At 37.4% G+C, this 122,168-nt stretch overlaps 11 protein-coding genes, 1 non-coding gene and 4 pseudogenes across 14 annotated transcripts; 6 read left to right on the top strand and 10 right to left on the bottom strand.

The window, feature by feature from the left end:
- The first annotated feature begins 3,268 nt into the window (after positions 1 to 3,268).
- LOC148755960 (olfactory receptor 10AG1-like) lies at positions 3,269 to 4,213 on the top strand. Its single transcript, XM_088790004.1, has one exon. It carries the CDS (start codon positions 3,269 to 3,271, stop codon positions 4,211 to 4,213), a length of 945 nt encoding a protein of 314 aa, XP_088646130.1.
- Positions 4,214 to 17,513: 13,300 nt separating this feature from the next.
- LOC148755959 (olfactory receptor 5W2-like) lies at positions 17,514 to 18,509 on the top strand. The gene has a single exon (XM_088790003.1). It carries the CDS (start codon positions 17,514 to 17,516, stop codon positions 18,444 to 18,446), a length of 933 nt encoding a protein of 310 aa, XP_088646129.1. The 3' UTR covers positions 18,447 to 18,509.
- A 3,928-nt stretch (positions 18,510 to 22,437) lies between these two features.
- LOC148755958 (olfactory receptor 5W2-like) lies at positions 22,438 to 23,376 on the top strand. The gene has a single exon (XM_088790002.1). The coding sequence runs from the start codon at positions 22,438 to 22,440 to the stop codon at positions 23,374 to 23,376; it is 939 nt and encodes a 312-aa protein (XP_088646128.1).
- A 2,523-nt stretch (positions 23,377 to 25,899) lies between these two features.
- Positions 25,900 to 30,635, bottom strand: LOC148755957 (olfactory receptor 5I1-like). 2 transcript variants are annotated; one of them, XM_088790000.1, is made up of 2 exons: positions 30,618 to 30,635; positions 25,900 to 26,820 (listed from the first exon to the last, which is right to left on the bottom strand). In XM_088790000.1, the coding sequence occupies exons 1-2, from the start codon at positions 30,633 to 30,635 to the stop codon at positions 25,900 to 25,902; spliced, it is 939 nt and encodes a 312-aa protein (XP_088646126.1). The 2 variants fall into 2 exon arrangements, with proteins under 2 accessions (XP_088646126.1, XP_088646127.1); XM_088790001.1 differs by lacking the exon at positions 30,618 to 30,635 and having other exon boundaries at positions 25,900 to 26,958.
- Positions 30,636 to 35,832: 5,197 nt separating this feature from the next.
- On the bottom strand, positions 35,833 to 36,786 carry LOC148755956 (olfactory receptor 5L1-like). The gene has a single exon (XM_088789902.1). The coding sequence runs from the start codon at positions 36,784 to 36,786 to the stop codon at positions 35,833 to 35,835; it is 954 nt and encodes a 317-aa protein (XP_088646028.1).
- Positions 36,787 to 42,693: 5,907 nt separating this feature from the next.
- Positions 42,694 to 43,629, bottom strand: LOC148755955 (olfactory receptor 5L1-like). Its single transcript, XM_088789999.1, has one exon. The coding sequence runs from the start codon at positions 43,627 to 43,629 to the stop codon at positions 42,694 to 42,696; it is 936 nt and encodes a 311-aa protein (XP_088646125.1).
- Positions 43,630 to 53,802: 10,173 nt separating this feature from the next.
- On the bottom strand, positions 53,803 to 57,555 carry LOC148755954 (olfactory receptor 5D3). Its single transcript, XM_088789998.1, has 2 exons — positions 57,527 to 57,555; positions 53,803 to 54,745 (listed from the first exon to the last, which is right to left on the bottom strand). The coding sequence occupies exons 1-2, from the start codon at positions 57,553 to 57,555 to the stop codon at positions 53,803 to 53,805; spliced, it is 972 nt and encodes a 323-aa protein (XP_088646124.1).
- Positions 57,556 to 62,756: 5,201 nt separating this feature from the next.
- On the bottom strand, positions 62,757 to 63,692 carry LOC148755953 (olfactory receptor 4P4-like; annotated as a pseudogene).
- A 10,761-nt stretch (positions 63,693 to 74,453) lies between these two features.
- LOC148755952 (olfactory receptor 4S2-like) lies at positions 74,454 to 75,416 on the top strand. Its single transcript, XM_088789901.1, has one exon. It carries the CDS (start codon positions 74,469 to 74,471, stop codon positions 75,414 to 75,416), a length of 948 nt encoding a protein of 315 aa, XP_088646027.1. The 5' UTR covers positions 74,454 to 74,468.
- Positions 75,417 to 79,419: 4,003 nt separating this feature from the next.
- Positions 79,420 to 79,549, bottom strand: LOC141572575 (small nucleolar RNA SNORA18). The gene has a single exon (XR_012497899.1). It is a non-coding gene; the product is annotated as a small nucleolar RNA SNORA18 (small nucleolar RNA).
- A 2,374-nt stretch (positions 79,550 to 81,923) lies between these two features.
- LOC109439400 (olfactory receptor 4C16-like) lies at positions 81,924 to 82,856 on the bottom strand. Its single transcript, XM_019719701.3, has one exon. It carries the CDS (start codon positions 82,854 to 82,856, stop codon positions 81,924 to 81,926), a length of 933 nt encoding a protein of 310 aa, XP_019575260.2.
- A 9,293-nt stretch (positions 82,857 to 92,149) lies between these two features.
- On the bottom strand, positions 92,150 to 93,124 carry LOC148755951 (olfactory receptor 4C15-like). Its single transcript, XM_088789997.1, has one exon. The coding sequence runs from the start codon at positions 93,122 to 93,124 to the stop codon at positions 92,150 to 92,152; it is 975 nt and encodes a 324-aa protein (XP_088646123.1).
- A 6,429-nt stretch (positions 93,125 to 99,553) lies between these two features.
- On the bottom strand, positions 99,554 to 100,460 carry LOC141572343 (olfactory receptor 4C3D-like; annotated as a pseudogene).
- Positions 100,461 to 102,508: 2,048 nt separating this feature from the next.
- LOC148755950 (olfactory receptor 4C5-like) lies at positions 102,509 to 103,493 on the top strand (annotated as a pseudogene).
- A 4,695-nt stretch (positions 103,494 to 108,188) lies between these two features.
- LOC148755949 (olfactory receptor 4C45-like) lies at positions 108,189 to 109,531 on the top strand. Of its 2 annotated transcripts, XM_088789994.1 has the most exons (2): positions 108,189 to 108,202; positions 108,616 to 109,531. In XM_088789994.1, the coding sequence occupies exons 1-2, from the start codon at positions 108,189 to 108,191 to the stop codon at positions 109,529 to 109,531; spliced, it is 930 nt and encodes a 309-aa protein (XP_088646120.1). The 2 variants fall into 2 exon arrangements, with proteins under 2 accessions (XP_088646120.1, XP_088646121.1); XM_088789995.1 differs by lacking the exon at positions 108,189 to 108,202 and having other exon boundaries at positions 108,611 to 109,531.
- Positions 109,532 to 111,686: 2,155 nt separating this feature from the next.
- On the bottom strand, positions 111,687 to 112,587 carry LOC148755948 (olfactory receptor 4C3-like; annotated as a pseudogene).
- Positions 112,588 to 122,168: the final 9,581 nt, after the last annotated feature.

Below are 122,168 nucleotides of genomic sequence, written 5' to 3'. Positions count from 1 at the left end.
ACAGAAAGGTAGAGAATTTAGAGAAGGAGTCATATGGCAAAAATAGGTGTTTGGTTGTTGTACCAAACTCCTTGAGTGGCAGGCAGAATGGTTTAATTCAATTGGGAAATTAGCTGATCCCCAGGGTAAAGAATATTTCCTACTTAAAGAGCACTATTTGTTATGATCATAGAATATATTTTAGAAGCTGGTTAACCTCTGTTTCAAAAAAAAGTAAATTATCTAATCTTAAAAAAAAATTTTAAAAACCCAAAACAGTTTTTTTTTTTTTTTTCTCATGTTCTCTCTATCTTTTAATTCAATCAGTAAAGGTAAGCATTATATTTAACCTCAATCCAAACAGGTCAGTGTGAATTATTCTTCTACAATTTATTTTAACATTTAGCTGTATTTATTTCAGCATCGGCAAATAATACTTATTTACAGAAATTTTTAAAAGGAAACTTTGTTGTTGTTGCTTAGTGTTAAAAACACTGATTTAGGTAGATTTTGTACTTTTCTGACTCATTATCGTAACATCAAATGAGAAAATACAAATTGCATTTAATAAAATGGGCCACTATATCAAAATTACTGTCAGTGTCATTACAATCATGGTAATAATCATGGTTATCATCATCTTAGGTGCTAATGTTTATTGATTGCATGTGCTAAGCACATATTTAAGTATTTTGCATGAAATAAATCTGGGGATCACATCTCATAAGAATTTAATTACATGTAACTAAGGAGGAGCAAGATAGTGAATGCACTTTACTGCAATGGTGTTGTATCCTATTAGTAGCAAAGGAAGTCCTTGTTTGTTAATAGTTAAGTTCCAGGATAAATGAATCTGAAAATATTAAAGAGATTAGCGTGTTTTCATTTTTATCTTTAGAGACTTCTAGAGAAAAAAGCCTTCTAAACTGCATTCACCAATTTCTGATTTCTATTTTCTATCTTCAATTTGATTTTATAATCTTGTTCTGAATATAAGCATTACATACATTGTAATGATAGTTTGTGTAACTGATATCACAATCTCCACATCAAAAGAAGTAACTATTTCAGTGGACTAAAAGAGAAATACTCAGAAAATATTTGAATAAAAACAAGAGAGGCTACATTTAATTGAATTATATAGCAGTTTTCTTTCTGAGGTGTATAAATAGAAACACCTAAAAGCTTCTAGAAGTCAGAAAGAAAGCCTGTATATTGCAAGATTTGAGGAAGCTTTCTTTGGTGAGAAAGTTTTTAAAAGATTAGTATGATTTGGATAGGATTTGAATAATTACATTATTTGTTTTACAAATGGCTTTATATTGAATTCTATTGAATATTCATAAAATTGTCACTATTTTACAAATAGAAAATTAAGGCCAGAAAACAGATGTAGTAGATGCAGAACACTATGTTTTTGATTGCAAGTTCTGTTGCTGCTTTTTGTTGCTAATTATTTTTGGCACCTAAGTTTCAGCTTGCTCTTTAAAAGTACTCCCCCATTTATACAGTAGAGAATAATGTAGAGAGAGAGATAGAGACAGAGAGTTGAAGAATGAGAAGAGGTTACATAAAGAGCAGATCCAATACAGAGAATAAAGAGGATCGCAGTTCCTGAGAGCAATGGTGAGCTCATCAAATGTGGGTGTGTGATGCATGCTAGCCAAGAAAGATGGAGTGATTCATTCAATAAACAGTTTTAATCATTGCCCAAGTATTAGACGCTACATTGAATTAAATAAGTGAATAACACATGGTTAAAAGTGTGCAGGATGGTGTAGTGAAAAAAAAAAACTTACTGTGTAGTCTTTCTTCTACACATGAAATCATCTTAGTAATGTCACCTATCAGCTGCTAGTTTCTGACCACATTAGAGACTCAGTTACAGCATTTTTACATTATCTACAATCAAATTTTCATTGGGAGAATTGTATAATTATGGAGGAAGTTTTAAATACCTGTAGTACTTTAATAGGTAATCTGGAATATTGCAGTTGGTGAAATAAATTATTACTTAACTTTCCTTTTCTCAGTCACAGAAAATCCTCAGGACGCCCAAGTTTTACATGGAGTGTTGCTCCTGAGCCTCTTGTGTCTACATTTTTGTAGTAGATGAAATCTTAGCTATTGTCCGCACTTAACACCCTAGAATAGGGTTATAAATGTGTCTCTTCTTTGTGGAAAGTTGGTATCTATTGCCTTTCAAATTAGTTAACACATAATATAGACGTTATCTAGCAAATGCTGAAAACAATGGAGTAACGTGCTACTGATTCAAACAGTGAATGACAAGAGTATAATTCTGAGAGAGAGAGAGAGAGAGAGAGAGAGAGAGAGAGAGAGAGAGAGAGAGAGAGAAGAGGGGAGGGGAGGGGAGGGGAGGGGAGGGGAGGGGAGGGGAGGGGAGGGGAGGGGAGGGGAGGGGAGGGGAGAGGGGAGGAGAGGAGATCTGCTTGATCTACACCAGGAGAAAGGGAGTGGAGGTTCAGCATTTTGAGTAGGAACCCATGCTTACACCTTGGGGACCATTTAAAGAAGCAACCAATTTGACTGAATTGCAATTTATTTAAGAAGTTAGTTCATTTTTCACTTAAGTCCACATATACTTCTATAAGAATGAAACTTGTAATAAAGGGTTAACAAAAAAAAGTTAGTAAATCATACTTTGTAGAACAAATATACTATACATTGCATAGGAAGATGTACAGAACATCAGAAGCTTATAATCTAGTTATAGCAATAAGAAAAGCGTATGTTAAAGATGGGCAAACACACCAAACGCACTCACATGCAGGAACACACACGTGCCTGCACGAAAAAGACAGAATGGATTAAATGAGTACAGCAGAATGGTAGCAATTCATGAAAAAGTGGGTGATTTAGGAAAATCTCAGAGATGAGTTGTGGTTGATGTCTGTTATACAATAAGTGTGTGGGGGGTGCACATTTTAGTCAGAACTGCTTTTCTGAAGATAAATGCTAGACGAGCCTTCCTCTTTACCTCTTGAACCTTCCTGGACAGAAAAAGTACCCTTTCTTCCTGTTGCAAGATATGAATAAAAATTATGAGTGCTGATTTCATAGGTCGTATACTGAAATACATAATATTAAAGATTAAATAACATCCCATCATATTTAAAGGTCAGCTTATAATTTTTTTGTTAATAAAATAGCCTAAATATGCACAATGGGAACAATCAGAAGGCATAACATTCTCATTTTATAAATAAGAAAACAAAAGCCAAGGAAAGTGGTGGAACTTGTACTTCCGATTAAATCATTCCCGCAGATGAACTATGAAGAGAGGAAAGCAGAAGACAATGTTTCCACAGTGACGCAGTTTGTACTCCTGGGGTTTTCTGACCTTCCACAGCTCCAAGGGTTACTATTTGTGGTGTTTTCCATCATTTACATGATTATCTTAATTGGAAATAGTCTCATAATAATAATAACCAGGCTGGACATTGCACTACAGAAACCCATGTATTTTTTCCTGGCAAATTTTTCCTTGTTGGAAATCTGTTACGTGTCCGTCACTCTCCCTAGGATTCTGGTGAACCTTTGGACTCAGGATAGAATCATTTCTGTGCTGGACTGTGCCATCCAAATGTGCTTCTTCCTTATGCTGGGAACCACTGAATGTTTGCTCCTGGTGGTGATGGCCTATGACCGCTACGTGGCCATTTGTAACCCTCTGCACTATCCTCTCGTCATGAACCAAAAGATGTGTATCCAACTGGCTGTTGGCTCCTGGATCGGTGGAATTCCAGTCCAGATAGGACAAACATGCCAGATTTTTTCTCTACATTTCTGCAATTGCAATCAAATTAACCACTTCTTCTGTGACATAGCCCCCATTCTCAAGCTAGCCTGTGGGGACACTTCTGTAGATGAGGTTTTGGTGTATGTTACAGCTATGTTATTTGGTGCAGTCCCTTTTGTGTCGATACTTGCCTCTTATAGTAAAATCATTTTCACCGTTCTGAGGTTGCCCACAGCCAGAGGACGGGCCAAAGTCTTCTCCACATGTTCTTCCCACCTGCTAGTCGTGGTTTTATTCTTTGGATCTGCTACCATTACCTACTTAAGGCCCAAATCCGATCATTCTGCAGGAATGGACAAACTGCTCTCTCTGTTCTACACCATAGTGACTCCCATGTTTAATCCCATGATATACAGTCTTAGGAACAAAGATATTATTGTAGCTCTGAGAAAATTATTACTTAAAAAATAATGTGATGAGTGTAACTGCAATTGTTGTAACTGCTTGCCACAGAGTTATCAGAGAAACATTTCAAATCTCTATGTTCCCCTTTTAAGATGTTAACTGCTTCCAGCATATGATGTACTTTTACATACTTTTACACACTAACCTACAATTTACTGTGCCTAGATATATATATATATATATATATATATATATATATATATATATATATATATATATGTATATATATATGTAGTAGGCCAATTAATCTATCTTCAATGCTCTATATCTAAAGAAAAATAATCCTGCCTCATGAATAAAATAGTAATGTGCATCACATATTCTATATAAAAACTAAAAACAGAATTCAATCTGTTAAGATTTTGGCTTAAATATACTAAGAACTGTACAAGACTATTTGCCTAAACAATTTCTTATATCTTCACACGTGTATTTGTTAGTGTTCTCTCATTCTGTGGCACAGAGACTGGCCGATAGCAGTTGAATAATGAATGTGTGAATTTACTTATGTATTTTATTCATGAAAGTATAAAGGTGTATATTCCTTTTCATTTAAAGTTTCATATAAGACTTTTATACCTGGTCATGACGAAGACCATCATGATGATAAGAAAAGTGATGATAAAGATTATGGTTATGATGGAGATAGTAATGGCAGTAATTTACGTTTGTGATATTTAGTAAAGCTGGAATCACAATGTTATAAAAACAGTCTGTCCCACGAGTTCAGATACCTGATTTTTCATCTTCTCTTTACCAAGTTCTGAACAAGTCATTTAGTAACTTTCCTCATAGGGTCATACAGGCAAATTATCTAACTAACACTGACGAGGTGATTCTTGATTGACAGATTTAAGGTTCCATTTCTGGGAGACCCAAAAATGTAACTAAGTTAAGTTTAAGTTTGGCTATCTGGGAATTAGCATAAGCCACTCTATTTGGGGCTTCTTGTTTTAACAATTCACAATTAGTAAAATGGTGAAAACATACTTTTTCTTGTGAAGTCTGGGATTATTACAAGGGTTCAATCCATATCCACCTAGTATGGAGAAGCATTTGAAAAAGTTTAAAGCACCAGAAATTGAAGTGTTGGCTGGATTCCAGTATAATTCTTGGTGGAATGATTGGGTCTATTGTATTTTATATTCAGATCCATAGAGATAACCATTATAGTGCTATTTTTGAGGAAAGAGACATTTCACAATACCAGTTACCTAGAGGGGAAAACTTATTTGTTTACACATTTGAATTATTTTATTTTCACTAATGTTTTATGTCAGTTTTTTAAAAATGTGCTATTCAAATCTTTGGTCATCTAAATAGGAAGTATGAACAAAGCAAAACCTTTGTTAATATTAAAAGAAAATATTAATAACATGTATATCATTATAAAATCCATGCCAATTAACCTGTTAGGAGTATGACTTTATTTTTACAAATTTATTTGAGACATTTGTATTTACTCCTTTTATATTTCTACCCCTTGCCTTCCCAATCTTTTAATTCACAATGACCGAGCCTCTAGAAATTACTCTCTGGACTCATTTATCTGCTCTCCATTACCAGCAAATACAACTGAGGCTGACTGGAAAAAAATGTGACATCGTTTATAAAAACAGTCATCTGACTTTACATATAATTCTTGGGCTAGTCCATAGTTGCCAGCTAGGGCTCCAGACATTTCTTGAAGTAAAGATTAAAAATTACTGTCATGTATTTTTCTTTTTTCTGCTGTTTAGATTATATCAGTGTTCTGGATAGCAGCATTTTCTGTCTTCTGGCCACCGAATATATGGGTGATCCAATATATGACTTGGTGAGCCATTGCTGAAGACTTGCAATCTCTGTATGTCAAAGTAGTGGTTTTAATACATATATTGTCAACTTATATATTTAATGAGAAAGAGAACATGGGATATTCCTGTCTGGATTCATTCTGGAGGAGTGTTGTCTCTTCTCTGCCTTTCACTGGGGCTACAGACACGTCATTTCCTTAACAATAGTAACACCTTTGGCATAACATCCTCCTAAAGAAAATACTTGTGAAAATTAAGCATAATTATCCATAAGAATGTAGTAGTGATTATATTTTACAAAAGCTTACTTCATCAAAGAATTTTATGACATTAAATATTGTCCTTAGAGGATACAGAAAATATTTCAACGTAGTGACATTAAGCTATAAAACAGCATGAGAGCTATTTTCTCTGAAATACAATTCCTAACACCCCCTCTATCCTGATTGTCTCATTCAATAAATCACCCTCTGCCAAAGATGTAGTAAATTTAAGAAATAAGAATTTAAGTTGTGGTAAAAATATTCATATTTCTTTTCAGAATTCTTGCTGTCGTGACTTGGAAAAGGGCCACATTAAATAGAGTTGTAAAAGAAGACTGGTTCTTAAGTGAAGATAAAAAGTACTATGTAAGCTAAAAAGTGGTAATGGCCACTGCTTTAGATGAACAATTTTTTACATATATACAATTTACATTACAATTATATATACATATATCTTACATTATATTACATATATACCATAATATATCAAAATATGTACATACCATAGGTCATCATATATAATAATATGCTACTATATATAATGCATTGCTTATTTTGACATGATGGAGAATTTACACTAATGACAAGACCCATTCCCAAACAACACCAATTAAATGTTAAATCCACTTGAAACCATTTTCCTATTGACTTGGAATGGATGTTTTGCTAGTGTAAAGCACTAGTTGAGTATTTGTCCATGTGCCTTGGTTGTCACAAATTATTGCTTGTTTCTGACACACTAAGATCAGTGGATTCCATTTGATAATGTTTCATTAAATTTATTAAATCTTCAACTCATATGTCTGTCCTAGGTACATGTCACTTGATTTATGTCACTAAGGACCAATGGATTAGACAAGGCAAAGTGAAGATCTTCAAAGCCCTAAGCTTATGGAAAAAAGTCAACGATACGAAACTTTATATAAGTTTCCCACCTGAAAGGCAAATACTATAAATAAACTATTTGCCCCTTACCTCTGAGATCTGATTGGATATATAATTTGATAATCTGATCCGAGATTTGACATATAATTTTGTACCAGATCCACAGATTTTTACCTTGCTCCTCTGTTTTTGACTTTTGAAAATCTTTATTCAAACAATTTTCAATAAATGTATGTACAATCTTAGCGGTAACAACCAGGAGAACAATCCATAACAACACTCAAAACAATCATTTTGCAAATAAATCCAGGAAAAACTGTTTTGATATTTAAAAGGTAAAATTTTCTCTGCTGTATATACCTAATTTCTTTTTGTAGAATTCAAAGACCAAGTGTCATCTGGCAAAAGAAATAACATGGCAATCAGTTATCATGAGGTTGACTAACTCTCAGTAGAGAAGTGAGTATCACATGTTACAGTTTAATTGGGTATTTCTTTATTGACAGAAGGAGGGTCACCAGCTACGTAATTTTATCTCATGAGTTGCAATCTTTAAGTTCTTTACCGGATGGTCAAAGAGAACTTTAGTTAGAATTAGATACGAGGATGATGAAGTTGGTTAGTACACAACAAATGATGGAAAACATAGTTAGCCGTGCAGAGCAGCACTTACAGCTACGCCATGAGGATGGCACACAAGGAGTTAAAGGCAGGATGCCCATCTAAACATGTTAGATGCATAAAATCTAAACACGCGTCCCAGTTAGTGACTGGACAAGCAGGGTCAGAGTCAATGTCTTGTGCGTGGAGAAGTCAGAAGGAATTTACTCTTGGTGCTCCTCTCTTGAGATTTGCACTTTAAACTTACTGTATAAAACATGAACACAATAGAGTTTGCCTTCTAAGTGAGTCAACAGACTTTATCCTGGAATGTACTGTCATATGGTACAACAGTGAATAATTTATGGCCGTTAGGGATCCAGTGAAATGAAAACCACATAAGCTAATCATTCTATTTCTTTAGGAAATTGTAATAGACAGTATAGTCTCTCAGCGATGACCAAATCCTAATTCCTGGGACCCGTGAATATGCTACAGGACATGGCAAAATGGACTTTGCTAGTATGATTAAAGTTACGAATCTTAAAATGGGGAGATTATCCAACTAGGCCCAATCTAATCACATGAGCCCTAAAAAGAGGAAGAGGAAGAATGAAGGGCAGTTCAAAGATATGTTGTAGTCACACAGCAGCCTAGCCGACTGCCCCCCCCCCCGTGTCTTTCCTTGAGGAAGGAAAAGTCTGTGCGACTGTGCCTTTTTATGACTTTGCTTATCTTTATGTTTTGTACCTTATGTCTCTCTGTCTGGTGCCCAAAAGATGGTTTGCAGCCAATGATGAGTAAGATTCCCCACGGGGGAGGGGGGACTCAAGCCAGGCAGAATCGAGTGGGGACCCCCAATAAGCTGCCTTAAAAGATCCAAAAAGGAGCCTTGCCTCCCCTTCCCCCTTCCTGGAAAAAGCCATAGCTGGCTCTGGCTTTTCCCTCACACCTGTTTGTGAGAGAAGTCATGAGAGCAATGAAGATCAGTTCTCTCCACTTATCTCAATGGAACTGTTACAATATGAGAGACTTGACCCTGAGAGGGTACATACCGTAATTAAGACATCATGGGACCTTGTGCTTCGGCTGTTGACAGACAAAGGGTGATTAGAATAAACATTTTCTGCTATGATGTATGAGTCTCACAGACCGTGTAAGAAACAATGTTACTTTCTTGTATTTGTATACTTATCAATAAAAACCTCCAGTCGGCTTTATTCTGGGCTCCAGTCTTTCAGAACTGTGAGACCCCTGACCCTCTGAGATTTAACTGTATTAAGTCTCTGTTTCTTTCTTTCTTAAAAACTTAACCCAAAGCTGCCCCTTCTCACACCCTCACTGCCCGTGTTGCGCTGGACGCGACAATATGTTATGACAGAAGAAGCAAGGAAGTGGAGGACTCAGTTTGCCACTGCTCTTTGAAGACTGATGGGGCCATGAGCCAGGGAATGTGGTGACTTTTAAAAAACCGAGAATGACAGACATTTGGCTGACAGCAGCAGGAAAACAGGGTCTTCGGTCCTACAACATTAAGGAACTGAGTTCTGCCAATAATCTAATTGAGCAAGAAGAATGGAATTCCCAGTGTAGCATACAGAAAGAAATACAGTCCTGTCAACACCTTCATTTTTGCTCAGTGAGCCATGTTGCACCTATGACCCACAGAGCTGTAAGATAATATATGTGTGCTGTTTTAAGCCACTTGTTTTGTGCTAATTAATTGCAAAAGCACTAGAAAATTAATGCATAATTCACATAAAATGACATGAGAGCTGCAAACCAGCTCAGTATATACCAATCTACAGCTTTGATGCCATAACCAATTAACTTTAGAGTCTGGGGATTTGAAATACTCAACTTCTCAGCCTCCCTTCCAACTGAGTAGATGACTCAATTCTTCCTAGTGAAATTAATGTAGATGTCAGCAAGAGCTGTGTCTTTTTCTTCCATTTCCCTTCATTCTTAGAAGGTTATAGAAGTCAAATCTAAGAACGAAAAAGTAAGGACACACAAGCAACTTGGCTGTCTGATGTCATTGATTTAAAAGCCCTGGACTATCTACTCCATCTTCTGAATCGGTCAGACTTCTAACAGCCATCTCAGTACGGGTATGTGCAAACGATATAATCAGTGCATTTTCACTTCTTATAGATTCTTGGACCATTGCCAGGGGTCTGCGTGGTGTGCATTATGGCAGCGACAATAATTCCTTATCCAAGGTTGTCCCTTTGGGGTTAAAAAAAAAAAGTATGGTTGCTTCATAAATACCCAAAAAATAAATCAAAATCACACATATATCTGAGCATACTAAGCTACAATACAAGACCTCACCAAGACAATTCTTATCTCTTTCAGAGTTTCAGATATTATTGATAGTGATAAAGTCATTTCACTTCTAAGAATACGTAATACTGGACTCTTCAAAAAGGCACTCACAGAAACCTCTATCTCCATTACCAATTTCAGGGCGATTAACTTAAACAAGTTCAAATTCAATTAAGTGAAACATGCTTCATTTCTATCATCAGTCAAACATGAGGGTGAATGGTAGTAAAGGGACTGAGTCCACTTTTGATGTTTGACTGATCACAGCCCCACCCCATCCTCTTCTGCTTCTGCTCATCTGGTCAAGTTGATAGAAAAAGAGAAAGAAAAAAGTGCTCTTCTTTTGACCCACATGTAGAGTGTCGTGAGCTGAATAATGGCCACAAAAGATATCAAGTCATAATTTCCGGAACATAAAAATATTACCATATAAGAAAAGTTTCTTTGCAGATATTATTAAGTTCTCGAGATGGGGAGCTTATCCTAGATTTGCTGGGTGGGCTCTAAATGCAATTACAAATATCCTTTTAAGAGGTAACTGGAGGGAGAGTTGACACACACAGAAGAGAAGAATGCATGTAATTATGGAGGCAGAGATGCAAATGATACAGATACAAGTCAAGGAATGCCAGCAGTCACCAGAAGTTGGAAGAAACAACAAATAAATCCTCTCCTGGAGCCTCTAGAAGCAACACACCCCTGCCAACAACTTGACTTTAGCCCAGTAAGACTGATTTCCCACTTCCATCCTCCAAGCCCTGAAGATAATAAAAGCATGTGTTGTCTTAAGGCATTAGGTTCGTAACAGCAGCCATGGGAAACGAATGCACATGGTAACCCTCATTCCAGCTCTACCCCCTCCCTAACTACTATGAAAACCACCAGCCAATCTCTTTCCTTTGCTCAAACCATTTTTGACCTTCCTTCTCCCCAGAGAAGGGTGGTTCCTTCTTGGCATGTGCGATTTCATCAGTCTCAACATCCGAAACAAATTTTATGTACTAGGCAGTCTCCATCTGACTCTGTGACTGGATCCCACAAAAAGGATGACTCAAAGGACGATGGGAACAAGAGTCCGGAGGGTGGAGCTGAGAGCCACAAAAAGTTATTCCCTTGGAAACTGGGGATTTGCCTGGTTGTACTTCAGAATTGTTTGGACCTCTTTACATCTTCCATTTTTAACATGTCTTACCAAAACATCCTCTTTCTTTTGCTGGTTTTGATGAGGCAGACAGAGATGTTGGGAGTCAATGTGGCAAGGAACTGAGGACAACCTCTAGGAGCTGAGGGGACAGCCTCCAGCTAATAGCCAGCAAGGAAATGATGCCCTTCTTTTTAGAATGAAAAGAAATGAATTTTGCTAACAACTTGAGTGGCTATGGAAATGAATCCTCCCCAGTCAAGCAATCAGATGATAGCCAGCCTCAGCCAAGGCTTTGATTGCAGCTTGTGGAGGCCCCAGCTAAACTGTACTCACGCTTGTGTCCCATAGACGGTGAGATGATAAATACGTATGGTTTAATCTTTTCAGTTTTTGGTAATTTGTTATGCAGCAAAAGAGAGCTAATACAAATGTCCTTTATCTTCTTGAGAAAATTTCCTTTCTTTTTATAATTCAATGAAACATTTTATTTTTAATGTGTATTGAATTTGTCACATCGTTTTTTGGCATCTATTGAGATAATCGTATGACTTTCTTCTTTAATCTGTTAATATGGTTAAATAAATTAATTGATTTTCAAATATTAACCAACATTGATATTTGAAATAAATCCATCTTGGTGATGTCATAAAGTCTTGACTGTTCCTGTGTTTAATGATTTGTTTATTATTTGCTATATAGTGACTATATGAGAGATGTTCCAGATGATTTCTCCCACCAAAGAGGGTCAATCATTCCTTTGATGAAGTTAAGGCTGATAAACTCAATCCAAGCATAAGCTGATCTGGGTAGGATCTTCCTACCCAGGCATGGCAACCCAGGGCTTCCACTTAAGAACTTGGGCTCTCTTTGTCTGTTCAACAAGAAGAGAACCATATAACTTCACTTACATGTGGGATATGAAACTGAAAGCAACACACAGACAAGACAAACAAACAAAAACTCACAGACACAGACAACAGTTTAGTGGTTAACAGAAGGTAAGGGGAGGGTGGTAGAAAAAGCTAAAGGGGGTCAAATATAAGGTGATAGAAGAACTGACTCTGGGTGGTGAACACACAATGCAATATACAGATGATTATTATAGAAATGTACGCTTGAAATCTATATAATTTTACTATCCAGTGTCACCCCAATAAATTTAATTTAAAAATGTTTAAAAAGAAGAACATGTAAGAATTTCCACTCTTGTGTTTCAGTGGTTCTGCCTTATATCTTTCATCTTCCACCCCAAGCAACTTTAGAAATTGGCAAATGTTGTGAAAGGAATATCACTGTGTGTTTCAGCCACACAAGTCTCCAATTTTGATACTCTAATCCTGTACAATTACCAAAATTACTGCAAGTTTCTCTGAGCCCAGCTGAAGCCCTCTTCCACAAGCCATACATGTATTCTCAGATGCCAGATTGCCTAGAATTTCAGAGAAATGTGGTCAATGATTGACAGTGTCAAATATATATATACATATATATATATATACATATACATATATATATATATATATATATATATATATATCAAAAGGTTATTCTCCAAATATATATATACCAACACAACCAGTTGATAAGACAAAGCTGAGTTTATTGCTTACCTTAGTAAGGGAGAACACCACTTCACAGAGCATTGGCTGTTTCTAGGGAGAAGGGCAGGCAAGGAAAGAATTTAAGAATTGAAAGTTTGGTTTAAGGTGGGTCTTTCAAAGCAAGGGTTTGATTAGGATTAGCTAGAGATCAAGAGACAACAGTCCTGGCTGGTGGAAACAGAAGACAAGGATATTGTGGTGAGAGATTCTATGTAATTTTACTAACAATTGTCACCCCAATAAATTTAATAAAAAAAGAAAGAAAAAAAAAGAAATGAGATTCAAATAATTTAGTAAACTGTCTGTTGATGTTTTCTGTTGAAGAGTCCATGGGTTGTTCAGGAAATTTGTGTAATGAGCAATCAAAACATTTCCCTGGGCAAAAAAACTCCTATTGAAAATTAAATCATGCTAATGTAAACAGAAGAATAGCGAAGTCATATTAAAATAGGCGGCAAGATAGGTTTTAGTTCTTAGTTTCTTGGTTGAAGATGGGAGTTGACAGTTTCTATTCTATGTGATAACTGCAATTTATATCTCTTTTCTCTTAGAAGTTCTCAGTGGGAGCAAAACGCTGCTAATAGTCTTCACATTCTACCTCAAGTGGAAGGCTTTTGGACATTTGATGTTTTCAAAGTAAGTAATAGAGACTAATAAATTGTATATATATATATATATTATATATATATACATGCATATATACATACGTGTATATATGTATATATATACATACATATATATGTAAATATACTTTCTTTCATCTCTCAGCATCCATACATGGAAGATGTCTAATCAGTTGTCTACAAAGTCTTTGTAATTTTTCTGATGTCAGATAATATAAAAATCAGATGTAGAAAAGCAATTTCTTCTGCGGTGCAGTCTTTATAAACTCAAATCTAGAACTGACAGCCAATATCACACTTGCCATATACCAGCTAATATGATGTTAAAAAGTTAAATTTCAACTATGTGTGTATGCCTCACAACTTCTTCTCTAGAACACTTGAGTAATGAGTACAATTAGCTTCCTGTGTTAAGAAAGTTCCCCTTCATCCTGCCTTGCCGTCCACCTCTCCTGGATATCACCAGGGACATTCTGAATCACACTAAAGAGTAGAACAAAGTCCCAGGAAGTATGCAAAGATTGAAAGTGATCTTCCACAGATGCAATGCTACTGCAACTGGGGAGAATAGTCCGTTTTTACAACAGCCTTAGAGGATTGGACCCCTCTGCCCACAGGTTCTGAGATCATTCAATTAGTGTTGGGTAATTACTCGCCTCTCTGAAGACTAGGAGTAGGGGAAGAGAATGGGTATTTTTAATACTTAGTGGGAGAAATTCTAAATAAATGTATTTTTAAATGTAAATTGCAAAGGAAACATAGTCAGAAAATTAGTTTTATGTAGTAAAGTTTTCAAACATTTCTCAAATTATTTCATTACCATCATTATTAACATAGTAAGTAAACAATTTGTTAAATTCTCAGTATGACCATATTATGCTAAAATGACTCATTTTTGCTAAAAGACTTAACTTGCATTTCACCAACTCTGTCCTTAAACTGTCCCAAATGACAAAATAAGTTCACTCTTGTGTGCACGCAAGTAGAAGGTTCACACTGCAAATAAAGGGGAAAAAGAAATTGAGATCGGAGCTCACTGTAATGGAGAGTTTCTGAATAGTTAGAACTTCCATAGTGGATCGAAGAGAAATTCTTGCCCTTAGAAATGAAACTGAAGTTGTCTGACCATTTTTCAGTCTTAAGAGTGGATCTTTGCATTAGATATAATTTGTAACAAGATTGTCTCTACGATTCTGCGAATATGGGAGTCATTAATTTTCTGCAGTGAAGAAAATAATGTAGAGTCTATAATTAGTGGAGTGCCACCAATGATAACTAACCCTTAAATGTCATTGTTTTAGCGAAACTGTCACACACAGTATATGTAGGACTAATGAAGCTGATGCTGAGAACTTGTGTTTACTAGCTGGGACGGCTCTGCATTCCCTTGCTGCTCTCTGACATAAGAGGCTCATCTGTAAGTCCTTCCATCTTCGCAGAGCACCTGCTGATACCAAGTCCTACAGGACCCTCCACAGGGCTCATCCTTCAATCCCATGAGAAAAAAAATTATCCATTTTCAGTACTGACGACCACAGGTAACATTTCTTGAGCTTCCATGTGGTTTCTGAAATAATTTAAACGGCAATAGTTACATTTTTAAATATTTGAACTATTTGCAAGGAACCTCCACAATAAAGGAGGTCCTTTGCAGGATTCCAAGTATCATTAAAAACAACCCCAACATTACTGAGAGTGAAAATTGCCTCTTCAAATTAACATTAACAGTACTTCTATTATAATTACCAATGTGATTTTAGAAAAATAATTCACAATGGCAATAACCCTGCTAATTATTCCCCAGATATCCCTTAGAAATGAGCACGTTTGGTGGGATTCTTCAAATGTTTGGTCCCCAACTGACATGAGAATGTGTAAAAGTTGTTGGTTATATTGGTGGAATTCTTCATCTAGGAAAGTGGAAAACAGTTCCTTCTTTGGTAAGTAGTTTCTGTGGTTACTAGACTGGCTTCAGTGGTGCAAAAATAGGCTTTATTGATCTGAGAGCGAGACCTATTGATTTGTATCTAAGTAGTTGAGAAATGACATTTATCAGTTAGTATTGTACCCGCAAAGCAATCTATGTCATGTCACCCTTTCTTATATACTTTCTACAGGGATCTAAAACACTTTTAGTTTAAATAAGCTTTTTTGTTACAGGCAAGAGAACTGAAGCATAGCTGGCTACCTGATAGTTTGAATTAATTTATTTTCTATCCTAAGGTTGTTGTTTTTTGTTATATATTTGGGAAGAATTTAGTGAATCATAGTATTTTGATAGGATCTTTTTGTTCATTCTCTTTTAAAGCAAGAATCCAAAATTAGGGGGAAGAAGAAGGTTATAAAATAAGAAGACACAAAAAGAATGAAGAAAGAAGTTGGGAGTAGTTGAGGAGAAGTCTATTTGAGTTTTGTTAGATTTTCTCTTGGACTAGGCGATATAGATTCAAGGTAACTGAGGTATACCTTAAAAGTAGTTTGCAGTTTTCTCTCTGCCATAGATCAATCTGGTAATAGCAGTGAAGCATTAAAGCTCATCCTTTGCTAAAGTTGTTTCTGTATTCATGAGGGAATGTGCAGAACCAGAAATAGAATTAATGACATGTATGCGTAACACCAAATTCTAACGGCAATACCTTCAGAGATTTAAGTCCCAAATGCTACCTGGTAAAATAAAATGCCATCTGCCCATTGTTCAGTTTCCGAAGACCTGCTCACCTCAGGTAGGTTTCTAGAGCCAAATTTAAGATGTTAGGGGAAAAAACTTACCTTTTGGGGAAAAAGAAAGATTTGTAAATGAATTATTTTACTCCTGCTTACTCAATTTAATGACCTCGGCAATTTAATGGCCAAAAATATTTTCTTCTCATAACTGGAAAATCTGTCTGAATTTATTGGGATTCACAAAATAGCATTTTAATTATTTTATTTTGGTTCACAGGAAAACGTTTACACCTTTTTATCATTGGGCAAGTATAGGAGAGTTTAAGGAGAGTTACATTTAAGGAGAGTTTTCTTTTATTTTCCTTTTGATTTGTTTTATTTAAAAAATAACGTAGGTACCACATTACAAATAACGACATGTGCATATTCATGTTCATATGAAACATACACCATATTTACTTAGGTTTAAAAAAAGCCATTACCTATATTATTTTCTCATAAATCAAGAGAAACAAACATACATGCAAACTCACACCATACACATAAATACACAACACTGGGATAGAAGCCTATACAGCTCAGAAGCATCCATTGCCCATCACCCCATTTACTTTTTTAAATATAGAACTCCACTTAAAATCTAAAGAGATGCAAATTTATATGTTAAATTATGTCGCTTTTACTTCTTCTTAGCTCTTTGACTGTTCAAGAGACTCCTCTTTTGGCACCAGATCATGCCACGCATAGGTAATGAGTATTTTGGCAAAAGTATAATGAATTTTCAGAGAAAAGTTCAATAATACTGATTTCATGATTACCAAATACTGAAGAGAATGCAGACCAGGATCAGTAGCATAATTTTCATTATTATTAGTGTGTGATATGCTCATTGTTTCTAAAACTAATACAAGTATCTTTTAAACCAATCATATTTTTTGAGAATCATAAAAATAGTGATCATTTTGTGTGTTCACGTGAATACTTATAATAATAGAAAAGGCTTAGTCCTATATATACCAGCCTTGTGTCTCTAACGCTGACATTTGTTCATATTATTATGAAGACATAATGAGATATCATTTTATCCAAATCTCTTCCTTGATACAAAGAAAGTAATGGTCAGAGAAATTAAAGAGCTCGCAGAAAGTGACAAAGCTCCTGAGTGACATCAAGATTTAGATCCCCAAGTTTCTCAGCTGCCTATACCAGATATCTTTTTTATTATTGCCATAGAGATAACAATGCCTCTTTAAAGATTGACACAGGACCACGTAGTTTTCTAAGTATAAAAAGACAATTTCAGAAATAAATTATGTTCTTCTTTGCAGATATTTCGTGGCTGTTGGGGGAGTTATACATGCATCTATCATTTTCTCAGAAGATTAGACAATAAAGTAGAAAAATGGATAAAGGAAATTGCTCCTCCTTGACTGAATTCATTTTCGTGGGAATTACTAATGACCCTGGGATGAAAGTGGCCCTATTTACCATGTTTCTGGCTGTTTATGCCATCAGTCTTCTGGCCAATCTTGGAATGATCATTCTAATTAGAGTGGATTCCCAGCTGCACACGCCAATGTACTACTTCCTCAGCCACCTCTCCTTCAGTGACCTCTGCTATTCCACAGCCATTGGGCCTAAGATGCTGGTGGACCTATTTGCCGAGAGGAAATCAATCCCCTTCTCTGGCTGTGCTCTGCAATTTTTTATTTTCTGTGCCTTTGTAGACTTTGAGTGTCTGCTGTTGGCAGTGATGGCCTTTGATCGGTACAAAGCCATCAGCAACCCATTGCTCTATGTGGTCAACATGTCCAGCAGGAAGTGCTCCCTGCTCATGGCTGGGGTTTACATGATGGGGGTGGCAGATGCTTTGGTCCACACGACATTAGCATTCCGCTTATGTTTCTGTGGGTCAAATGAAATTAACCATTTCTACTGCGATGTCCCGCCTCTCCTTTTGCTGTCTTGCTCAGACACTGAGGTCAATGAACTGGTGATATTCACCATTTTTGGCTTCATTGAACTGAGCTCCATTTCAGGAGTTCTTGTGTCTTATTGTTACATTATTCTATCAGTTTTGAAGATCCACTCTGCTGAGGGGCGGTTCAAAGCTTTCTCCACCTGCACCTCCCACTTAACTACTGTGGCAATTTTCCAGGGAACTCTGCTTTTCATGTATTTCAGGCCAAGTTCTGCCTACTCCCTAGATCAAGACAAAATGACCTCATTGTTCTACACCCTTGTGATTCCCATGTTAAACCCTCTGATCTATAGCCTACGGAACAAGGACGTGAAAGAGGCTCTGGAAAAACTGAAAACTAAAAGGTGTTCTTAAATATTTGTACTATACATGCACACACACTGATATGTACATGCAGTGTTTGTTGTTTTTGTAAAATTATATTGCATGATACAAGAGAAACAAAGTTGTCTCAAATATTTTATTTTAATAAATGAGTGTTTGTTCTGAAGTTCAATGTCAAGAAATGTTGCTGTTCCTCCAAACATGTCATGTTTCATTATGTGTCAAGAGTTTCTATATGGCACTTCCTCTTTGTGGATCACTTTCCTGGCTTTTCTAATTTTGCTTAATTTTTATTTGTTCATTCTTTCATTCAAACATTATTGTATTTACACTAAGAGTCAGTGCATGTTTACTGAGAGATCTTTGAGCATTTAAGTCCTTTATATTTTATTTTACATCCGGTAGCTTCTACATGAACGAATTCTATAATCTAGTGCTAATAATAGACATTAATGAACGAAGCAGTCAAATGATTCATAATAAGTTTCAAAATCATCTTGAAGTAAAGAAGAATAAGGGCTACAAATTCATAGCAAATATCTAAATCTAGTGTAAGAGAAAGGTTTCTTTTGATAGAGATATAGGGCCTCAGCTCCAAAAAGATAGTTTGGGAGAGGAAAGGATAACAGGCAGAGAGGATCTCACAGTCACAGAGGACTTAAGCTGGACAAGTCCATGCCCTTTCAGAATGAAGAAGCCACGGTTGCCACAACATGGAAGAATCTTGAGGACATGATGCTAATTGAACTAAGTCAGAGAGAGACAAGTACTGGATAATCTCACCTATACGTGGAATCTAAAAAAAATCAAACTCACAGAAACAGAACAGATTTGTGGTTGCTGGAAATGGGGGATGAGGAGCAGGGGAAAAGTGGGTGAACATAGTGAAAAGGTACAAACTTCCAGTTAGAAAATAAACAAGTCTGGGGATGTAATACACAGCATGATGACTATAGTAAAAAAAAACCCTGGTCATTTGCAAAAGGTGAAGAAATTCACAGACTCAGCCTGAAATGAGGAGAACAAGGAAGTAAGTTTATTCAAGCAGAAAGATGCTGGCACAGAAGTTGCCGGGACAGACAACTGCACCCAACTTTAGGTTCGCCTTTTCTTATATAGGAAAGGATAGGTAAATTTCCTTACAGCAGATGTGACATATAGGCTGAGGTCATTTGATTGACATATATTGGTTAGATAACTAGTCACTTTCTACACAGGCTCTTACCCAGAATGCATACAGAAAAACCCCCAGTGGGGCCAAACCTTGATGTTCATTTTATTTTAATTGTATTATAAAGCGGCTAGAGTTCATGTAATGGACAGATTTTAACAGTTTGCACACGTGTGAGGAACCAGTTAATACCAGTTGGGTCTTATCTCCTCTTTTTAGGAGGGTTTGGACATCTTTATTTCTAGGGGATAAGCTGGGCGGTTCCTGGGGAGGAAATGCAGGCCTGGGCAGTCCCCATTCAGGCTCACTTTTATTACCCCTTTTTTGCCTCATCACTGGTTTTCTTTAAGCTCTTTAAATTCCATAGAAATGACATAGTCCTGTCTACCTAATAGCCTCTAAAATAGCTGACCCGTCTGCCTAGAACGCTTTCTTTACCTACTGGCAGCTCTCAATTAATTCACGCATGTCTTAGATCCCAGATAACTGTCTACATATCCAGGAAGCATTGTAACTTTGTTCACTACATTTGACTAATGTGTTTTGGATTTATAATGTCCAGCCTGTCTACATTCTAGCATAATTATAGTTTATTATACATAATTTGAATTATTGTTAACATTTGTCACTTCCGTTGAATGATAAGATTCATTAGTATAAAAATTACTGGATTCACCATGAAATACAAAGTATACAGAAGTGTAACAGACACTTAGGAATCTCTCAGTAACTTTTAGAAAATGAAATTCATGCATAAATTAAAGATTGACGAAACAAAAATGTGGTCAATAAAACTCCAAGTTTTTCCACAAATAGGGAGTGCCCCATATAAATTCAAGACATAAAATGAAGCATGGAGTATTTAGGGAATGACACATTTTGGCATGGCTGGACACCCAAACCTTGTACAAAAACAATCAATGTAGCATTATTTGGGATTTCACAAAAAATGTATACTATGATTGTTCATTGAGATACTACACAGCAAAGAGAAGGAAACAACTATCATCATGTGGAACAGCATGGAGGCATCTCATACACATAACACTGAATGAAAGAATCCAGACAAAAAAAGGATAAAAACCTGCATGATTTTACTTCTGTATACTTTATACTTTATACTTTGTATGTGTCATATCAGAGTCCACGGACAGTCTCTGAAAGGCTTGTTCTTTTCTGAGTTTTGGTCATGGTTTAAAGCAGGGACATCTTAATTTTCAAAACGTTCCCTTCTTTTAAAAATACATACAACTCGAAAAGGTTTACTAAAAACAAAGACTACTAAAAACAAAGATTGCAGGCAACTACAGAATTTCATCATTAACTTTAGGTGTCCAGGAGTTGCTTGCACACAATACATTTTCAAGATAGTCTTATAAAATTAGTAAAGCCTACAACTTTCATAGAATATTTCATTAAATTACTCTCTTGTTCCCAGAGGGTACTACTTTGCATATATATATATATATATATATATATATATATATATATATATATATATATATATATATATATATATATATCAGAGGTGTGTTAGCAAGCTACAGTCCCTACTACTTGTTTGCTGCAACAGGGACACTTACTAAACCAGGTTTTTCCTGGTAGCACTGTCACACACTGAACTTATATGATAGTGGTCCAGGCCTCAGGGCCAGACAACCACTTTCTGGAAGGAGTTTATAAGTAGGCAGTTGCTTATACAGTATTGTGTTTAAGGGCACCAGTGATATCAGGAAAGCAATATAGATACAGAATATTTTTTTCTCACTTGTTTGTCTCTTATGTCTTAAATTCTATCTCAAATCTTCTCCCTTACCCCATAGATTAAAAAAAAAGCCATTCTATTAAAACACAAACCCTTTGGGAAGGAATTTAGACTATCCAATTGTCAGCAATATATTGCTACCCATGCTCTGTGTTTAATGGGTATTGGGAGTTATTCTACAGGTCTGGAGGGGCTTCCATGTTTATGGAGACAGTCGAGACCCTGCTTAATGAGAGTGTCGCTGGGGAAACTGGCATCCGTGGGGACAGGGAGGATCTGAGGGCAAAGGAGTATGGAAAGGAATGAGGTGACAAGGCTGCTCCTCCTCCAAATATGAACCAGAGAGAGAGAGAGAGACAATAGCAGTAAGGCTCTTAGGTACCACAAATACAGCATGTTCTTGAATTTACACGGTGGAAAATTACTTAGGTGGCTATTTATATCACCTAACAATTTTTTAAAAGGTCTGTATTTCTTTCTTAATCACCCAGGATGTGAACGGTTAGTAGGGAAGTGGGGGAATGTCATATCCAGGAACTTGCCATTGCTCTGCCCACTCCACAATTACTGATGATGAGGGAAAAGCAAAGAAATATATTCATTATTTGCACCTCTCACTTAACTATGTTTCTGTATTACAGGGTATAACAATGTTTCCACAATATTGAAAAACAACAACAGTCTTGTCAGAAGATGTTTGTTATGGCACCAATTAATTTAAGAACTACTGCCTCAACTCGGGCACCATGTTAAACACCATGTCTTTAAGAAGAGAATAATAAAATTATCATAACTATGACATAGGTTGGTGTAGAAATAGCACGATTTAGTTTGGATAAAAATGTGCCACAGATTCAGTAGAGTGATATGCAAATGTAACAGAGATCACTGTCATTATCATTTACCAATTTATATTATATAATTGCAAGGAGTCAGGCTTCCTCATGGAATCCTAGCATTGTTTAATTCTTCTTCTAATGACTGGAAAACAGAAAGGACCAGTAGTTTACTATTAAGAGATTGAGATGACTTTACCCCCCACTTCCATCCCTTCCTTCACACGCAGGGATTCCCAGACCTGAGTGATGGCTGTTGAGAATTGCACTGGCTTCCCCGACATCCTTCTCCTAGGACTTTCTCACAGACAGGATGTACAGCGGGGGTTCTCTGTGCTCTTTCTGCTGATTTATGGCATCGCTGTGATCGCCAATCTAGGGATGGTTTGGCTGATCAACATGGACCCCAGATTCCACACGCCCATGTATTATTTCCTGAGCAATCTGTCTTTCTGTGATGTCTGCTACTCCTCCACTGTCTCTCCCAAGATGCTGGCTGATTTCCTATCTGAGCAAAAGAGGATTCCATATAATTTATGTGCTATCCAGATGTTTCTCTTTTGTGCCTTTGAAGTCGTGGAGTGTCTCCTGTTGGCTGTCATGGCCTATGACCGTTATGTAGCCACTTGCAACCCACTTCTTTATACAGTTACCATGTCCAGGAGCATCTGTACCCAGCTAGTAGCCATTGCCTACCTTGTGGGCTTGGTGGATTCAGCAATCCACACCTGTTGCACATTTCGATTGTTATTCTGCAATTCTAATATCATCAATCACTTTTTCTGTGACAGCCCACCCTTACTAGCCCTCTCGTCCTCAGATACATCCATCAATGAGATGGTGATGTTCACTTTCATTGGCTGTGTCGTGGGGTCCAGTGTTACCACTATCTGCCTCTCCTACTGCTACATCATAACTACCATCCTTAGAATGAACTCAGCAGAGGGGACACGCAAAACCTTCTCTACCTGTGCCTCCCACTTAACTGCTGTGGCTATGTTTCATGGGACACTCTTGTTCATATATTTTCGACCCAGCTCAAGTTATTCCATGGACACAGACAAAATGGCCTCTGTTTTCTACACAGTTGTCATCCCCATGTTAAACCCACTGATTTACAGCTTAAGGAATAAGGATGTGAAAGGTGCCCTGAAAAAAGCAACTGGCACTAAATTATGTTCTGGGTGAACCAGTGTTTTCACTCCAAAGTATTTATTGAAAGATTCTCAGAGGTAAAGTTCAGGTACTGTGACATAGGTTCCTGTAGTCTTATTAGTACAATCTTCTGGATATTTTCTGTTCCTTATGTTTGTGCCTAAATGGAGTGTAAGCAGCAATAATTACAGATCTTAGTTTTCTCTCCAAACTAAGTTAAATAAGAATAGGTCCACTTTGCTCTTTTGCAAGAAGGCTCTTTTTATACCTTTATTTTCTGTTTATGAGTATGTCCCAGTGAGGTATCACGAAAATGGCAATCACACCCATGTCAATTTAACTTAGCGTCCTTAAGATTCCTTTAAACACGCATCCATATAATAGGTTTAATAAACTTGCACAGTGAGAGGGGAGTGTTAGTGGTTAAGTTAGGTTTGTTTGTCTCCTTCCTATGTACTATATAGTTTCACCCTATAAATATCCCATCATAACACTTAGAAGTATATAGTTAGTAAATAAATAAATAGGAATATATTGAAAATCTCCTGTCACAACTCAAACTTCCATGAAGGCACATCCCTTCTCTGTCTTGTTCGCCATCATTTCTGCTTTGCTGTTTCCAAGGTTCAGCTCCAGGATGCCATTCTAAAATGTTTGTTTAATAAAGTAGTGAGTGTAACCTGAAATAAGATGCAAAAAGGAACTCTCTTCATTAATTCTATTCTAGTATGTTCATCTTAGATGAAATCTATCAGCGCTTCTTTCTTCTGTCCTTGGCTGTGACAACAATCAGGGGGAAAAATTGTCTGATGTAAAACTCTTCTAGGATCCTCTTTTCCTCATCATTAGTGCCCAGTTACATCAGCAGACATCGCCAGGATCAAAAGCTCTAGATTTACATTACACCGCCCAGTGCACACCAACCTGTGAATTTCCTTTCCTGCCTTCACACATAGTGCTCTTGACAATTGTAAAGAAATCACATAAATGGAAGCTGGGGATAAAGCACCTGGACATTTTCCAAAGGCCAGTGGAACAGAGGACTGGATCTCCTTTTGTGTGTTCATAGCATCAGATGTACTAGTTCAAATTAAAATAAACTTAAAAAGCTGAAATGATGGAATATTACTCAGCCACAAGAAAAGATGAAATACTGTCATTGGTGACAACATGAATGGATCTTGACATTAGCATGTTAAGCAAAATAAGTCAGACAGACAAAGTCAGGAACCATATGATTTCACTCATATATGGGATATAAAACTGAAAATAACAAGTGAACAAGACAAACAAAAACTCATAGACACAGACAACATTAAATGTTTACCAGAGAGTAAGGGGGAGGAGGTGGTAGAAGAGGGTAAAGGGGGTCAAATATGTGGTGATGGAAGGAGAACTGACACTGGGTGGTTTACACATAATGTGATATATAGATGATGTATGATAGAAGGGTACACTTGAAACCTATAATGTTATTAACCAACGTCACTCCAATAAATTTAATAAGTTAATTAATTAAATTTTTAAAAGGCTGAAATTCAAATTGATACAGTTTAAATTAAAAGGAAGATATGCTAAGTTAATAATGTTTTCAATAGAAAAACCCAAAAAACATCATAGTATTTACATTAGTGTTACGTTTATAGTGATCTATATTGGCTCTCTGTGGAACTAAAATTTCTAAAATTTTAGTGGTGGTCATTGCTGAGTAGATAGATGTTAGGTAATCATATGAAGTATTCCAAAAACTCAATTTATTGCATATGCTGTTTGCAGTGTACTAAATTAGGAATTTATCCAGTTATAAAAACATAACACAGTTTCTGGTTCACAAGAGTATTCATTTTATTTTAGGCTGTTTTCAAGAAAGGAACATGGAGACACTCTTTTCTGGTTTCAGGGGGACAGAATAATGGGTTACATGAGGTTTTTTATTTAAATCCTCTTCCTAAATTTTATATATTCCCATAGTGTGTAAAATGAACTATTATGTACTTCAAACCACATAAGAATAAAATAACACATTAAAAACATGCAATTCCCAGCAAGTTACTAGCCTAGCATTACTGTTTGAACAGAGTTTTAAGACAAATCAAAATATTTCATTATTTCTTAAATATTTTCTAAAGATTTTGATTTAATAGCCTTACATATGGTCAGGATATCAGAGGGTTTTTTCTTTCATTCTTTTTTCTTTCTTTCTTTCTTTTTTTTTTTAACTTATATTCATTTTAAGAAAATGATAACAATGGGAGAAGGTTAAAGATAAAAAGTAGATTTTGAAGTAAAACTGATCTGAGTTCATGTCTGTATAATATCACTTCCTTATCAGCTCTGTGACCTTATCCAACACACTCCCTACCCGGGACTGAACTGGTGCTGACAGAAAAGTTGGTATTGTTCATGGCTTCATGCCCTTTTTGTTGGTTGAGACTTCATTATCCACAGATTATTAGGGGAACATCCATATAAAACTGACTTTTCCAACAGTCAGAAGAACCAAAGGTCAAGAAACAGACATTGTTGAAAAGTTGTCAAGCTCAGTTTCAAGGTTTCTTAAGAAAGAAACAATTGGCTCATCACTTTCCTAAAGGCATGTTTAACATCTTTATTCCTTAGACTGTAAATTAGGGGGTTCAACATAGGTATAATCAATGTATAGAACACAGAGGTCACTTTGTCAATATCCAGGGAATGATCAGTGCTGGGGCGCAAATAAATGAAGATGAGGGTACCATGGTAAATAGTGACCACGGTCAGATGGGAAGCACAAGTGGAAAACCCTTTTCTTCTTCCCTCGGCAGAACCTGTTTTAAGAATAGCTGCTATGATGCACACATAAGAGAGAAGAACTGTCAGAAGACAGATCGCTTCCACCAAACTAGCAAAGACAACAAGAACAATGTCATGCTTGTAAGTGTCAGTGCAGGACAGAGAGAAGAGTGGGGAGATATCACAAAAGAAATGGTTTATTTCTTTGGAGCAGAAAGACAGCTGGAAGGTATTAGTGGTGTGAATAACTGAGCTCACGGTGCCCCCCAAAAACGCTCCAACAACAAGTTGGCAGCAAATCCTCTTAGACATCATAGCGGTATAAAGCAGTGGGTTACAGATTGCTATATAGCGGTCGTAAGCCATGGCAGCCAAAAGGAAAGATTCCGTGTCAACCAAAGAGCAGAAAAAATATAACTGTGCAACACAGCCATTGTAAGAAATGGTCTTCTTATTGGAAACCAAGTCCACAAGTAACTTGGGGGCAATGACGGAAGAGTAGCATGCGTCAATGAAGGACAAAATGCAGAGGAAAAAGTACATAGGGGTGTGCAAGTGGGAACTGGCTGTGATTAACAAAATCATGCCAAGGTTCCCCATCAGAGTAACAGAGTAGATGCAAAAAAACACTGCAAAAAGAACACTCTGAAGTTCTGGATGGTCACTAAATCCCAAGAGAGAGAACTCAGTTTTCACAGTGCCGTTCTCCAACTCCATTCTCTGTAATGCTCCTGGACTTCTGAAGTTGTGACAGAGTATTCATGGTGATACTAATAATAACCTCAGTATTAACAAAAAGAATAGAAAAGAAAATGGTCAAAATAAACAGAAGAGTAATTCTAAATCTACTTGGGCATCCTGATAACTCCTAGGCATATCTACAGGTATTGTAGTATAATATTGTACATGGATTTTCAATTTTTTTAACTAAATTGATAAATTATCATTTATATTTCTTAAATCTATTGTTGTCCACATTAAATGACACCACCATCAAACCAGTTGCTGAACTCTAAACATGGGCTTCACTCTTTCTTCAACTCTCTCGTCTTCTACAAATGTCAAGTAATAGTGGTTAACCAAAGTGTTATATAGTAAACTCTGAATAAATAAATCTGTTCCCATTTATGTTGTTTTTATTTCCACAACAGATAAAGCATCGCTGTTCCAGGTGAAGCCCTGTATAGATAAAGGCACAGTTTTGTGTTTCTCACCTTGGCATGTGGCTTAACCCCTGAGGAACTAAGGAACGCCTTGGAGTTGTTTGAAATCCACTGGTAAAATAGGAAGATTCTGAAGAGTTATAAAAGTGACTGACTCCTGGTTCTGTCACTCAGTAGCTGGGAAACCTTGAACAGGCCAATTAATCACTGTTTCAGTTTCATCATCTACAATACAAGAACAATAGTACCATTCTTATCAAATTATGTGTTAAGTGAATTTCCATCTCCAGCCTCCATATATCCTCACCATCTGGTGACTTGACTGTTCTAAAGTCGGCAACAGCAATTATGAGTCAATCCAGACAACTATTATTTTATCTGGAATCCAAACTATGCAATACAACTAGAGAAATCTTCATGCTTACAAATTTCTTAAATTCAATCCAGGTAATATGATAATGATATCCAGGAATGTTTCCATGCCTTCCATAGTGAACAATTGTAAAGGATGTTGAAAAAGGCTCACCTAACTACCTCTCTGAGTTTTCCTGCCTTTCCTTGTCTTTGCCCTAATTTACATATCTGTAAGTTGTAGACAACTTATAGCAACTGAAGTAACACTCGTCTATAGATATGCACATTTTGTCCATTTTAGAGACAACTGATTTCCCTCCCCACTGTGAAAAAGCCAGTTCTGTATTTATTTATTTGCGAATTCCTGATCTATAATTCTTTGAATTAACTTTTATACCCATGAGAACAGCTTAATTAATTAATGAATTAAGTAAAATCATTGACACATGTTCATTTTATATTTGTGTAAAAGTCACAATATAAGTTATATATGTGTCTATATGATATATATTATATATATAATTATATATAATTGTTCTTTAACATTTCATATTATACACAGCTGTTTCCTTATTTAACAGCTGTTGAAAACCTTCATATTGCCTATGAGGTCTCATTCTATGACCTTCTTCTGACTGTCCAAAAATGATTTCTATTTTGTGGAGAAAAGTATGGAATAGCAAATAAGTATATCCTCAACTTTCCCGAGTCATTGTACAAGCATTTGAATTCATTAGTGATTCCCTCTCTCCCTTCTTTTCTTTTCTAGGAAAAATGTGGCCCTACTCTGAAGGTAATCCCTTCAGCTGTGCACCCAATTCTATTTGCATCAATTAAAACACTTATTAATTTATTACTATTAATCTTTACTATTGCTACTGTTAATTTATCTCTCATAAACTGTCAGCATACAGCAACATTTAAGTCACTTTCATTTAAAAAAATATTGCCCTGTATCTACTTCCATTTATTTTCCTTATTTTATTGCAATGTTTCCTTATAGGCATCTATACTGGTTTTCACTTTGTCACTTCAGCTTACTGAGAAAGAATTTTTGTCCCAACAACATAAAACTCTTTTTGCTCCACATCCTAAACTTCATCCTAGATGTCAAGTCAAAGATTTTTCATCGTATAACGAACTTTATTTTTCTGTTCCATGTGATAGCTTTGTGGTCTCCTTTCTTCTTAAAATCCCCTCTGATAATGCGGAGGTTTGTTTTAAGATTATCAAATGTTAAATGTGCATTTTTTGTTGCTGCTGTGGCTTTTATTGGGAATACCCCAAGGATTTAAACTTGTGTTATTCAGGCATGTTTTTCTCAAAACATCAGTTTCCTAGTTTCCTATGTGTAAAATATGTGACTATAAGAAGAGAGCATTTAAAATCCTACCAAGCTCTAATACCCTAGGATTAAGGTCAGAACACTTACCAGATCGCTATCTTTTTCATTCACCTTCTTATTACGCTGTTGTCAGCCTTAGTTCATTTTTCACTAGAAAAATTAATTTTGAGACTTAAAGATAAAACAATATTGAGCCATTACAACATTTTTCATAATCCGTTTAGGTAGGCCTTCTGTGCTCATAGAAGAAAGTTGTGTCTGTTTAAGAAGGTTGTGGTTCCCTGGGATAAGGCAGGACCTTTTATATTTTGCTTTGAGGCTTTGAGAATAGATTTCTAATCTCACAACAGGAACACATACTCTGTATCCAAATCCCAGTGGAAAAATTTATGTGAGCAATTAAACAGTTCTACTGAAGAGTTCATTAAACACAAAATGAAAGCATGTAATTTTGTTCTTATACATCTTGAGAATGTCTCCAAGAAAAATGTAGTTTTGGCTCTCAAGATAGTAAATTATTATATATAACATTGGATTATGATATTTGTCATCTAATTTGATTTAACCAGCTCAAAGCAATTTACTTAACCACTAACAGAATATTCTGTATGTTAGTATGGAGGAATAAACGGGAAAGAAGCAAAAACGTATCTACCTAGCTGCTGAGAATTAGATCTTGAAAGTCAAAATGAAGATGGAAAACCAATTATAAACAAAGTTAATGACTCTAATATGTGTTATACGTGCATCATGTTGAAATGGAATTCTGGCCATCCAAGGCCAGACTAGACCTGAGAGTTTCCAATAAATACATTTACTCTGTGAATATGTTATGCCAGGCAGTGTTCTGGGTACAAAACAGAAAAGGAGGATAATTTCAACTGAAGATTAAAAATCCTGACAAGTACCAAGTAGTGAATGAGAAACAGTAGAGGAAGCAACATAAGCAATACATGGGCATTGGAAAGTCCATCACATGACTAGAAACTTGAAAATGAGATTTAGAGCAAATGTGTTACCTAATGAAGAAAGACTGGAGAGAAAACACACCACACACACAACACACACACACACACACACACACACATATATTGTCCTACCTCTTATACATAAGAGGTAGGACAATTAAGTTCACAAACTCATCCTAGAAAAAGTGCTACATATTTCATTGCTGAACATCACTGTAGGCAGGCAACAGCTTAACCTTTTGTTTCCTTCTGCCTGCCCCCATAGAAAGGAGATTCTGTAAGACGATCCTTTCAGGGACTTCGCTAAACCTTTGTGTTTACACCCTATGCCTCCCTGTTTGGTCCCAGAAAGATGACTGGACAGTCAATGACCAGTAAGATTCCTCACGGAAGGAACAACTCAAGCCAGACACAGTTGTGGGGAACAACAGGGAACCCATGGGGTTCACAGAGGTGGGCACAGCCCCCACCACCTTCCTGGGGCTAAGGAAAGCCTCAGCCTGTGTGGCTGCATTCCTTCCCAAAACCTGCAAGAGAAGTGATTCAAAGAGGTGCTCTCCATCTATTCATATGCATATAGGTTTTGTCCCTTGGGGAAGTTGAGACTTCTGGACCAGCTGTCTGCAGGCAAGGGTGATTGACTCCAATAGGTTATCTATTAAGATGTATTACATCATCTATAAATTCCATTGTGTGTTCACCACCCAGAGTCAGTTCTCCTTCCATCACCATATATTCGATCCCCCTTACCCTAATCTCCCACCCCCCACCCCCCACCCCCCTTACCCTCTGGCAACCACTAAACTATTATCTGTGTCTATGAGTTTCTGTTTCTCATTTGTTTGTCTTGTTCTTTTGTTGTTTTTGGTTTATATACCACATATCAGTGAAATCACATGGTTCTCTGCTTTTTCTGTCTGACTTATTTTGTACACCTGCAATCTATGTAATTTTACTAACAATTGTCACCCCAATAAATTTAATAAAAAAAAAGAAAAAAAAAAAGATGTATGAGATTCACAGACCGTGAAATAAATAATGCTAATACCTATGTGAATATCAGCAAAAGTCACTGGTTGGCCTGAGTCAAGGCTCCAGTCTTCCATGACTGCAAGGCCCCCTGGCCTTCTGAGATTTAACTGCATCAAGTCTCTGCTTCTTTCTTTTAAAAAAAAACTTAACCTAAAGCTGCCCCTTTTCGTTCCCTCACTGCCCGTGTTGCGCTGGACGCAACACATCACTACGGTCATCTTTAAAGTACTCCCCTTGGGAAGCTATGCACCGACGCCAGTGCCTAGTCCACTCTTCAAAGCAATTTTGGAACTGCTTTTCTAGAATGGCCATCAAAGCTGTCATCATATTACCCTTGATGTACTGAATGTCATCCAAATGTCTTCCTTTCAATATTTCCTTTATCTTCAGGTAAAGAGAGAAGTCATTGGGGACCAGATCAGGTGAGTAGGGAGGGTGTTCCAATACAGTTATTTGTTTACTGGCTAAAAACTCCCTCACAGACAGTGCCCTGTGAGCTGGTGCATTGTCATGATGCAAGGGCCATGAATTGTTGGTGAAAAGTTCAGGTAGTTTTCGTCTAACTTTATCATGCGGGCGTTTCAGCACTTCCAAATAGTAAACTTGGTTAACTGTTTGTCCAATTGGTACAAATTCACAATGAATAACCCCTCTGATATCAAAAAAGGTTAGCAACATTATTGCAATAAGTTTGCAAACTTAATTGTCATACCTCGTGTGTGAGTGTGTGTGTGTATGTGTGTGTGTGTGTGTGTGTGTGTGTGTGTGTGTGTGTGTAGGCAATGAGAGATATGAGCAGTTTTGAACTTTTATCTGCCCAGAGGATTAACCTCAGCAGAAAGAAACTCTTCTTTTCCAATAATTTCAGCAAAATCCCATAGGTACATCATTACATCACTATTCTTCACGCAGAAACCAATCACTGAGTTTCTTGGTGACTGACCATGAAGATGTCACCAAATCACATTGGGTGCAGAAACAGAAACCCACCCAGAATAGGAGAGGCTGGGTGCCCACCAGGAAATTGGATGTGATTAATAAGGAAAGGGAAATACATATGGACGCCTACAGTTTGCAAGTAAGAGAGCAACCAAAGTATGTATGTAAAATGAAAGAAACCACTTACAGAAATACAGAAGAAACTTTTATGTGCTTACTTTTCAGACATGTCCGAGGAGCACTCGGGTTTCCTCCATTATTCCCAGAAAACAGAGGTGTTACCTATGAAGTAATATTGGGAACAAAATAGAAATCTGACGTTTCACGTTTTTGTGAATCTAAATGTAATGCAGACTTCCTTTCTGCTAATAAGACAAAACAATCAGCCTTTAGATATAAAAAGCATGCCTATATCTTAGTAGGATATGGAGACCAATAGCTATCCATGCTAAGGTAAGACTAACTCTGTGTCCCCGGTGCCCTAAAATCAAATGTCTCTGGGACATTATAGATTCTGGAGAGATATGGAATCAGTAACTGGCTAAAAAGTGAGCAGCTGGGTATCTATCTGTTAAGGCTTCTTAAACACAAAGAAGTTCAATATCGAACGCTCCTCCGAGGAGACCAGAGCTCTAGTATATTGATGCACTCTAGTTTCATGACTCCCAGCTCAGGACCTTGCTCTCTAGGAGAGATTTGACAATGTCTGGAGATATTTTTCTTTGTCACAAATGTGGGGAAAGGTGGTTCTAGCATCTAATAGGTAGAGGCCAGGTTAAATACCCCATAATGTAGAGGGCAGATCCTCACAGAACAGAATTGTCTAGACCAAAATGTCACTAGTACTAAGGCTGAGAAACCCTGTTCTAATTAGAGGACCAAAGGTAAACTGTTCTCTCATTTCATTTTAAAATGCAAAATTCTTACGGGTAATATGGGAAATCTCACTCCATTGAAATCATCTGAAAACCAATCCAGAGTCATATTTTTATCGTAAGCACAATATAACTCCATTCTTTTAGTCATTATTTATTTAAACAATTATTACAATAAAAGACATATTGCCATTAACCCCCCTCAAAATACTGCCCTTTGCTTTGAACACACTTGTCCCATCATTCTTGCCGCTTTCTGAAGCAGTTCTGGAAGTCTTCTGTCATGAGTGTCTTTAGTTGTGCTGTCGTGGCTGTCTTGATGTCCTAAATCATTTTGACTTTGGGCCAGAGTCACATGGTGCCAGATCCGGTGAGTAAGGTGGATGAGGACACACTATAATGTTTTTATTTGACAGAAATTGCCATATACCAGAAGTGATGTGTGATATGGAGCATTGTCATGATGGAGGATGATTTATGGCACACTTTAAAACACACTTTCTCTCAACCATAGCTCACACCTGACTGACTGCACCAAACAAGTTGAAATTTGTCACACACTGTTACAAAAGTTTGATGTACCACTTGCCATATTGAAGAGCCCTACCTTTCCATCGGATGGCACTGAGCAGCAGCATTCACCGTATTTTGTGATCACAACAGAAAGGCTCCATGTCACACATCGCTTCTGATACGGCAATTTCTGTCGAATGAAAACATTACGGTGTGTCCTCATCCAACTTATTCACTGGATCTGGCACTGTGAGACTTCTGGCTCTTCCCTAACGTCGAAATGACCATGAAAGGTAAACGTTTTGAATCGATTCTGGACGTAGAGGCAGCCACGACCACACAACTAAAGACACTCACGACAGAGGACTTCCAGAACTGTTTCAGAAAGTGGCAAGAACAATGGGATAAGTGTGTTTAAAGCAAGGGGGAGTATTTTGAGGGGGATTAATGGCAATGTGCCTTTTACTGTAATAATTTTAGACAAATTTAAACATTCACTGTATTTTATGATGACAGTTCATAAATCCACCGATAATCTCTAAGGCTGGTAGTTTATCTGCAGTGTACATTTGACAGAATTGAGGTTAAGAAAGTTTAAGAGTCTTCCTCAAAATTACTCATCAGTGTCTCAACCTGTATCCAGGTATTTACTCTCAAGCCACGTGCGTGTTATGGCTACTTCACTAAATGACAAGGACCTATGTTGCATTTAAAGAAATGACACTAATAAAGATATGCACAATAAAAAATACCAAATGAATTCTTAAGAAAGTAATAAAAACAAATGAAGTGTTGACATTGCAGGAACATAGGAAAGGTAAATTATGATTGAGCCTCTGACAGACGGGTGTGTGAAGTTTGAAAATGGACCTTCATATAGATCAGGTTCTAATCCCTGAAACCTGTAAGTGCCTCCTTATTTTGAAAATGATTATTTGGAGATGTGATTTAGGTTAAGGATGCTGAGATGAGGAGATTATCCTGGATTATCTAGTTGCTCTCTAAATGCTATCACAGGTATCCTTAGAAGAGAGTAGCAATTTCAAAACCTTCTCTTTGTAAAATAGAGACTACACACACACACACACACACACACACACACACACACACACACACGAGAAAATGTAGTAAGAATGCAGCAGAGAAAGGTTTGAAGATGGTAGCCTTGAAGAATGAAGTGATATGACCACAAGTCAAGGAATGTCTGCAGCCAACAGAAGTTGAAAGCAATAAAGGAACAAGACAAACCAACAAAGAAACAAAAACTCATAGACACAGACAATAGTTCAGTGGTTACCAGAGGGTAAGAGGGGAGCGGAAGGTAAACGAGGTTACATATATGGAGGGGTAGAAGAGGGCAAATGAGGTCACATATATGATGGGAAGAAAACTGAATCTGGGTGGTGAACACCCAATGTGATATATAGATGATGTACTATAGAATTTTACACTTGAAACCTATGTAACTTTACTAACAACTGTCACCCCAATAATCTTAAAAAGAAAAAGAGCTGAAAGAGATAAAGAAAGAATTGTCCCCAGGACCCCATGAGAGTGTGATCTTCCCGACATCTTCATGTTGGCTCAATGATATCAATTTCAAATTTATAGCCCCCAGAACTGTAAGAGAATAAAGGTTTAACTTTTTAAAACACTAAATTTGTTATTTTTTATAAGCCATAGGAAACTAATACAATAGGCTTAGAATATAATAAATTTAGAAAGCATAATGGATGCTTAAGATAACTTCGGGCAGAGCAAACAAAAAATTAACAAGGACCTAGGAACTTTTTAAAGGTATGGTATGAAACACATGATCTACTTCTTTAATAAACAAGGTAGAATAGAGAACAAAAGGTAAAAGGAACAACAGATGATAATTTGTTAACAAGTTCTACCATATATTCTGCTAAGAACAAAATACGCCATTTCATTTTTATGAAAATTTTAATATAAAATTAGAGTATACTCTCTATTTTACAAAAGAGAAGGTTTTGAAAGTTCTAAAATTATAACCTTGCAATAGAATCGGTAACAAAAAAGAAAATAATCATAAATGACTAAAAGGTAATACCCCAAAATACACAAACGTATAGAAAATTCACTCTAAACTTTCATGAGAAAACAGACTATGAGACAAATGTATACTCATTCCATGTAAAAAAAAAAAATGAAGGCACTTTAACAAGAATGGTTGCATTCATTAAGGATAATGAAAAGACATGTTTCTTTATGTGCACTTTATTAGAAATATATTTATGCTATCTCAAACCAAACAATAGAGTTTAACAAAGCATTCCAAAAACGCATTCCAAGCAATTAGAGATTGGAGAACAACAGCAAAGGGAGAAAATGCATATGAAGCAGCCCATACAAAGGAAATCGATTAATAATACAGGCACATGGAAAACAAAAGGAGCATGCAGAGTTCCTCCTGCATGTAAAATCCTTCCCTATTTTACTTTCTTTCACATCCCCTCTTTAAAGTACAACAAACCCCTTTAAAGTCCACTGATGAAACCCTGACTCTAGCTAAAAAAAGAGCTTCTCAAAAAGTAATTGGAGCCCACCACATTACTGAGAGCTTCTTTCACGTCCTTGTTCCTCAGGCTGTAGATCAGGGGGTTCAGCATGGGAATCACTACAGTATAGAACACCGAGGCCACTTTGTTAGTATCCACACTGTTGCCAGAACCAGGCCGGCAATAAGTGAAAAGGATTGTCCCATGGAAGACAACGACGGCTGTGAGGTGGGAGGCACAGGTGGAAAAGGCTTTGCGCCTTCCCTCTGCAGAGCGCATCCTCAGGATGGTGATGACAATAAACAAATAGGAAGTGAGGATGATCATGATGGTGATGACCTCATTGAACGTGGCCACGATGTACAGCAGCAGTTCATTCATAGTGACATCAGAACAAGCAAGAGATAAGAGCGGGGGCAGATCACAAAAGAAGTGGTTAATCACATTGGATCTATAGGATGGGATTTCAAGAGCTAAACAAAGGTGAATCAGAGAACACACAGTCCCACACAGGTAGCAGCCAGACACCAGCACCATACGGAGTTTCTGGGACATGGAGACCATGTAGAGCAGTGGGTTACAGATGGCCAGGAAGCGGTCATAGGCCATCACCGCCAGCAGGAATATGTCAGTGATTGCAAATGCACAAAACAAGTAGAATTGCACCACGCATCCCAGAAAGGAGATGGTTATTTCCTTGTTTAAGACATTGCACAGCATCTTTGGCACGATAGTTGTGGAGTAGCAAAAATCCACAAAGGACAGGTGGCTGAGGAAAAAGTACATGGGAGTGTGAAGTCTAGAGCTGACCCGAATCAGTGCAATCATGCCCAGGTTGGCCAGAAACGTGACTCCATAGATGAGAAGGAAGAGCAGGAAGAGAAAGACTCTCAGCTCAGGGACATCTGATAACCCAAGAAGAATGAATTCTGTCACAATAGTACAGTTCTCCTGCCCCATTTCCACCACATGTCAGTTTGGAAAACCAAATAACTTTTGTGTTTCTTCTGAAATGGAAATAACAGAGAAGACACACATTTATATGAACTTAAGAAAATATAACACTGACGTCAAACACAGTGTATTTGGTATAAAATTGTCAAATAATTATAAATGTTCCGTGTCTCAGTGGATCCCACTGAGCAAATTTAAAGTATCAACAAAAAACTACATGATTCCCAACTATTATCCTCCACAATAATTGAGTTGATCAATTAAATTAGGTGTTTTGATGGACTTTAAAATAGATGCAGTGATGTATTTTTAAAGCCACATGCGATCAACTCCTGTTCCCTGAAAAATTTAGTAGGTTCTGTTGAAGTAGGATTATAGCTGCTGTGACCTTATATACCATACGCTTTTTTTTTTTTTTAATGTCAGTCTATCAGTAGCCTAAATTTGCAAAGGTATGAAGTCCTATACAAGTCCCTTGTTAGGGAGGGTGACAATTTCTTTGAGATGAGTGGATCATGAGTACTTTCTAAATTTGGATTATGCCCAATTAAAAAAGAGATTAGAATATATACTGAAATCCATCATCATTTTTACATGTCAAATAAAAAAAAATCATTTAATTAATCATAATGATAGTGATCCATGTCCATAGAGACACAGAAAGATATAACTCTTGTATAAATTTTTCTGGAAAGCAATTAGGTAACATATATCGAAAGCCTTAACCCTGACAACAATAAAAGCTGTCTTATATTTTTTATGGGAGATTTTTATTCTTAGTAAGCTGTCATAAGAAATGTGTAATTACACTGACAATTTGTGAAATACAATATCCAAAGTTACATTGCAGCATTGTTTATTATATTCACAATAGGTAAATTGATTTTTGAAAATAGAGCAATTCTTTAACTACGGTACAACATATTTAGGCAGAAAGCTATATTTAAAATGATGAGGAGATGGTAATTAAAAAAAATACCTACTACACTTGCTGTATATACTTAGATTTAAATAAAATGTACATTTGAGATATGAATACATACGGTACAAATATCGTACTCGTATGTTATACTTTGATTTGGCTACAACCCTACAAAGAATATCCTTTACCCACATTGAAAAAGAGGTAAGTGAAAACTTTCCAGCTTCTCTCAAATACTTGCTTGGGGGAATTGGTTACATTGAATATTCCATATAATGGGATCGACCATTCAGCATGTCCTTAAACAAAAGGCATACGAAAGGTGAGAGACTTTAACTCTGCCCTTCCTCCTGGAAAGCAGGAAGAATACACCCATGGTGTCATACACATATATGTGATGAAAACTAAGTGAAGAGACTCTGGACTGGAGCATGACCTGGCATTTTCTCCACATCGTGAATTATTTTTTGAAGAAGTGAAATCCGTCCTGAAGTCATGGTGTTCTTATTACCTGACAAAAAACACCTGATTTATTTGCCCACTTCAAAGTTAAACCAGGAATGTATACTTGGAAAATTGTCTTCCTAATGATACAGGCTGAAAATAAGAAATTAGTTTCTGGTAAACCCAAAACCAAGAGCAAGGGGAATGGCAGAGGAGGGTAAAGGGGCTCTAACATAGAGTGACGGGAGGAGAACTGAGTCTGGGTGGTGAATATACAACGCAATATATAGATGACAGATTATAGAAATGTATACTTGAAACCTGTATAATTTTGCTAACCAATGTCACCCCAAGAAATGTAATTAAATTTTTTAAAAGTCTCCAGACATTGTCAAATGTTCCGGTTGGGGTGGGGTGGGGTGGGGGTGCATAGTGAACAGCTGTTGAGAACTATTCCTTATTTCCTTGATTCTGGTAGATTTTCATATTTCTTCTGTTTAACTTAAAACTAATGTACAAATTAAATACCATGTTTCCTTATATCCCAATGATGTTATTACATGGGTTCAACAGTATTTATTATTTTGAATCAGAGAAATGTGGTATGTAAAATTTTCTTCCTTATAATTTCTTCCCAGATATTTTTTGTTTTTGCCCGTGTGAGCCAGAAGATTTTTTCCCCATGGTCTGAAATCTTATTCTGAGCTGTTTCTATTTAGCAGGTTTCTCCAGAAGGTTCATTTTTCTTCCTTTCCATTCAAATTTATGTAAGTACCTGCTTATTCTCCTTTGTGCAACTCTTTAAAAAATTCACAAAAGCAGAGAGATACATACTGAAAACTCTCAGCGTCCTTCTTTCTCCCACTCCCAGGAAACAGTTGCGGGGACACTGCAATGGAGGAGCTCAGTAGCCAGGCCTTCTATTCAAAACTCTGTAGAAAGTGAGCACTTCCTGTTCCAGATAATTAATGTTCTCAGTGGCTCAAAATTTCCCCCAAATCATTTTTCCCATGAAAAACTGAATCTAGGGCACTTTCTAAATACCGTTCATACAAAGAATATCCCTATTTTCTCAGACCTGCTAGTAGAAAAGACAGACCTGCTAGTAGAAAAGGCAGCCCCCTTCTGCCTCTGGAGAATGCGTTTGAGGGACATGCTGAGACTCGTATATCTCCTTCCACTCCCTGTGGGACGAGCTATTTCCTTTTACCCACCCGAGTAAAAGGAAATAGCTTCCTTTTACCTGAGGCCTCAAAACAAGCAATTAAAATTAATTATTGTATTCTGGAGTAATTCTGGTTCATTGGGAACCCTGCAGAAAAACAACAGCAGCTTTAGAAACTAAATTATATGAAAGTTATTTAAATGACTTCTCCTCATGTGCCATCATTGCCATTCTCCAAAAATTTTTGTATAGCAAAAGTTATCTTTATTTACTCAACAAATATCTCTTTGTTAGCACATTGTTTTATTTAATTAAAATTATTATTGTGAGTTGATTGAGGTTAATTAACAAAAAATGTATATATTTAAGGTGTACAACACTAAGTTCTGATATACATATACATTGTGAAATAATCACCACACTGAAGCTAATTGACATATCCATTATTTCACATAGTTAACCTTTTTCCTTTTTTTAAGGGTGAGAAAACTTAAGTTTTATCCTCTTAGCAAAATTCAAGCATGCAATATAATGTTTTTAACTATAGTGACATGGTTGTACATTTTATCTTAAAAATTTATGCATCTTCCTTAACTGAACTTTGTACCCAAAGAAGACCAGCATTTCTCCATTTTCCCCTCCTCCAGGCCCTGGAAAGCACATCTACTTCCTGCTTCCATGAGTCTGACTGTTTTGATTACACATTCAATGACATCATGCAGTACTGGTCTTCCATCAACAAATATTTCTTAAGTTTCTACCATGTCCTGGTCCCTGTGAGGCATAACCGCTCTCTCATTACACTAATCACACTAAGGTAGTGGGAAGACCTGCCTCAGGTCCCTCAGCTATTTCACTGGGATCCTGCCAATGGTATTAGTCACAGAGCACCCACTCATATACACTGACCCCCAACATCAAGGGTAATGGCTGCTCCCTTCAGTTAATAAACCTTGAATTCAATCACCTATGGAAGTACACTTTGGTTGTTTCCATATCTTGGCCACCACAAATAAAGCTGCAATGAACATCAGAGCACATATATCTTTATGGATAAATGTTTTCAGATTTTTGGGGGAGACAGCCAGGAGAGGGATTGCTGGGTCATATGGTAATTCTATTCTTAGTTTTTGGGGGAACCTCCACACTGCCTTCAATAGCTGCTGCACAAATCTGCATTTCCCACCAATAGTGCATGAGGGTTCCTTTTTCTCCACAACCTCGCCAATACTTGTTTTTATTTGTCTTGTTGATGATAGACATTTTAACTGGTGTGAGATGATATCTTACTGTGGTTATTTGCATTTCTCAAATGATTACTGATGTTCAGCATCTTTTCATATGTCTATTGGCCATCTGTGTATATACACAATGGAATACTATTCTACCACAAGAAAAGATGAAATAGTGCCATTTGTGACAACATGGATGGATCCTGAGATTATAATGCTCAGCGAAATAAGTCAGACAGAAAAAGCAGAGAACCATATGATTTCACTGACATGTGGGATATAAAACTGAAAGAAACAAAAAACAAGACAAAGAAGCAAAAACTGATAGACACAGACAATGGTTTAATGGTTATAAGAGGGCAAAGGGGGAGGGAGGTGATAGAAGAGGATAAAGGGGGTCAATTATATGGTGATGGAAGGAGAACTGACTCTGGGTGGTGAACACACAATGTGATATATAGATGATGTATTACAGAATTGGACACTTGAAACCTATATAACTTTACTAACCATTGTTACCCCAATAAACTTTAATTAAAAAATAATAATAATCCTTAAGTTAACACCCAGTATCTTCTTTGCACTCTTAGACTCTTCCACACCTAACATTCCAGGTATTAAATTCCACTGAGGATTTCTTTCCTAAGTGGCCCTGACTGATACAACACTCAAGACCCCGTGGGGCAATTTTGAGCCAATCACAGATCTTGAAGGTCAACACAGTGCTCTAAGTTCATGTATTAAGCCCAACACATATACCATTTATTCACCAGTATTTGTACATACAATCATCTAGTAAAAAGAAAAAGAAACTAACTTATAATATGCCTGTGACAGTGAAACAGAAAAGGGTAAATGACCCCAGGCCTCAAAGACTTCATTTCACACACACTAGCTGAGTAACTTCCTCGTCCCAGTGAGTAAACATATGTTGTCAAAGATTAGTATGAGTATAATGTTGAGAGGTTGTCAGTATTACTCAGTGTTTAAAACTGAGGAAACTGAGGAATGAAGAAGTTTAAAGTACTTCTTGAATAAAAAAATCAGGGTCAAGTCACCACTCACGGTTTTCATAAACTGAAGCTTAGTGCTAATATTGTTATAGTAACAAGGAGAGAAGCTCCATTAAAGAAGTGAATGTAACACGGAAACTGGCATGAACATGATGAAAGTACAAACAAATTGTCAGTGGTGCATATGAGTCTAACTTCAGTGAGGGAATCTGGTTCAGGCACATAGAGAAAGGGAGAAAAAAAAATGTCATTTCATGAAGAGTAAAAACACAACAAAGAAATTAAACAGAGGCTAGAAATCCACTAATAAGTCACAGAAAGAATATGATAGACACAAATTATAATATAACGATAACAAGAAGTAATAGATAAAGTGAGAAAAAAGGACTACGTCAGAAATGCTGCCTCTCTTACCACTGGCTATGAAATGTATGCATACACTTAATATACACATAACACGCAAGCACCCAGAGACAGAGACAGAGCGACACAAGGGACAGAACTAATTAAGTGCCACAAAGTGGCCTATGCTCTTTGCATGTGACACGTAATTTAATTTTCATGAGATTTCTGTGAAAGAATTACTATTAATGTCTACATTTTTCAGATCAGACAGTATCTGAAGTTCTAAAAACCCTGGACACTGCAATGACGACAAAAAATAATAATGGAAGCAAGAAATGAACAAGATGAAGAATAAACGTACATATACATACATTTGAAAGATGTGAATCTCTTTTTGTGTATAAACTGGCACAGACGTGTTCTTCACTGTAAAGTAACAGGAATTCAATTTTGAAATGAATCATAGTTTCCACGATGGATAAGAAAGTGTGATTCTCGTGAGCTCTTCATTAAGCTTAGGAAGGTTTTACCTTAAAAAAATGTGTATGTCTTAACAGTCCATTACCCATACCCATGTAAAACATTTCAGATGAATAAAGGCGAAGAGGTGGGCTTCAAATTTGAAGTACACTCAAACTTACCCTTCTCAATTGCAAAGGCACAAAGATAAATGAATCAAAACGACTCAGTCATAAAACTCTACCACCTGGCTGTTCCCTCCACTCCAAGCCTGCAGCCTGCCCTCCACCAGCCTCCACATTGGGACTATGAGATCTGCAAACAAAATATTCTCTAGGAAAATATTTTGTAGCCCAACAATTTTCTGAGAGCTTCTTTCACGTCCTTATTCCTCAGGCTGTAGATCAGGGGGTTCAACATGGGAATCACGACAGTGTAGAACACTGAGGCCATTTGGTCAGTATCCACACTGTTGCCAGAACCAGGTCGGCAATAAGTGAAAAGGATTGTCCCATGGAAGACAACGATCGCTGTGAGGTGGGAGGCACAGGTGGAAAAGGCTTTGCGCCTTCCCTCTGCAGAGCGCATCCTCAGGATGGTGATGACAATAAAAAAATAGGAGGTGAGAATGATCACAGTGGTAATGACCTCACCGAACGTGGCCACAATGTACAGCAGCAGTTCATTCATAGTGACATCAGAGCAAGCAAGAGATAAGAGCGGGGGCAGATCACAAAAGAAATGGTTTATCTCATGGGCTCTATAGGATGGGATTTCAAGAGCTAAACACAAGTGAGTGAGAGAACACACAGTCCCACACAGGTAGCAGCCAGACACCAGCACCACACGGAGTTTCTGGGACATGGAGACCATGTAGAGCAGTGGGTTACAGATGGCCACAAAGCGGTCATAGGCCATCACAGCCAGTAGGAAGACCTCAGTTACCACACACGTGCAAAACAGGTAGAATTGCACCATGCATCCCAGGAAGGAAATGGCTTTTTCTTCGTTTAAGATATTGTACAGCATCTTTGGCACGATAGTCGTGGAGCAGCAAAAATCCACAAAGGACAGGTGGCTGAGGAAAAAGTACATGGGAGTGTGAAGTCTAGAGCTGACCCGAATCAGTGCAATCATGCCCAGATTGGCCAGAAACGTGACTCCATAGATGAGAAGGAAGAGCAGGAAGAGAAAGACTCTCAGCTCAAAGGCATTTTTTAATCCAAGAAGAACAAACTCTGTCACGGTGCTACAGTTCTCCTTGCCCATGTCCCTACTTAATTGCAGCTGGAGGAGAATATTAACACTGACGCTCCATTATATGATCCCCAATTCAGTTTTGACTGTCTCCTAAAAAAGACATGAGAATAAGTAGAAGAGTTATTTTTTTTCAGCAAACAGGACATTGCACTTTTAAAGTTTGGGAAAAGTCCAAACATTGAAGCATAAAAATACATAGAGCTCCCGTTTAATTTAGATCACACAAAAGCATTCACATATATAATATCCTATGTAATTCCCTAAGCTAACACAATTTTGAGCCTTGAAGGAATTTTTAGAAAGACATCAAATATTATTTAACTAGCCATATTGTTTTATGAAATTCAAATCCCATTTTTCTTGCTGACTTTTTAGTCAGTACTGGAAATAATGGGATTCCCGGAAATAGAGCTTTAAAATATATAGCACCATTCACTGTTTTCCACTGAAATGATGAGAAGTATGTTTATTTAATATTGCTAATCCTCAAGTATTTGTTTTTTATCAACTTTTTAGATGGACAAATTCACTTTTATACATTTTTCTATAAAATTAGTATCATGATTTTGTTAATTAGCTATTTAGTGTCAGTCATTATTCAGTGAATTAGTACTCTTGGTTTCAAATTTCCTGTAACAAGGACTGTGAATCTTATCATGACCTATTTGACAAATGACTTCACTGCTTTAAATCTATTTGAAAAACTAATCAAATATGAAATTTTAACAAAAATGAATATGAAATTTTAACAAAAATGTTTGCTGCCACATTGCAGCATTACTTTTAAGAGCAAAACTTAGAAATAAAGTATCAAACAAGAAGGAAATGGTCCAAGTTATCGTACATGTACAATATGGAAAACTACACAGCTATTAAAATGATCTCTTTGAAGAACTTTTAATAACCTGAAAAATGACTATGATAAAATGGCAAGTGAAAAAATAGTCAGCCAGATTGCACAGATACGATATTATATATGTATATGTAAGTTGAATTGTATGTTTAATCCCCATATCACACATGAAACATAAATATTCTATCTGACCACTTATTTTTTAAAAAAAAGCAATGCAGAAACTTTCCTGAATTCTCACAGAACATCAGTATTATGGGAAGAGGGGTGTTATTTTTTAGTAAGGGAGGGAAACATTCAAGGCCTTTGACATAGAGAAAATGCCAACAGAGGGTGAGGGCACCCTCACTTATTCTCTCCCTCGTGACCTTTGGCAGATTTATCATGACTGTACCAGGTGGTTATTCCTGACAGAAAGATATTATGGACTGAAACCCAACACAGCCAAGTATTCTCCTCGTTCTTCAAATGATTTCAAAGAGGCGAAGGATACGGGCATTAAGAAATCCCAGCTTCAAAACGATTACTCCAATAATATGGTTTTCTGTCTTCAACACCCAGTAAAAGTGAGTTATTTGTCTTTCTGGGAGTTCAAAGTAGTTCATAATTTTGAAGAGTCTTTTTCTGTTTTCAAGTCTAAAGATTTAACTCAGGCTGCTGATTACTTACAGAGCAGTCGTTCATAACCAGGAGTGATTTTGATTCCCATGGGACATTTGGCAATGTCTGGAGACATTTTGTTGTCACAATAGAGAGGGGTGTACTGACATCTAGTAGGTAGTGACTAGGGGTGCTGCTAAACACACTGCAATGCACATGACAGCTGCCCCTCCCCATACCTCCCATGCAAATACCCAAATGTTATCTGATCCAAAATGTCAACAGTACCAAGGTTGACAAATCTGCTCCAGAGAGACACTTCAAAGTGTTTTGCATAAGGCCAAAATAATTCCTCTCCTTTCTCCTTCAGAGGTGGTTCATAAGTTCATGTCTCTCCATGAGCTGTCCCAAGGGCACCTTACTGCCACTCTCAGTATCAGAGTGACCATCGGGAGAATCTCCTGCAATCTTTACCAGGGTCTGTGGATGGAGATAGTGAGAGAGAGTGGGAAGAGGGAAGGAGGGAGAAATCAAGCATTGTTCCCAATTTGTTTACACTCTTCCCTTTCACACTGAAAACTGTTACGATATTTTCGGTTCCACAGATTAAATTGTTCCCATGTCCCACTGAGATTGTTTCTCTATACACAAAGAGAAAACAGTTTCCTAAAGGAGTGTTCAAACCATGACATTTCTTAAAACACTCTTTAAGAAACGGCTAAATACATATTTTTGAAAATATGTCTAATATTACTGCTCACTTTACAATTCTTCCTTGTCTTACATGTGGCTATATAAATTACCCAAGGAGGAGAGAGAGGGAGAGAGAGAGAGAGAGAGAGAGAGAGAGAGAGAGAGAGAGAGAGAGAGAGAGAGAGAGAAACAAGCTTCCAGATCCCAGAACACTTCATTCGTGTTCATTCCCCCCAAAAAACCAGAGTGGAGTCCAACCAACCAACCTGTGGAACAGACATTGCCTCCCCTGCTTCTGAGGATGAGATGATGGAAAATGTTATGGGCTTTATGTGTTTTACATGTGTGTATCTCTGGGGCCCATGTTTCTTAAGCCTCCCAAAGCAATCATTGATCTCTGTGGGACAAGATATCAAGAAAACAGCACCATCTTGGGACTCCAACAGTTAATGACTTCTGTGAGTCATAAACAGGAGGAAACTATCCCAACTTGGTACATATTATTATAATCCAACGATAACTTCGGAGCTCATGATGAATTACAGAGCATTTTATGCTGCACCCAAGCATTGCTCTGTGAGCCAGAGATCACAGTGACATTATGGCATCTATGAACGGGTCTTACAGACTTAGCATGTCTTACATTCAAATGCTCCTTCCTGAAGGGCACAGGGTGTGCAAGCGCACCAGAGTTCTGCCAAATACCAGAAGGGGTGGGGGTAATCAATATTCTTCCTGAGAATAAAAACTGCTCACGTTTAGTGACCACTTCCTATGTGCTAGGTAGTGTCTGAACACAATGATTTAGACATTTCATCTTTATAAAAATACTCACGAGGTCAGTGGGTATGCACCTTTACAAATGAATTGACTGAGGCTTAGAGGAGAGTAACTTGCCCAAGTCACATGGAATAATTGATACAATGAGGCCACGTGCTGCTTTTTGGTCTGTGCCACCCATCTGTGTGAGGAAGAGCAGAGCTATGGAACGGAGCCGGGATGGCATACTTCCTACTCAATTCCAGAGGCCTCAGGAATCTCTCAGGTCTGCTCCTTCTCTGACTATATAACTTCTCCCTAAACCGATAGTGTTCAAACCACTATCCGTGGTGTGTGCCTTGGGATATACCAAACATTTAAAAAAAATCCGTGCTTATAATTAGTTACAGGTAATCAATTTCTAAATTCTCAACAAACTATGAAAGTTTTCCTGAAATTGATTCACCTGATAATTTCCCAAGTTTGAGCAGTGTTTTTGGGTTGCAACGAGAAATCAAAAATATGTTAAATTTTCTAAACTCATCCACTGTTGGTGGGAATGTAAATTGGTACAGCCACTATGGAAAACAGTATGGAGGTGCCTCAAAGAATTATGAATAGAATTACCATATGACTCAGAAATTCCTCTGCTGGGTATCTACTCCAAAAAATCTGAAAACATTGATCCATAAAGATATACAAGGTCTGAAAATTATGTTTGCAATTTTGTTGCAAATATGTTGCTAACCATTTTTGATATCAGAGGGAGTATTCATTACAAATTTGTACCAATTGGACAAGAAGTTAACCAAGTTTATTATTTGGAAGTTCTGAAAAGGCTGCATGAAAAAGTTAGACAACCTGAACTTTTTGCCAACAATTCAAGACTCTTGCATCACAACAATGCACCAGCTCCCACAGCACTGTCTGTGAGGGAGTTTTTAGCCAGTAAACAAATAACAGTATTGGAACACCCTCCCTACTCACCTGATCTGGCCCCAGTGATTTCTGTCTTTACCCAAAGATAAAAGAAATATTGAAAGATAGACATTTTGATGACATTCAGGACATCAAGTGTAGGTAAAATGACAACAGTGCCGATGGCCATCCCAGAAAAAGTTTCAGAATTGCTTTCAAGGGTAGGTTAGGCGCTTACATCTGTGCATAGCTTCCCAAGGGAGTGCTTCGAAGGTGACCATAGTGATATTCAGCAATGAAGTATGTAGCACTTTTTCTAGGAAGAGTCCATGAACTTACTTGTCAGACATCGTATGTACTCCAATGTTCACTGCAACATTATTTATGGTGGAAGACATCGAAACAACCAAAGTGTCCCTCAATAGATGATTGGATAAAGAAGATGTGCATATATACAAAAATGGAATACTACTCTGCCATAAGAAAAGATAAAACATTGCCATTTGTGACAACATGAATGGATCTTGAGATTATTATGCTAAGTGAAATAAGGCAGGCACAAAAAGTTGAGAACCATATAACTTCACTCATGGGAGGGTTAAAACTGAGGGCAACAAAAGAACAAGACAAACAAATAAATAAACAAAAACTCATAGACACAGGTTTAGTGGTTACCAGAGGGTAAGGGCTGAGGGGAGATGGTAGAATAGGGTAAAGGGGGTCAAATATATGGAGATGGAAGGACAATTGAATCTATGTGGTAAACACATAATGCAATACACAGATTATATACTATGGAATTGTACACTTGAAACCTATATAGTTTTATTGGCCATTGTCATCACAATAAATTTTAATAGAAAAGAAAAAAGTTCTAAACTTTTTTACTTGCATTGTTTTAATGACGGTCTCTAAGTAGAAGAATAACAGATATACTTAATTGTTATATAAGACTTGGGAAAGTCTTTGTGGTATGGTAACCTTCTCAGAAATTAAGCAAGTGATGGTTCTAATGATTCCATAACAAACAGCTCCAAAACATATTAGTTCAAAACAGCAAGTACTTATTTCATGGGTCACTATTGCATGAGTCAGGTGCTTTTGCTGCTCTGTTCCTGTCATGGCTGATTTTGGCCTGGTTTGCTTATGTGAAGGATATCAGCTTGGCAGGTTGGATGATCTAAGATGGCTTCAAGTTCAAGTACGGCGGTTGGCTAGATGCCAGCTCATGTGCTGGGGGTGTGGACTATGTTTCTTATTATCCAATATGCTAGTCTGTGCTTGTTCACATGGCAGCTTTTCTAAGAGATTTTGTAAATTCCAAGAGATTGTAGAAAAGCCACAAGGCCTCTCAGAGGCATGAAACTGACACAATGTCACTTCAGCTACCTTCTGTTAGTCCAAGCTAGTCACAAAAGCTGCCTACATTCCAGGAGGGGAAAAACTGATTCCACCATTTGACCAGAGGAGGCGCAAAAGGGGCATGGATCCTGGGAGGACTGGAGAATTTGGACCATGATGTAATCCACCACACTGGGTAACAAAGCCTTTACAAAGATGTAATTTCCAAAATTTTGGCCTTCCACAAAATTGGAAGCAATCTAATTTTTTTTAATGCATTTTAAAAAAAACAACAAAAAAAAACTGATGAAAGATCAATGTGAGAAACTGGTACATAACCTGAACGGAGGTCAAAGAGTTGAGGGACGTTACTATTACAGCACAAGCTGATAAAGTTTTTATTCCCATTTACCTTTAATGTGACCTGATATTCTCAGTATTCTCAACTGAAACCTATATGGTTCTGATCCACCACAATAAATTGAGGTGAACAATTAAATTAGGTGTTTAAAATAGATCCAGTGATGTATTTTAAAGCCACATGAGATCAACTCCTGTTCCCTGAAAAGTGTAGTAAGTTCTGCTCAAGTACAATAAGACCTATTGTGATCCTATATGGCATATTTTTTTTAAGTTAGTCTATCAGTAGCCTAAATTCGCAACATACGAGGTCCTATACTATCCCCTTGTTGGGGAGTATGTCAAACTTCCTTGAGATGAGTGGCTCATGAGTGCTCTCTAAATTTGGAATTATGCCAAATGAAGAAAGCAATTTAAATATATAGTGAAATCCATCATTATTTTTACATGTCAAATTAACACAGTAATACCGATCAATGTCAATAGTACCTCAGTAAGATATAGCTCTTGTATAAATTTTTCTGGAAAGCAATTAGGAAACATATCAAAGGCTTAACCATGACAATAGCAAAAGTCTGATATCATGTATGAGAGATTTCATTCTTAGTAAGCTGTCTCAAGAAATGTTTAATTACATTGACAAATTGTGAATACTATATCCAACACTACCTTGAAGCATTTTTCAATGTGGGTAAAAGATTTATCTTTGTAGTCACACCTCAACATATACATTTTATTTAAATCTACATATATACACCAAGTGTACTAGGCATTTTTTTTAAATAACCATCTCCACATCATTTTCAATAATGTAACTTTCTGCCTTAGATATTATGTACCGTAGTTTAACATATTTTCTCAAATCTGGAAATCAACCTTCTAGTAGAAAAGGCAGCCCCCTTCTGCCTCTGGAGAATGGACTTGAGAGAGACACTGAGATTCTTATATCTACTTGATTCCTGTGCCGCAAGGGCCCAAGAAGAAATAGCTTCCTTCTTTGTAAAGCCTCAAAACAAGCAATTAAAATTAATTATTGTTTCTTGGTGTGATTCTAGTTTCTTAAAAACCCTGTAGAAAATAAGAGCAGCGTTGGAAACATTTTATATGCAAGTTAATCAAAAGTTTAAATGACTTCTCCCATGCACAATGATTTTCCCATAGTCTCCAAAAATTTTTGTATAACAAGTCATAGCAAAGTTATCTTTATTTATTCAATAGATATACCTCTTTTACAGCATATTGTTTTATTCTTTTCAAATTATTTCTTGTAGATTTATTTTGGTTTAATAATCAAACAAAAACTGTATTTATTTAAGTTGTACAACTTGATGCTCTGGTATACGTATACATTGTACATTCCAGGGAATCCCTCCATTGTTTGAGAAGCTGGAATAGTGCAGAGAAAATATAGCACTACAGTGTGAGAGAGAAAAAAAGGCTGCAGTTGGAGAGAAAAATAAAATATTCTACCAACACCTACTGGAAAACAAAAGAAAAACATTTTTCTATCAACCTGTTGCAGAACCCACTCCTATAGATGTCTAGGAAGAAAAATAATAAATCATTAACTGCCATGAATAACCAAGGTAACAAGACAGCTCAGGAAGAAAATGAAAAGTCTCCAGAAAATGAACTTAAAGACATGGAAATATGTGACTTAAATGACAGAGAATTCAAGATTGCAGTTCTTAAAAAAACTCAACAAGATGCAAAAAAAACACAGACGGTCAGTGTAATGAACTCAGAAACACAATCAAAGAACAAAATGAACAACTTACCAAACAGATCAAAATTTAAAAAATGAACCAAATAGAATTTCTGGAGATTAAGAACTCAATAAAAGAAATGAGTGAAATAGCCAGTTTAGGTAGTAGAGTTGACCAGATGGAGGAAAGAATCAGTGACATCAAAGATAGAAATCTGGAAATGACATGGATGGAAAAAGAAAGAGACTTGAGACTTAAAAGAAACAAAAGAACTATACAAGAACTTTCTGACTCCAATAGAAAAAGCAATATAAGAATAATGGGTATACCAGAAGGAGAAGAAAGAGAGAAGGGATCAGAGAGTTTATTCAAACAAATAGACGACGAGAATTTCCCAAACTTGTGGAAAGAACTGGATTATCGAAGCCAAGAGGCAAATAGAACACCTAATTACCACAACACAATAGGCCTTCTCCAAGGCACATTGTATTGAATCTGTCAAAAATCAACGACAAAGAAAGAATCCTCAAGGCAGCCAGGGAAAGAAGACGGTAACTTATAAAGGAAAGCCCATTAGATTATCATCAGATTTTTCAGCAGAAACTCTACAAACCACGAGGCAGTGGAATCAAATATTCAAACTACTGAAAGAGAAATTATGAGACAAGAAAAATATATCCAGCAAAGATATCCTTTACATATGAAGGAGAAATAAAGACTTTTCCAGACATACAGAAGCTGAGGGAATGTTCTAACACACAACCTGCACTACAAGAAATACTGAAGGAGGCTATTCGACCAGCATAACTAGAGATAATTTGTGACAACCAAAACATAAAAGGGGGAAGAGCTAAGGCCTGAACTAGAATATGGGAATGGAGAAAGTAAGTATGCTGAAAAAAAATGGAATACTCTAAATATGAAACTTTCTTTTACATAAACTTAATGGTCACCACTCAACAAAAAATCCGGGACTGAAATATATAACACAATAAAAGAAGAAGCAGAGGGAAAAATCATAGAATACCACCACACAGAAATAACAGACAACAACAAAAAGCAAAGAAACAATGGAGACACAGTCTTACCAGAAAACCAAAGATAAAATGATAGGAAATCCTCACATATCAATAATCACCCTAAATGTAAATGGACTGAACTCACCAATAAAAAAAGTCACAGAATAGCAGATTGGATCAAAGAACTACACCCAACTATATGTTGCATCCAAGAGACGCATCTCAGCTACAAGGACAAACACAGATTCAAAGTGAAAGGGTAGAAATTGACACTCCAAGCAAATGTATCCAGAGAAAATCAGGTGTATGCATACTGTATCAGATGATATCAGATGGAACAGACTTCAGGATAAAACAGGTAACAAGAGAAAAAGATGGATATTTCATAATGATAAAGGGCACTATACAACAAGAAGACGTAACAGTCATCAATATTTATGCCCCCAATCAGGGAACACTGAAATATACCAAGCATCTACTAACAGAACTAAAGGGAGAAATTGACCAAAATGCAATTATAGTAGGGTACCTAAATACATCATTGACAGCTACGGATAGATGATCCACACAGAAAATAAATAAAGACATAGCAGCCCTAAATGACACATTAGATGAAATGGACATAATTGGCATTTATAGAGCACTTCACCCTAGAACATCAGACTATACATTCGCTTCTAGTGTACATGGAACATTCTGAAGGATAGATCATATATTGGGACATAAAACTAGCATCAGCAAATTTAAGAAGATTGAAATCAAGCCAAGCACATTCTCTGATCACAAGGCTTAGAAATTAGACATGAACTGCAAAAAGAAAGCTGGAAAAACCACAAATATGTGGAGATTAAACAACATACTTTTACAGAATGAACGGGTCAAAGAAGAAATAAGAGGAGATATCAAAAGATACATAGAAACAAATGTGAATGAAAATACATCTTATCAAAATTTTTGGGATGCAGCCAAAGCAGTTTATGAGGGAAATTTATATCATTACAGGCCTATCTCAAGAAACAAGAAAAATCCCAGATAAATAACATCATGTTACACCTTAAAGAACTAGAAAAAGAAGAACAAATGAAATCCAAGGCCAGCAGAAGAAAGAAAATAATAAAAAACAGAGTGGAACTAAATGCAATAGAGAACAAAAAGACAATAGAAAAAATTAATGTAACAAAAAATAATTGGTTCAGTATTAGAAAGTTCAAAAAAATGTTGCTGTCATTAAAATACTAGAGTTAAAATAAAGAAAAGGTAGCTTGATGAAATTTAACATACACCATAAAACAAAACATAAAAGAAAATACAAATAAAGAAGATAACTTTGCTAATTTGGGGAAAAGGGAATCTACAAAAACCTATAGCAAACAACATTTTAAATATAAAATGTCTGATGCTTTCCTTGTGAAATCAGGAAGTCAAGAATGCCCACCTTTCGTGTTTGCTCAACATTACACTGGAGTTCCTAGCTAGTTAACCAAAGCAAGCAGAACAATTAAAAAAAATAATATTGGAAACAACTAAATATTAAAATGTTTATTCAAAGATTACATAATATGCATGTTGAATATCTAAATTAATTTATAAATTAATTATAAAATTACTACATTGAAGCTGTAATGCTTCAGATCATCTCAAAAACCCACAATCCACATGACGTAAATTGAACTGAAAGTTGAACTGGACAATCACTTGGTCGTGTATTCTAACACAGAAACCTTTACATACCAATTTCTGAATCAAAAACTTAGTTTAAGTAGTCTGAGCTTTCATCCTTAACATTATTTGTAATTTTAAACTTATCTTACTAAACATTAGTGGGAACAGATATTGGACTATACATTTCAAGGTTACCATAGAGTCACGTCCCGATTTACTATTGACTAACTCTTACGAGACTCTCAAAGAGAAATAACATTTCTACTTAGTTTTACATTTTATCACAGAGCAATTTAGTATTGATTAACTTCCTGACCATCTCCTTCACATCTTTGTTCCTGAGGCTGTAGATCAGTGGGTTCAGCATGGGAATCACCACTGTGTAAAACACAGACGCCACCTTGACCATGAGCCATGAACTTTTGGAGTTCGGAACACAGTAGAGAAAAAGGATGGTCCCATGGAAGATGGTAATGGCGGTCAGGTGGGAGGCACAGGTGGAGAAGGCTTTGTGGCGCCCCCCAGTGGAAGGCATCTTCATGACAGTGATAAAAATAAAAACATAGGAGGTAAGAATGATCATCAGGCTGCTTATTTCATTGAATGTGGCAGAGACTAAAATGATCTTCTGGCTCATGTAGGGGTCAGAGCAGGACACAGCAACAACAGCAGCATGCTCACAGACAAAGTTATTTATGACATTCTTTCCTCTGAAGGATAATTTCAGGAGAAAGTAGGTAAGGGTCAGGGAACAGGCTATTCCCCAAGAATACGATGCACCCACCAACAGGGAAGACAGCTTCGGAGACACGACAACAGTGTAGAGCAGAGGGTTACACACCGCCACAAACCGGTCATACGCCATCACTGCCAACAGGAATGTTTCCGTCACCACAAATATGCAGGCCAAGAAGAACTGCATGATGCATCCCGTGAAGGAGATGGTTCTGTCTTCCACCACCAAGTTTTCTAACAGTTTGGGTGTAACTACTGTAGAGTAACAGAAATCAACGAAGGACAAGTGGCTGAGGAAAAAGTACATGGGGGTGTGGAGTCTGGGGTTGATTTTGATAACCGTGATCATACCCAGGTTCCCCAGCACAGTGACCGTGTAGACGGTCAGGAATACCAGGAATAGGGGCACCTGGACCTCGGGGTACTCTGAGAAGCCCAAGAGCATGAAAGTGACTTCACCACTCTGATTGTCACGGATCCTATGGACAAAAATAGGAAAGCTCATTCAGAGAAATGAGAAGCAAAGCTGTATAAGGCAGGTTAAAATGAGCAGATGTTGAGAGACTTGGTGATTATTCATAGTGTTATGGAAAATACTTTTGATTGCTACATTATTTCAAAAGCTAGACTTTACTAATGTCACAATTAGAGAGTGAACATGAAATCTGTGCAGATGGAATAATGAAAGGCAGTTGAGAGAGGAAGAACAAAAATCAAGTGGGCCCTGTTATATTTTCAGTGATCAGAATCACTGTCCTCAGAGGCAACTGGCTTCACGAGAAGGGCCAGTCTAGCTTTTTTACTTAAATCGGAGTTTATTTAAACTGCTTGTCTCGGAGGAAATACTGTCATAAATTTCTATAATTTCTTCCCTGCCTAACCAGTTTAACTGAGAGAACTTAGAACTTAAAAGAAAATTATATAACCCAGAAAAATGATTAAGTTTTTTTGCTGGTGTTTTTATTTTTATTTTTTTATTTTACTGTTGTTGCTATAGCTTTTTCTGAATTTCCTTTTCCAGAGAACTTCTAACACCTGGTCACACATTTCTCTCCCAATATTATAGATATTTCCAGCAGAAGAATAATGTGTTTGATCAGCTACTCTTACCTAATTAAACACCTCTTACCCTTTTTTTGGTGTATTTTAATATCAGGTATTTAGAGAGATCTTTGGTAGAAATAAACTTAATTATAATATGTCCAGACTATGTTTATTATGCTGGAGAATTTTCTACCGTTTCCCATCTGATGGTCAGCTTAGTCTCCCTCAGACACTTTAAATATCAGACACAGTTCCTGAGATATTACAGTGAGGTTTTTATTTGGTAGAGACTTTCTTGCATTGTGTTGGTTTCAACAGACATGAAGATAATCTTCCCAGTGCCCTATTTGCTTCCAATAATTTTACCACCACTTGACTCATTCCTTGTGGTCATAGTCACACTCTTAACTGTGCCTTTATTGAGAATTATAAGCCCTCCATAATACCAAATTTATTCACATCTGTAATATACCGTGTTTCCCCAAAAATAAGGACTAGCTGGACTGTCAGCTCTCATGCATCGTTTGGAGAAGAAATTAATATAAGACCCGGCATTATACATGTGATATTATGTTAATTACATTATATTAAAGACCCAGTCTTATATTAAAATAAGACCAGGTCTTACATTAATTTTTGCTGCAAAAGATGCATAAGAAATGATGATCTGGTGAGGTCTTATTTTTGGGGAAACACGGTAATGCGTATTTTACTTTTTTTTTTTTTTTTTTAAGTCATTTACCGTTTTATCATTGTCTGTTCCACAGTAAAATAATTCACAAAACCCAAGATGGCACACTAAGACAAAATTGGTACTCCATAACATTTACTGAATAAATGAATATGTGATAATGTGAATGAGTAAACTCTGGACGTATAATATACACGCATTTGGGTAAAAGCTTAAAATAATACTCAAGAAGTTAGACGTCCTATGGTTAAATCAGGGTCATTCTGTAAACTCACAATGCACTGAGATAAAACTTGAGTCCTTCAAAACAAGTAGCCATAGTAAAAACCCATGGGACCTATGCTTCCTGAACTAGCATAAAATAACGACATTTAGGGAGGAAAATGGATTCTTTGGATTCTTTTTTTAAATGTCCTTTGTTCCTCCATAATGCCTCGACTGCTTTTTTGTGCCATTATAATCAATTATTCTCAAAGCCACTTCCTGACTGCTTACTGAAACCTAAAATGGCACTAGGCATAAAGGGAAAGCCATTCCACGTAGAATTCTGTTAAATTCCATGTCTTATTAGGAGCTGAAATGAAACACCGTGTCTAGTTTTCACTCAGTTGCTATGATTCTGTGATCACTTAAAAGTTTCCTGCATAATGATATCGTTCACATCTCCTCGCACCTCTTCTTCAATGATTCCTTTGATTTCATACTTGTGGTTTGATCTTCCACCACATTTATTATTATGTCCTGAAGGTACTGTATTTTTCAACTTCACAAAGAACTCAATGAATGCAAATTTTGTAACTGAGCACACTTTTTTGCTCTTTTTTCAGAATCTATGTTCATTCCCTATGGTTGTTGGAACAAAGTCTGAGCAGCCCAGGATTGAAAGGGAAATCATTGCCACCAAAGGTAAATATAATTTCTGATATATATTCATCTCATTCTCACCCACATATCTCTTCCACGTGTGTAGCTTTTGACTCTACTTCCTGCCCTCTATATTTACATCACCAGACTTGGGGCCAAAGTTCACAGTCCCCATTCAGGCCCAGGAAATGTCAACCATGTTCAGGTGACTAAGATCACAAGGTGCCCTGTACACTCCTTCCCTCCTTTCCAGGGACATCTTTCTCATTGCATAGCCACGATGTGCTCAGCACCGTAAGGGGCTTTTCAGAAACTATAAAATTATAAAATATGGGCCTCATCCTCAAAACGTTTTTCCTTCTGAGAATTACCCTGAGGAATAATATACATAATTACAAATGATATATTACAACATATAGTTCTTGTTTGTTCTTAAAATTAAAGTTTGTGTATATAAAGAGAAGGATAAGAATATTGTGATCAACAAACACTGAAACTTTCCTCGTGATGTAGTTCAGTGAATATCCAAATACTTCTAGTTGGTTGAACTAAGCAGGTATTCTGGTCATTAGATTTAGACATGTGTTTGCCGCCTACAAAGATTATTGGAACACATTAGTTTCCTGCTAACATGAAATAAAATAAGATTGAGTCAACTCACCTGAGGGCAGAAGAATTTGACTGACTCATTTACTAAAGCTTTTTTTGCGAAGATTAACGAACTACAGGAAAGATCCTGCTGAAAATTTAAATTTTAAATATATATGCAAACCTGAAAAACTAGTAACAGCAGTCTATAGCATACAGTAATGAGTACTTAAAGGAAATAACTTTTTCCTCTAATCTACTATAATAAACTTAGAGATGACAGAGAGAAAGGCAAGCCATAAAGCTGAAGCCTAACACCAAACCGTGTCACACATATATGCCAGCAAGACCTTAGGGACGTTAGCCCTGGAGAATATCACTGAAGTATTGCGCTGGAGGCCACAAACAGAGCAATTAGATGAAGTAATGCCTCATGTGATATTTGGTTGTATATAATTTCTTCTAAAGATTGGGGAATAATTTCATCATTAACTTTAATCTATCATCAATCTTTTTAAAATGTTAAAACAGGTTAATATATATTGTTTTTAAATACTTGAAAATACGGAAATGTACAGAAGAAAAATCAGCTACTGGACATCAACCCAGTGAGAACTGCTCTTAATCTTTGTTGCATTTCTAGTTTCCCCCTCTCTAAATGAACATGTATTTATCATTATGAATCTTGATATGAAACTTGTACAATAACTATTATATTATAGTTATATTGTTTAGTATCCTTTCTTTTTTATAATGTCAACTGAGCAACTTTCTTTTTTTTTTAAATTAAAGTTTATTGGGGTGATAATGGTTAGTAAAGTTACATAGGTTTTAAGTGTACAATTCTGTATTACATCATCTATATATCACGTTGTGTGTTCACCACCCAGAGTCAGTTCTCCTTCCATCACCATATATTTGATCCTGTTTACTCTCATCTACCTTACCCTGCCCCCTAACCTGCCCATAGCCATTAAACAAAGCCTCCAATAATGGGCTAATATCCAAAATATATAAGGGAGTCATACAACTCAACAATAACAAAAAAACAACAACAAACAATGCAATTAAAAAAGGGGCATTTCTCCATTTTTGGAGAATAAACATTTCTCCAAAAAGTACATAAAGATGACCAAAAGTACATAAAGATGGCCATATGAAAAGATGCTCAACATCACTAATCATTAGAGAAATGCAAATCAAAACCACAATGAGATATCACCTCATCCCAGTTAGAATGGCTATCATCAACAAGGCAAATAGTAACAAGTGTTGGAGAGGCTGTGGAGAAAAAGGAACCCTCATACACTGTTGGTGGGAATGCAGATTGGTGCAGCTGCTATGGAAGGCAGTGTGGAGGGTCCTCAAAATGTTCAGACTAGAATCACCATATGACCCAGCAATCCCTCTCCTGGGTATCTACCCAGAAAATCTGAAAATATTTGTCTGTAAAGATATATGTGCTCCGATGTTCATTGCAGCTTTATTTACAGTGGCCAAGACATGGGAACAACCAAAGTGCCTTTCGATAGATAACTGGATAAGGAAGATGTGGATAAAGAAATATATATATATATTTATATATATATTTAAAGAAATATATATATATATATATATATATATATATATATATATATGTACATACACAATGGAATACTATTCTGCCACAAGAAAAGATGAAATAGTGCCATTTACGACAATATAGATGGATCTCGAGATTATTATGCTAAATAAAATAAGTCAGACAGAAAAAGCCGAATACCATATGATTTCACTGATAGGTGGCATATAAAATTGAAAGCAACAAAGGAAAGACAAACAAATAAACAAAAACTCATAGACACAGACAGATAGTAACAGTAACTATTAAAGGATAATAGTTTATTATCCTTTTTAAAATTTGTCATTGTATTGTGAGCTTTGTTTTCTATGAAAACTATTGATTTTCTTCAAATAATAGTTTGCATTAATCTTCCAAATGTGAGCACAGTGCTAGCCAATGCTTGCATTTATAACTGAAATTGAAAAATAGTATCTATTATTTAAGAAGCGGCCATATCTTAATATATAAACATTTCCATCTCAGTTACTTGATTTAATAGTACAGGTGTCAGTAAACTTTTACTGTAAGGAGCCATATAGCAAATATTTTAGGCTCTGTGGGCCATATAGTCTCAATCCCAACTATTCAGTTCTGCATGTTGTAGCATGAATGCAGCCACGGGCAATACATATATCAATGAACATGGCTCTGTTCCAATAAAATTTTATTTATAAAAACATAGATTTGATTTGTGGCATATAGTTTGTGAACCCAAGCAACAGAAATGTATTTCTTGATTGTGCAATGTCCAAAATTATTTGCAGATCAGCAGGCAGATGTCCTTTGAGTAGTAATACAGGAAGCTGGCTCATAATAATATGATTATTGCAATGTAATTATAACACAGTAGGAGAAACAATAATCTGCTTTAAAACATGTTGGAGAGAGACAACCAAGATCGTACAGTAGGTAAACACTATGTTTAACTTCTCTCACAACCACATCCAAATTACAACTGATCTACAAATACAAAACATCCATTATTGAGAATCACCTAAAATCAAGCTGAACTGAAGCCTTTCAACTAAGAACTTGCAGAAGAAGCCACCTCCAGACTGGAAGGAAGTGACATCATAGGAATGGCAGCAGTGAGGTGGTCTTCTTGAGTTCTCCTCCTGAACTTACCACAAACTGAACATCTATAACCCATCAAAGGACTCTCTGCTCATCACAGAGAACAGCTAAGAGACTCCTAGGAGGATTCCTTGAAGGTGGGCAAACTGGGCAAGCAGGAGAAGAGAGAAGGGAGCCGAGTGGAGACAAGGCCTACATCTGCAGCTGCAGAGACACAGGGGTTCCCAGGAGAGACCAGAGACCACAAGAGCCAGGAGGTGGGCTCTTTCCCTCCATCCCACAGCTGATCTGTCCTGCCAAGAGAGCAGCATATCCAGTGTTTGAGGCAGTAACCTCAGCTGAGACCTTCAGCTGGGCCCTAGGTCTGGACAAAAGAAGTAAACGCCATACCAGGGTCCCTCCCCCCATTCTCCCAATCTTACCCCCACCCTTCCAGAGACTCAAACTGGTCCATGAACTGAGGAGTAGTGTCAGATTATAGAGGAGCAGGAGCACTCAGGATCTGGGAGGACCCAGTTTGCAGCTGCTGTGACCCAGGGAAGAGGCTGGGAAGAGTTGACACTGCTGGGCTGGGAGAGAGAAGACTCCTCCATCCCCAGCCTGTACCCTTTCTGCCTGCCTAGGGCAGGGCAATTACTACAGCGGAGACACTCCCAGGGGTCAGCAGCAGGTAGCAGAGGCAGCTGGGGCTTTCAGAAGCTCAGAAGTTTCGCACCACACACACACACACACACACACACACACACACACACACACACCCATGGAAGAATTTTCCTCAGTATTGCAACTTAGGCGCTCATCTATTTGTGGTCTTATTCTCAACCAAAGTACATACTAATTAGTAAGTTTTTTTCATGTGGTGCAGTATAAAATCCCTCCACAAAAATCATAGCAGAGTCTGAATTTGTCTTTCCTTTACAAGTAAAACAAAAAGGATTTCCACTAGATGGCAGTGTGATACCATAATTTAAATCAAGACACTGACATCTCAGCGTATTAAATGTTTTAAAGAGAGTAACAGAGAGACAAATGGAAAACAAAATGTTTTGGTCATAGTTTGAATATACCTTGAATTTTCTTTCATTCCACAGCCTTTTCTTTCAGAGATAAGGGAACAAATGTTCAAAGATAGTAAATTATTTGACCACATTCAAGCATCAACTCACCTTTAATTTTTATCTTCGTTTTCCTTTTCATTAATATTGAGCTAGAAGTAATGTATAGAAGTGTGGGCTATTGGTCACTTACACAATCCCACATTTTGGGGATTAAAGAGTACTAACAGTTTATTTCAATTCATTTACAATAAGTGCACAAAAAAGAGGGAGATTAATAATAAGGAGAGAAATAAGTATAAAAATAATAGCCTTTCCAAAAAAGCAAATCTCCCTGAAAGCAAAATACACAAGCAAAACAAACTAAATGGCGAAAAGCCATTTATCTATTTATATGACAAACATGTAAGTGTCATATATACATATATGTATATGTATGCATGTATAGATGTAACATATCATATAAGGCATAAAATATCACAGAATTGAAAAAGAACATATTGATCACATTAATAGATTTGACGATAAACTTAATCAAACTCATCAACAAAGAGATTCGGCAAAGTTAAAATTAAAGAATAAGTTAGTGATTTCATCACTAATCTGAGAAAGGCAAATAAAAACTACAATGAGCTATCACCTCACACCAGTTAAGCACACTCTAGATCAAGTGATTTCAGTACAAGGATTTACATTTATTTTTACCATCCCACTGGCTCCAAGTACTAGTAAGTGAAGATTCTACAACGCCATAGTTCTCAGACATTTCAAAGTAGCCAGACAGCTTACTCTTCTGATACAATCCCATTTAATGTCTATTATTTCTATATAATTATAAGTAGACCCCCTCTTTTATACTCAAGTGCAGCTCAGTTTGGACAATAAATTATATGGCTACCCCATTTATTATCAATACTACCACTTTGTTACTACAGAAAGAGGACTTTTTCTGGCAAATTTTTCTAAAATTTTGTATAAAATTTCTGATTTTAACATGATTTTATTAAAATCAATAGAAAAACTTCCAATTTTCATAAACATTATTTATTACATATTTTTATTGTTTAGACTCCACAGAGACAACTTTTGCTTTTTAAATTACTGTGATGAATGTAGATAGTCAGGAATTGTGTGAAAAACACGATTTTAAATTTCTGATACTCCTTTTTGATGAGAACACAGAGAGGATGACAAGGTTATATGGACCCTCTAGGTCTAGGAGGATCAATATGAGTGTAGCTTATGTACATTTGGAGACTTATTCATGGAACCGGACAACAGGTAGATTAAAAGATGAACTCTAGTTAGAAACTTATATGTAAAATCTAAAGGGAAAATATCAAAAAGTATAACAGAACTTGAACAAGGAAATGATGTCTCAAATTATTAGAGGAAGCTGTAAATAAGAAACACAGATCAAAAAAGAAAGTGTGTTAAAGTAAATTATAATATTAATGAACTGACACCACTGTCTATGATTATTTTTATTATAGCAAAGTTCCTGGTTGAGTAAACTTAAGTCAAGCAAATGCCATTTGAATAGGGTATGTAATGAGGAGGGAAAGTGACTTTCAGTTGATTTGCCTTCCAATCAAAAATGGTTTCTGGCACCATACTTTCCTCAAAGCATTCTTCATCTCCATGTTTCTGAGAGTGTAGATGAGAGGGTTGAACAAGGGAGCAATGATGGTGTAGAAAAGAGCAAACACTTTATCTTCTGGAAAAGTTGTGGCTGGTCTAATATAAATAAAGAAGACAGGCACAAAAAACAGGACCACAACTGTGAGGTGAGAACTGCAAGTGGAAAGAGCTTTGGTACGGCTCTCTGCAGGGTAAGCCCTGATGGTGTAAAATATCATAAAATAAGACACCATCAAAATCACAAAAATCACCAGAGCAATCAGACCTGAATTAACAGTTACCAAGATACCAATTCTGTATGTGTCGGTGCAAGCCAACTTCAGCAAAGGATACACATCGCAGAAGTAATGATTTACCTCATAGGACCACAGAATGGTAAAAAGATGGTGAGAAGACACAGACCAGCAGAGTGTATAAATCCCCCAGTACAACAAGCTATGATGATCGTGTTACCCTTTTGCTTGTTCATGATGACAACATAGTGCAAGGGCCTGCAGATGGCCACATAGCGATCATAGGCCATCCCCGTGAGGATAAAGATCTCTATGCCACAAGGAAGTGAAGGATGAAAAGCTGTGTCATGCAGTTATTGTAGGAAATGGTCTTCCTTTTTTCCAGTAAATCAGTCATTAGTTTGGGCATCACTGTTGATGTGTAGCAAAGGTCGGCGAGTGAAAGGTAATTAAGGAAGAAATACATGGGTTGGTCAATTAGCAGACTGCATGTGATAGAAATCATTATGAGCAAATTTCCCATCCAAATAGCAATGTAGCAAAGTAAAAATAACACAAAACAAAGGATGCAATGTCCTTGTTTTGAGACAGTCCCAAGAGAATAAACACAGTGACATTACTCCTATTTTCCATGGTCCAGGGCAGTAAAAATGCATTAATAGTTCTCTGAAAAGACATAATGCATATGTCAATGTCAGAAATGTTCATAAAGAATATTGATGATAATACTAACATCGTGAAGTTATGTTTAAAGGACATAATTTCCCAAATTAATATTCAATTTTAATAATTCTTTTTTTCTACATAGTCTCACGATGATTTCTATGTTGGTCTTTCAGGACATTATATTCAATCTCGACATTAATAAAAATGAATGCACTCAATCAATCAAAAGATGAAACAGTGCCATTTGCGACAGCATGGATGGATCTTGAGATTGTTATGCTAAGTGAAATAAGTCAAACAGAAAATGTCGAGAACCATATGATTTCACTGATATGTGCGATATAAAACTGAAAGCAACAAAGCAACAAGACAAACAAATAAAGAAACAAAAACTCACAGACATACACAATAGTTTAGTGGTTACCGGAGGGTAAGGGGAGAGGGGGGTGGTAGATGAAGGTAAACAGGACCAACCGTGTGGTGATGGAAGGAGAACTGATTCTGAGTGTTGAACACATAATATGACATTTAGAAACCTACCTAATTTTACTAACCATTGTCACCCCAATAAATTTTAATTAAAAAACATATTTTTAAATTATTGTAAGCTGCCAAATATTTTCCAATTCTAAAGGAATATACAACTAAGTCTTGGAAAGGACATTAGTCTGGATCCTTTCAAACTCAGATTTGTTAAAGACACGAGTGTAAGTCATAAAAAGTTTTTGTTCAATGATATAGAAGTGAATGTAAAACTTAACAGTTGTCACTAGTGGAATTCATACTATCTCAAAATAATTTTACAATGATATAGAAAATATTTAAAGATTTATAATATGATACATCAATATTTACATAGTGGAAAGTTAAAACTTTCTGCAAGAGGTCCCAGCAATTGGTCTGAATAATTTTTTGATTGCTTGTTTACTCGTTTCTTAGTGATTTGTGACAGTACAATGCTGATATTTTATAATAGAAGTATAACATTTCTATAGGGATGTCAATAAAAATCATATACTTAAATGAGCCACAGAATAAAGCAATAGTTAAGGAGCAGATGGCAGTTATACCTTAAAGGTTTTGCTTTTGCTCTTGACTCAGTGTATCATATTCTGCAAGTCAATTTTTTCTTAGCGGTTTGAATCAGAGTATGAATTTCTTTTCTATATTTGACCAATTTATGCCCTTTTCCAAACCCATAAAGAATCTTGACACTGCATAATTCATAGAAAAAGTTTATAAGAAGTATGTAGGAAAAGGTTTTTGTGAAGACAAACTGGGTATAGACCCAAGTTCTATACTTATTATACCAGTATGTGAATCAGGGTAGCAATAACTTTATTTCTTTGAATTCAAGTTATCTCATTTGTGAAATGAGGAAACCTTCCAGGGCTTTGTCACAAAAGGGTCATGAAATTCAAACAAATCAATAAATGGCATTGATTTTTAACCACAGAAGTATTCATTGCTGATTTTCTCTTAATGTCAGTGTTACCAAATCAGTAATCTAAAGTTGTCAATAAAAGTCCACTAAATATGACTCCCATATAGAAAATGCAATTTTATTTTATTTTTATTTTCTTTAAGGAGGGCGCAGCTCACAGTGGCCCATGCAGGGAAACAACCAGCAACTTCGGTGTTATCAGCACCACGCTCTAACCAACTGAGCTAACTGGCCACCCCAGAGAATGCAATCTTAAAATCATAAAATTATTTTGAACAAGAAGGAAACTTTGAGATCTATTTGTCAAACCTTCTAGTTTTAAATAGAGGTATTTTAATTAAAAGTACACAGAAAATATATAGAATAATAAGGGTAATATGAATTTATTTATTAATTATATTAAACCAATAGGACGTGATGTGTTAAAATGAAGGCAATTCAGTAGGGATTGACCATAGTTTCTACTAATTTAGCTTGAGTCTCAGTCCTGATGAAAAAAATAATGCAAAACTGGTAACCACATGATCCAATTCTCTTTACTATAAATTTTGACCCCAAGTTCTATCAGTAATACTCATCACACTTTCTTAAAATTTGTGATATATCTCTGTCCTAATCTTGTAGCAATATTATCTCATCAGTTGATTTTTAAATTCTCTCCTTATTACTCTCTTTTACAGATTAATTGTGTCACCTTCCAAATAAAACATTCCATTGCAAAAGAGCTTTAAAACAAATGAAATTTATCTCTATGGTGCAATTTTAAGATTTAGTATTAGCTTCTAGAGAAGCCACTGAAATGTCAGGTTTTATACCTCCAATTATACCATATAACTATGTCCTTACTTATAAATAAATAGACTATTTTAAAAATATTTAAAATACTGGTGTTAGAATTTACTCTTAAAGTAATTGCTTGTTCATTTGAATGGGCATAAACAAAACCATTATTTTAATCATGTACATGGAAATAACACCCACCTGAGTTGTTTTCCCTTCCTCCTCCTCCAAAATGAAACAAAAGAATTTTGATTCATACATTAAATTAAGCCACTGAAGAAGCTAAGATTGTTAGAATACTCAGGCAAAGCCAATCATTCTGTCTTCATTTGACACAAAATTAATTTTCCTGAGAATTACATGTGGTTAGATCTTCTAACCAAACAATTTTACTAAATATATGTTTGAATCTCCAATTTTCTCCATTCTTGAGACCACAGATAATGCTTTATTTTCCTTCTGTTCAATCTCCTCTTTTTCATTTCAGCTTCCCCATACACCTGTGGTTCACCATGTATGAACTACCACCTACGTTTCTAGCTTCTCAATTTTAGAGTGTGAGAAGATCTCTACTTTCTATTCTTGACTCAGTCATCAATTTTAACTGTGAACTCCTAACTTTATATCTTTTAACACTTTATCTAAAATATAGAGAAATAATTTCTCTCCTAAGTAAATCACAGTTATAAATTTCAAATTTAAAAATGTATGAAGATATTTAAAAAAATAAAATGCTATGCAAATGAGTATGGTATTTAATTAATAATAATAATACTTTAGAGAGGTGAAAATTAGTTGAGGCTTTTCTGATAAAGTATATGTAGAACACCTAACTGGAATTTAGCAAACCAGAAGGTGAAAGCAGAGTTTTCTGAGTCTATGTAGAGTCAAAGCAACACAATAAATTTATGTTAAAAATCCCACTTTTTCACAGTTACCTAATTATTTCATGGAAAACCAGATAACCTCTAAAGTTATTGCCTTTGAACCATTTCAGCCATTCTAATTTTGATATGCAAACGACAAAGAGATAACTAATTTAGCCAAACTCTCTAAGTCTAAAAATATAATGGGTCATACTCAAACAAAAATGTGTAAACTCAGTCTGTTTGTTTGGAATAACCTTCCCAAATCATAAGCTCACCAACTGGATTTCTTTTAAATCCAAGTTATCAGAAATGCATGCTGGTAGGATAAAACCTAGATTACACATAGTATGCAAGCCTCAATTACTTTTGCTTGTGATTTAGGAATTTCAGTCATTAGACACTCCTCCTGGGCCCCAATGACTGAATTCCCCTGAACTTTTACTCAGAGAATTTTGTGATGAAGACAAATTTGAGATGCTTTTGCTTTAAAGACCTTATCCTTTCTATGACCCCTATAAACTGACTGAGGAGTAAAGAAGAGACCTACTCCTTACGGTAGCCAGTGGCCTTCATCTCTTCTCCTAAAATGTCTTTATTGCATTCTCTGAGAGAATTTAAAAGAGTTTTAGTCTATTTACAAGTATTAGGTAGATTTCACAAAAAGTACTAACGTGATAATGTTTAATAGTATTTTGCACGGATTTAGAAAAATTTTCAAAAAATTATTTGAAATGGAAAAGTTGCAGTTTATCATGTTTTAATTCCTCCAAGGCCTTATAGCATTTCTGTACGTCTTTCTTTCTTCCTTTTCTCTTGCCACAACCAAATCCAAAGATTGAGCTGCCTTCCATGTGCTGTGTGAGCAAAATAAATCCTAACAAATGCATATTTTTTGCTATGGATCGTATATGAAGTGTTCTCACTTAATCTTCACAAGGATCCGACGGGATGGACACATGGTACTTATTTTACCCATGAGGAAACTCTGTAACAAATGAGATAGATATATACTTAGCCTAAGGTACCAGAACGGCTGATATTACCAATAACGGTCAGGAGGATAACTCATTCTAGGGGAAGGGAAGGAGTGAGGACATGAAGGGACATATCTTTGATTTTGTAGGTGATGGCAGTGTTCTATTTCTTGATTCATGGGCAGATTACAATGGTATTTCCATTTCAGCATTCTCTCTCTCTCTCTCTCTCTCTCTCTCTCTCTCTCTCTCTTCCCTTCCTTCTCTTCCGCCCACCATAAAAAAGACCATGTGAGTACACAGTGACAGGGTGGCCACCTATAAGCCAAAGAGAGAGGCCTCACTAGAAACCAGCCTTGCTGGCACTTTGATCTTGTACTTTCAGTCTCCAACACTTCTTATCTCTTGTCTTTTTGATGACAGTCATGCTTACAGGCCTGAGGTATTATCTCATTACAGTTTTGATTTGTATTTCCCTAATGATTAGTGATTTCGAGCACCTTTCATGTACCTTTGTTGGTCATTTGAATGTCTTTAGAAAAATGTCTGTTCAGTATCTTAGTCTATTTTGAATTAGGTTATTTGCTTTTTGATGCTGAGTTCTTTATATATTTTGGATATTAACCCCTTATCAAGTAGATGGTTTGCAAATACTCTCTCATTCAATAAGTTGACTTTTCATTCTGTTAATTGTCTTTTGTTGTGCCAAAGCCTTTGGTTTCATATAGCCCTATTTGTTGATTTTTGCTTTTGTTGCTTGTGCCTTTGATGTCATGTCCAAAAACTTATTGCTAAGACTGATGCCAAGGAGTTTTTCCCTTTTACTACTAGGAACTTCTTACATTTAAGTCATAAATACATTCTGAGTTAATTTTTGTGAGTGGTGTAAAATAAGGGTCCATTTTATTCTTCTGCACATGTTTATCCAGCATCTTTCTTTCCCCCATTAAATAGTCCTGAATCCTTTGTCAACTATTAGTTGACCATATGTTTCAGGTTTTATTTCTAGGCCCTTCATTCTGCTCCATTGAGTTATGTGTCTATTTTTAAGCCAGCCCCATAGTTTTGGTTTTGTGATTCCAAACTACTCACATTTGAATTAAATTTTGTGGTTATAAGCCACTAATTTTTGGCTTAGTGCTGTTTGTCAGTACACAGCAATAGGTAATTTATATAACCACTCAGTTCACACAAGGCAGACAGTGGAAGATAAACTGTGGAATTTCAGGAGACTGTCACAGGGTGGAGTTCTTAGGAGTTCTATGTCTAGGGGATGCAGAGACTTCCTGAACAGCAGTGACAAAAAGTTTTCTATTCACATCTCTTACCACTAGGAAAGAGACACAACACATGATGGGAAATAACATATTGTACGTAAGGGTGCTACTCCAAATCATTTATTATGTGATGGTAGAAACTGCTAGTCTTCAGTAGGATTCACTGACAAGGGCAAAGCAAGGAAGAGTCAAATCCCTTTGAGGTGGAGGTGAGTGTCGCCTGAGAAGTTATGCAACTGAGAGCAACTGAGGGAGATCAAGCCCAGCTGACTGGAGGAGCAAGTTGATGAGTGTCAGTTATCGCTCTGAGAACAGCTGCCACAGTAGGAAACACAGCTTGCTTTTCTAACCTACTGTAAGACTTCTCAGGAAACTAGAAATGGCCGCTGCCTTTTTCTTTTTTTTTTTAAGGAGGGCGCAGTTCACAATGGCCCATACAGGAGGATCAAACTGGCAACCTTGGTGTTATTAGCACCATGCTTTAACCAACTGAGATAACCGGCCACCCCGCCACTGCCTTGAAGAAGTTCACTTGTACCTCTGATCTCCTTTCCTTTCATGGAAAAAGGTAATGTATTTCATTCTCCAATAAGACCCCATATCATTAGAAAATACAATCTTGAGATTATCATGCTAAATGAAATAAGTCAGACAGAAAAGGTTGAGAATGCTATGATTTCATTCATATGCGGGATTAAAACTGAAAGCAACAAATGAACAGGACAAACAAACAAACAAAACCTCATAGACACAGACAACAGTTTAGTGGTTACCGAGGGTAAGGGGTGAGGGGCGAGGGGTTTGGTGGAAGAGGGAAAAGGGGTTCAAATATATGGTGATGGAAAGAGAATTAACTTGGGGTAGTGAACACAAAATACAATATATAGATGATATATTCTACAATTGTACACTTGAAACCTATATAATTTTATTAACCAATGTCACCCCAATATATTTAATTTTAAAAAGAAAATACAAATACATATAAGTTGTGAACTAGACTGGACTTCATTACATGTCACCCAGGTTTCTGTACTTGCCTTGCTTATAGCCAGACCTGCCCTAGCAATGGCCTGCACTTCACCATGATACAAAGAGAACACAGATGAAGACATGGGAACTATTCTCCATCTTTAGGTCAAGCAGGGGCCTGGCTTGATAGGACCTTGGCTCACACCCATGTGGGCACTTCTGGAATCCTTCCCCCAGAGATTCTCTCTTGTTGCTGAGGTGGCAGGTACTGTGTGACATGACTGTAACCTAGATATGTCCAATGGCTTTCCCTTCAAGCTGGCCTCCTGCTATGAATGCCCTGATACTAATTTGGACTCTGTCGTCTCCTTCCTGTAACTACAGGAAGGATCCAGTGACATGGCCAGAAACTGCAGAGAAAATGGCCCACTGGGAGGTGAACTTTGGCCAGTGGGATAGACAGGGGAATAGATGGATACAGTTTCCCCTCTTCTTAGCTATTTACAGATTGTTTGGAAAAGAAATACATAGTTTCTCTTAAAAAGTCCAGTGAGATCAAGAAATCAGCTGTGCTTACTACCATGTGGTAGGCAGCTCATATGTTCCCTCTAACAGTTTCAACAAGTAAGAGTATGGCATTCGGATATTGTATGAAAAAGGAAGAAGGAGATAATATGAAGGTAGGTAGGAAGGAAAAAGAAAGAACAGCAAGAATGAAGAGAAAGGGCACAGTAGGAATAGGAAATGAATAAGAAAGAATATTGGTGGTCAAGAGTCAACCTTAAAGGTTAACAAACAGACAGTAAAAGAATAAAAGCCTACACCACTCTTCACCCCAGGTATCGGCTGGAAGTGAACTTGCCACCTATGTCTCCAGAAATCAGCAGAGATTCAATTAAAGAAAAGCAGGGAACTCCAAGAGCATTATTGAATCCACTATTTTCCAATAAAATGGAACTTTCAAAAGAGTAGGACGATTAAAATTCAAGAGAGTAATACCCCAAAAAGAGATATTTTAATATATTATACTAAATATCTTATAATTTTATGTATGTTTAAGCATATTAATTCAATGAACAAAATAGCAATCATAAAACAATTCTGTTTACCAAAATGCTTTGGATTAGTGTTATGGTCCTAAATGTAAGAATTCATTCTGTTTCCAATATAGCAAATGAAGAAAAATTTTAAATATTTTTTAACAAATTGAAAGGGCATCTGGAAATTAAAACTCATTGTTAGTTCCCTGATGTGGTTCTGCTTAAGGAGGGAAACTAGTGGAAAGGCTATCCCCAAGGTCATTAACATTTTGCATCATTCTCTTTGAAGAGACGTTATAAGAAATAGAGAAAAGACCATTTGTTGCCAAAGATACTGTGAAATGGCAAACTCAGTAGGTGAGAGACAGAACCTGAATAATGAAGACTTGATTTGTACCCGCCTTTGAATTTTTAGGATCGGCAGTTCTCTAGTAGTAATTATTCTCAGAGCATCATTCTTACTTTATTTTGGACAGCGGTACTCAAATTATGTCAGGAGAGAGGAAAATAAAGCAAAACCCAATCCCTTTACAAGACTGGTGAGCTTATTTTTTTCTTCTAAAACTAATAGAAAAAGTGTGTAAAAAGGGGAATTCAATCAAAATGTTGCATTTTGAAAACCTGTAATGTAATTGCAAGACCCTGTTCTCAGAAATAAGGGGAGAATAAAATTATTAGGATGATAAGATAACAAAGTGTATCTAGACATGTCTGAGATAGCGTAGCATGACTGTGAATAAGAAATAGGAATACTTTCAAAGGAACTTGAGACACTATCATGTTTGAAATGCTCAGAAAGTGGAGGAAGGAATTCTTTGAGATGGGTCTTGATTCAAGGAGAAGGAAAAATTCTTCTAGAAGCTTATGGTGTGGACAACGGAGGCACAGTTCCCAGGCTTGTGTTTAAATACTAGTTTCTTCTTGATGAAAACCAAGCAACACAATTCACAGTTGTCAAAAACTGCTATGATTTGAACTCTCTTAAATTGAGGGGTTCTCGCTGGAAAAGTCTTTTTTTTCTTCTTTTTTTTAAATTCAGAAGGAAAAACCAAAGGAGAATGAGCGTGTAAAAGCAGGGGGATGTGCTTGAGTCTGCATTTGAATTGTTATTATTGCACTTATCACTATTATTATTATCACTACTTTGTACTGTATAAGAGACGGTACACCTATAATGACTTTCTGTCAACTCTATTATATGGACCTGAGGAAACACAGCCCCACAGTTTCCCAAAGCTAGACGTGCCAGGCACAATATTGCTGCAAAAGGAGAGCTGAGAGCACAGAGTTCAGTAGGTGTTACAAGCACAGAACTTGCCAGAGCTTGAAGGAATGTGGTCTCAGCTGGACAAAATTCCTAATTAATACCTAGACACTGTGTAATCTTATTCGAACTTATAACTAAAAGAATCGTTTACATCTGTGACTTGGTTTGATGGATAACTTGTACACCCTTTTAATCAAAACTATTTCACATACCCCTTTCCACACATAGTGACCTCACTAGAGTGCCTGAAATTTCACCACTGAAGATTCAACCATTTAAATTAAACATTTTTCTCTTCCTAAACCCATTTAAGGTATCTTTCAATGATGACCTCTTCCAGAAATGTTTAATTCATCCTAAGATGTAGACCTAATTTAAACTAGCATAAAACTTGAAAGATTTAAAATGATGCATGAAGAAACAGTGAGATGAAGGGTAGAATCCTTCCTTTTTGTCTGTCTTTTTCTTTTTTCTTTTTTTAATTGTATTTTTAACTTTTTGCCATTCCACTTCATTTGGGCAAGTTAAATGATTTTATTGTTTAAAAAATAAACCTAATCCTTTTAAATGTTGATTATTTTTTATATCTGAAAAGAAAAATCTTTGCTTATAAGTATATATCACCAAAGTGGAATTAATTTTAGGGTTTTTATTTTTTTGAGAAATACCTGTGCCTTCTCTTGATATTTTGAGACTTTCAGACTATTTTGAGGTAGGAGTACTTCTTTAGTGAAAATAGAAAAGCTCTAAAAATTGTGCGGTTTTTTTGTTTGTTTTTTTTTTTATTAAATTTATTGGGGTGACAATTGTTAGTACACCTGAAGTCTTTTTCTTTTTTTTAAGTTATCAGACAAATGTCTAGAATACAAAAGCAAAGTATTTCCTGGGGAATCCTCAAACGCTGAGTTTGAAGATGGAGAAATTACCAGCAACTTCACTTCCCCTCCTTTCAAATCAATCAGGTTTCAATGTGTCCCCAGAGGTTTTTTTTATGGCTTTGTCTTATCTCTGCCTTCTTACCAGGGTTTTAAGGCTATTCCAGGCCAACAGAATCTACTTAATTTCATGGTAGAAATAATTGTTAAAATGATAGATGACAGTGAAGTTAAAACCTCCTCATTTCACAAATGGGAGAACAGAAGCCCCATGAAGCTAAATGACGTATCTGGAGTTGTAGCACCATTATCTCAGAACCCGGTTCATATAATGTTGGCCCTCTTTCTACTACAGCGCACCACCTCTTGACTATAAGAACTTCCTATCAGCTAGGGGACCATAAATTCATGTACACAAAGATCAGAGTTTCAGAAGAAGAACCTGCAGAGTTCACCCAGGTCCAACTATTTGAATACTCTTGGCAATATTTAGGAGGGAAAATGTGAGTAGATGTTTTTCTGTGCCAAAAGTAAAAAGGAACTTTTCCAAATATATTAATGTTACAATATCCCCAAACACAGTTGTTTCAAAATTAGTCTCAGTGCCTTATACAAAATAAGAACTAAGTAAATTTTTAGAAACAGATAAAGAAACCTTACTAAAAAGTGAGGGAGGTAAGACTCTTGATTAGATATATGACTAAGAGGATTATACTTTATCTCTCTGGACTTTGTCCCCTCATTGGAAGTGAATGAATGAGCTATCATATTGACTTAAGATGGTCAGAATATGTGCACTTCAATTGCTTTAAGAGTGTATGCCCCCTTACCCTCTGGCAACCACTAAACTATTGTCTGTGTCTATGAGTTTCTGTTTCTCATTAAGGGGGGCGGGTGGTGGGGGGTGGGAGATGAGGGTAAGGGGGATCGAATATATGGTGATGGAAGGAGAACTGACTCTGGGTGATGAACACACAATGGGATTTATAGATGATGTAATACAGAATTGTACACCTGAAATCTATGTAATTTTACTAACAATTGTCACCCCAATAAATTTAATAAAATAAAATTAAAAAAAAAAAAAAAGAGTGCATGCCAACCAACAGTAAGTACTTGTTTTTTCTATTTTCAGCTACTGTGATTATCCATGTGTTTTGAGTTAGAAATAAATGTTGGTCTTTGTTATGTTTTCCTTTCAGATAATTTAATTGTCTTGAGAACTTGGCCCGCTAGACAAATTCCATGGAAAACATAAACAATGTAACAGAATTTGTTTTCTGGGGTCTTTCTGAGAACCTAGAGGTTGAAGAAGTGTGTTTCGTGGTGTTCTCTTTCTTCTACACAGTCATTCTCCTGGGAAACCTGCTCATCATGCTGACCGTGTACACGGGCAACCTTTTCAAGTCTCCTATGTATTTCTTTCTCAACTACCTGTCTTTTGTGGACATTTGTTACTCTTCAGTCACAGCTCCTAAGATGATTGTTGACCTGTTAGCCAAAAGCAAAACAATCTCCTACGAGGGGTGCATGTTGCAACTCTTTGGGGTGCATTTCTTTGGCTGCACTGAGATTTTCATCCTTACTGTAATGGCCTATGATCGTTATGTGGCTATCTGTAGACCTCTACACTATATGACCATCATGGACCGGAACAAATGCAATAAAATGCTGCTGGGGACCTGGGTAGGTGGGTTCTTACACTCCATTATCCAGGTCGCTTTGGTTGTCCAACTACCCTTTTGTGGACCCAATGAGATCGATCACTACTTCTGTGATGTCCACCCTGTGCTGAAACTTGCCTGCACAGATACATATGTTGTTGGTGTTGTGGTGACAGCCAACAGTGGTACCATCGCTCTGGGGAGCTTTGTTATCTTGCTAATCTCCTATACTGTCATCCTAGTGACCCTGAGAAAACAGTCACCAGACGGCAGGCGCAAAGCTCTCTCCACCTGTGGCTCCCACATCGCTGTGGTCATCATCTTTTTTGGTCCCTGTACTTTCATGTACATGCGCCCTGACACTACCTTTTCAGAAGACAAGATGGTGGCTGTATTTTATACCATTATCACCCCCATGTTAAATCCCCTGATTTATACAATGAGAAATGCAGAAGTAAAGACTGCAATGAAGAAACTGTGGGTCAGGAAGGTTTTCTCTGAGAAGCTAGTGATAAATAATAGGAAGTAACAATTTAAACTGCATAATCTCAAATGTTCTCATCTGTGCAATGAAGACAATACCAACAACTTCACAGGTTTCATGGGAGGAACAAATGGGAGAATAACACATTCTACAGGAGCAAGGTATTGTTTTTCATCACCATCATTAGTTTATTTGTTCTAATATTTCAGAATGAGATCATGTTCTGAAATATCTAGGGCAGAAAAATCTTATTAATCTCAGAAGCTCAGCATGATCATAGTCAGCACCATTATTTTCTCCTCCCTATTTTTGCCTTTTTGCCATTTCCTTCCAAGAATGAGAGTCCTGTGAAGTGCTTAAGGCTGTATTCTAGTGTTTAGAACTGTGACTGGTAGATATCACGTACTCGCTGTGTATATGTTGTATGAACAAAAGAATAACAGCGATCAGAACTAAAGCATTTTGATAAAAGTCCTCCAAAACAGAGTGAAAATTAAACCCAGTTAAGTTACAATGGAAGGGGAAGTGTGTGCAGAATGTGAAAGAGACAAAACAAAGGCTTAAAAAACAAAGCACTTGTTCTCATCCTCTGGTCTTGGGGAAAAAAAGCTTTTCCTTTCTCTAGGACTCATTTTTTTTGACCCAAACAATAAGGAAATTGAAAAAAATTGCCTCCAATTTCTCCCTTTTAATGGTAACATCCCATTAATATGCTTCTGCTAACGCTAATATTATAGTTTGTAGCCTGCTATCCCTATTAATGTAAAGCAATTAACAGGAAAAACTAAAGAAATTGAATGAAAATAAACCCATCTGTGGTGAATAGGTGACTGGGACTCAATCAACAGAGTGAATAGAATTTGCTAAAATGCATGGTTGGGAACCATATTTTCTCCAAAGTTTGAATCAAGCAGCTCTGCTGAATACAGGGAGCCATTTGTCACCACTTCCTTGACTAACCTAACCTGATTGCCAGCTGTGCATTCCAGAAAGACTCATTCTGAACAAACAAACATGCCTTTCTAGTGTGAACTGATGTTTGCCCTGGTGATACTCCTTCATTTCATATGATCTGAGCTTTATTTTTCTATAGCAAATGAACATGGCACTGAGTACCTCTCTGCAATTATCCCACTGTCTTTTCCACAAATCTGATTATTCAAGTTACTGCCAAGTTATTGTGAGTGTGTGTGTGAGTGTGTGAACTTTATGTTAAGAACTGTACATAGTGCTTTAAACATTATCTCTGTTGTTGATAAAGTCACAAAATTAAAGAAAGGAAAGATCAAAAGACAGCAAGACATCTGGATTAGAAGTTATAATTAAGAAATCCTTGCCCTGGAACCATACAAATACGTTCATTGGCCCAGCTTGGACCTATACTCATTGGGTCTCCATGGGCCTGCATTTGCTCAATTTTAAAATAATGACATCAGTGCTTCTCAAACTTGGCTGGTCATTGGAATGATCTTGAGAGATTTTTGAACAGATAATATATTCTAAGAGTTTGTATTTGAAGAGTTTCCAATCTAGCAAACCAGGGATAAGGGGTATATAACATCTGTCTTTGTAGCAAGGTCCTCTGGTAATTTTTATAGCCAATGGCACATGTGGGAACTTCAATTTGGAAACACTGGGACTAAATAACACTTGATGTTCTTAGAGCACAAGAAGCCTATGAGTCAATAAAATACCAAAGCCCTACCTTTGGATATATACCCCCATCTGTTCTGCTAACCAACACAAAGGGAGCTAAACTTGAACTGAATTTAGAAAACTGGGAAACAAATAAATGTAATCCACTTGATAATCTTTTTCTCCACAATACTCTCCTTTATGTCTTTGCACTGAAGTCTTGACTATCCAGGAATTTTAGTGATATTAGAGGTCAGAAGTCCCTAAGAAGGTAGAAGCTGACAGGTTCATGACTCTCAAAGACCAAGCGGAAGATATGAAAAAGTATCCAAGTTTCCACCAGTGACTTTATAAACTTATTCTGATTCACAAAAGTTCCTCAGACTCTATCCCAGTCACAGGAACTCAGAGAACCTCTTGTTTCTTTGTAAAAAGATGACCAAGAATCATCAGAAGTGAGACTCTTCCCAGTTTCAGTGCAGCGAAGTCTGGTTAACAACATCATTTTAATTCACAGATGCATGATCACAACATTGGCTGCCAGCTTTGTAGTTTTAAAACCTTGTTACAAGATGGAAGATGTGTTCACCACCCAGGGGCAGTTCTTCTTCCATCACCATATATTTGATCCCATTTAACCTCACCTACCACCCCACCCCCCACTTACCCTCTGACACAATGTGATATGTAGATGATGTATTACACAACTGTACACCTGAAACCTACCGTGTTTCCCTGAAACTAAGACCGGGTCTTATATTAATTTTTGCTCCAAAAGACGCTTTAGGGCTTTTTGTTCAGGGGACGTCATCCTGAAAAATGATGCTAGGGGTTATTTTCTGGTTAGGTCTTACTTTTGGGGAAATACTGTATGTACTTTTAGTAACCATTGTCACCCCAATTAACTTTAATTACCAAAAAAAAAAAAAAAAGATGGAAGATGTGACTTTGCTTAGAGCAGGGGTGTCCAAACTTTTTCCAACGTTTTTTACGAAGGGCCATATGCGGTAAAATACACAAACAGCTGGGCCACTCACTCGAGGTAAAGTACGTATTGCCTCACCTTGTTTATTTAAGTAAACTAAATATATTTTTGGAATTTGCTGCAGGCCAATTAAAAACGGATTGCAGACCGCGGTTGGCCCGTGGGCCACAGTTTGGACACCCCTGTCTTAGAGCCTTCACTGATGAAAATAAATGGCAACCCTTCTCATTTTCTGGATGAATAAATTAGTTTACTTCATAGTGGAAAAAATAAAAATATGTCTCTCTGTATTTTCTAATGGTTGTACTTCTGTCCCCTGGTGTAGCATAAAACGTGTTGAACATGTTTCCATGCACTGCTCAATTAAATATGTAAAGATAGTTGTCACCTGCCTCCATAGGTCTTCCTTTTTCTCATTTAAACATATGCAGGAGATTAAAACATTTATCACATGTCCAAGTCTCCCTTCTTTTCCCACTTTTATAGTACCCGAGTGGCAATGACTCATTTTGACCATATTCTGATATATCCAGTATTCACATGGTGACAAGCTATGTTTTGTTTTGGCTTTGTTTTGTGTTGTTTGAGGTATAATGCAACCTCACCATTTCATTGAGATCTTCAAAATAGTCTTTATTCTACATTTTTAGTATAAAAAATCCACAAGTTAAGTGTACCACAAGGTAGAGAGAGACATACAACACTGAACTTCCATAATAGTCAATGGTACAGTGAAACATCACAAGTATAGAATACAAAATTGCAGTGTCAGCAAAGACTAAGATACCACCTTCTACTTTATATGAGAAAAATCAGAGCTACATGAAGTACATCGGAACCCACTGTTAGGTCTGAAATGAAGCTCAGTCAAGCCCAACCTAGACCAGCTGAAGCCCAGCTTACCCAAAGACGCATGCACAGGAATTAAATGCTTATTGTATAGGCCATGGATTTTTCAGTGGTCTTCTCCATGGCATTATTAAGCTGGCTGATCAGTGAATGGAAGTATACCATACTGTGATGCATGTAGACAAGTATCTAAGAACACTTGTAATAAATAGGTTTCTAAAGTAATATCTTTCTGAAGATGTATGCTAGAAAAACAGACAATAAAATAAATAAATGCATGTCATATTGCTATGACATGACAGTTGTCATGTCGGTCAGTTCTCAATTCTTTTAGTTGGTGTTTTTTTAATCTTCACTGGAATATGGACACACTGATTTACATACTTTAAAAAATCCCCAACTAGAAAATTTGGGATCTAATTTCTTCACACAATTTATATTAGGAGCTTTTATTTATGAATTAAATTCAAAATCATATTCACTCCTAAGCTACCATACCCAAGAACAGTACAGATTTTTAACATAGTGCCTATACCCAAGATAAAAAATTGACTCCTAGGTCTTTCATACTTTTAGTAGCTCTGCCTTGTAGTTCATTCCACAGATTTAACAAATAGTTCTGTGAGTAAAGCCATCAACAGAGTTTCTCAATGAGGCATTTCCAATGATTTGAGTCTGCAGAAAAAGCCCTATCGGGACAGACCTCAACTCCAGACATATTTTGCCACACCTTCAAGATCCATTTTCATGGTCAAATGCTCCCCTGGCTCACATTTGTCCACAGTAGGCATGTCCTGCAATTCCTTCATGTGTATCATTTCTTCCTAGAACAAGATTGAACTTTCCTGCGACTTGCCCTGGTTACGTGTTTGGAAGTGATAAGGATTAAAAGAAAGCTCATGAGGAGAACAAATATCATTGCATGACAACTTCTTCAAAGGAGGGGATGGCATGGTGTCTAGGCTAAGGAGGACTGTTCTTTCCTCTCTTCCAAGGGAGAGGAACCATGAGAATGCAAGATGTGTGACTTCATGGTTCTCACTCTTCCCCACACAAATGGGTCTATTTTAGATCTCAGAGTCTTACTCTTTCCCTATCAGAACATTGACTTCAACAAAAACAATCCTGGTGTGTTTGCACCTTCAGTCATCTGTGCAGCTCTATCATCTTTATTATAAAATTCGGGACCAGAATAAGATCATAATCTCTGTCTGAAGGAGATGTGGCCACATTAGCCATGGGATCTCTATTTTAAAACATGTCCATAAGACATATTAGATAGAGTGCATCTGCGGAGGCACCTATATTGGATCCAGTAGGCACTGCTTTTCATATTTTCTTCTATTGAAAGAGAAGAAAACTTCAAATAAAACTTTGCCCGCTGGATTCTACTACTGTGCAAACCTTGCAAGGGCAGATTCAAACTGTAGCATCCATGATCAATGATAAACTGTTTGATATGGATTAAACTTGAAATTTACAGGATTGGAAAAAAAGAGTGATGTGTATATGTCACTAAAGTTCACTGTGGAATTCACAGGTTTCCATTCCTACACAGAGACATAGATTACCGTTTCTCAGGCTAAAGAAATTCTAAAGTTCCTTGTAAAATAAATTGAATTAAATCTAGTCATCTTAATATAATTTAGTAATTTATAAATAGAAATAAAATTGACATCAGAGCATAAGGGGGGAGGGGGTGGTAGATGAGGGTAAAGGGGATCAAATATGTGGTGATGGAAGGGGAACTGACTATGGGTGGTGAACACATATAGATGATGTATTACAGAAGTGTACACCTGAAACATATGTAACTTTACTAACCATTATCACCCCAATAAACTTTAATTAAAAAAAGAAATAGAAGTGCCAAATATGTGTGTATACATATATATATATATATATATATATATATATATATATATATATATAGACTTTGTGTACAAATAAGTAAACAAATCAAAATCAGAAACTTTCTTAGTGATAATGTAATTAGAGACTGTGGTATTGACAGATGGTGACAAAAGGTAGTATCCAGCTCAATTTCATTAATATATTATTCATCCAAATATCTCAGTCTCTCTCAAGTTACTCTCCATTCTGGATTGTTTCAAAACTCACTAAAATAATTCATAGCTGTTATGTAACTCTGTTTCAAAGCTTAAAAATTATCTGGCTTATAATATTTTTGTTGAATTAGTTATTATTTTTAAATTCCCTACCATCAACTATTGTACTTTTATTTCTAGCCCACATAAATATATCTACCTTAATTTGGGCCACCTATGCCATAATCATAACTCAATATTATAGATAAGTTATTCTAATTGGTATGATTCAAAAAAACATAATACTTCCCCAAATTTGAAGGAATCATTTTAGGAGAAAAAGGGAATTTTTACAAAAAGAATATTGAATATGACCACAATAGTCAAAAACCTTCCTAGGATAAAAAAAAAGACTCCCTCAAAAGGGTGAATTGTCTCACTGTGTTCTGTCACTGTTCTAGAAGCATCTAGGTAAACATGGAAATAATTCAAAATGTAATCCCAAGAAATAGAAGGGAGATTACCTAGATTATGTAAATTGATCCTTAAACTACAAAGATCCTACTATTATTGAATCTGGTGCCTTTTCCTGAGTCAGGAAGAACAATCAACTTGAAGGTCCATGGTCAGACATTATGAAAACATAGTGTCTAATAAATAAATCATTAGGAAGGAAAAACTGCCAGGCTGTGGATATAAGCATGCAGAAGTGTAACTATAAACAGAGAACACCAGATGTCAACATGAAGAAGGGCAGTGAAAACACCAGATCAAAACCACAGTGACACTAGGCAGGCAAGAGAGGCAGAGACGCAGCGGTGGTTTTACTTGGCTGTTTGTACCTGGTGCTGTATCTTCTTCTACTTAAAAATGACTCGACACTACCTAGTGAATGTGTTCACACTGCCTATTTTCCTGAAGAAACTAATTCTCATGCCCAAGTTAGGATTGTGTTACCTGCACAATAAGAAGATAATATTCTCTATGGACTTCTTCTACATCAATCAAACTCTGAAGAAATATGAAAACTTCCATTCATCGTGTGCCATCTGAAATCAAGTTCTTGCTCCATAGCTTCCTCATGGCATTTTTCACTTCTGCGTTCCTCAGGGTATAAATCAGAGGGTTGAGCAAAGGTGTTCCAAGGGTATAAAACACAGCTATCATCTTATCCATGGAGAAAGTGGTTGCGGGGCGTGTGTATATAAATATACAAGGACCAAAGAACAAGACGACCACGGTGACGTGGGAGATGCACGTGGAGAGGGCTTTTCTCCTTCCTTCAGCACTGTGGTTTCTCAGAGAATGCAAGATGATAATATAAGAGAACATCAGCATGACAAAACTCACTGTACAAATGGCCCCGCTGTTGGACACCAGGAGTAGATTGATCACATAGGTGTCTGTACAAGCAAGTTGCAACAACGGCTGCAAGTCACATAAATAGTGATCGATTACATTGGGACCACAGAAAGGTAAACTTAAGGCCAGAAAAATCTGAGCTAAAGAATGTACACAGGACCCCACCCAGGCCACCGCCACCAACACACCACAGACCCGCCGACTCATGATGGTCATGTAGTGAAGGGGCTTACAGATGGCCACATAGCGGTCAAGGGCCATGAGAATCAGGATGAAGATCTCCAGGCAGCCAAAGAAATGGAATGAAAAAACCTGGACTATGCACTCACTGAAAGAGATAGTGGTGTTCTTGAAAAGGGCGTCCACAATCATTCTTGGGGCTATGGAAGTAGAGAAGCAGGTATCAGATAAGGATAAATGGAAAAGGAAGAAGTACATTGGACTTCCAAGTGTCTGGCTGGTCTTGATAGTAGTAATAATCAGAAAGTTACCCAACAACGTTCCCAAATAGAAAAACAAGAAAGTGACAAACACTATTTTTTTCCTAAGAGGATCCTGCGTCAACCCAAGCAGAATGAACTCAGTCACATTATTATTCAGCTGCATGATTTCATGAACGAGGAGAAGGGGTGAGTGTGAAATTGTTTATCTGCAAAACATAAAGGAATTAATTCACGGTGTGATATGTGATTTTATGAAACATTTTCAAGAAAAATAAGTATTCCTCATGTGGACATTTCAGCTGTGTTTTCTTAATAATTCATCTCAACTCTTTTGTTTTTCTGGCCTGTTTGAATTTTTGAAATTAAATTAATAAGAGTGACATTGGTTAATAAAATTATATACGTTTCAAGAGTACAATTCTACAATACATCATCTGTATATTGCATTGTGTGTTCACCACTCAAAGTCAAATCTCCTTCAATCACCATATATTTGACCCCCTTTACCTTCTTCTACCATCCCCTCCCCCCTTACCTTCTGGTAACCACTAAACTGTTGTCTGTGTCTATGAGTTTTTATTTGTCTTTTTTATTTGTTGCTTTCAGTTTTATATCTCACACATGAGCGAAATCATATGGTTCTCAACTTTTTCCATCTGAGTCTTTTCACTTAGCATGATAATCTCAAGATCCATCCATGTCGCAAATGTCAGTATTTCATCTTTTCTTGTGTTAGAGTAATATTACATTGTGTATATGTACCAATTATCTTTATCCAATAATCTCTCAAAGGACAGTTTGGTTGTTTCCGCATGTTGGCCGCCATGAATAGTGCTGCAATGAACAGTGGGGTACATATGTCTTTCCAAATAAATGTTTTCATAGGATCCTTAGGAGTTACAAATAAGCTTGTCAATGTTCTACTTTCCTACAGCCACTCTTCAAATACAAGTCTCCTTGGGCAACCTTCGGTGATTACTTTGTGATAAAAGAAATTCTCTCTCCCGCTTCTACATGCTTCCTTTGTAGCTTTTCTTATAATGTTACATACTATACTTAAATTCAATTATATGTGAAGCTTCCTTTAGCTTCCTTTCTGGAATAAGAGTCTTTGAAAACTACATATTGTCAGCATTTTATTCTCATTAGTCCCAAACCCAATGCCTTGTACAATGTGGGGGCTTAAGAGTGTTTTTTAATTGAACTTTCTCTGTTACCTCTTAAAATATATTTAGCTGATTGTTTTAGTACTATTCTGATTATAAAACACATTCACATCATTAATCTACTGGGGTCTCCTATCTATTATGTATGGTAGATTGACAAACATGCTCCCAATTTATAAATCCAAAAAAGAAAAAAACCCCAAAAACCTGAGATCACTTTTAAATATCATAGTAAATCATCACCACAAACTTGAGTAGAAGATGTACTCTGAGTAGCATCACATGACCATGGAAGACTTTGGGACTTGACACCCTCAGAAATGATTATCAAGCATTTGGCATTTTTACATGAGTCCTTACCCTTTACAACAATGCAAGGAGAGCCGTGACATTTTCCATATCCTCCTGATACCGATGCCCATCTCACTGCCTGACCACATGTCCCCGTTTCCCAGAGCTGTGCTAATACCTTTCATCACCGGGTTCTCAAAGGAATTTGTCACAAAAATGGGTCACAATGATCTGAAGACAATAAAATGCACTAGTAAAATAGCACATCTTCTAAGTTCTGTACTTACCTCAATGTTTCAAACAAGCTTAGCCAACTTTAGAATGCCTAACGGTGTCAAAACGATAATAAACAGGCAATGTGTTGGTTGGGAGGTAATGGAGAAGCGCTGAGAGAAAAGCAGATGGGAGAAGGTGGAGAACAGGTGCGGGTGGACTGCAGAGTGTTAGGCAGATCTTCCCATTCTGAAAATCAGTTTTTACTGCAGCAGCCACAGTGAGAATCGTTGCTTTCCTTAAGGACTGTCTGTGAAAATACCCAAGCCTCCCTGGTTCAGTTACACTGAACTTCTATCGTTGGGAGAATCCCTACACTCATGTTACATAATAGAAAAGTTACCACTCTCTGAGGGAAAGTTCACAGATTATACTCAAAAACCCAATATAAGAATGATACAAACTCCCTCCCACATATGTGACACATTATCTTTCACCTTCATTATACAGTTTATAGAAATGTACACTTGAAACCTATGTAATTTTACTAACTATTGTCACCCCTAATAAATTTAATAAAAAAGCCTCCAGATTATATTTCCTCTGAATTTCCATCACAAGTAGTTATTCAGATTTTAAATTAAATATCAGATGTGTGCCAACTCCAAATTATATTCTTATGGCATCATTTTAGAAATTTGCAAAGAGTAATAATTCTAGACTGTGATATACAACATTCTATTTAAAGCTGTCACTTGGAGGTGTTAAAGGTGGCATTCTCCAGAAGCTATGTCAGAGTCACTACCTCTATTAATCTTTGCTCTAATTTCTGACCAGGCATAATCTCATCTAACTTTTAATACCCATAATGAGGACTTATCTTGCTCAGCTACCGTACATGGAAAGCACCTGTCAACTTTTCTACACTGTCATTTCAAGAAACTTCAATAAACCTTAGGACATGGAATGCATTTTTCTCACCACACAGTGATGGTTTTTCACATACCTCATATTCATAAAATGTATTTTAAGTCCAAAAGATTGTTTTATTCCAAATCTTATTTTCATTCCATTTATTTACCATATTAACAGTAAAGTTTTTAAAACACTATTCTTTTTTTCTGTTCCTTTCTCAGAGGAAGCAGGATCAATATAGTCATCTGACATATGGAAATGTGTTTTTAAATTATGTTGGATTATTCTGTAATGATACCTCTTCTGAGTACAAAGAGGTAAGTAACCTGTCACTTACCTGTTAGAACACTCTAAATTAGTGTCAGGTATTTCCATCCGCTTTTCAAAGCAGCCTTCCATAAAATACTGGGGGAAAAAATCCCTTTCTGCATTCCCAGTGGAATATTTTAAGACATAATGACATAAGATATTAGCATCTTAATTCCCAAACGTTTCCCGTCCTTTGCTAATCAGAAACATCCTAGATGTTGTAGTAAATTTAACTTTGGGTTTATCCTTTTAGCCTACAGAAGAATTAAGTTAATCCTTCTCATACTCAGTAACGAAACACAAACAAAGATTGGGAGGTACTCGGTGCCTCAGGATGTCCAAAGATATCATGGAATAAGAGAAAAATACAAAGAGATGACAGACTAGATGATAGAGAACAGAAAAACAAAACAAACAAACAAACAAACAAAAACAAAGCAGTCTTTGGTAAAAGGGGAATTGAATCGCCAAGAAACTACTCTGTTTCTTGTGCACCTAGTGTCCTAAATAGCCCCTCCATGCATTGGGAGACAAAAAGTTTTCGGGGTCTTATATTTTATTTGCAAGTACAATCCAGGGAAAGCAGTAAGAGGCCTAAAACCAGAGGTTCAATTCTTAGCTGATTTATCTGTATTGTATTTGGAGTAAAAATCTTTGAACACTACAATAGACGAGTGTCCTATGAAGGGAACAGAGTTCCTCTGAAGAAGAAAGACTTCCCCTTATTTATTAAATATTATTACAATATGATCTAGAAAGTTAGATTTGAGGTATATGATTATGCTTCTATTAAGAGAAGCATATTTATAAAAACATTTCCACCTACTCCTACATACCTGTATTTACTAAAGGCGACTTGCAGAGGCAGGAGAGGCATGATAATAAAGGATTTTGGAGAATTGCGTGATGTCATAAAGTTATTTGTTCCCCAGAATTTAGCCTGGGCTCAAAGCCCAGCCAAGGAAAATATGATCTTCTGTTGGTAAAATGATAGCGAGCTGCACCATCTTCACTCCCTTAATGATTTATGACAGAGCTCTGTACGCACATGAACTTCCCGAATCCTGAGTCCTAAGTGGACCTCGTACCTTCCAGTGGGAGACTGTCTGCACGTACTTCAGCCTGTAAGGAAATTCCTTAAAAGTGGACATACTTTATTTTAGCCTACAAGGAAATTCCTTAAAAGTGAAGAACTCAAAAAAATGGCCTAATTAAAAATATATTTACCTTCATCCTGTTTCATAATATAAAAACCCAACAGGAAGATGGGAGGGGGGACAGATGAACAGGTGAAGCACAGAGGATTTTTAGGGCAGTGAAAACACTCTATAGGATATCCTGATGATGGATGTATTACTGTATATTTGTCCGAACCCATAGAATGTACAGCACCAAGAAAGAACCCCAAGGTAAACGATGGACTTTGGGGGATTATGATGAATCAATCTAGGTTCACTAGTGTAACTATGTACTGCTGAGATAGGGGACGTTGGCAGTGGGGAAGGCTATGCACGTGTGGGGCAGGGGGTATATGGGAAACTCTGGACCTTCCTCTCAATTGTGCTGCTAAACTTAAAACTGCTCATAAAATTAAGTCTTTAACTTAAACAATCCAATATCATTTATTAGCTGATGTATAGACTTTTACACACATATGCCAACTGTTTCCTTAAGGTATAACTTCTTAGGGTCATGAGCTATGTTAGGGTAATGATAATGACGTATGCTTTAGTCCAGCCTCAGTTACAGATGCTTTGGACTCCAGCCCCTGCCTTTGACTCATGACGCAGGGAAGGAAAAAGTGTATTCCCTGAGGTACAGGGCAAACTGGGGTCAATATCTCCTTCCAACATGGTCTCTTGGTCTCCAACGCTGATGCAATGTCTTAATTATTCAGAATGTTTGGTGCCAAAAGCACTTCAACACTTAACAGGCACTTTGGTTTACTAATTCCCCTGTGATAACTTCTTCTAGCCACGAATGGTTTCTTGGTAAGAAGTTTTGGCAATGAATCCTACTATTGAGCTACTGAAAATGACCCTCCTAGCAGAGCCCAATTCCCTCAACAAAGTAAGAGTCTCTGAAGATATTACCTCAGCCACCTTAATGGTGTCACTGTCTCCAGTGCCCTACTCAGTCATGAACCGTGACGGAGGCCTCTTTCCTTTCTCCCCATCCAGGAGTTCATACCAACTCTCTCTCTTTACACAGAACATCTCCCTGAGATCACTCTCCTCGCCTTTCCTGCCATTCAGACATGGGCACAGTGCCATCTTCACATTCACTCTGCTTTAATCATTATCACAACAGATTTTGGAGGTACCTACGGCTGCCTCCTGTCCATATAATGACTTTCAACAAATTAGGAAAGTGTGTTTCATCCTCAAGACACTTCCATATAACAGAAAACTGTCATATGCATGTACTTTTCAAATGACATTTATTTGTTTTCCATTTGTCAAAACATTGCTGTAATAACTGTATATTCTAGGGCATCTTGATGGAAATGAAGCTTCCTTAGCTGTGGGGCCCCTATGTGGTCATAGTCCTCACACAGTGTGCGACAGCGTTGGATGTCCCCTTTAGGCAGGATCAATTCTTATACAGTTCTCTACCATGTCATGGAAAATTCACATTCCATGGGGAGATGTTTTGGTACCATTAACATTCAGTTGGAATACTGCCATTTGCAACAACATGGATGGATCTTGAAATTATCATGCTAAGTGAAATAAGTCAGAAAAAGTCGAGAACCATATAATTTTACTTATATGTGGCCTATAAAACTGAAAATAACAAACAAACAAGACAAAGAAAAGATCACAGACACAGTTAAGTGGTTACAGGAGGGTAAAGAGGAAGGGGGTGGTAGAAGAGGGTAAAGGGGGTCAAATATATGGTGTTGGAAGAACTGACTTTAGGTGGTGAACACACAATGCAATATATGGATGATGTATAATAGAATTGTACACTTGAAACCTATATAATACTAACCAATGTCACCCCCAACAAATTCAATAAAAATTTTAAAAATAAATAATATAGAGAAATAAAAAAAAACATTCAGTTGGATACAGTCTCTCGGAGCTACTGTTAACAATGCTTCTGGCTGCAGCAGTGGAAGATGCTCCTACTGGACGGTTCCGTGACTTGACCATCTTCATTTCTGCTGCAGCTCCGAACAAGAGGCAGTAGCGTCATTCAGACAGAGAGCTTCTGTTTCTTTCATGCAACATCACAGTCCTTTCTCAGGCAGGTTCATTAGTTATTATTAGTCAGAACTGTCTTCCAGTCTGACTTCATTTGTGGTTTCCTTCCTTCCTCCCTTACTTCCTGCCTTCCTTCTTTCCTTCCTCCCTTCCTTCCTTCCTCCCTCCCTTCCTTCCTTCCTTCCTGCCTTCCTTCCTGCCGTCCTTTCTTCCTTTCCTCCCTCTCTCCTTCCCTTCCTCCTTCCCTCCCTTTTTTTTTCTTTCTTTCACCAAATTGCTCATTAATACTAAGTTCTGTGATTCATGGCTACAGAGTTGAATAAGAGAGTCATGACCCCAATTTTCATGGAACTAAAGTCTAAAGACATACCTTAAAGTTTGTAAATTATATAAGGTCGGCCAATTAAGTTCGCGAACCCATCGTAGAAAAAGTGTTACACACCTCATTGCTGAATATCATTACGATAACTTTCAAAGTACTCCCCTTGGGAAGCTATGCACTGACACTAGCGCCTAGTCTACCCTTCAAAGCAATTTTGGAACTCTTTTTCTGGAATGGCCATCAGAGCTGCTGTCGTCGTTTTAACCTTGATGTCCTGAATGTCATCAAAATGTCTTCCTTTCAATTTTTCCTTTATCTTTGGGTAAAGAAAAAAATCACTGGGGCCAGATCAGGTGAGTAGGGAGGGTGTTCCAACATGGTTATTTGTTTACTGGCTAGAAACTCCCTCACAAGCAGTGCCTTATGAGCTGCTGCATTGTCGTGATGCAAGAGCCATGAATTGTTGGTAAAAAGTTCAGGTCGTTTTTCACTAACTTTTTCATGCAGCCTTTTCAGCACTTCCAAAGAGTAAAGTAGGCTAACTGTTTGTCCAGTTGGTGCAAATTCACAATGAATAATCCCTCTGACATCAAAAACAGTTAGCAACTTCATTGCAACAAGTTTGCGAGCTTAATTGTCAAAACTTCGTATTTCTTAACCCAGTTCTGCTTACTCAAACACTACCGTTCTAGCTTCCGCTCTGATACTTGCCTGACCCAGGAGCTAGAGACACGAGGAGTGTGAGAGATCTCTGCAACTCTCCCACAGAACTCTGTGACCTGTTGTCTTCTGCTAGGGTCCTACGGAGCCCCTTAGTCATCCAGCTATTTGAAGTGATTGGTCCCAAAATTACTTGAACACTAACTAGCCCCACTGTGTGTTGACACCTTAGTGACGATTCTCTCCAGGATCCTGGGGCTCTTTCTCTGTACAAGAAGGTTCACACCTGAATGCAGAGTTGGGGAACTGAAAATGGCCTCCCTCACCACAGAAATCACAAAAGAATTTTATGAGAGCTGTCTTACATCCTTTGTGAAGTCACTGTTATTTCTTTATTTTTCCCCTGACCCAATCAAAGACTGATTTTCAGACTTTCTTCAAAGACCAGGTCTTATATTAATTTTTGCTCCAAAAGATGCATTAGTGTTGATGGTCCAGCTAGGTCTTATATTCAGGGAAACATGGTAGATCTTTGCTTTTCAATGGTTGCCAGCTGTTGAAGATGGGATAGACTACATCACAACATCACTTTCCCTCCCAGGAAACCGTGTTACTGCCAATCATTCTGGCCTAAGAATTGCCTGCAAGGTATGACATGGACAGCTAGGTATCTTCAATGAGGAAGAAGTAAAAGGTACAGGGTAAAGATAGAAGGAGATAGGAGACCAAAATTGGGATAGAGAATGCCAGGAATAGATTGCACCATCTGTCGTACTTTGCTGAAGGGTGTAGGGTCACCCAGCAAGGCCAAGTGTCTCAGAGAAACAAAGTCATACCCAACTACTTTGCCTTTTTGTTACAAATAAACTCTAAGATCCCTGAGGAAGGTTTCTGGTGTGTTACTTAAAGTCCTTAAGCCTCAACTTCCCCGTCAATTAAATGGAACATGAAGCCCTATCTTTAAAAAGTTTCTGTAAATATTAAAACATACAACATATGAAAAGAAAAAATCCCTGGGTCAGAGAAAGTCCAGAGGAAATATTTGTGCTTTTATTAATCCTCTTTGAACATGAGGAATTGAGGATCAAAGAAGTGAACAATTCACCTAAAGTCCGAGAACTAATAAGTAACAGAACTGAGCCTAGAATCCAAATTTCTTAAGTGAAAGTCTAAATCTCTTTTATCTTAATAAGATATACAATAATGTCATAAGATTTCTTGGCCTAGAAAACAAGAAAAGCCAATGAATGGGTCTCTGTAGATTTGTGGCCATACATAATTTTATTTGGATCAGAAATACTTTGAGAATAAAAGTCAGATCACTGACAGCAAAATTTATTTTTGCAAAGAATGGAAGAAGGACTAGATAATGAAGAATGAGAGAGTGGGTAGAGAACAATGGCTTTATTTTCTATTTGAATTTTTATACACTATATTTAAATTTGATATATAGGAAAAATAACTAGAATATAAAATTTATTTTAAACACTCTGCTCTGTGTTACATCAAAGCATGCATTATAGTTGTCCTCAGGGTCTAAGGGCTAATACCAGCAATACGTACATCCTTTGCCAAACTTGACACTTTAGTGTGTCAATGTTAAAGAAAGGTCTAAATATGATTATGGAAAGATACCTCATTTATTCAACAGCTATTGACTAAGCCCATACGTTAATCTATTCTAGACACTAATGATACATCCATGAACCAAAGAGGAAACAAAAATTCTCTGACTCATAGCTTCCAGTTTAGGAAAGGACACAGACAAAAAATAAAAAAGTATGAAAATTATATAACATATCAGAAAATGATAAGTGCTTTCAATAAAAATAGATACGGAGGAGGTCTGAAAGCCAAGGTGTGAGATGCTATTTTTCAAAGCACAGAGTAGTCATGTGATACAAAAATACCTACAGTGAGAATGCTTGGATCTCTTCCCTTTCTGAGTTCTAAGTTTTTTCTTATCAGTCACTGATATCAAATATCCTAAATATAAATTTCTATTCTCTTGAAATAATTTGAGTAAGTTTCTGTTCTTAATCTCTAAGGTATTTTTGTCTTCCCTCCACAAAGCACGAAATGAATGACAAGAGGTCTGCTAAGTAATTTCTCTTTTCCTTCTTTTTTGATCTTTAGATTCTAAGTAAGCATGAAATTCAACTCTTTAATTTACACATGAAGATACTGAATTGTCAAATCACAGTTGATAAGTCATCTAAGGGTGAAAACATTACTTCCTGACACATGTTAATGGTTTTTATATTGCATTCCATTACTTCCTGTCAAATGAGGCCCATCCACAAAAAGTTTTATCTAAAACAATTAAGACATTTTTTACTCTTAAATTTAATTTTTTTCAAAGTTTAATGTTTTATCTTTCATTACAAACCCCCATTATTCTGTCCCACACTTTCCTCATGGCATTTTTCACTTCCTTGTTCCGGAAGGTGTAAATCAAAGGATTGAGCAAGGGAGTTAGGATGGTGTAAAATATTGCCACCATTTTGTCAAAGGGCAAAGCAGATGGAGGTCGGGCGTACACAAATATGCATGGGACAAAGAATAAAACCACAACAGCAATGTGAGAGCCGCAGGTGGAGAGAGCTTTCCGCTGCCCTTTAGCACTGTGGGTTCTCAGAGAGAGCAAGATGACACCATAGGAGACAAGCAACAAAGAGAAGATCACGATGCAGATAAACCCACTGTTGGCGACCACCAAAAGGCCCAAGACGTAAGTGTCAGTGCAGGCAAGCTCCAGTAGTGGATACAAGTCACACATGAAGTGATCAATGACATTGGGGCCACAGAAGGGCAGCTGGAAAGTGAAGAGAATTTGGATCACGGAATGCAGGAAGCCCCCTGTCCAGGCCACCCCCATCAGAATGCCGCACAGTCTCCAGTTCATGGTAGAAGAGTAGTGCAGAGGCTTGCAGATGGCCACATAGCGATCATAGGCCATGGCGGTGAGGACAATCACCTCTACCCCAGCAAAGAAGTGCTCAGCAAAGAGCTGGGTCATGCAGCCTTCAAAGGAGATGGTTTTCCTCTCATACAGAGAGTCCACAATCATCTTTGGGGCGATGACGGTGGAGAAGCACGCATCCAGGAAGGACAGGAAAGCCAAGAAGAAGTACATGGGGGAGCCCAGGAGCGCTGGGCTACTGCCTATGGTCACCACAATTAGCAAGTTGCCCCCGACAGTGGCAATGTAGCTGAATAAAAATACAACACATACTATTTTCTGAACATTGGGATTCTGTGAAAGCCCTAGGAGGACAAACTCGGTTACAAAGCTTTGGTTTTGCATGATTTCCAAGGAAAAGTTAAAAGCTAGTACAGTAAGCATGTACAATCTGCAATTATGAGAAAAGACAAATTCACCTCAGAGCAGTTTAAGGTATTATAGTCAAAGACGAGTTGGTGCATCCACATGAAAAATTAACTTATATGCTTCTATCGTAAGTGAGAACACAAAATTAGAAATTTTTGAAGGTGGTCATGAGAGGTCAGGCAGAATGAAGGCGGAGATAAATTACTAAATACGTCAAAATAGCCAGAGCTTTAATATAGGAGAAGGGATGTATCTGCCAACTCTGGTCACGGAGTAGTGGTTTCCTGGAGTGACCTGCTGAGAAGGATTCTGAAGGCACATCCAAGTTCTGAGGTGGGAGGGCTGTAATTAGTCACACCTGCCTTTAGCATGGAATGGGAACATGGATGACCTGGGCGCCATCCCTGATCAGGAAACTGCCTTATCTACAAGTAGAAGAAGAAACAACCCCAGTTTAAGAGGTGCTTGAAAATCACGACAACTTTCCCAATTATTTGTTGTATAGTCTGAATTGACTTGGACCTTTATGATGAATTAATTCATTCCCTATAAAAGAGAAAGATGTATGGGAAAGTGTCTAGCTCTATACCAACACGTAACAAGTATGCATGTATCGAATTGGGGTTTTTTCTTCATTTATCATTTAAAATAAGAACAGAAGTTTCTAAAAAGATAATAATACCTAGTCATCTGTCGTGATGACTAAGTTAAACAATGCAAAGAAAGCGGTTGTTCAGGTCTTAGGGAGTGGGAGACAGTTCACGTCATGTCTCATCCCTATTTTACTGGCCAGCAACTCATGCTTCAAGAGCTGAGGTCAAACAAATAACAGAACCTCTGACTCCAGCACCCAAGTACTCCCACTGGATCAACAGAGAGAGGAGCAAGGGTTCTTCTTTTCAAGCAAGAACTCAAGAGCAGGAGTGGCCTTTCTCCTGTCTCCATCCAGCTACAGAAATTAAAGCCTCCCGATTCCTTTGTTCATGTTTGAATGAGGCCCCTTATAAAGGACACAGAGGAAATGATGCAGAGTCAAGAAGTAACGTCCTGTTATTACAGATACAAATTGGCAACAAGCATGTAGGTAAGAAATAGAAATGGTATACTGAATACAGCCAGAGTGTTGAGATGTTTTAATTATTTACTAGTTATTTATACTACGTGGTCCAATCTGATCAAGTACAACTGGCCATTCATGTGACTATTGTACACTAGGGATGTTCATACATAACTTACTTGCTCATCTCACAGGATTATGAGGTCAAATTGGCAAATGTAAAAGTTGCTTATGATAAATGTCCTCACCAATTGTAGTCACTATTCACTCCCTTAAAGAGTCAGCAGTCTTACCCACAGAAAACTCTTCCATGAGTCACCCCGATAATTATTCCAACTTTTGAATTTGTTTTCCATAGCAAGACAACAGCTTCCAAGAATGACTGTGTCCGCACCTGTACATATCACAGAAATTTATTCATCAAATGCCATGTGTGTGTACATATGCATACAATCTGTTTGTTAAATAGGTGAATAAAATCAATGAGGCTTAGCATGAAAATTAAAAATAATCTGATTTTGTGAAATCCACTTAGGGCTAAGGAAAACAATTTATAATACTGATAAAACTAAAAATATATACAATTGTGTATACTAGTATCTGTCTTTATGTTTACTTTAAAATAACCATTTCCATAATGTTTCCAGGGTACTAGACGTTCTTAAACAGTGCCTGCAGTATGAACGCCATATCCAGCTACAAGCTTTCACCAAGAAAACAGGAATATAAAGCAAACCCTGTAAGGTCACTGGTTCAGTCACCAACCATTTATTAAAAAGAAAGAATATTAATGTATGATCCAGCAGTGATCAGCTTATCCTATGGCCAAAGGAGGAGAGATAATGAATTGAAATAAGTACATCAGTTCCAATAAACAAACAAACAAAACAGAAACAAACTCATAGCTACAGAGAACAAACTGATGGTTGCCAGATGTAAAGGATGTTGGGGGACTGAGTGAAAAAGGTGAAAGGTTTAAGAAGTACAAATTGGCAGTTACAACATAGTCACGGCGACATAAAGTGCAGCATAGGGAATATAGCCAATACTATTGTAATAATTGTGTGGTGTCAGGTGGGTACCAGAATTAATGGAGGAATCACTTCATAAGTTATGTAAATGTCGAACCACTATGCTGTACTCCTGAAACTAATACAATATTGAATGTCAACTGTAATTGAAAAGTTAAACAAAAAATTAACAAAAAAAGCAAATCAGAGGGGAAAAAAAGAGCATCTGCTCCAGATTAGTACATAGGTTCAAATCCAGGCTCTTCTACTTAATTATATATGTGATGGCAAAGTTACTTAAAATTCTCAAAGACTCGAATTCTACTTCTTTAACTGGGGATAATAACATTGCCTACCGTGTTTCCCCGAAAATAAGACCTAGCCGGACCATCAGCTCTAATGCGTCTTTTGGAGCAAAAATTAATATAAGACCCAGTATATATTATATTATATTATATTACATTATATTATATTATATTACATTACATTATACCCAGACTTATATTAAAATAAGGCCGGGTCTTATATTAATTTTTGCTCCAAAAGATGCATTAGAGCTGATGATCCGACTAGGTCTTATTTTGGGGGGAAAACGGTATTAATAGGGTTGTTGTGAGACTTAGATAAGGCAATTGACATAAAAACAGTTATGCAGTTAGAAGCACAAGAGAATATCACGGTAAGTAGTGAGAACAATCCCCCCAAGACACTGACACAGAGCAAATCATGACAATGTTTTCACCCCTAACTCCTGCTTTCCCACGACCAAGGCTGGTAAGTACTTTTACTCGTCCTTTTACTTATTCACAGATATGAAATATTTTTGGTCACAATGCGGATGTGGTATTGTTTAAATGTGCAAGATGTGTAAATGTCCTTTAAAATCCCTGAATAAATTACTGCGGCCCTCAGACGTACACGTGTCCAATGATTTTTCAGGTAGTTTCATTGTACAAAGAAAACCAAATCGGGCGAGGAGGTGCAGAGGAAGACCAAGGCTCCCTATGACTCTAATAATTAATTTTTGGGCTCTCCAATTCCGTTATCTGGGGAGTTTCTAAGAGTAACACCATTTTTCAATTGAAATGTTCATTAGATATAAGCAAATCATCTCCTCTTTTTTTCAGATAAAAGGCAGTTCCAAAGTTAATGTTAAAACTTTGACAATGGAGAGTACAGTGTCCTCAGAGTTTACCACAGCAAGGCTTATGATTTTAAGTCAGTTCAAAGGTAATTGTCCTAAATGCAATGTGTTATCCTAGAGTGAAACCTAGAACAGAAAAAGGACAGTAATAGAAAAATTGGTGGCATCTGATTAAAATCTGCTGTTTCATTAAGAGTAAAATATCAATATTCACTTCATAGTTTTGACAAATACACTCAAGGTGATGTAAGAAGATAATACTAGGGAAAACTAAGTGAAGAGTATACAGGAACTCTCTATACTGCCTTGGAAACTTTTCTATTAATCTGAAGTTACTCCAAAATAAGAAGTTAATTAAAAATAATATAGTAATTGTTCAGTTTCTGCTATCAAAAAGCTGGCAATTACAGCTTGATCACTTAATAGCCATGTGCCATTGAAAAAGTTACTAAGCCTGAGCGTTCTCTCCCATGAAATCTATGTGCCAACACTAGTGTGAGCTGCCTGGCCCACGAGAGTCAAATTAAGACAGTTATTATGAACATGCTTTGCAACGAGTAATTCAAAAGGAAGATGTGAAATATTGGTATCAGCATTATTTTTCAGCAGTGTCTACACACACAGAGTGAGCTACAAAATTGAATGAATCCTAAGAATAAAATATGTGTTTTAAAATCATGCTTTTTAAATTATACTAATTCTAAAATCGCAAATAAACTACTTCATTCATGTAATCCTTTTGGAAACATCTTAGCAAGCATTTCCAGAATCATAGACATGTTTGTATTCCTTATACCAGTAACACAAACCTAAAAAAATTTTCTACAAGTGAAATGAGATGGTATATGTTTTATAATGGAAACTTGTGTGACTTTTATTAGAGAAAATTTAGAAATACCTAAAATGTTCAATAATAGGAGAATGTTCAGGTAAATCAGACTGCAAATTAACAGCACATGATGCTATAAATACTAAATAATATCAGGACATGGATGGTGAAGAATTTCTACAGTATGTTAATGAGAAAAAACTGTAATAACTCCCATTTTTACAGACATTTTAACATAATTAAAAAATATACAAGGGAACATATCAAAATGGCAGACTTTCAATATGTATCTTGATATCATTTTAAGAAGAGTTAACATTCAAAATCAAGTTAAAAACCCATAACATATTTTTCCATAATTTAAACACTTCAGAAAAAGGACATGGGTTTTGAGGATAGTTTTATTATCTCCAGTATAATTAATTTGCACAGTGGAACTAACATGCTATCATAATATAGTATCTTATACTAAAAATGTTAAACTATTGTAAACTTTCCAGAAACAGTGGTATCACAGGCCGAGCCCTTCCCACCCTCTATACTCACTTTGATATCAATCCTAAATCCATATAGTCCTACGGCAAGCAGCTTATTCTGCTCAGGTTTCTCCTAGAAGATTCCAAGGCCTGTCCTTTCTTGACAGTTGTACACTGTAATATACTGGAGCTGCCACAGAAATTGCACAGGGCCCCTCCCAGCCAGGAACTGTAGACTCTGGGCCACCTCTTGGGGCTGTGGCCTTGGGAGTTTTGCCTCCCCACCGTCCCCAGTGCCCACTATTTCCATCCCATCCATTTTGGCATCAAACTTAATTCTAGCATGAGTCATTCTGAAAATAACAGAAATTCCCGTTTCAATTTTGAAGTCCATATAGTATTTAGAACCACATGACGAATTAGCGGTAAGGTTGTCATTAGTGTGTTCTATAATTACATTTCAAGCAGTAAAGTTTAGATGCATTTCTAGGTACCTACATGTGCATATCAGTCGCATTTGCATATATTTTTCTAAGTAAATATAGTGATTACAAACTAAAAGAATAGCTGAAAAAACCATTCTTAACTACCCTCCTTGTTCTTTAAGTCAACTGTATTTTGATCCAGGATTATTATTTACTTCAGTAATAAAGGATTTTATTTCTTGTCTCTCTAGCTAAGCATGTTCTTTTCCCCGACAACCTGGGAAGTATGTTCTCTTCAGATTTCAGGTCCATTTCTCTCCCCTCCATGTTGCTCTACTGATGTCCCTAAATGTCTCAGCTATTTCTCTTACTATTTCTGGAAATTCAAAAAGAAAAAAAAACTTTCTCTGTTTCCACCTGTGTCCTTCCTGATGCCTGAACCTTCTCTTGTCTATTGTCCTAGCGATTTAGTTCATTTTAAGAGACAAAGCCACATCCACTAGCACTAAAGCATGTCTGCAATTCAGCCATTTAAATATTCCTGAACAATTCAGACGCAGAAACCTAACGCTATTTATGACATCGAATACACTGAGAGGAAACTAAGTGAACATATTTAAAATCTTTAAGACTGCTGAGAAATTTCTTATCTAGGGACATAAATATGTCACAGACAACTGTGTTTTATCTGAAAGAAAGTAGGACTGAAATTTGGAAGACCTGGATTCAAATTTTTCAGCTGAAAGTCTTAGATGTGTGAACTGAAGCAAGTAAATTAGAAAAAAATCCCTTGTCTTCAATTTGCTTCTATGTAAACTAAGGATAGTAGTATTGGAACTACCAATTTAGTACATAGATACATCACCTACAGATAAATCATACATACAGAGCAACAGCTTTGGAACCTAACCATAGGCCTTTTTGTTCAGATCAAGTAAAACATGTTTACCCTTGTCACTTCAAATGGTTCCTCAAGTATTTGTATTAAAAACAAAACAGAAAAACTTCCTTTATATTCAAGAAAAACTGTGAGCCATAGGACAATTAAGAAAATAAGAACAAGTTAAAAGTAATTTCAAATTTTCTGGCTTATTATTTTTGTGCCAAAAATATTGAGATAGGTTATGAATTATTATTTTTTCCTTTTGTGGGGTGGGGGTCTCTCTTTTTGCTTTAGGTAGATTCATAATGCCCCCCAAAAAAAACTCATCAGTGATTTTCCCACTCCCCAGCTGTCGCTACCCCATATATCTAAGAATTTTATTCTCTTTTTTGCTCTACCACAAGATAAGGAAAAATAAAAGAAGTTCTGAGACCAAAGTCCTATAAGCAATTTCAGCCAAGTAACGTATGTATGAGGAGTTTAATAAAGGATCAGGGAGACACTAGAGAAAAACATACCCTAGAACCATCAAACTATGGATTTATGGCTGTTTTTTCCTTCGTATATCCCGAATATATGTATATCTATATGCATGTATGTATATCATTACGTTCTTGGCATTATGAACAGCCGGTTACTCTCCTCTTCAACAAACTCCTCATGGCATTTTTCACCTCTGTGTTCCTCACTGTGTAAATGATAGGATTAAACATGGGAGTGAGGATTGCAAAGAACACAGTCACCAACTTGTCCACAGGGTAGGTGACCACAGGACGCATGTAGGTGAATATGCAAGGCACAAAAAAAGAGTACAACTACGGTAAAGTGGGAGCCACATGTAGAGAGGGCTTTGCGCCGTCCTTCAGTGCCCTGGGACTTCAGGGAGCTCAGGATGACTACGTAGGAGACGAGCAGCATGGAAAAAATGAGCAAACACATGGCCCCACTGTTGGCCGCCACTACCATTCCGAGCCTATAGGTGTCGCTGCAGGCAAGTTTCAGCAGTGGAAAGAGATCACACATGAAGTGATCAATGACATTGGGACCACAGAAGGGCAAGTGGACTATGAAAAGAATCTGTACAGTGGCATGCAGGAGGCGGCAGAGCCCCTGTCGCATGATGGTCATGTAGTGCAGGGGCTTGCAGATGGCCACATAGCGATCGTAGGCCATGACAATGAGGAGGAGGATCTCTGACCCTCCCAGGAAGTGCTCCACAAAGAGCTGAGTTAGGCAGCTACCCCAGGAGATGGGTCTCCTTTGGTACAGCAGGTCGATGATCATTTTGGGGGTGGTGACAGAAGTGTAAGAGGCATCTATGAAAGACAAGTATGTGAGAAAGAAGTACATGGGAGCCAAAAGTGTGGGGCTGAGGGAGATGGTAATGACAATGAGCAGATTGGCCAGCACAGTAAATAGGAAAATGAACAAAAAGACAATGAAGAGAACTTTCTGCAAGTGCGGATTCTGTGTGAGTCCCAAGAGAATAAATTCAGTCACATTGTTGGGAGGCGTGAGGCGATCCATTCAGGATGTATTAATAACACCTTCCTGGGCCTAAGCTACCTACAAAGAGATAAAGAATGATACCTGTGAATCATGAAAGGATTGTAGTCTGAACTTCATAGTTCAGACACAGGATGGTCACTGTAACTGGGGAGCATGACCTTGGCACCCCTGACCCCAGAAATTGTTTCAATTCTTTCTCACTTCCTCCATAACACTTTCCAACTCTTCAGACACCTAGTACCTGTTACCTATAAAACATCTATAGGGCAACGTTTCATGTATAATTTACTGAGATCTGGATTGAGATCTGGATTCTCCTTCTGGTTCTAATTCTCAGTGAAGTTGCTAAGTTATTTCGGCACCCCATGCTGACAAGCCCTCCTCTGTGTCTGTCAGCTTACAAATTGTAACTCTCAGATGTATTTCATAAGCTGTAAAGTGCTGCATATAGTAAGAGTTATTTCCTCTTCCAGAAAAATTTACATTTGGACTCATAGCTCTAACTGCAGAAAGAAAGATGTGGTCGATATATATGTATCATAAGCAGGCAGTTTAGAGAAATGGATAAGTGGTTGGAGACACACCCTCCCTGGTACCTACCATAACACATATATGATCATGTGTGTTTCTCACTGTAACTGTGCAGTACCTGGCATCATGTCTGCAGTGTCTGGCACCTATTGGGTGGTGAATAAATGGTTGGTGAATTGCTACACTTCCTTCATCTCCATGTGTAAGACTACGCATGCTTTCCCAGCCCACAAGCCTAGGAATTCCATCATTCTCATGCTGTTTATCATTACTCTCTACTTTATGAGAAACATAAATAAACTTTTGAGAGGAAACTGCATTCCAGTTAATAGTTTCTGACACATTTTATAGGGTAAATATAAAAATATTAATTGCCTCTAGGAAAGAGTATGTTACTGAGTTATTTTACTTTCATGATAATTACAGTGTTTGTTAATTAATATTTTTTATTCTTCAAAATTCTGTTCCACATACAATTTTAACACAGTCACATGACATAAATTTATAGCTTCAGTAGGCTGGGATTAAAAAAACACACAAGACTATTGGATAGGTGTTCCATACGTGAGGATCAATCAAGCAAAGGAAGCCCTGTTTTCAAAGCTTTAAAAACAGAAATTTAATGTGCAGAACAGAAACAGTCTAGAGAACATACTCTGTCCAACAAATTACGATGCTTTTGTTTCCTCCTCATCTTAAAAGAATCTGTTTTGTAGATCCAGAGTGTTTTTCATGATCTTCCTTAGATTGAGTTTTGATTTGCAAAATGACCCTGAAATCTAAACATGACAGCAGTTCTCCAAATAATGAATTCTACAGTTTCAAATCTGGGGAATTTTGTTTTGCATCATGCTGTCTGTTTTATCCTCCTCAGGATATTCTTCTTCCTTCTTGAATGATGATATCCTCAGACAATTCTGTTTCAATGTAGTATAAGCTTACAATCTAACTGTCAGGTATATTTTATTGGAACCTCCAACATTCACTCAGTTCAGTTTTTTCTGCAATGTGACTACATCATTCCTAATTTTAAGTTGAATTCACCTGATGTTTTATATTCACCCTGAAACAAATTAAAAACAACAAGAATAATGAACTCTGAAGCTTAGTTTCATCAGATCAAATGACTAGAGAAGAGATATGTGAGAATAGACCCTCATGAATTCAAGCCTCTACTCCTCTTATAGGTCCTTTCTTTAGTCCTGTTTTTCTGTGGGGCAAATAGCAATTGTTGGGAGAACATCCATTCATGTACAATTACAGGAAAGATGTCTGGAATGTCAACAGTCATAAAACCATGTTTATAGATATGATTCAGTGTGTGTGTGAGAGAGACATAGGGACAGGGACAGGGACAGAGATAGAGATAGAGAAAAAAGGGCTATGTGTTCATTATGTGACTAATTATACGGCCCAACTTTAAGTCTTGGGTTTCTCTGCTTGAGGTTTCCACAGTCTTACAGAAAACAATCCTGATAGACATTACCTGATAGAAATGTACTTGATCAAAATTTATCTGCCACAATTTCAATCCATGTCCTATTCACAGATAAGTCAATTACCTAAACGCCAAAGTGGATTCATGGAGCGAATGAACAACGTGACAGAATTCATCCTGCTTGGCCTGACACAGAACCCAGATGTACAGAAAGTCTTATTTGCTGTGTTCACAGTCATCTACTTTCTCACTGTGGCAGGCAACCTACTCATCATAGTGACAATCACCACCAGCCGAGCCCTGGGCACCCCCATGTATTTCTTTCTTTCTTTCTTGTCCTTCATAGATGGCTGCTGCTCTTCTACCATGGCCCCAAAATGATATTTGACTTACTCACTGAAAAGAAAACTATCTCCTTCAGTGGCTGCATGACTCAGCTCTTTGCCGAACATTTCTTTGGGGGAGTCGAGATCATCCTGCTCACGGTGATGGCCTATGACCGCTACGTGGCCATCTGCCAGCCCCTGCATTACACGATCACAATGAACAGGCAAGTGTGTGGCCTCCTAGTGGCCATGGCCTGGGCTGGGGGATTTCTTCATGCTCTGATTCAAACTCTTTTCATAGTCTGGTTGCCCTTCTGTGGCCCCAATGTCATTGACCATTTCATCTGTGACCTTTTCCCTCTGCTAAAACTCTCCTGCTCTGACACTCACATCTTTGGATTTTTTGTTGCCGCCAACAGTGGACTGATGTGTATGCTCATTTTTTCTATTCTTGTCACCTCCTATGTCCTCATCCTTTGCTCCCTAAGAACTCACAACACTGAGGGTCAGAGGAAGGCTCTCTCCACTTGTGCGTCTCATGTTACTGTAGTTGTCCTATTCTTCATTCCCTGTATATTTGTGTACCTTCGGCCCATGATCACCTTCCCCATTGATAAAGCAGTGGCTGTATTTTATACTATGGTAACACCCATGTTAAACCCTTTAATCTATACTCTCAAGAACTCAGAGGTGAAAAATGCCATGAGGAAGCTCTGGAGCCAAAGAGTAATCCTGGGTAACAATGCATGTGAATAGAGAAGACAAAAACAAAATCTATACATATTTTAAGAACAAGTGTGACTGATAGTAAGGATAATGGTGTTCATGGCAAAATATGTGAGTTTAAGTACATTTTGCTCCTCTTACCTTCTGGAATTTTTCTTTAATGGTTTCTCTTTCATAAAATATCAGTATTTGATTAAATGATGACTAAAGTTTCTTCCAATTAGAAACTTCTTTTCATTTACAAATTATTGATCAAAGAAACCTATGTAATTTAACCATTGTCACACCAATAAATAAATAAATAAAGAAAGAAAGAAAGAAAGAAAGAAAGCAAGAAAGAAAGAATGAATGAATGAATAAATGAATAAAAAAATGGGCATTGCTAATCAACATGGAAATGGCACAATGTATGGAAAATCTCTGAATTTGTGTGTTCAGTACAATAATTCTCTGTAAACCTTCAAGTATAGGTTATACATATAAAACCAAGAGGCCAAGTAATTAAAATATTTAAGCAAAAAGGCAGCAGCTAAGTATTTTGTTGAAAACGTATAGTTTTAATCCCAACAACTGTAGTCAAAGTAGACTTATTACTGTAAGAGATAAAGATCACCAATAGTGAATGGGTTTTAAGGAATGAGACAGTCATTAAGGCAGGATTCATTCCAAAATTAATGCTTCTGTGTTACACAATTCCAGGGGGCACCATTTACATTGTAATAAGGGCTCTTCCCAGAATAAATTATTTTCTCTGTCTAAAGCCATAGAGGGACATAGAATTCTTCCAGGTACAGCCAGAGAGAAATCTTGCACATGATTTCCCAATCAGAAAACAATTTGTGGAGTATTTTTTTAAATCAAAGACATCTTATATACCATTTTGCCTCCAAACTAGCTTTTATTGGATGGACTTGTGACTTAGCTAAAAGGAACAAAAGTATCTGGTACAAAAGAGAGTTGATGACAGCTGAGTAATCAAGACAGATTGTCTGCATATTCAAATTTCAATAGAAAATTTCAAACCAATTGCAGACCAATGAGATGAGAGGTAATTTAGGATATAGACATACCATGTTTCCCCGAAAATAAGACCTAGCCAGACAATCAGCTCTAATGCATCTTTTGGAGGAAAAATTAATATAAGACCCGGTATTATATTATATTATATTATATTATATTATATTATATTATATATTTATTATTTATTTTATTTTCTATAATGTTTTATTATATTATATTATACCTGATTTTATATTACAGTAAAACAAGACCAGGTCTTATATTAATTTTTGTTCCAAAAGATGCATTAAAGCTGATTGTCCGACTAGGTCTTATTTTTGGGGAAACACATAGTGCCATTCTAAGAGGGAAAGAAAACCCCGATAAAAGAAGGAGGTCAATATATGGGCTACAACTGAAGTTCTGCAAAAGAAATGGAGAAAATCAAAGTATATCAATATGAAAAAGTCAACAAGATACAAAGGAAGGAAGGAAGAAAGGAAAAGAGGGACAAACAACCTGTACGACAGACAGAAAACAATTAAAATGGCAATAGGAAGTCTTTACTTATCAATAATTATTTTAAATGTAAATGGGTTATGCTCCCCAATAACAGGCATAGAGTGGCTAAATGGATTTAAAAAGAAAGATTCAACTGTACAAGAGACTCACTTAAGATTTAAGGACATACATAGGCTCAAAGCGAAGTGATGGAAAAAGATACTGCAGGCAAATGCTAACCAAAATAGAGCAGAGGTGGCTATACCTATGTCACAAAAAATAGACTTTAAGACAAAAACTGTCACAAGAGACAAAGGATAACTTTCTACAATGATAAATAAATAAATAAAAATACTGAGGAAGAGAGACAGACTGTGAGTGAGGTTGGCAGCAAACAGAGGAGCAAAATCAACTGTTGAGGACAGAGCTGAGAGCATTGCTTCCTTTTCTGGTTCTGGACTTCAGGAGTGTGTCAATTTGGTTTAAAGGTAAAGGCTAATGGTACCAAAGAAAGGTGATGCTTTGCAGGGTTCCAGCCAGCTCTTCATCGTCTCAGAAACTGAGGTGATATAGTCTGTAAAGGAGCTTCCTTTCTATAGTGTTTCTTTTCTCTACATCTGGACGTCTTTATGCATGAGTGCTTGGCTGAGTATGATTTTCTCAATGGCTACGGTGTGTAGCACAGGACTTTGCTGCACTTCCCCCAAGATCCTCTCTCTGTGGAGCAGAGAGAAAGCTGCATTCACCTGAATACATCTTGAGAATCTGTCGTCTAGGTACTCGCTCCAAAGGAAGTTGCTACGTCTATCTTCGGTAGATAGGAATCCTGACATCTAAGTCTCCTCAGTAAGTCACTAATAAAAATGGAACAATCTCCCAGGGTATTCTGGCATATAACCTTGAAGACGAGCATTTCCATTCTCAGGGCAGACATATCACTTAGGACAGTCACATTTTCAGAGAGACATCCAGTCTCTGAACTCTGAGCTATACCTAAAACTAACTATATCCTATGCTATGCCAGGCTCATCAATGTCAGAATGAGCAACAAAGCTCCATAACGAAGCTTTCCAACTTCCGTTACCCAAGTCCAATCCTAAACTATAGCCAGAGACACATGTCCATCCATAGGTCAATGACATTTCTAAAGCTGGCCTCTAATGAGGTTTGTGGGTGCCAAGTGGGAGTAAATGAAAGACTTTGGCTGATGCTGCAGCGAATCAAATATTTCAACAGACCCAATTACTAATCCTCTGAGGACTTGAGAGTTCAATGCATTACCAAATCCTATACTTCATGAAAGCCTATTTAAACGTCTCTCTAGAGTCAATGAAGAGAAAATTACAAAGAAGGACCTTTAAGTAAGTGACGGAAGCATAGCCATGTACCGACAAGCTGAAGATTTGTGTGGGAGACACTGCTCCCAAGCTTAGTGGGTTAGAAGGCGGGCTTAAATCGGGAAGAAAAAGAATTCTCTCTACATTTCTCATGGACCTGTTTGGGAAACAAAAATTTAGCAGAATTGATTGAGAAAACAATGTCCAATCTAGTTGATTTGATTCATGTATATGATTTGTAGTTCCATATACTAACTTTTCCTGATTTAAAGAAGTTTTATGGTTCCCATTGTTTTTAATTTCTATTGAATACAGTTCTAAGATATCTGAAAATACATAATTTTTGAGATGTATTTATACTTGCATTGGAAGCCAAGAAAGTCAGTAGAAATTAAATCTTAGAGCTACTAACATTTCCTAATGCAAACAGCTCATTTTCTGAGTAAATCCAGACTGATAATGGGAACCAAAATAAACTAAAATGTCCAAGATTGGGACAGTTGTCTAGAGAGATAAGAATATCCAGCGTTCCACTTGTCAGTTCAGGAATGTGTATTTGTGGGTGTGGAGCCTGTGCCACAAAAGGAGGAAAGCAATGGCTGGGCTCGATCTAAACACTGAGAAATCTACAGTCAACTAGATCCAGGTCAGTGATAACTAAACATATTGCCCCAAATTTTAAGCAGATTAACTCAATTTAGCCAACTTATTTTAACTGGAATAGTTTGTGTAGTTAGAGTCTGTAAATTGAAGGTTAATCTTACTGTCTGAAAATGAACTTAGACACAATGACATGAAGAGGTCAATAGAAAACACTATCTGTGATATTGGCAGACCAGACACTGTCGAGAACTACTGAAGTCACAATTACAACACTGTGGTTCACATTTATGTCTCGTTAAGTAGATGATATTGCACTTTCTATTTAATGCAATTCTTTCCCCTTCTCATGACTTCTTGGTGCCACAATGAACGTAGAATGTGTGGGTTGCATCTATTAAGAATGATTAACCACTCAGTCTCCGACTATAGGAGCCATAGATAGAGAAGAAACAACTCAGAGACGGAGCTTTTCTGAAAAGGAAAGCTATCTTTCCTCACCTTTGTTGAAGCTGAGAGGTCATGATGCTGACTTCTGTGTTCAGAAATATCTGAGGAAAAATATGTGGCTATGATTTGGGCAGTAACTGGAGAAAGAAGAAAGAGCAGGAGGAGGAATAAAATATCTTATGATTTTTTGTAAACAACATGTACTCTCTTGGAAACCCATGTACAAATCGTTCAAAAACAAAAAGAATGTATTTCTTCATATATTCAATATTTCCACCAGTTAGCAATAAAACTTTAAGTGCATCTTCCTTGATTAAACTTATAACAAAAGGGCAAATTGTATTATATTAGGTCATCCCAACATTTGTGTTTTCTCAACAGGAAACTCAAGGAAAAGTCATGACTCATTTAATTCCATTTGTAAATGTAAGTAGGATGACATATCTAATCCAGAGCATTAGTCTATATGTGAAGAAAGACCAACTGCACAGAAAGTTCACTTAAGAAATACTGAGACCTTTTCAGGGAAATGTGCATCTTACACGTCCACGTTCAAAGACGTGGAAAGAGTGAGCACGAAAGAATCATGCTGAGCCAGACACAACAACCAAGGCTGTTGAGTGAATGCTTTTCCATGAGCCGTTATAAAGACAGTTCCTTGGCATCCTGAAGGGACAAACTGCAGCTCTGTCTCTATCTGTGTGTGCTCGTACATTCATTTGGCAGAAAGGAAGAATAACTCACAGAACACATCTGGTGTAGTAAGCCTAGGTACTTTCATGTCTGACGCACAGTTGACTTTTGAAAGAATATTGTATTCATATACCTATAAATGTTCATGCCAGTAGACAAGTATAACTTCAAAACAATTGTTACTAATTCAATGTGTCCCAAAAAGCTATCTGTCAAACTTTAAGAGCTAGAAAGAAAGTTTGAAAGTCAATGGTAGTCAACATTTATAATTAACACCTTGCTTTTATTGTGGTGTTTGTAAGGAAGTCCCACTTTTAATTGTATAACTAAAGAGAAATTTATAAGAGAAATGTAACTAAAGAGAAATTTAAACTCCTTCTATTCTTCTTTGTAACTATCTACAAAACGACAGAGTTGAGTGGAAGGAGCAGTTCACCAATCCCAGAACCAGGACTAAAGAGGTGATGGCATATTGCAGTATTGAATTTAAAATATCATCACTCAGAAATACTATGCTCTTTCCAGATGGATCACATGCTCACAAGCCAAGCTGAATCGACGGGAAAGATGAGCAACGTAACAGAATTCATCCTCCTGGGCCTGACTCAGGATCCAGACCTGCAGAAAGTCTTATTCGCTGTGTTTTTAATCACCTACTTGATCACACTGGCAGGTAATCTGCTCATCTCGGTCACCATCTTCATCAGCCCAGCCCTGGGTTCTCCCATGTACTTTTTTCTGTCCTATTTGTCCATTGTAGATGGTTTCTACTCTTCTTCCATTGCACCCAAAATGATCTTTGACTTGATCTCTGAAAAGAACACCATATCTTTCAATGGCTGCATGACTCAGGTCTTTGCTGAACATTTCTTTGCTGGAGCTGAAATCATCTTGTTAGTTGCCATGGCCTATGACCGCTATGTCGCCATCTGTAAGCCCTTGCACTATATGACCATCATGAGCCAACGTGTGTGTGGTTTCCTGGTGGGAATGGCTGGAGTTTTAGGGTTTGTTCATGGAGCGATCCAGATTTTATTCATAGCCCAGTTACCATTCTGTGGCCCTAATGTCATTGACCATTTTATGTGTGATTTAATACCTGTCCTGGAGCTAACCTGCACAGACACTCACACATTGGGGCCCCTGATTACTGCCAACAGTGGGTCACTGTGCTTGCTCATTTTTTGTATGCTAGTTGCTTCCTATGTTGTCATCCTGCGCTCCCTGAGGACTCACAGCTCTAAAGGCCGTCACAAAGCCCTGTCTACGTGTGCCTCTCATGTCACTGTTGTCATCTTATTCTTTGTACCTTGTTCATTCCTGTACCTAAGACCTGTGACCACCTTCCCCACCGACAAAGCTGTGACTGTGTTTTGCACCATAGTAACTCCTATGTTGAACCCTTTAATCTACACCCTCAGAAATGCAGAAGTAAAGACTGCATTGAAGAAGCTCTGGGGGCAAATAATGAACACTGATGATGAATAACTCTTGTGATTAGAGTATTTAAGCAAAAAATTATAGTGATATTTTGTCGGATTTATTCCCCTTAGTTGATTAAACTTGGGATGGTCAATTATCCTGCCTGGATCGATTTTCTTCAGGTGCCTAAATCCTGTGGGCTGTGCTGATGTATCCATTAAGGCATTGGAGGTGCAGTGCCTAGAGCCCGCAATAGATTCATGAGCCCATGGAAAGTTTCCATTACTTTTAAAATGAGAAGAAAAATAAACATAATCCAAATACAACTTGGATTATAGCCATCTTTAAACCAATACAGTCATAAAATATAATTTTTAACATTTTATGGAGGAAAGAACCATGAGGACAAAAGTACCAGAGGCCTACAAAAGTCATAATGTCGCCCTGATTGTGGATATGAAACAGATGAACAGCAATATTCTCTTTTTTTTAATAGCAATAAACATTTTATATACAGCAATACAGCTAGAATGAAGTTTTATTTTAAAAGAGGAAAAACAACAGCCAACAATGGACCAAATAAACAATGATGATCCCATAAGATTAAAACGGAGCTGAAAACTTCCTACTGCCTAGTGACATCATAGCTGACAAAACGTTGCAGGGCAAGACATTACTGACTGTTTGTGGTGATGCTGGTGAAAACAGACCTACTATGCTGCCAATCAGATAAAAATATATCACACAACTGTGCTCAGTACGTAATACTTGATAATGACAATAAATGACTACGTTATTGGTATATGTATTTACTATGCTATACTTTTTATCATTGTTTTAGAGTGTACTCTTTCTACTTATAAAAAAAGTGTTTGCTGTAGACCAGGATGCCGTGTTATGCCAGCAGCAACCTCATACATCTCGTGTTGACCGCATCTCTTGATCACATCTATTTCTTTTGTGCTTGATGTAACCTCATGTTGTTTTGTCCAGTAACGAGCTGTACAGGCTTGTAGCCTACAGGCAATAGGCTAAATGGTGACGTCAGAACAAGTACGTGCCATGGAACTGGACAACAATGATCACAGTTCTGGATTATAGAAAAGAATCCGTATCGTGAATATAATGAAATTCTAAGAGATCTGGAAATAGTCAGATGCTTTGAAGTCAGAGTTTGGGAGTTTTGGATCAAATAAGCTTGATTTCTCATCTTGTCTCCAGCTTCACTTAGCCTTGTAAATGTAAGCAAGTTACTTTACCTCTCTACCTGAATTTTTCTTTCATCTGTAAAAGGGAAATAGCATTACATACTTAAGTTATAAGAATTAAATGATTTAAATTGAAAACATGAGTCAGCTGAAACATAGCAAGACTTGCTCACACACTGTCACAGCCTTCAGAGATGTCACCAGAGCACATGGAATGCTGAGAACTGCAGCTCCTGGCAGAGGAGCCCGAGAACACCGCTACTGTCATTCCCGAACCGTGATCACGGAGGACCACACGTCTGCCTCAGCCTCACTTCACTTCAAAATATGTCATAATGCCATCTATTCATGAGTAGGGACAGCAAAACAGTGAGTTATTTCTGCAAGGAAACCTAATGGGACACTAAGAACTAGCCCATCGCCAACTCTTGAATATCTCTGCAGTTACAAAGAGGGGAGCTGGTTGGAGCAACTGTGAGATGCTTGAACAGAACTTGTTTCAAAAGCTCTCACAAATGACGGATCCTGTTCCATTCCAGTCCTCTGGGAGGAGGAGGAGATAGGGAATCCCTGTGCCAGAGACCAAAAGAACTATCTCTGCAGAGCTTGCGATTCCTGGGGAAGAGCTCAGAAACTTGTTTTCAGGAAACTTCTCACCCAGGTATTTAAATACTATGTGATGCTGACACGTCTCATGTTCTCAGGACTTTATATCAGGTCAGATCTCACTATATATGAAGCATTTTTTAAAATAGATGTTTTGCCATAATTTCATATGAGTAACCATCTTGTAAATGTAAGCTAAGAATGGTATATTTAAAAAATCAAATTTCTCTTTTAAAGATCTAGTTGTAGTCCCCAAGAAAGATGGAATGAAAGAGGATAATACAAAAAAATAAGGATGACAATGCTGATGACGATGATGTTGATGACAGCTCATGTTTATTGAGTTACAGAAATAAAGTCATTTTTGTTTCCTGCTTTACCATTCATTATCCATCTGCAATTTCTTACTAGGTACAGAGCTTTTTCATGGCATTTTTTACCTCTTCGTTTCTCAGGGTATAAATGAGTGGATTCAACATAGGTGTCAGAATACCATTAAACACAGCCATGTTTTTGTCTACAGATAAAGTGGACAAAGGATGCATGCAAGTACATACACAGGGCACAGAGAAGAGGGCAACAACCGTGAAGTGGGCTCCACAGGTAGAGAGAGCTTTGCATCTCCCCTCTGCACTGTGTGACCTCAGGGAACACAGGATGACAATGTAGGAGGCAGCCAACATGAGGAAGTTCAACAGGCAGATGACACCACTGTTGGCAGCTACCAGCAGACCTGTGACATATGTGTTGGTATAGGCGAGTTCCAGGAAGGGGTACAAGTCACAGACAAAGTGATTGATTACACTGGGCCCACAGAAGGGCAACTGAAGAACCAGGAGGAGATGAACCAATTAATGCAGGAAGCCCCCCAGCCAAGTCACCCCCACCGGCTTGGCACAAAAATGCCTGATCATGACAATCGTGTAGTGAAAGGGCTTGCAGATGGCCATAGTGATCATAGGCCATCACCATCAGCAGGATAATCTCCACGCCTCCCAAAAATGGGCTCCAAAGAGCTGAGCCATGCAGCCCTCATAAGAGATGGTTCTCCCCTCATACAAGGAGTCAGCAATGAGTTTAGGGGCCAAAGAGGACGAGTAACAGGTGTCAATAAAGGACAGGTTGGCCAGGAAAAATTACCTGGGGGAGGCCAGCATAGGACTGGAGGTGATGGTGACCTAAATGAGCGTGTTGCCACAAACCGTGACCACATCGATTATCAAAAAGACCACAAAGAGAACTCTGTATTTGTGGGTTCTGTGAGAGTCCCAGCAAGAAAAAGTCTGTGATATTGTGCGGTATTGCCATAAGCCAAGAACACTGAGAATGTAGGTAAAGGATTGCCTGTAAAGTCAAGAGAGAAAGAGAATCATAACAGAATTAATTCGAGAGAGGAAAAAAAATCTCACAAGGTTTCCTTTATCCGCATTCACTTTCCTTCATCCCTCTTAACCTTTTTGATCCAAAATTCATGTAATAATTTATTCTGTTAATCACTACATGTCAGCATATATCTGTCTGCTAATTTTAGCATCCCTGGGCACTAGCTATCTAAGTTATTACATGAAAGTAATAATTTAATTATCCAAAAGAAATGGAACATTTGGCAGATACTGGTTTTCTAATTCAATGGAGTCCATCTCTGACAATTTTCAGCATGGTTCCACATAGACACGATGGCCCTTGAGAAAACCATGAATATTTCAGATCTCCTGCAATCACTGCATGTACAGTCCATACCTTTTGAATTAAATCTTTCTTCTTGGACTTTGCAATGAGGTTCGCTACACTTTCTGTCGGTGTTTCCAATAGTAATACAAACTGTTGGGAAAACAGCGGAAGTAGAATTGGGAGAAACTGATTTGGTTGCAGCTGGAGACTTGCCCGACTACCCCATTTCTCTCCTTGCTCCTTTACTCCCACTCCGTGCTCATGCTGTTGACAACCTCATGTCTAGGAAGTAACTGAAATTAAGCTTCTTGCTTTATGCATTTTACATACTCTGGGTTTTGTTTTCCCTGGGCTTGGTAAAATGCTTTTTGATAAAGGCTGCTAATCCCTCTGCAGTCTATAGGGAAGAGTTAAAAAAAAGTTTGGTGAGAATCAATGGAAGATTCCATTAAATGATTATCAGCTTATCTTCCTATTCAGTACACAATGAAATATACATGGGACAGGGAGAACAGTTGCCCTGTTTTAACCAGCTATAAATTATAATCTCATCTGGCAGGATATTCCATAATATTAAGGAAATGCCTCTGTCTATCTTAGATTTGGTTAAACAAAACCTGTCACTCATCCCACCCACACCAATGGACCATTTTCCTGAAAACAAAGACCTCCTTAAATTAGGTAACTCTCTCAACTTTTTGAAGATCTGAAGCTCAGTATGATCAGAATTAAAGGAGACTTGTTAAAAGTCAGAGAAAGAAAGAGACACCAGATATAAGAAACACTGGAGAGAAGATTCCTGTGTGGATCAGGAAACTACCCCTTTTTCTCTCTCCAAGCTTTGTTGCAAGAAGGCAAATACAGCCTCTGCAAGTGACAAGTCTTGTGGGGACCTTTCCAGAGGAGAACCTTGTGGCTGAGAGCACAGACAGCAGTAATGGAGCAAACGCTTGTGTAACACTTAGTCTTTGCCACGCACAATCCTAAGTGCTTTACATGTATCAGTTCATTCACGCCTCACATCATCCCCCTGAGCTAGATTTCTGTCTTTATCCTCATTTTGCAGGAGAAAGTGAGACACACATTTAGCAACTTACAGAAGCATATTCAGCTAATAGGAGACAGAGCTAGGGCTTGTACCCAGGAACTCTTGCTACAGAATCTGTGGGCTTTGCTGTACCATATTGTCACTTAAATTGATCTGGGTTTGAATCTTTCTTCTGTCATTTATTTACTGTGTAATCGTGGACAACTTCTCAACGTTCTTATCTATAAAATAAAGTTGAGAGTGCTGCTACACCCTGAGGTTGTAGAGAGGGGTAAATGAAAACAGTGCATATGAGGCATTTGCACAGAGACTGGGTGTGATTAACGTTCAATAATAAATGGCATCTCTGATAGCATCATCATCACCACCATGGGCAAAAAGCTCTCCATGTGCCTTAAGGAACCAAGGACCTAAGTGTATGCGCTCAAGAGAAGCAGATACTGATATGGGTATAATTTGATTATAAATATGAAAAATGCCCTAATACTGATCCCCATACAGAATACAAGAGTAGAGAAAATACAGCCAATATGAATATTTGTAGTACACAATTTAGCCAAATAATGAAAATGTATGCTCCCAAATAAAAATGTTAAGCTGATTTATTGCTGTGGTTCAAATTTGTGGGAGTACAAAATCAATTATTTCTTCAAAACTAGACAAGAAAAATGTCCCCTGTTTGAGTTATCCAGGAGAAACAAAATATTTTGTGGAAAGTAACGAGAATTTTAGTAAAATTATTCCACTGCATTTTTATTTTGGTTATATTTTTCTTTTGTTTAATTTTTAAAATAGATCATAGAAAATTTACATTGACTGGATCTGAGGACACCAACAGGTCACCAGATTTGGATTTGTTTTTTTCTTTTTTTTTTTTTTTTTTTTTTTAACATCCTAACATCATGGAATGGTGGACACACAAGTGTTCTTAAAGGGTCATCTAGGTCAGCTCCAAGCATAGTGTGGGGACAGAGCCCAGAGAGCAGTTTACAGGCTCTTGGCCTCACGTGGAAAGGTGCTCACTTGGGTAGTAAATGGCCATCAACTGTGATTGGATGGCTATCAGCCGTGGCTAATTGGCTGTCAGCTGTAACCAGTGAGCCATTGGCCACTAGTATAAGTGCTGTGGCTATGTTAGCAGCAAATGGGGGCTAGCAAGAAGATGGTGGCTGAGCTAGCAAGAGTGGATTGCCGCCAGCGAGAATATAATGTTATGACTCCCCTATCTATGGCTCCATGGGTGTTCCTGTTTGGACTCACCATGTCCTGCGTTCTTATTTGGGGAGCGGGAGCTGAGACCCCGCGTGACACCCTGCATGACACATGGCGCAGCGAGCAGGGTCTCCCGCATGACACATAGCATCCCAAATTTCGGTGTTTCACCTGATTAAACTCCTGGATGAAATTCGAATTGTTTTTCACATTGAGGCGAAGCATAGCCTAGGAAATCACTATTGATTACAGAAACTCATCTGTGCTGCAAGTTTCTTAGAACAATAGTAGGTGAAAACTCAAAAGGGAGTCATTCATTTACAAGCAGCTGGGAATTCACTGCATTTCCCATTTCCCTTTCAGTTGCTGAAGACTCCTATGATATCTAAAATCATGTTTTCCAATTGTCTTCGTCTCAAATATGGTGAATTTAAGACTCAAAGACATTAGGTGCAGCTGGTCCAAAGTAACAAGGGTGATTCACGGCAGAAGTGCAGCTGGAGCCCAGGTCATTCTCCAGATTACTCCAGTTCCTTTCCAATATAACACCATCTTCCAATGTCTACTTTCATCTTTCACAAGCCATGAAAAGCCCTGCTGCTAACATTGGGGAGAAAGGCCTCACAGAAGGAGTAGCTGGCTTGTTAGCTCTGCTTTCTGCTAAGAATACTCATCAGCACAGTCTGAGAAAACCTTTCTCCTTCCACTGAAAAGGGTCATTTATGGAGTTATCTATAATGACATAGGGATTACCAGTGTCTGCGCTCTCTGCCTCTCCCTGGGAGACTAACCCTCCCCTCACAGGATGACGCAGAAGCAGTGCTGGAACTGGCTTTTGCCTTGTTCCCAGGTTAGAACAATGTTGATGCCATCATTTAATTCGTCCCTTTGAATACAGTTTTGGTCTCACAAGGAAGGGACTTCTATTCTGCCTCCTAGACGTGCCCATTGTCCTCCTAGTGTCTAGTGAGAGAGTCCACAAATTGTCAGGAGGAAAAGGGAATTACAATATTTCAGGAACTGGTATTACAGGGTCAGTGTCCTGATTTACGGAAATTGCTAACTGGACAAAAATAAAAATCAACAGCATATATTGAGCATCTTCTGTGTTCTAAGTACAGGTCCTAGGCCTTTTCACATCATCGCTTTCATCTCCCCCCATAAAGCTGCAAGAAAAGTACCACTTTCCTTTACCTGCATCTCCACTGTGTGGTGTGCTAAAAGATCAGGGAAACTAGAGTCAGAGTGACCTGCACTGAAATTGCACTTCTACCATTTCAATAAGTATTTTTCATGCCCTACCGAATAAAAGATAACACTTGCTAAATGCCAGGGAAATCACAGTGAATGAGACAGACAGGGTCCCTGGCAGCATGGAGCAGTAGCCACTTCCAAAACAAAGCAGGGGCATAAGCAAATAAAATATTACAAAATCAAACATGGAATTGCTGGGTTCATTTCCTATTGTTTTTAATGCTGATACTGAGAGGGATATACCTGTTTAATGCTTATTAACTTATGCAGCAAGTTTTCCTCCAGAAAATTTGTAACCACTTACATTTCAATACAGGTTCAGCACACATATGCAGCATTTCCTCAATACTGAATGAATCATATTCTAAGCCTTCTCCAAACCTGTTCCCTGAAAGCTTCTAGAAAAATCACAGAATAGGGAGGATTTACTCTGCCATAACTTTATGTCACCAACTTCAAAAGGCCCATCAAAATTGCCCAGAAATCCAACAATATGTCTGTAATGAACACATTTTTCTTTTTTCTTTTTTATAAAACATGTTAGCTTCAATGTGGTGGACGGAATAATAATGAACTGCAAGTAGGAACATAGGAGAGTAGGAAGAAATTGGGGAAGAAATGGTGGCCCATTCTAGGGGAGTGCCAGTGAGGATGGGAGAGGGGCATTTAGGAGGTAAAACCACTCTGGAGGTTGCACCAAATGGAAGGTTTATAGAGGCAGAGAGAGAGTGTGTCAATCAACACATTTTTCCAATTCTCAAGGACCATTAAAAACGTTCTTCCACTTTCTTCAAAATTCTATTCCCCAAACTCCAATCTCTATCTACCCTTCACTTTTAACTCAAACACTTCTGGGTCTCAGAACAACAGTGCAGTCTATGACCTTCCTCTTCTCCCTCGCTCATTCCCAGACCTGCATCTTTCCTGGTGGCTCTTCCCACCTTCCCTCACCCATGTTTCCCCCAATAAATCTCTTGCACATGTACTCTCTCTTAGCTTCTGCTTCTCAGAAAACTAGGACTGATGCGGAATATATAAAGAGCTCTTACAAATCAATAAGACAGAAGACCACATGAGAAGTGAACACCACTTCAGCAAGGAAGTTATCCAGTGGCCAGTAAACATACAAGCGGGGTGAGGACCTCTCCTTTTTAATCATATGAGAAATGCGATGTAGGACCACAATAAAATACTACTGCACACAATGCGATACACAGATGATGTATTATAGAAATGTACACTCGAAACCTATATAATTTTAGTAACCAATGTCACCCCAATACATTTAATCAAAATTAAAAATACATACTACTGCAATGCTCCCCCTACATGGCTAAAATTAAAAGGACTGTCAATACCAAGTGTCTGTTGTCAATATGGAGGAATGGTATCTCTCATATGCTGCCAATGGAAATGTGTAATTGTTTTCCAAATATGTATTAGAAAATGATACGAGCTTGTTAAGTAACATCGAATATGCATGTAACCTACGACCCTGAAACTCCACTCCAAGGTATAAATCTAAAAGAAATGTGAGCACCTGTGCATTGGAAGACATCACTGAACATGTTAACAGAGCTATTTGTAATAGCACAAAACTGGTAACATCTTGAATCTATATCATCAATGGAATGGATAAAAAGTTATGGCTTATTCATACAACAGACTAACACAGCAATGAAAATAGGAATAGTAACAACGTGAGTGAATCTCACAAACATAACATTCAGCTGGAAAATAGCACCATAAAAGATTACACACTATATAATTGCATTTATTTAAAATTTTAAAATAGACAAATCTATTTACCACGTGTGTTCACATGGTAAGTGTATGAGAATATAAAGAAAAGCAGAGGAGCTTTATTGTAAGAGTCAGATTACTATTGACCTTCGAAAGAAGGCAGATGCGATTGGGAAGAGATGGAATGGTTCCTGGAAGGGCTAGAAATCTACGTAATGAGTTGTGGTCATATCGCCGTTCCACTTTACAATTCAAAGACATTTTTTCTTTGTCTTGGTTTTTAATGGTTTGATGATAATGTGTGAGTTTCTTTAAGTTCATCCAGTTTGATTTTTGCCGAGTTTCTTGAACCTGCAAGTTTATATATTTCACCAAATTTTGGAAGTTTTCAGCCATTATTTTTTCAAATATTACATTGTGATACTCTATCTTTTATAAATTAAAGATAGTGAATTTTTAGTTTTAGTAGGAAATTAATCTTGTCAGTTTCAGGTTGCAATTTCCAACCTGAAATTGCAGGACTATGATTCCAATGGGGTTCAATGATCAAATCCTTTGCAAATGTGCGCCACCCAGTGGCCAGTCTGGGAATTGAGTGGTGTTTTAACCTGTAATGCCATTCTCAAAGACTTGGTTTTGGCGTGCTGTTTTAGTTCAGATCCACACACTTGTGGCTCAAAGGCGAGCCCTGGAATTCATACACAACTTTACAGTGTGACTCTCTTGAGAGCCCTCCTCTTTTTTATCTCCCTGATGCTTTCTGCCTCTGGAAACTTGGCTTTAGTTCTCTGTCTGCACACTTCCCACAAGTGAGTCTGTGTCAATGGTCAAGATTCAGGAGGACACACAGAATAAAAGCAGTGGGGATTTGTCCCATGCTCTTGAGATTACAGCTCCTATGGTTGAATAGAAAGATTCCCCTGCATAAGGGTTTGGGGAATCTGACCAGTCACCTTTCTTGTCGTTGTCACCACTTCTCTACCACAGGACTGTCTGTGGTCTGGGACAGTAGAGGACAGAGAAGGAAAAATAAATTAAATTTTAAAAAAGAAAGAAAAGAAGAGATCCACTCTCGGACGCACTCGTTTGACAAGCGCATGGCCCTCTTGGAGCTGTGTGTGTGCTCCCAGTGCACACTTCCAGTTCCACGGAGCTTTTGAGTCCAGACCAAGCGATACGGGTTGGGGGGGGGAGTGGAAATAGAAACTTCAAATGTGATCTCCTTCCCCAGTGTGCCTGCTCTCATTTATAAGCCCTCAGGTAGCTTCTCCATGCATTCTGTCTAGGGTTTATAGCTGCATCACTATTGGGAAGAAACAGTGCATTATACTCACTTGTGTGAACTCAAGTGCTTAAAGATGGGGTACATTTTGAAGTTGAGCCAAGATTTGCTCATCAGTCAGCTACTAAATGAGAGAAAGAGAGAAATAGAAAGAAAGAGACAGAGAGAGCAAACGAGCGAGCGAGAGAGCAAGCGAGAGAGAGAGAGAGAGAGAGAGGTCAAGTTTTAAGGCCAAAACTAAAGAAAAGTGAATGAAAGACTGGGGTGGAGAATCACTGCAGGGCAAAGAATAGGCATATAGCTACATCTCCTCAACTCACTAACCTGCAGAGCATAATGTAAGCTGAGTTGGCACCTCCTGTCTCCCACTCAGAATTTTCATCAGAACACTATCGGTACATGTGGTTCATGCTGAGGAACAGATGCAATGAATTTCCTCTAGAGAGAAGAGCTAGACTGTATTGAAAAGAAGGTAAGGAGAAGGTGGACCCTCCCATGAACTACAGAAGGCAGGTGCTGAAGACTCTGGGGATACAAAATTACCCTTTAGGAAAAAGGATGGGAGACAAGAGAAAGTGCTTCCTCTGTGCACAGAACTGTTTTAAAACTGAAATTACTGGATTACAATAACCTAGACTTTCTATGCAAATCTCCAAGGAATCCTGTGTCTTACACATGGACACCCAACTTGAGGTAAATCTTAGATTAGTAAAAAGGCTCTTCAACAAAAGATCTGTGCAGAACTTAGAGGCCCTGGAGAGGAGAGGATGTTTCAGGGTCCAGCCAAACTAGCCTGCAGAGGAAAGAAGGCTTTGCAAGATGTAAAGATATACGAGGTCTGCAATTAAGTTCGTGAATGCATCCTAGAAAGAGTGTTACATACCTCATTGCTGAATATCACTATGGTCACCTTCGAAGTACTCCCCTTTGGAAGCTATGCACCGAGGCCAGTCCCTAGTCCACCCTTCAAAGCAATTCTGGAACTCTTTTTCTGGAATGACCATCAGAGCTGTCATCCTATTACCGTTGATGTCCTGAATGTGATCCTAATGTCTTCCTTTCAATATTTCCTTTATCTTTGGGTAAAGAAAGAAGTCATTGGGGGCCAGATCAGGTGAATAGGAAGGGTGTTCCAGTACAGTTATTTGTTTACTCCCTCACAGACATGCTGTGGGAGCTGGTACATTGTTGTGATGCAAGAGCTATGAATTGTGGTGAAAAGTTCGTTTTCATCTAACATTGTCACACAGCCTTTTCAGCTCTTCCAAATAGTGAACTTGGTTAACTGTTTGTCCAGTTGGTACAAATTCATAATGAATAATCCCTCTGATATCAAAAAAGTTTAGCAACATCATTTTGACTATTTGGATTGACAGAACTTTTTTGATCGTGGAGAATTGACTGACTTCCATTGTACACTTTGACACTTTGTTTCAGGGTCATATTGGTACACCCATGTTTCATCACCAGTGATAATATGGCCCAAAGTACTGTCTTGCCTGTCCAAAAGGTCTTGGCAAACTTTGACTCTCCTTTCTTTTGTTCATTGGTGAGCTCATTCAGGACCATTTTTGCACACACCTTTCTCATGCCAAGATTTTCAGTTAAGATTTTCCTGTCTCTCTATTGATGTTTACTTAGTCTGCTGTGCTTCTCACAGTCAGCCGACAATTTTGACACACAATTCGATGAATTTTTACAATGTTTTCATCAGTTCTGCTTGTTACTGGCCATCCTGACCTCTCTTCATCAGTGACGTGTTCTCTCCCCTGTCGCAGCCTGCGTGGCCAGGAGGGCTCGGCCTGAGGGTGAAGGGCGAGGAGATTGAGAAAAGACGCAAAGACAGGAAAGCTGGGATCGAGAGGTCCACCGTCCATGGATGGCAGAGCAGTGGCACAGTCTTTATTTCACACACAGTTTTTATACAGTGTTAGAACAGTTATCTATACAAACAAGTATTAGCAGAACAAGCAGGTGTCAGTAGAACATTCTGTTCTGTGTATTAGTAACTTTGTATGTTTGTGGCTGTATTAGTGTTATCTTGTACTTTCTGGGAAGATGCTGAGGTGAGGCTTCCCATGGCAATGACCTTGCAGGCTGCAAGGCCCTTGTCAGCTCACAGCCCGCTCCCTACTCTCCCCCTTCTCTTTTTGCTTTAAGCCACAGCCTATGAGTCGTATGCTCTACTGACTGAGCTAGCTGGGCCTTTTATATAAAACAAGACAAATAGAATTAAACCAAGCCACCCTACTCTGATAAAAGTGTCATGAATGTAATAGTAATTGTAGTATGTACCACTCCAGGGGACAAAACCTTTATGTTGAAACTTACTGAAAGAACAGATGGAGAACTGATGTCAAACTAAAATCATTGACTACAACCAATTAGATGGTCCCTATGTGGCTGTGTCTGGCTTAGGTCGTTCCTCCTTTGTGGAATCTTACCCATCATTGACTAGCCAGCCAACTTTTGGGGTCGAGTCGTTTGGATGGCCCCTATGCGGCTGTGCCTGGCTTAGGCATTTTTACCCGTCATTGACTAACCAGCCATCTTTTTGGGGTTGAGCTCTCCAGATGGCCCCTATGTGGCTGTGTCTGGCTTAGGTCGTTCCTCCCTTGAGGAATCTTACCCGTCATTGACTAGCGAGCCATCTTTTGGGGTCAAATCTTTTGGATGGTC

Source organism: Rhinolophus sinicus, chromosome 14 (assembly GCF_057876585.1).
Source record: "Rhinolophus sinicus isolate RSI-liver-muscle chromosome 14, RSI-T2T, whole genome shotgun sequence".
NCBI classification, from domain to species: domain Eukaryota; kingdom Metazoa; phylum Chordata; class Mammalia; order Chiroptera; family Rhinolophidae; genus Rhinolophus; species Rhinolophus sinicus.
Note: the sequence above shows the minus strand (reverse complement) of the source record. Positions and strands in the feature narration are given on the sequence as shown.

Excerpts from the sequence above, each read along its gene's own strand:
- LOC148755960 (XM_088790004.1), top strand. The coding sequence starts at position 3,269 with ATGAACTATGAAGAGAGGAAAGCAGAAGACAATGTTTCCACAGTGACG.
- LOC148755956 (XM_088789902.1), bottom strand. The coding sequence starts at position 36,786 with ATGGGGCAGGAGAACTGTACTATTGTGACAGAATTCATTCTTCTTGGG.
- LOC109439400 (XM_019719701.3), bottom strand. The coding sequence starts at position 82,856 with ATGCAGCTGAATAATAATGTGACTGAGTTCATTCTGCTTGGGTTGACG.
- LOC148755954 (XM_088789998.1), bottom strand. The coding sequence starts at position 57,555 with ATGAGTCAGTCAAATTCTTCTGCCCTCAG. Across the intron at positions 54,746-57,526 it reads TCAAATTCTTCTGCCCTCAG|GATCCGTGACAATCAGAGTG; the intron begins GTGAGTTGACTC and ends TTTTGTCCATAG.
- LOC148755958 (XM_088790002.1), top strand. The coding sequence starts at position 22,438 with ATGGCTGTTGAGAATTGCACTGGCTTCCCCGACATCCTTCTCCTAGGA.
- LOC148755959 (XM_088790003.1), top strand. The coding sequence starts at position 17,514 with ATGGATAAAGGAAATTGCTCCTCCTTGACTGAATTCATTTTCGTGGGA.
- LOC148755952 (XM_088789901.1), top strand. The coding sequence starts at position 74,469 with ATGGAAAACATAAACAATGTAACAGAATTTGTTTTCTGGGGTCTTTCT.
- LOC148755955 (XM_088789999.1), bottom strand. The coding sequence starts at position 43,629 with ATGGGCAAGGAGAACTGTAGCACCGTGACAGAGTTTGTTCTTCTTGGA.
- LOC148755951 (XM_088789997.1), bottom strand. The coding sequence starts at position 93,124 with ATGCTTACTGTACTAGCTTTTAACTTTTCCTTGGAAATCATGCAAAAC.